The sequence below is a fragment of the Aquarana catesbeiana genome, linkage group LG05, assembly GCF_042186555.1.
Source record: "Aquarana catesbeiana isolate 2022-GZ linkage group LG05, ASM4218655v1, whole genome shotgun sequence".
NCBI classification, from domain to species: domain Eukaryota; kingdom Metazoa; phylum Chordata; class Amphibia; order Anura; family Ranidae; genus Aquarana; species Aquarana catesbeiana.
In genome coordinates, this window is record NC_133328.1 from 402,791,906 (window position 1) to 402,910,500 (window position 118,595).

Below are 118,595 nucleotides of genomic sequence, written 5' to 3' on the forward strand. Positions count from 1 at the left end.
CATACGAAAAATCTTTGTACATTCACTGAATGAATGTTGTTTGAAATTTTCAAATGCTTTTAACATTCTGTTTTAAAATGAATGTAATTTCTGAACGAAAACCACATACACTGTCTGAAAATTCCTTTGACCGAGAAGTTTTCTATTATTTCTAAATTTTCCCATCATCGTGGTTGAAAACGATCGTCGATTTGACCCAACTAACAATTAGAAAATCGAACGAGTGTTCTTTAAATGACATTTTGTTTGAAGGAAGACATTGTTTTTGTATGGCCAGCATATAATATATTACAGATCTGTTTACAAAACAGTCTAACTTTTTTTTTCTTTAAATAAAAAAATTTGATCTGAGTCTGATGATATTTACCAGATTCAACCTCTAATCTGAGTCTGATGATATTTACCAAATTCAACCTCTAATAGTATATACAGTATATCTCTTCTGTCTGTTATTCTCAGAGTAGATTAGAGATTTTGCTCCCTAACCTTATATATATATAGTTGTTATTTATATTTACCACTGCATAGAGATGTATTTGAGAATAAATTGCCTTTTTTTAAAACTTTACATATTAACTAAATTATGCACCACACTTTTTTTTAAGGTTAATAACCGAAACAATAATTGGCCAGCTATTCGATTATGAAAATAAGCCATCAGGAGAAGGAAGGAAGAGAGAAATGGAGAGTAAAAGAGAGGGAGAAGAGAGAGGAAAGCAAAGGAGAAGAGGGAGATAGAGGAGAGAGAGAGGGAGGGAAGAGAGAGAGGATGGGGGGAGAAGAGAGAGAGAGGGGAGGGGAGAGAGAGTCCTTGCAGTAAAAACCTCTAACAGCAACGATAATCTCCTGCGCATAGGTGTGATAGCTCAAGCCAAAAGAGAACTCTGTTGTCTGAAGTAGGTATAGCTTTAGCCTTGCTGCCCTCTAGGACTAGGATTGTCCTCAGAACACTGTGGGAAATAGATAAAAACAGAGAGCACACTGGCCTAGTGCCCTGGGGCTCTGATGAATAAAGACATACCTTCGAAATGCATCAGTCAGCAGGGACTCTGGTGGTTTCCTCAAGTTAGAGGCTTTGGCAAAGCTGGGAAATTGTAGCCACATGCAGTGGCTGAATGAGCGCTTTCACTATGTATGTTTGTGAATAGCTATATTTTATATTTCATCTTTAATAAAATTGTCGTTGGTTAATGCACTAGGCTAGCGTGCCCTCTGTTTTTATCTATTTCCCACAGTAAAAATCTCTAGCCTGTGCACATTCTCAAGATTACCTTCTAAATCAGGCTCTGCTTTTGTCTTTCTTGTAAAATCGTTTTCTTGGAATACGGGATCTTTTTTTTTTTAATTCTTTTTTTGAAAAGGGCAAGCATGCGGAAATACAGAGACAATCCCATTGATATGTATAAAGGTAAACTCCCCCAAATGCATTCGATAATACAGTCAACGCAGTCTTACAATAAAAGTCTGCTATTTGTGGGGTTTCACCAAGCTGCAGAGGAATAGGGAGGTTCTGCATCTGGCATGTCCATTTTTTTTACGGCAAACACCGTTTTATATGTAAAAAGGTTAACAGGGACCACTTTGATCCCAGGGTCATGCGACCCAAAATAAGTAAGAAAAAATTAGCAGTTAAGAAGAGAAGAAAAGAGCAGACAGGTGAAGAGAGAAAAAAAAGGGGGGGGAGGAAGGACTCCCCCCTCCATTGCGGGGGGGAAATCGGGAAGATATATATACCATCCAGTCTCGCCATCCCCATCCGGGGAGCATACAAGATCATCGTTGCGGAATACGGGATCTTATTCTGGTATCAGTAGATTATACAGCCACCTTCAGGTGAATTTGACACTAGCAAGTACAGACATAAGGTCTAGAGATGGGCCGAACATCCCCCCGGTTCGGTTTGCGGCAGAACTCTCGAACATCGCAAAAGTTTGGACCTGAACCGCAAACCCCATTGAAGTCTGAGACCTGAATTTGAAAAATCAAAAGTCCCCATTTTGAAGGCTTATATGCAAGTTATTGGCCATAAAAAAGGGTATGGTGGCCCGGGTACTGCCCTGAGGGACATGTACGAAGGCAAAACATTTTTTTTTTAAATATCATTTTTTAGGGAGCAGTGATTTTAATGATGCAAATGAAGTGAAACAATAAAAAATTTTCAATTCCTTTACATATAGTGTCTGGGGGACCCCTTAGTCTTCCTGTAAAGTGGCGCATCTGTGCCGTGTATAGAACCTGCTGCAGCAAAACTGGCAATTATAAACAAAAAATGACCTTTAAATTGATTATGCCTGCAAGCTTTCTTTATTTTGTAAACAACAATTTGGGGAGCCAGTTTGTATGAGTCCAGAATTTAGCGCACTCGGAACAAGATTAGAGATTTTTTGGATAAATTCTGGTGTCTCGTTGTCAGACTTAGGTTGGGAATAACAAAGTTTTGCACCACAGTGAGCAAGCCTTATGTGAAGGAGCAAAATTATAGTACACTCAGGCCAAGATTAACTTTTTTTTTTAACGTCTTTGGATAGAAGTAACAGTTAGGGAAAAATTGGGCTTTGGGTGTTGGTGGTGCCTTCACAACGTAACCCTATAGAGGTAATCTTGATGAAAGCAAGAATTGGCCTTGCTGCAAAAAAATTTAATTTGATGCACCTGACAAACAGGTGCGGAAAAATTGGTCCTTGTGCCCATGAAACCTATACCAAAAAATTACTTCAAGATAAAATCAACACCCACGAGGCTAGGCAGCCTAGACGGTCTTGCAGAGATTCGAGAACCCAATAACACTTATTTAGCGACATCAGCATCTGGGGCTTGATAGCTGCTGCTAATCCAGGACTGATTCATTTTTACAAATGTCAGCCAGTCAACGGAGTCTGTGGACAGACACGCTCTTTTATCTGTCACAAACCCTCCGGCAGCACTGAATGCCGCCTATTCAGAAAGCACACTGGATGCAGGACAGCCCAATTGTGTACTGGGCAAGTTCTGGCCAGTGGTTTATTCTCATGACCCATTAACCTAAGGACAAAAAACAAATTTAAAATGTATCACGGCGGCCACCTCTACACCACTTCTCATTTGATCAACAAAAGTCTTAAAACTCCTTTTTTTATGAAATTACAACAAACTTTGGGCCAACGGAAAAAAATTGGTGACACAAAAATGTGTGTATGTGCACTCAGATGTGTAGTAATTAGCTGCAGTGTAATTGTACGTAGAATAGTAATACAGTTAATGAATACAAGAAAGGACACCGCGCTCACTAAGTCAATACTCAATATATTACAACATAGTCCATTTATAATCAGCTGAATTCAATCATTCAATCCCGTGATAAAGTGCTCGTGCTCTAAGAAGAATTTTCCAGTGCTTGACTGACCGTGCTCAAGGTGCCCCCTAATAGATGTACACTCACCGAAATGTGTGACCACCTATTTCTAGTGTGGTTAATTGCACTTTTAGAGGGATATTCCTCTTGATGATGTTAATGCATATGGGACCTTGTGATGTTAATTCCCCAGAAGGTGGTAAATGGGGGTAGGACACAGAGAGGAAGGACTCATAGCGTAAAACAATCAATGTAAAATTTATTTTCCAAAAAGTTTAAAGGTTTAAACTCACACTTTATGGTGCCCATTAACCTTGCACCCGGTGTGTACAGCTCAATCATACGCAAATTCCCGGCCAAGCATGCAGTGCTTGTTAATGTAAAGCAGCTTGGGTCGGTCCCCGGAAGTGACGTAGGCAGAAATGGGCCATGATGACACAATTATGCCTCAACACGTTTTGACCAAACAACAGGACCTCATCTGGAGCTTCCTAAAAACAGGAGGAACATGTAAAATGTTCCCAAAGGTGAACGCATCCTTTAAGACCTCAGGTGCAGTGGACAGGCCAAAGGGTAGGGCCTGAAATTGGAATGTTGTACACCCACAGCAAAGCACAGGACCCACTGATGTGATGGTAAAATGGGAATGTGTAAGTAGGCATCCTTGATGTCCACGCAGGCCACAAAATCTCTCTGGTGGAAGGAAGTAATGATTGACCAGGCAGATTCCATTCAGTACTTTTGAACCTTTTGGTCAAGTATTGGGCTGATGCATCTCTTCACTTTGAGGACTGAGAACAGGTTGGAATAGATGCCTTGAAACCTCAATCCCAGAGCACCATGGTTTTGCCGTCTTGGGACAGGAGCTTATCCAGAGCAGCATGGTGGTCTACCAATCCTTGCAGAAATCCTGGCAAATTTGACAACATGAAGCAGGAACTGAAATTCTAGTTTGTAGCCCCTGGAGACTAGGTTTCAAACTTAAGCATCTGAAATGTCCTGTGACCAGATGGCCGAAAAAAAGATGTCCCCCACTTTTTCAATTTTTTACACTCCTAATTTTAAGAGAGACTTGCCATCTTACTTTGGGGATCCAGGGCTTATGGTTGGTTTGAAGGCTTGGCCTTGGAAGCCTGAAAAAATTAAAGGCGCACTTTTTTAGTTTTAAGATCAGATTCTTTAGCAGATCTGATTAGATCTGATTCTCTTTCTGCCCTGACTCCTCAGAACCTGACAAAGCACCTTCCTCATCTGAATGGGAAGATAGGAGACAAACTATGGAGGTGAGCTAGAGGGGCCTGCTTGCAGCTCCTGTAGGCAGAGGACTCTAGCAAGGCTGAGAGCTGACCCATACTAAGTTCTGATGTGGTATTAGAAAATGCCTCCCTTGACAAACAAAAGGAGTGGGCCACCCCATAAGAAATTAGGCTAGGTTCACACATATGTGGCTCTGCGAGCCGTGTTTTGCTTAGGCAAGGCAGCCCATTCATTTGAATGGGCTCCTGTGCCTCCTGAAAAGCAGAGAAAAGGTACCTGCAGCATTTTAGAAATCGCAGCCCATATGGGAACTGCAAGTGCAGTCTGGCTCCGAGTGTGGGAGCGATTTCCAGTGCATGCGATTAGGATAAATGGCACCTGCATGCATCCAGTGCATTTTTCTGTGTGGGTGTTTGCGGCTACAGGAACAGGTGCGGACCCGCAGTGGTAACCACCCGCACAGATGTGAACCTAGCCTTAAAGCTTATCTTCATGTTTCATTTAACTGTCAATACTTTCTTTGGACCAAGCTGGTTCCCAAAAAATATTTACTTCACTAACAGTTGACGTGCTGTGTGTACTGTATAAACTGTATGTAGTTTAAGCTATATACAGTATACAGTGCTGTGTTCCAGCAGTGAAAAAAAACTTCACATTCCGCTACCAGAACAAAATTGAGTTGGACTGAGCACTTCTTGGCTAGTCAGAGGAAGCTTTGTATTCTATGAATGAATACAAAGCTTCCTCTGTTTGATTGAGGCAAACAGGCAAGCTGATGCTGTCACAAACGCCACCTCAGCCAATCAGAGGAAGCTTTGTCTTTATTCATCGAATACAAAGTTTCCTCTGAATGGCTGAGCAGAGCTCAGTCTGACTTTTTTTTTTCGGGAGCTGGACAGGAAGTTCTCACCCCACTGACAGAACACAGTACTGTATACTGCATATAGCTTAGGCTAAATACAGTTTATTACAGCATACACAGCCACTGCAGCTTTTAGTGAACTAAATAGTTTGGACCAGCTTGGTCCAAAAAAATTATTTAAAGTTAAATGATACATTGAAATCATCAGTTAAATGATTCATTGAAAGTAAATGTAACCCCACTCTCATCCTTTCTAAATTACTGCCATAGTGGTTATCTATAAGGATATACATGCCTCCTGCATGTATCCCTACCTGTCAAATGTCTCCCCTCTGTCTGTTATGAGACCTGAAAAACTGCAGATTCTGTGGGTGGGTCTGTTGTCCGGAGCTCGGTGGGTGGAGTGGTGATGTCAGTAGACTCTCTGCCCACCTCTACACTCCCCTTGTCAACATGAATTTTCTCCTGTGTATTTCTTACACTGAACTTCTGCTATGATCACTAACATCCAGTCAAAACCCAGAAAAGTCACCACATGACTCAGCATGCCCAATCATGCTAAGGTGTGAAACAGCCAATCCTGGGAGAGCTGGAGAAAAAAAGGAGGGGGGGTGGGAATTACACATAATGCCTCTCTAAGGCTCCTGCATGAGATATGTAAATCACCTGTCACTCACAGCAGGGGGGGGGAGAGAACTGACTGGTATTTCTCTGTCTGTCCATTTTTATCCCACTGAAAAAAGATAAGAGGATTGCTCAGAGCTGGATTAACTCTTCGTGGCAAGACTGGGCACAGATGATATGAAATCCTATACTGTACAAGTTACAAGCCTAAATGTAAAAAAAAAAAATTCGGGTTTACATCCACTTTAAGGAGACCCCCGAAAAGGGTAGCAGCTGGGGGTAGTGGTCCAGACTTACATCATCAAGACCTTCAGGGGAGGAGACTTTGCAGATTCCCCCTACGCTGTTAGTCATATAAAAGTCTGCAGGGCGATCCCCCTTGTTCCTTTGATACATCATGGTATCCCATAAGGATACTCACAATACAATGCAGGGCAGGAAGGATTTATGTTGATTGTGATCCTTACTAAAGACAGGAAGACAGACAATGAGCCAGGTTAGCATGCCTATCACAATATGGTGCAAGCATATATAGTATGCCTGACTTAGAAGGCGGCAGTGCAGGCTCAGTAGGGGTGCCCGTGAAAACATCAAAAATAGTACCAAACTTAAACCACAAGCAATCTTCTCCCACCACTCGTCTGCGACTGAATGTGTTGCAGCCTATGCTCCATTGACAAACTCTTAAGGGATTGGAGCAGCTCCCCTTTGAAGTGCAACAGCCCTTATTCACTGCTGCAACTACCCTCCAGGCAGATAGGCAAGGTGTTGGGGACAAGCCCCATATAGAGTCTTAGCCCCTCTGGTGGGTATACCCCCTAAGGGTTTCTCAGGGAGTAGTGCCAAATGCCTCGGTGAGAGCCAGACACAGATTCCATTCTCTGAAAATTGCAAATAGTAGCCCCAGTGGCTCTGCAGCAACTGAAGTACCTTTAGAAAGGAAAAGGAAAACATTTTAGAGAAAGCGTTGACTCTTCTCTTAAGCAAAAAATGTATTCATACTGAGGGTGGGAGGGGTTATACTTGGTTGTCCCCCACAGCTTTGCTTGCCATTGTCTAATTCAACTGAAGGTGGCAGTAGAAACCATGGGTTTCTGAGTAGCATCCCATGTTCTGTAATGTACGATTAAAGTAGAACTAATAGGAAAACCTTTTTTTTATTTTAGATAAAGTAATAGAGGGTTATAGCTAGGGTTGCACCGATACTTTTTTTAAATGTCAAGCGACAGTGGCACTAATATGCAGCACTGATGGCCACTGATAGGTGTCACCGATGAGGCGTGGAATGTGTCCACAGTTTTTTTTATTTATTTTTTTACAATTTTATATTTTTAGACAATTTTTTTTACTACTTTTTACAATTTTTTTTTTTTACAATGCTTCCTTTTTTTGTGTGTGTGTGGGGGGGAGTGTCAGTGGTTTTTTTTTTTTATTTTTTTTTTATTATTTTTACAATTTCACTTTTAAATATTGATTTATTACAATGTTTCCCTTTTTTCTTGTTTTTTTAATCAACCCTGCTGGGGAGGGGGGGGGGGCTTTGGTGAGATGTCGGGGCGGGGGGTTGGGTTGGGGGGAATAGAGATTCCCCAGTAACTTTCTCTGCAGCCTCAGCTGCACTGAAGATGAATGGACAGGAGACAGAGGCTCTTCTCCATTCATAAACTGTAGCATCGTCAACACAGTTTACAATGCTCGATTATGAATGGACAGAGCCATTGACTCTGTCCATTCAGAAAAGGAAGGAGTCGGTAAATGACATATATTCCTCCGCTCTCCATCCTGAAAGATCTGGGACGGGAGGGGCGGAGGAGCACAGAGGGGGACCGCAGGAGGACATGGGGGGACCCGATGAGCACACAGAGGAAGACACAGAGGAGGACACAGGGAGGACCGGAGGAGCATATGGAGGACACAGAGAGGGACCAGAGGAGGACACAGGGGACAATCAGGAATGATCAGTGCAGCAGTGGGAGGAGTTACAATCACCAATCTCCCTGCGTGGCTTTCAATAAAGCATCGGAAAGCCACGGGAGGGAGAGGAGGAGAAGCGGCTGTCAGATGCTGTGACGGAACGTCCCACACTCCGCTTGAGTGCTTCCGTCAGTATACCGCTTCCTAAGTCCTGGAACACGAGTCTAATGGATCTGGCTATAGGAACCCCCAAGAACCAGACAACACCAGTCTTGGAGTGGCAAACAACAAACTCATTTATTATCATACATGAACACAACAGATAAAATAACTCCGACTCTTCCCCCCCACCCTTGGAACACAGGGCGGGTTAAACTGTCCAATGACAATGGACACACAGGTCAGGTGTGTTCAAACTTATCCTCAGTAAACAGTCTTATCAGCAGGGGGCTGCTGGAGGAATCCCCCCTCCCTCCATAGAGATACACATCCCAAATGATCACAGCAAAGAGTCCACAACAAAATGAGACAACATACAATATATACATATATACAAGATTGAGTCTGATTAGTACAGATCAGACTGGATTTCTAATTCACCTTGAAAATTGTTCCCTTAAAATCCAGGGCCAATAATTGGTCGGCAAGAGGCTTGCATTCAGTCCTCTCCAAAAGCCTCTGTCCCAGCTAGGTCTGTCACATTTCTCCCCTTTCGTCAGGAGACTAACACAGGAGGAGACCCCAGACGTGCTGACATCGCAAATTGTTCCCTTAAAATCCAGGGCCAATAATCGGTCACCAAGCGGCTTGCATTCAGTCCTCTCCAAAAACCTCTGTCCCGGCTAGGTCTGTCACATTTCTCCACTTTTGGCAGGAGACTAACACAGGAGGAGACCTCAGACGGGTTGACTCCGAAGTTAGTCCATAGTTCCAGTCCTCTAATGCCTGTACCCACACAGTAGCCCAAACAAATTGTTCCAAACAAAGCATTACTCACCCAGCCAACCTCTGCCTCTCTCAGAGAACATGCCCGCCACTGGGGACAGGCCTGGACTGGCCCTTCTCCCTGGAGTCCTTTCAGCCACTGGAGAAAAGACAGGGTGACTGGGCTCACTCCATCATGCTGTTGGGGATCTGGGCCGACCGCCCAGCATCCCTAGGGTATACAAGTGGAGACTGAAGTCCCATCCACTTTGGGTAGTTGAAAATCAGCCAGTGCTTGCAAAGCATGTCCCAGTGCCACACCAATTTTTGGGGTTGTGTCAGTGAAGACCAAAGTCCCCTCCACTACCACAGAAACTCCCTCTTCTGTTAGGTGAGGACAGAGACTAGCAGCACCCTGCTCTGTTGCCAGCCCTTCTGCTGGGTTGCTGTGAGTGGAGACCACAGTCCCATCCACTGATATCAGCTCAAGCTGCAGTTGTGAGGTGCAGATTGCATTCTCTCCTTGGGTCCTGATCTGCTGCTCGGGAGTGACCACCACCTCCTCACCCTGGGCCTCCAGAACTGCCACAGGTGTGGGGCAGAGGTCTTGGACCCTCTGTCCGGTGGCCATCGCTTCAGGTGGGGAAGTCTCTGGTAACTCCACCGATGCTGCTGTTGGTGCTGGGCAGAGCCCAGTGAAGTTTGGTCCTAATACCAGCTCTTCTGCTGGAGGCTCACCAGGTTGTTCTTCAGCAGAACAGTCTATCAAATCCCCAATTTCTATAACTGGTGTTGGGCATAACTCAATGATGTCTGGCCCTGGTGCCAGCTCTCCTGCTGGGTTGGTGGCATCATTTTGGGGTGTCACCTGCTGCTGCGAAGGGACCATCTCTTTCTCAACTTGGGCCTCCGGAACCGCTGCAGGTGTAGGTTAGAGGTCTTGGACCCTCTGTCCAGTTGTCAGCGCTTCAGCTACAGATGTTCTGGTGATGCCACTGATGCTGCTGGCAGAAAATCCCATGTCTCTGTCAGTATTGTGGGAGAAAGGCCCATTGCCTCTTCTCTCCGGGAGGCTGAAGCTGCTGTTGCAGTTGGGCAGAGGCTAGCAGAGCTCTGGCCTGTTGTCAGCACTTCAGCTTTGGAGATGGCAGTCTATGGAGTTTCCACTGCCGATTCTCTGGCATGCTGCTGAATGCATTCTAGCAGTTTCCTGTATGCCCTTTCCAGATACTGGCAAATGGTCCAGATCAGGTTTAAGCTCTGAGACCCCTGCAAGACCGAGCAAAGCCTCTCTATATTCTTGCAGGTCCTCAAGGGTAGGTTCCCCTTCATTGCCAAACACAAAACGATCTGTAAGGCTCTCCCGCAGCAATCCAGGACCTCCAAAGTCATATCCTTCTGGAGAGCATTCTGTTGTCTCCCCTAAATATCCCTGCTCTGTGTGCCATTGCAGAGCCCGATAATGATTGTCCAGCTCTACCTCCTGCTGGACCAGCCTGTCCAACTCAGTCATCCATTGCTCCTGGGGCTGCTCTCCCAGGAATGCCATCCGCAATGCCCGTTGGTCACTGGCCCATTGCTCTTGGGTTGGAAAGCATTTGAACTGTTTTATACCAGTGAGCTGGAGGGCTCCAATCCAGAGCTCCACCCAAATTTGCTGCCTGAGCTCCAGGTATTCATCCTCACACACAGTCCTGATGTATGCTGAAAGGACAATCCGCAGCAGCCCAGAGAACTCTGATGCCAGGTCCATATCGCCGCTGGGGTGACCGAAGTCTGCTATCCTGATCTTGGATCCAGGTGGAGGTTTGGATGTCCCAGATTGCAGGAAGCGTCCCACTGCTTGCCACCAATGTGACGGAACGCCCCACACTCCGCTTGAGTGCTTCCGTCAGTATACCACTTCCTAAGTCCTGGAACACGAGTCCAATGGATCTGGCTATAGGAACCCCCAAGAACCAGACAACACCAGTCTTGGAGTGGCAAACAACAAACTCATTTATTATTACACATGGACACAACAGTTAAAATAACTCAGACTCTTCCCCCCCACCCTTGGAACACAGGGCGGGTTGAACTGTCCAATGACAATGGACACACAGGTCAGGTGTGTTCAAACTTATCCTCAGTAAACAGTCTTATCAGCAGGGGGCTGCTGGAGGAATCCCCCCTTCCTCCATAGAGATACACATCCCAAATGATCACAGCAAAGAGTCCACAACAAAATGAGACAACATACAATATATACATATATACAAGATTGAGTCCGATTAGTAAAGATCAGACTGGATTTCTAATTCACCTTGCAAATTGTTCCCTTAAAATACAGGGCCCATAATCGGTCGGCAAGAGGCTTGCATTCAGTCCTCTCCAAAAGTCTCTGTCCGTAGGTCTGTCACAGATGCTTTATTGAAAGCCGCACAGGGAGATTGGTGATTGTAACTCCCTCCACTGCCACACCGATCGTTCCTGACTGTCCCCTGCATCCTCCTCCGGTCCCTCTCTGGTGCAAGTACAAGTAAGGAGCATACTAGTATCGGTAACGGTGGAAACCTAGTTATAGCCCCATTGGGGAGTGTCCAATTGGGGAGATTTCCCTTCACCTCCTGTCCCACAGCCAAAACAGGGAAGAGAGAGAGGAAATCCTTCAAAAGTGAGTAAAATTGCTTCTTGTCACCAGTGTGACCGGAACTAGTGTCCCCATTGTAAAATTTCTCCTCTATTACTGTTCTGGGGACAATCCAAAATTTGGAATTTTCTTTTACTTTAAATGATATTGTAATAGTAAACATGACAGATGTAGACAGTGCATCTCCCCAAAGGGGGCACAGAGAGCAATAAAAACTTGACAGATTTTCTCTTCTCGCTCTAGTTTGTCCAAAACTAAAAAAAGTTTAGTTACACATTAAGGAATATATATTTAAAGAGCCAGGTTATAGGACAGCTTTAGAGACTGCAATTTCCAATTGGCTTCAGCTCAGTAAGGATTATTTACCTAACTGAGTACTCAGTACTATATCTAGATGACAGAAGATTTTTGAATTTGCAGGCCTAATCTGACTGGCCGAATATTCAAAACTGTCCCATAAACCTGCATAACTGGGAACCCAAAGCATGCATATTTTGCTATTAAGGTGGTTATTAACCTCAGACATGAAATATAAACAAAGCATATCCCTCTTTAGTGTCTGCTTGTCTCAGTTAAGAGCACTAAGTGTCATTTCTTACTGCAGCTTTCTTTCTCTGCTATCAGCATGAATCGCTTTTGAAACATTTTCCTGACACCAAGAGAAAAAAGGTGACAGGTGAGGAGCTCCAGCTGATTGACAGCCTCAGATTTGTTCCTGTGTGAAGGAGGGGTTGTCCCTTTCCTCCAATCAACTCACAGAGCTCTCCTCACTGAACTCTGAAGTGTGTAATTTCAGCTCCCTCCTGTTTTTCTGACAGCTCAGACGAGCTTTATAAACACATGACTTTGAAGATATGTAGAGAAGAGAAGACTACAGATAAATAGGTACAACTTATGTAAAAGGATTGGTTTAATCTCTGTGTATCACCTGAGGCCAGTCACTTGACTGGGTATTTGAAAGATTTTACAGCCACTTTAACCCTTTGCCGAATGCCCCATAGTATATTTACTGCTACAGGGCAGCCGCGCTGCGCAGGATCACACATATATATATATATATATATATATATATATATATATACATACATATATACACATGATCCTGAACCTCCGGCGTCGGGCGCGAGTGCGTGATGCTGGCAGCTCGCTCCTGCTGTGATCTTACACAGTGGGAGCTGATCAGCGGGTCCCGCGGACCCAATGTCCGCCGGCACCTGCTGATCGTTTGGTACACAGACAGAACGCCAGTCTGCTATGTAAAAAAAGGCAGATCCTGTGTTTCTGTAAAGCAGGAACACCGATCCATGCCTTTCACTAGTAAAAGTACCTCCCACACTACACTGAAACATTAGCTAGGCACACAGTTAACCATTTGATCGCCCCTGATGTTAACCCCTTCCCAGCCAGTGTCATTAGTACAGTGACAGTGCATATTCTTAGCACTGATCACTGTATTAGTGTCACTGGTTCCCAAAAAAATGCCAAAAAGTGTCAGGTGCCCGATTTGTCCGCCACAATATCGGAGTGCCATAAGACGCTGATCGCTGCCATTACTAGTAAAAAAATAACTAATAATATCTCATAATTTGCTACAACTTTTGACCAATCAATATACGCTTATTGGGATTTTTTTTAACCAAAAATATGCAGCAGAATACATATTGGCCTAAATTTATGAAGAAATTTGTTTTTTTTATTCTTTATTGGATGCGTTTTAAAGCCGAAAGTAAAAAATATGTTTTTTTTTTCAAAATTGTTGGTGGTTATTTATAGCGCAAAAAATAAAAAATAAACATAGAGAAGATCAAATACCACCAAAAGAAAGCTCTATTTGTGGGAAAATAAGAAAATAAATTGTATTTGGGTACAGGGTTGCACGACTGCGCAATTGTCAGTTAAAATTACGCAGTGCCATATTGCAAAAAATGGCATGGTCAAGAAGGGGGGTAAATTTTCAGGAGGTCAAGTGGTTAAGGCACTGCCAGTTATTTCCAGCGCTGGACCCTCTTGGGAGAAACAAAGTCATTATTCAAATATGAACAATCTGTGGATACCTGGAACTTATGACACGCCTTGCTTCTCTGGCATCACCCCTGCACACAGCAATCACTTGCCCAGCAAGTTTTTATCTCTTGGCAACACATATATACTGACATATTTTGCACTCCTCCCAACAAGGTTATTAATTTGGCTGGTGTGCTCTAAATCTAACAATCAGCTAATCAATGTAAGAAACTGGTCTGCCTGTAGGTGCATTTCTTTCACTGAGTGGCTCTGACTGTACAGTGATCTTTGCTTTTAGCAAAGGCCACATGATCGACGCCTAAGCTTTAGTCATATGACCACCAGTGGGGTGAAGATTATGTGTAGCTTTTTACAATTATCGGGCCACCATTTATAAACTGTATGACCTTGTACAGCCTAGCTGATTTATTATTGCAAGGTTTACCCTAAAGTAATTTTGATGAGCTTTTCTTATTTTTACATGCTTGCACTTAAAAATTGTTATTAAATTTAATGTAGCGATTTGTAGATTATCTGCAACAATTACTCTTTTAACCACGTGTTGAAATATCAACTACACGGAGGCTTATGCTGTGAGAGGAAGAAGCAATAAAACACAGCCATTGTTTAGCACTGTAAATTAGGAGGCTAATATGGACCCCCCCCCGAGAAGTATGAGCATTATGTGTCAGCAAAAATCCCCCCCTCCAAAAAACGTTGGGCATTAATCTGTATGATTACCCCCCTAAGCATAAATCCCTCCCCCCCAACGAACATCTCTTCCCCCTCCATCCCCCAAATCCCTGCAGCGCAAATGCACTCCCCAACAAAAATCACTCCTTCTAGCACAAATCCTCCACCCCTCAAATCTCCCCTCCGAGTACACATTCTATCTCCCCTATTCCAAATCTCCCTCCTAGCACAAACACCTCCAATCATCTCTACTAGCAGGTATGCCACCCCCCCCCCCCCAAAAAAAATATATCCTTCTAGCACAAATCCCCTCCCTCCTCTACCATAGCACCTCTTCTAGCACCCCCCCCCCCCTCCAAATCAACCCTCCTAGCACAAATCCTCTTCTCCCATCTCCCTCCCAACACAGATCCCCCTGAATCACCACTCCTAGCACACACACCCAAATTTCCCTTCCTAGAACAATTCTTACCCCTGTTGCCCCCAACTTCCTCCTCCCAACACAAATCCCCTCATCCCACAATCTCCTTGCAATGCCCAACCCCCCCCCCCAATTTTACATGATACCACAGTGCCCAGGGCAGCCACCCCTCCTGCCCACCCCTTGTCCTGGCCCTGTGGAGATATAACGAAATAACTGTAAATTATACACAAAAACAGTTTTATAAACATTGATCTATATTGAAAAGATTATTTACATCCACCTGTTCTTTTTACAAGTATACATATAAAGAATTGATAGAACTATGCCTCCCTTTAAATGAAATGTTGCCAGATTTATCATTATTACAGTAGTGTGCAGATGACCTTTAAGAACTTTGTTATAGTGGATGGTCCATAGTGAATTACAGCGTTAGCTTACACTAGGACACCATTAACATAACTGAAATGTTTAGTATTAAAATTTGGAAAGTTTAAGTCCCTTAAATACAAAAAAACTAAAATAACAAAAATAAAAAAAATAAAAAAAGATCTGACACTGGGATACTGGGCTGTCCAGTATTCCCAGTCTTTGGTGTGAGCAAACACGTATTGTGTATAAAGTCCATTGTCCATCTGTCATTCATCTGGCGTTATTGTTCATGTGCTTGAAGGGTTCCTTTTCTTCCAAATGATTGGTTGTGGATAAAGGAGACTTTTTAGAGTAATATCGCTGTCTGTCTTTTGATGGCTTGTTGGGCAGAATAATAAGCACAATAACAACAGCAATATGGAAGTAAAAATATAATGACCTAGGCAAAAAGAAAAATAAATTGTTTAATTTCACAAAATTTCTTTTTATGAGATGACCTGAACATTTTTATTGTAATGAGTGGACATGGCTTAAGTCTGGCCATACACTATGCAATCTGCACAACCTTTAGACCAATTGCACAACCTTTAGATTTACCATGTAATAGAAGGAAACAAATAAAAGAAAGAAAAAAAAAACAGCTATTCAAGTGTGTGCAGAATTGCCTTCTGAACACCACCTGTTTTTTTTTGTTACCTAGCTAGTTCAATAAAGTAAAAAAAGACCAACAAAACGTGTACAAACACATTCAATCCAGAGTTTTAGTCTTTTTTTTTGTAATTACTCTACAAAATTAAATTTGAAATCTCATTGGTTACTGTATTTTGCAACACCTTGCACTTTATCACAATATTTTACACTGCCTTTAAAATAAGACTATATGAAGTCTTACACACTGATCTGATGAATAAGTACGTGCCCAATGTCAAGGTGCCTACAGACATTAGATAGCGGCCAGATGAAAATGCACAATTCAGCCACTTAGTAATAGTAGTAAGGCTGGGTTTACACTATCTGTGGTGCAGCTCGCAGCAGGGGTCCGGTGCATCCCCATTCGTTACAGGTCCGAATTAGGTCCAAATTTTTGCCTGAATTCGGACCTGAAACTAAGCCAAAGCCGCACAGGACCCTTCCGCAGTGCGCTCCACAGCCGCCCCCGGAAATGTGTGAACTGGCTCCATTGAAAGCCGGTCACACTCTGTCATGCGAACTGGATGCAACCTGGCCTGGGGGGGGGGTGCTCAGGCCTCAGCTTGTCTGGGAAGATCAATTCATTCCCCTTGACCAGGGGATGTTGGGGAGAGCTAATAGACATACAGTCATATTCCCTGTCAAGTCACCATGGCTAGGCATATGTCTTCTAATGTCTGCAAGGCCCCGTTCATGCCCATTTGTTCTAGTCAGTTGTTTTAATGTCCATTATCTTGTGCATTATTGTGCATTGCGTTTAAGGATAAATTCACCTTTCATAACATGTTACACTCATATTCAGGGTGTAACATGTTATGAAAGGACTGGCCCCACTCCTCTGCTTCGACAGCTAGCAGGGGAACTTCTCCCCCTCTAGCTATCACAATTTTTTTTTTTAATGTGGCCGTGCAGGGCTCCGCCCACCTGGCCGCATCACTCATTCACAGTGTTCTGTGAATAGAAAATTACAAGTCCTGACAGCCTTAGAGGCTGTCAGCTTGTAGTTCTCAATTAACTACCACAGCTCTGTGGTAGTTCATTGAATCTTCCTGTCAGAGTGTATCAGCTTGCTTGTACGAGGTATGAGCAAGCAGATACATTGGCAAGTCTGTAGGAGACTTGAACGGTGCAATGCTTTACGGGCTCCTGCAACAAAAAATAATATAATGCACATTTTTTCAAAAAGTTTGCATTTATTTTTTGTCAAAAGGCGAACTTATCCTAAGTTTAAGGCATCAAATGAATGGGTTGTCGATGCACCAGAATGGAAAAAAAAACAAACACACACACCTTTCTTTTTCTGAATCAGTACACTACAATACACAGTAATGTATTACTGTGACTTGTGTTGACTGTAAAGCAGATACATTGCCTTAGAGTCACCATACATGTTACAATCTTGACATACAATCAATCTTAGATTTACCAAAACTATGTAATATGAGCACATACGGAAACTATCAAATGAATATATATCCATTCAGGGACCCTGCACTACATAGTTGTTGGTATATCAAAAAGGAGGTTGTATAACCAGATTGTAATGTGTATGGTGAGCTTTAGTGCTTTGGGGTGCCACTGAAAATGAATTGCACCACAATGCACTAACCTGTAAGGTCAGCCTTAGCGACTGTTTTAAAGCATTTCTAAGTAGAGGGTTTATGGGTTTATAGGTGTCAATGTAGTCAGAAGCTACAGATCAATGTACTTCTTCCACCTGGGTAACAATTAGCAGGAATCAATAGCCTATGCTGAGCTCATTGAGATGTGTTGATCAAGTAAATTAGCTAAAAATTAAACACAAATCGGGCTGCTTGTTTTTTAATGTGCTTTTGGGACTCTTTTGCTGGTAATCCTGGGCAGTAGGGATGAGCCGAACACCCCCCTGTTCGGTTCGCACCAGAACATGTGAACAGGAAAAAAGTTCGTTCGAACATGCGAACACCGTTAAAGTCTATGGGACACGAACATGAATAATCAAAAGTGCTAATTTTCAAGGCTTATATGCAAGTTATTGTCATAAAAAGTGTTTGGGGACCTGGGTCCTGCCCCAGGGGACATGGATCAATGCAAAAAAAAGTTTTAAAAACGGCCGTTTTTTCAGGAGCAGTGATTTTAATAATGCTTAAAGTCAAACAATAAAAGTGTAATATCCCTTTAAATTTCGTACCTGGGGGGTGTCTATAGTGTGCCTGTAAAGGGGCGCATGTTTCCTGTGTTTAGAACAGTCTGACAGCAAAATGACATTTTGAAGGAAAAAACTCATTTAAAACTACCCGCGGCTATTGCATTGCCGACAATACACATAGAAGTTCATTGATAAAAACGGCATGGGAATTCCCCAAAGGGGAACCCGGAACCAAAATTATAAAAAAAAAAATGACGTGGGGGTCCCCCTAAATTCCATACCAGGCCCTTCAGGTCTGGTATGGATATTAAGGGGAACCCCGGCCAAAATTTAAAAAAAAAAATGACGTGGGGTTCCCCCTAAATTCCATACCAGACCCTTCAGGTCTGGTATGGATTTTAAGGGGAACCCCGCGCCAAAAAAAAAAAAAAAAACGGCGTGGGGTCCCCCCAAAAATCCATACCAGACCCTTATCCGAGCACGCAACCTGGCAGGCCGCAGGAAAAGAGGGGGGGACAAGAGTGCGGCCCCCCCTCCCTCCTGAACCGTACCAGGCCACATGCCCTCAACATTGGGAGGGTGCTTTGGGGTAGCCCCCCAAAACACCTTGTCCCCATGTTGATGAGGACAAGGGCCTCATCCCCACAACCCTGGCCGGTGGTTGTGGGGGTCTGCGGGCGGGGGGCTTATCGGAATCTGGAAGCCCCCTTTAACAAGGTGACCCCCAGATCCCGGCCCCCCCCCTGTGTGAAATGGTAAGGGGGTACATAAGTACCCCTACCATTTCACGAAAAAAGTGTCAAAAATGTTAAAAATGACAAGAGACAGTTTTTGACAATTCCTTTATTTAAATGCTTCTTCTTTCTTCTATCTTGCTTCATCTTCTGGTTCTTCTGGCTCTTCTGGTTCTTCTGGTTCTTCCTCCGGCGTTCTCGTCCAGCATCTCCTCCGCGGCGTCTTCTGTCTTCTTCTCCTCGGGCCGCTCCGCACCCATGGCATGGGGGGGAGGCTCCCGCTCTTCTCTTCTTCTCTTCTTCTTTTCTTCTTTTCTTCTCTTCTTCTCTTCTTCTCTTCTTCTTCATTTTCTTCTCCGGGCCGCTCCGCAATCCATGCTGACATGGAGGGAGGCTCCCGCTGTGTGACGGCGCTCCTCGTCTGACAGTTCTTAAATAACGGGGGGGCGGGGCCACCCGGTGACCCCGCCCCCCTCTGACGCACGGTGACTTGACGGGACTTCCCTGTGGCATTCCCCGTGACGTCACAGGGAAGTCCCGTCAAGTCACCGTGCGTCAGAGGGGGGCGGGGTCACCGGGTGGCCCCGCCCCCCCCGTTATTTAAGAACTGTCAGACGAGGAGCGCCGTCACACAGCGGGAGCCTCCCTCCATGTCAGCATGGATTGCGGAGCGGCCCGGAGAAGAAAATGAAGAAGAAGAGAAGAAGAGAAGAAAAGAAGAAAAGAAGAAAAGAAGAAGAGAAGAAGAGAAGAGCGGGAGCCTCCCCCCCATGCCATGGGTGCGGAGCGGCCCGAGGAGAAGAAGACAGAAGACGCCGCGGAGGAGATGCTGGACGAGAACGCCGGAGGAAGAACCAGAAGAACCAGAAGAGCCAGAAGAACCAGAAGATGAAGCAAGATAGAAGAAAGAAGAAGCATTTAAATAAAGGAATTGTCAAAAACTGTCTCTTGTCATTTTTAACATTTTTGACACTTTTTTCGTGAAATGGTAGGGGTACTTATGTACCCCCTTACCATTTCACACAGGGGGGGGGGGCGGGATCTGGGGGTCACCTTGTTAAAGGGGGCTTCCAGATTCCGATAAGCCCCCCGCCCGCAGACCCCCACAACCACCGGCCAGGGTTGTGGGGATGAGGCCCTTGTCCTCATCAACATGGGGACAAGGTGTTTTGGGGGGCTACCCCAAAGCACCCTCCCAATGTTGAGGGCATGTGGCCTGGTACGGTTCAGGAGGGAGGGGGGGCCGCACTCTCGTCCCCCCCTCTTTTCCTGCGGCCTGCCAGGTTGCGTGCTCGGATAAGGGTCTGGTATGGATTTTTGGGGGGACCCCACGCCGTTTTTTTTTTTTTTTTGGCGCGGGGTTCCCCTTAAAATCCATACCAGACCTGAAGGGTCTGGTATGGAATTTAGGGGGAACCCCACGTCATTTTTTTTTTTTTAATTTTGGCCGGGGTTCCCCTTAATATCCATACCAGACCTGAAGGGCCTGGTATGGAATTTAGGGGGACCCCCACGTCATTTTTTTTTTTTAATTTTGGTTCGGGGTTCCCCTTTGGGGAATTCCCATGCCGTTTTTATCAATGAACTTCTATGTGTATTGTCGGCAATGCAATAGCCGCGGGTAGTTTTAAATGAGTTTTTTCCTTCAAAATGTCATTTTGCTGTCAGACTGTTCTAAACACAGGAAACATGCGCCCCTTTACAGGCACACTATAGACACCCCCCAGGTACGAAATTTAAAGGGATATTACACTTTTATTGATTGACTTTAAGTATTATTAAAATCACTGCTCCTGAAAAAACGGCCGTTTTTAAAACTTTTTTTTGCATTGATCCATGTCCCCTGGGGCAGGACCCAGGTCCCCAAACACTTTTTATGACAATAACTTGCATATTAGCCTTTAAAATTAGCACTTTTGATTTCTCCCATAGACTTTTAAAGGGTGTTCCGCGGCATTCGAATTTGCCGCGAACACCCCAAATTGTTCGCTGTTCGGTGAACTTGCGAACAGCCAATGTTCGAGTCGAACATGAGTTCGACTCGAACTCGAAGCTCATCCCTACTGGGCAGCAAATAAGACAATTTAGCACAGGTCTGCGACAGATTTACAACTGAAGATGAGACAAATTTTCACTCAAAAAGATGCACAATTAAGTGGTTGGAGCAAGTTTTATTCTGTTGCAGGGCAAATATTTAGAGCAGTTGAAGGGTGATTTATGAATGCAGCTGTCGAATTATAATAAATCTGTCTCACTGCTCCTGCCTAGTATTGTCAGCCTGTGCAACAGAATTGATAAATGTCCCCTTATGTCTTTATGCTTGTGTATCCTGAACCTTATGCCAGGTAAACACAGGCTGAAAACTGAAGGAACAGGCTAACTTTCAGGCCATGTGTACAGATCCCTGTTTGACAGATGCCGGTCTCACGATCGGCTTCTGTCAAAACAGGCATACTAGAAAACCAGCATCCGATCTGCATTAGATCAGAGCTGGTAGCCCATTAATGGCTGGGTTTAACAAAAAAGAAAAAAAAAACTATAGTGTGTACCAGGCTTTAGTCTGTCCACACCATTGTAATCATGTTTGTAGGCAGGTCACTATATCTGTATGGATTCAATGGTGGAATTGTATTGGGAAGGAAGGCTGAACTGTTATTAGACAGAGAAAGCAAAATGTCTACCTGTGTGACATATCAGAACATTTCTTTTAGGCCTCCCATCTGTTGTACCAGTATAGAGTTTAGCAAAAAAAGAAGCCAGACCACAACTTCCAATAAAAACAAACTGATGAAATGTAAATGTACTCATGCATATCACCTCTACTTAATGATAATTAAAAGTTTTACACAAAGAGATAAGTCATTCTGCACTAAACAATACCAGCGTATTAACATGGATACATACTTGTACATTTTAAGGCTAGGCTCCACAGCCAGGAAGAAAAAAGGGGCACAAGTGTAGGAGATGGCCAGCTGGGTCACAATCCATGTGATGATGTCATACCCAAGTTTACGCACTTTCGAAGTAATGAAGTACTGACGGAAATTATTTCTTACCTGAAATGTGAACACAGTTTATATGAAGTTTAATGCTTTTCCCTGTAGGACAATACTGTTTTTCCAAACCCAAAAGAACTGCTTTGAACAGGTTTAGTCAGTGATCTCTGTCTAGAATGTGCACAAAATAGTTTATCTCAAGAATGTTAATGTGGTAGAGCATGCCTTCCAGTAATAAGCACTGATTGTATCACATTAGAAAAAGGCAGAACTGCTTCTGTTCCTGTTTGTTGTGGTGTGCAACAGACACAAAGAAACAACAAAAGTCTAGGTTGCCTTAAAGTGAACCAACCATTTCTTGGTTTATAACAGGAGTATTGAATTCAAATTCATGGAGGTCCAGTCAGTAAAAACGTCTGAATCCCCCCACCTTTTCTTAGGCTAGGTTCACATTTCTGTGGCTGAGGAACATGTGTGAAATCGCATGCGTTCCCGACCCACAGACATATACGTAGCACTTTGGCAGATGCATGGAAGGGCCATTAATTCTTAATGGAACCCCCACACATCGGCACATACAGCACATTTATGTGTATCCAAACCATAGTGTCATGCAGCACCATGCAGCTTAATGCGGTACGATGAAAGAAAAAAAAAAAGGGGGGGGGTTGGGACTTCTTTCCCTGCTTTTCTCGCTTGTAGGGCAGCCCAAAAAAATAAATGGGCTGCCCTACCGCGACATGTGTGTGCAGACGTGCATGCACGGATCTGAATCAAGGCTCATATCACAATCCTGTTCTTACATTAGCATCCTCAGTCCCCCCTCACATTACAGTCACTCCCCTTCACATAATCCTCTCTTCAGAGTACTGTCCTTAGCCCCCCTTACACTACTTTCCTCAGCCTCCCCTCAAATGACAGTCCTCAGCTTCCCCCCACTACAGTCCTTAGCTCTCTTCCTTCACTACAGAGTTCTCCGTGACCTCATCAATGTTCTTAGCGACTCCATCAATGTCCTCAGCCCCTCATTAATGTACTCAGCCCCCCATTACTGTCCTCAGTGATCCCATTAATGTACTCAAGCCCTCATTACTATCCTGAACCTTCCCCAACTGTCCTGAGCTTGCCCCTTAATTGTCCTGAGCCCCTCCAATGCAGTTTTCAGCAATCGCAATAATGTCCTCCACCCCCCTCTTCCTGTCCTATCTTACACAGACAGGGAGGACAGGAGGCACAGCATGTTTGGCTAGAGGGTGGGAGCTGCAAGCTGGTGATTGGCTGCTAGGACCGCCCAGCATCCTAGCAACCAATCACCTGCTTGATAACTCGGGCAGCCCCTGCCCTACATCCAGAGCTGTCCCACCTCCCACTGCTGGCTCTGTGAGAATATAAATGACAGTGACATCGGTGGCAGCTCTAGGCAGAACGGTTCCTAAGTGGCAGTCCAAAAAGGACATTGGCAGTTTGCCATTTAGTTATGCCTGGTCTATAATGTTACTAAAACTGGGTACACATGGAGCACAATTCATTCAATAAGCAACAACCAGACAAATTTTGATCCGTGTGTCTCTGCCCAACAGAAAGGCGATTATTAGACTGGATTCTGTCAAACAATCCTGCTGTAAAACCAGCATTCGATCAGCTGCTGCAGCTCTGATCAGTGTATTCTGATGGAATGGGGGGAGATCCCAGCTGTCAGAATACAATAGCACAGCAGGAGAGATCCCTGCAACCACATTGCTTGGGTGGATGCAGGAATTTGAGTTTTTTTCTCAGTTCAGCCCACTGCTTGAGTAAATGAAAAAAAAAACTCACAGTGGGTGCCCAACTTTGGTTAACAGTGCTAAATGCCTGCAAGTAACCACAGTTGAATGATGTGGGGTGGAATTCAAAAATGTTTAAGTATCAGGCCAACCTTAATAGAAATAAGTCTGTTAAAGATGAAAATTAACAGACTTACCGGGGGAAGATAAAGGAAAGATATGCTTAAAAAAAACAAAAAAACGAATGCAGTCACCACATCTAAGAATCGGTAAGCTGCAATCTAATAAATATTTGTTCTTGGGTTTAATACCGCTTTAATAGTAATTTTCATCAAATTATAGCATAGCTAAAATAAATATCTGAATATATTGAATCTATTCATGTGTATATCAAATGAGGACAGATTGGCTAGCTGTTCAGTCTGGTAGAGTTACCTATTAACCCAGCTATGGTGGAGAATCAAGCCTATGAACGCAGCTCAACAGCGGCCATCTAAACTAAAGCAACTTTATGTCTTTTACTACATCTAGCATTATGACCAGTGAGGTTCAGCTTGAATCTAACAGTATAAAACACTTTAAGGCTTACATGGATTGTGTCCAGTGAAGTGTTTTGCACTGTGCATGAGAGCTTCCATCTAGGGCTGCAACTAACGATTATTTTCATAATCGATTAGTTGGCCGATTATTGTTTTGATTAATCGGTTAATAACCTTAAAAGTGTGGTGTACAATTTAGTTATGTAAAGTTAAAAAAAGGCAATTTATTCTTAAATATCTATAGGCAGTGGTAAATATAAATGACCAACTATATGGTTAGGGAGCAAAATATCTAATCCACTCTGAGAATAACAGACAGAAGAGATATACTGTATATACTATTAGAGAAGATATACTGTACTATATACTATTAGGAAAGAGATATATTGTATATACTATTAAAGGGTGAATCTGGTTAATATCATCAGACTCAGAGATCAACATTTTTTATTTAAAAAACAATGTCTTCCTTCAAAAAAAAAAATTCATTTTAAGAAAGTTTGTTCAATTTTCTAATCGTTAGTGGGGTCAAATCAGAAAAAGGGAAAATTTGGAAATAAGGCTCTGTACACACCTATACAGTTTGCTTTTGATCCGTTTTGCGTTAAAAAAAGTCCCTGACCCTTTTCAAATATGCAGCAGGTGAAAAAAGCATAGATGTGAATGTGCCCTGAGGACAGGGTTGATGACCACTGTCCTAGAGGGAACCATGTAAATGAACTGTAGTGCGTTTCTGCAAAAAGCACCAAAAAACACATAGATGTGAACCAGGCCTAAGACGTTTAGTAACATGATGGGGGTTGAAAAAAAATAAAATGAGCCCTTTTATAGTACAAAAAAAGCAGATAATCACTACTGTAAGGGGTTCATTTTTTTCACCGTAGACCTATGAAAGTAATATTTACAGTAGCGATTTGCTCTTTTTGTACTATAAAGGGCTCATTTTAGTTTTTTTTTAACTCCATTATGTTACTGGGCGATTAATCGATTATGAAAATAGTAATCGATTAATTTCATAATCGATTAGTTGCCGATTAATCAATTAGTTGTTTCAGCCTTACTTCCATCCATCACAGAGGGAAAGGAGTGCTGTCCTACATGCAGTAACACTCATCAGAGCTGAAGGAGGCAGCAGGTGTGAAGCTGTGGATGCAGCACCCCACCTGTAAATGCAACCGCTCACCTGTGTGTATTGACATTTTCTTACTGCTAACATTTTTATCATTTGCAGCCTAATACTCACTGCTCTTGCAGCCAGCATCACAGGAATACCAGTAATGAAGGTGAAATAGTATCCAGGATAAACTCCATGCCACAGTGCAGAGAGGAGAAATGTTAAACCTGTGCGATACTTTGGAGCTCGGTCATAACAGACTCTGTAAAAACACAATAACCAGGTTACGATAAAATGTTACACATTCGTACTGGAAAAAACATTCCGTCCTAGGATTTACACAGCTCTGCCACACAGCACAGCCTTATCTGACAGGGTAAGATATGGGTTTTCTTTCTGCTGCAATTCAGTAAGTTCTCATTCACAGGAGAGAGGGTGCCCACATAGGGTGAATGGGTAATTTTATGCTGCGATTTAACATCCAGGCAGACCACTGAAGTCTATTATGACGCAGCAGCTGCATTGACACAGCCGCTGGTCATAATACAGTGCCTTGCAAAAGTAGTCACCCCCTTGGCTTACCTATTTTGTTACATTACAGACAATATTTCAATGTTTTTTAATCTGAATTATATGTGATGGATCAGAACACAACAGTCTAAGTTGGGGAAGTAAAATTAGAAAAATATATACATAAAACTATTTTTCAGAAATAAAAAAACGGATAATTGGCATGTGCGTATGTATTTACCCCCTTTGTTATGAAGCCCACAAAAAGCTCTGGTGCAACCTATTACCTTCAGAAGTCACATAATTAGTGAAATGATGTCCACCTGTGTGCAATCTAAGTGTCACATGACCTGTCATTACATATACACACCTTTTTGAAAGGCCCCAGAGGCTGCAATACCTAAGCACGAGGCACCACTAACCAAACATGGCCATGAAGACCAAGGAACTCTCCAAACAAGTAAGGGACAATGTTGTTGAGAAGTACAAGTCAGGGTTAGGTTATAAAAAAATATCCAAATCTTCGATGATCCCTAGGAGCACCATCAAATTTAACATAACCAAATGGAAAGAACATGGCACAACAGCAAACCTGCCAAGAGACAGCCGCACACCAAAACTCACAGACCGGGCAAGGAGGGCATTAATCAAAGAGGCAGCACAGAGACCTAAGGTAACCCTGGAGGAGCTGCAGAGTTCAGCAGAGACTGGAGTATCTGTACATAGGACATCGATAAGCTGTACGCTCCATAGAGTTGGGCTTTATGGCAGAATGGCCAGAAGAAAGCCATTACTTTCAGCAAAAAACAAAATGGCACATTTTGAGTTTGCGAAAAGGCACGTGGGAGACTCCCAAAATGTATGGAGGAAGGTGCTCTGGTCTGATGAGACTAAAATTGAACTTTTTTGCCATCAAAGAAAATGCTATGTGTGGCGCAAACCCAACACATCACATCACCCAAAGAACACCATTCCCCACAGTGAAACATGGTGGTGGCAGCATCATGCTGTGGCGATGTTTTTCAGCAGTCGGGACTGGGAAACTGGTCGGAGTTGAGGGAAAGATGGATGGATGGTGCTAAATACAGGGATATTCTTAAGCAAAACCTGTACCACCCTGTGTGTGATTTGAGGCTAGGACAGAGGACGCAGCAATAGGCATGTGACAGTTATGCCGCGTACACACGGTCGGACTTTTCGTCTACAAAAGTCCAACGGACGCTGACGGACTAAAGCTGGCTGGTAATCCGATCGTGTGTGGGCTTCTCCGGACTTTCAACTGACTTTTTCAGCCTCAAATCCGACGGACTTTAGATTTGAAACATGCTTCAAATCTTTCCGACGGACTCGAGTCCGGTCGAAAAATCCGCTCGTCTGTATGCTAGTCTGACGGACAAAAACCCACGCTAGGGCAGCTATTGGCTACTGGCTATCAACTTCCTTATTTTAGTCCGGTGTACGTCATCACGTAAGAATTCGACGGACTTTTGTGTGATCGTGTGTAGGCAAGTCTGTTCGTTAGAAAGTCCGCCGCAAGTCCGTCGAAAGTCCATCGAAAGTCTGTCGGACAGGCTGTCGGACTTTTGTAGCTGAAAAGTCCGACCGTGTGTACGCGGCATTACTCTTTATGGGGAGATCTGGGGTCCATTCAACCCCAGACCTTTCCTCTTCCCAAAAGTATCTGATCACACCAAGATCAGTGTGTTCAGATCCTTTGCCCATTTAAAAATGGTGCGGTTTACACCCAGGATACTGGAAGTGACTTTGCTTCCTATTTCCTGTACCACAGAGGTCATCAGGGACCTTCCGGCGGAATTGCCAGCTTTCATTTCAGGCTCGTCACCAAGACGCCTCCCACCACTTGTAAAAGCAATCCAGCGGCTCAGATAGCTTTTACAAGAAAGCCATCTGCCGGCTTTAAAACAAAATACCGGGATGATGCCTGTAGCTGCAGGCATTGATCCAGGTACAACCACTTAAAGCCAACATGACGTACAGGTATGTGACTTGGTGTTAAAGCGTTTGTTACCCAAAAAAAATAAAAAATCCTGTTCCCTTAAAGCATGTTATACAGTGCTTGTGCTGTGTAATTTGCCCCCCTGTATAGCCTAAAATACCTGTCTGATCCTGCCTGGTTCTGCCCTCCCCCCTGTAAACTGACCACAGTTCATCATGGCTGCTGAGCCCTGACACCGTGGTCAGTTTATGTGCCTCCGTCATCCGCAGCCCTGCTCTGTCCTCTCCCCCCTCCCTCCCTGCCTGTCAGCTTGAGACACTGCCCGCCCCCCCCTCCTACTGCTATAAAAAATATAATCTATTCACCCCATCCCCTCTGTTATATAACAATATGTTTCCCAGTGTCTGATCTATATAAAAAAAGATGCCAATTTGTACCTTATATCAGACCATCTCCTGGTGCTCACGTGACTGCTCGGCTCTCTCCTCTCTCCTCCCCAGCTGAGGTCAGCAGGAGTTCTCGGCCCCTCCCGCTATAGCTGTGAGCCAGGGAGAGGAGAGAGCCGAGGAGTCATGTGCGTGCCGGGCAGTGTTAATTGTGGCAGCAAACTTCAATTTAGTTTTAGCCTGGTTCACACCTATGCACTTTTTAGTGCGTTTTAAGTTTTGCAGAAACACTCTACAGTCCATTTAACATGGTTTCCTATGGATGTAGATCACATCTGTGCATTTTATGGAAAGGGCCAGAGACTTTTTCTGGTTTTTGGTTCCATAGACTTTAATGGTTTAAAAATGCATATTGAAAAACGAAAATGCACCTGGAATATGCAAACTGCAACCTGCATAGGTGTGAACCAGTCCTATTTTAGTCTTCTGCAATTGTTTTAGTCGTATTTAGTCAACTAAAATCTCCCTACATTTTAGTCGACTAAAATCTCCCTACATTTTAGTCGACTAAAATCTCCAGTACATTTTAGTCGACTAAAATCTCCAGTACATTTTAGTCGACTAAAATCTCCAGTACATTTTAGTCGACTAAAATCTCCAGTACATTTTAGTCGACTAAAACTCATTTTAGTCATTTAAAATTGAATGGGTGTAGTTAATCTGTACTGCATACTTTGGGCATTTCTCTACAATTTCCAATCTCATATACTCCTGGAGTGAAAAATCTAATATGTTACTATTTATGGCATTAAGGTTTGAACATGCACTACAGACCAGTGTTAATTTTGACGTCAAATTTCAATTTAGTTTTAGTCATACTCTTTTGACTAAAATGCTATTTTAGTTTTAATCGTATTTTAGTCGTCTCAATTGTCTTAGTTTTAGTCATATTTTAGTAGACTAAAATAGTATTAATTTAGTAGACGAAAATGTTTTAGTCTACAAAATTAACACTGGCGTCAGGAGACACTCTGAGATAGGTACAAATTGGCATTTTTTTTATATAGATCAGACACTGGGACACATTATGTTATACAGTATCTCTCAAAAGTGAGTACACCCCTCACATTTTTGTAAATATTTTATTATATCTTTTCATGTGACAACACTGAAGAATTGACACTTTGCTACAATGTAAAGTAGTGAGTGTACAGCTTGTATAACAGTGTAAATTTGCTGTCCCCTCAAAATAACTCAACACACAGCCATTAATGTCTAAACCACTGACAACAAAAGTGAGTACACCCCTAAGTGAAAATGTCCAAATTGGGCCAAAAGTGTCAATATTTTGTGTGGCCAACATTATTTTCCAGCACTGCCTTAACCTTCTTGGGCATGGAGTTCACCAGAGCTTCACAGGTTGATACTGGAGTCCTCTTCCACTCGTCCATGATGACATCACAGAGCTGGTGGATGTTAGAGATCTTGTGCTCCTCCACCTTACGTTTGAGGATGCCCCATAGATGCTCAATAGGGTTTAGGTTTGGAGACATGCTTGGCCAGTCCATCTCCTTTACCCTCAGCTTCTTTAGCAAGGCAGTGGAGGTCTTGGAGGTGTGTTTTGGGGTCGTTATCATGTTGGAATACTGCCCTGCGGCCCAGTGTCTGAAGGGAGGGGATCATGCTCTGCTTCAGTATGTCACAGTACATGTTGGCATTCATAGTTCCCTCAATGAACTGTAGCTCCCAAGTTCCGGCAGTACTCATGCAGCCCCAGACCATGACACTCCCACCATCATGCTTGACTGTAAGCAAGACACACTACTCCTCATCTGGTTGCTGCCACACACACTTGATATAATCTGACATATCTTGGTCTCATCAGACCACAGGACATGGTTCCAGTAATCCATGTCTTTAGTCTGCTTGTCTTCAGCAAACTGTTTGCAGGCTCTCTTGTTATCATCTTTAGAAGTGGCTTCCTTCTGGATTGACAGCCATGCAGACCAATTTGATGCAGTGTGCGGCTTATGGTCTGAGCACTGACAGGCTGACCTCCACCCTTTTAACCTCTGCAGCACTGCTGGCAGCACTCATACGTCTATTTCCTAAAGACAACCTCTGGATATGATGCTGAGCACATGCACTCAACTTCTTTGGTCGACCATGGCGAGGCCTGTTCTGAGTGGAACCTGTCCTGTTAAACCGCTGTATGGTCTTGGCCACCATGCTGCAGCTCAGTTTCATGGTCTTGGCAATCTTCTTATAGCCTAGGCCATATTTATGTAGAGCAACAATTCTTTTTTTCAGATCCTCAGAGAGTTCTTTGCCATGAGGTGCCATGTTTAACTTCCAGTGACCAGTATGAGAAAGTGAGAGCAATAACACCAAATTTAACACACCTGCTCCCCATTCACACCTGAGACCTTGTAACACCAATGAGCCACATGACACCGGGGAGGTAAATTGGTTAATTGGGTCCAATTTGGACATTTTCACTTAGGGGTGTACTCACTTTTGTTGCCAGCGGTTTAGACATTAATGGCTGTGTGTTGAGTAATTTTGAGGGGGCAGCAAATGTACACTGTTATACAAACTGTACACTCACTACTTTACATTGTAACAAAGTGTCATTTCTTCAGTGTTGTCACATGAAAAGATAGAATAAAATATTTACAAAAATGTGAGGGGTGTACTCACTTTTGTGAGATACTGTATAACAGAGGGGATGAATAGATTATAGTGGCTTAACCACTTTAAGTGGTTAAAATCCAGTAATATACTGTATCATCCTGCTCTGCGCATGCTCAGTTGCTCTCTATTTTTAGGCACTGCCAAATTTGTAGAGGCGATCTGCTGACAGCCTTAAAGCAGAATTAGGCCCTCCTATCCTTTACAGCCAGGGAAATTGCTCATGTTTGATCTGCAACCGCCATGGTGCTGGCCATGTGATCAGTTAGGTCACCAGCCATTTGATGGTTTGACAGTTTGGTGGAGGACACAAGCAAATGTGACAGTTAGCAATCTCGGCATTCCAGGAATGTACTGTAACTGTTTTTTTAAACCGTTAACGTGGAACTTTACTCAACAACTTAAAAAAATAGCAAGGAACATACATCCCACATTAAAGTGGGATTGAGTTATTTTTTTGCGCTATAAACAAAAAAAGAGGGACAATTTTGAAAAAAAACACAGTATTTTGTACTTTTTGCTATAATAAATATCCCCATTTTTTTTTTGAAAAAGGCTATTTTTTTTCTCAGTTTAGGCCGATATGTATTCTTCTACATATTTTTGGTTTAAAAAAAAAAAAAATCACAATATGCGTATATTGATTGGTTTGCGCAAAAGTTATAGCGTCTAAAAAATAGGGTATAGATTTATAGCATTTTTATTTTGTTTTGTTTTTTTACTAGTAATGGCGGCGATCTGCGATTTTTATTGTGACTGCGACATTATAGCGGACACATCGGACAATTTTGACACTTTTTGGAACCATTGGCATTAATGCAGCGATCAGTATAATTAAAAATGCATGGATTACTGTAAAAATGTCACTGGCAGTGAAGGGGTTAACACTAGGGGGTGGTGAAGTGGTTAACTGTGTTCCCTGCAAGGTGATTCTAACTGAAGGGGGAGGGACTAACTACAGGAAGTGACAGATCCTGGTTCGTAGCTAATAGGAACACACTATCTGCCACTCCTGTCAGAACAGAACAGGAAAGTGTGTGTTTATACTCACTCGTCCCTGTTCTGTGTCTCCTGCTCACGATCGCTCATGGCCGTCAGCCACGAGCATTGGCACCCCAGCTGTGCAGTGGCGCGTGCCTGCTATGCGCCTGCTATCTGGACCCCAGCTACGTGGTTTCCTGCAGGGGAGCCAACCTGCTGCAGTATAACTGCGGCGGCTGGTCCGGAAGCGGTTAAACAGTATATGGACTTTTTTTTGTGTTTTACATAGCTATACCTACAAAAGGGGCCAGCCTAAAGTGATCTAGTAGGGCTTAATTTTCTGACTAAAGTTTCACTTTAATAATTATGCTACCACAATTGGTGTGTGCTGTAAACTGCCTCCAGCATCACTCCCATTTCTTCTTGCCGGAGGCTGCCATTGTGTTGAGGCCCAAAGCCCCTGAACAGTAAATCATAAAACTGAACTGAACTGTTTAAATAAAAACAGTTACATTCCTTAAATGACAGGATTGCTAACTGTCACATTTGCTTGTGTCCTCAACCAAACTGTTAAACCATCAAATGGCGGGTGTCATAACCGATCACATGGGCAGCTATTTTGGCGGAAAAGGATAGGAGGGTTGAGTTCCACTTTAAGAATAATGAAGTACATTGCAGTTAGAATAGAAAACAACAGGTTTCATAACTGCATCAATGATTCAAACACTGAGTCATCAGTAAAGCTCTTTTGTATTTAACTGGAAGCTGCTAACAGATCAGAGGAAAGATGTAACTGTTGTAACTAATTTCTGTTTGAGAATACTGTATTAAAAATTCTTTATATACCTTATAAGATACCCGGTACCCGAATCTTGACGTGGAGGTTCACCCCAGAGCATTAAACAGCCATATAACGCATATACCTTGATAAATGCCTAGCACCGTGTTTGACTTCTATCTGCACACTTGTTGCCCAACAATTGGCTTTGGAAACTGCTGGCTATTTATCAGCAACAACATGCAACTTATGGCATTTCTCAGCCCCTACCTCAAGCTATCCACTGCTTTTACAGCATCAGGGCACATAGAAGTTCTACACCGTCAAGCTTTTAAAATCACAAGATATAGAAAGCATGGGGGGCCTTAATGCAACGTGTCACTGGTAAAAGTCTGCCAGCTTCCAATGCTGATTGCAGAACAACCAGACCATGGACAGAAGTCCCACATGGTGCTTTGTATGTATGAAGGTACATGTGATATTTTGGTTAAGTTTTCATATAATTCTGGGGGTGAACTTTCACAATAATGATCAGCTGATCAAGCACATGAGCAATACAGCTGGAGACCCTGACTTCTATTAGGCTTTTAGTCTATACAGTTTACTGTCTATTTTACTTATGTTTGCATTACCTTTTTAACCAAGCTGCTGTCTGGATATTCCAGTTGTCTACGTACATTTTAAAACTTGAAGCCATCTGCAAAAAAAAGGAAATCAGAAAAGAATCAGAATATCAATTTAATTTAAAAATATATGAAGCACGGTTTTCACCATTCAACAACGCCCTAAGGTAGAATACACATTTACATAATTTATTTAATTTCCAACATATCTGTTATCTTTGACATCTAGGCCATACAACTTAGTGTTCTTGCTGCAATAACCATGCTAAACATTTAAAGTACTAGAAAAGGAAGTGTTTTGAAGCGCTGGAAAAATGGGCACACTTTTAAAGTCAGTATTGCTGTTCTAAAAGAAATCACTATAAATCACCATGTAATACCTTGAACACTTTAAATGATACAGATGAATGCTAGAAAAAAAAAAAGGGGGGGGGGTGTTAAAGTAAACCTGTATTGTTAACCATCACTTCAAGATGAACTTTCATCCCACACTGCAGAACTTTGTGTCCAAGAGACATATCCTCAAGGCCCAAGAGCTGTCACACTGGAGGAGGGGGGTTGCTTAAAGTGCATGTAAACCAGATTCATGATTTTATTTACGTTTGATGCCCAATTAAATATATTAATTATCTGTGAATTGTAAGACTTTGTCAATGGTGGAAACTGAATGTGATTACAAATACAACTAATGCACAGCAGCAGGGAAGTGTCTGTCACCACTATGTGCAGAAGTCCATGCAAGTTACAACAGTGCAGTGACCAACACTTCCACATCACTGATCCCCCAACCAGTACCTGTATTACCACCCCATAGCTAGACAGCATGGCGGCAGCCAATTCTGACTCTCTCAGAAGAATTAGGTGTTCAAAAAACTACAGTTCAGGGTTTCCTATTTTGTAGAAGTAATTGGACAGCTGTGCAGATGCAGCACAGAGGCCACAGAATAAAACTAAAGCAACCTTGTGCTCTTGAGAAAGAGGGGACGCCCCCTCAACACCTGTCAGACATTTTAAGGGTCTTCTTGTGTTTGGGAGTCGCTCAGTTGACCAGGTCTTTCAGGACACTGTGGATACTGATGTGCTTGATAGTTGATGCCATTTGTGAGTATACATCTGTTTTATCATCATAATAAAGCTATCATAAAAGGTAATGCACAAGGCTGATATGCCCTCTGTTTTTGATTTCTAGTGTGACTTCTGGATTTCCACAGCCCTTAGGGGCAGCAAAGTTCTACCAACATTGGAGTAGCTGAAGCTCTGTGGTCCACCATTGCTGGTGCAGGAGATTTTTTTTTCTGTTTGCAAGCTTGTGCTTGCAGCATAACCTGGTATACTCAAACTCCATGCTTAAAGTGGAACTGCATTTACCATACCTAGATGATGCCCCTGGAAGCTGGAAAACACTGTAGTTATCACCACTACTCCAGTGATCTCCACTTGCTTCCAGGTCCCACACCGAGCAGCTGGCCCGCTGCAGTCTGAACATAGGAGGTTGGCTGTTCAGCATGGCCGCCATTCAGAGAATGCTTTGATATTCCTGAATGAATGGAAAGCGTTCACTGATTGGGCGAGGTGGAGAGCGTGACATTACTGACATAACTATATATAAAATATCTATAAATGGAATTATTTCTGTAAAATGAATCCAGATCCAGATAGGGCTGTATTTACCATCATGAAACTTAGCGCCAGTGCCTACGGTAGCATGGTATGGCAGGGGACTGCCCTTGTATACAAATTATAAATAATTTTTTTACCAAAACTGGGCTGCTTCAGTGCCTAGGGCAGCATTGTTGGGGGAGGGGGGGGGGGGGGGGACGTGTTATATTAATTGTCATCAATATTTGACTTGTCCATTAAAAGGAGAAGTCCAGCCAAAGCTCGTTTGGCTGTACCTCTCCTGTGCATCACAGGAGTGCAGTTCATTTTGCACTCCTGTGATCAGTTTTCAGCAGAGAGCGGGCTGAAGTCCGCTCTTTGCTGACGGCACATAAATTTGTCCAGGCGCCGCGTCATCACAACAATGGAAATCGCGATCCACCAGGTGCCTGGACTGACACCTGAGGTGGCTGCTCCGCCCCCTCCACAGCCCAGTGTTCCAGTGAGCAGAGCAGAGAGCTGTGAATGACAGTAAGCAGCTCTCTGCTCAGGGAGCTGTGAGAACCGAGAGGTATTTGATCGCTTGATTCTCAGTGCAGAGGCGCCGGGGGAAAGCTACAGCTACGGACCGATGCTGCATCCACCTAGGTAAGTAAAAATCTAAAACAAGCTTGATTCCCATACTTCTCTTTTAAGCTCACCTCAATGTTCCATATGTTGAGATTATATATTAAATCCCACTTGGGATTGCCTTTCTCATCCAGCCCATTGAAACCATATCCTGCAGCATTGTTAATAGCATCAGCTATAAAAAAAAAAAAAGACATTTAAAAGATAAAATCTACAGAGATGATTCAATATGATGTATAATCATACCAATCAGATGTTTGTTTTCATTTTACAACAAGAGCAAAATAATTACATCTACCTTACTGGTTATTAAGGGAAGTACAACCTTGCATTAAAAGCAATCCCGGTATGAAAAACTCGGTAATCCCATAAATTAGCTATAAAACAATATTGAACACTGCTTTCCTCATCCCACTGTGAAGGATACTGAACAAATTGTTCTCTCTCAAGAACGCCTATTCACAAGAAGTAAGCTGAAAAGAGGTACTGGAAAGATACTACCTAGTAGTACGCAGACAAGCATGTCTGCACTGCTGCTATCATCATAAAAGTGAAGAATATAAACATCCAGGTGCGTATTTTGTTACTGAAGGTGGAAACAATGAGCATTACACATCTATATATCAATGATGTGCATGTAGGGGCCTCAGGTGACCACCAGGAAAGCTATTCAGGTTACAGTAATTCAGATATTAGCCATGTCTATCTGTAATCATCACCTGTACCTCTTCATTGGTAAGCAGAGCACATGCCTTGCATCGGGGACTATGATATACTTTTTTTTGGGTCTATTAAAATAATGGAAAATCTAGTCTTCAAGTAAACACAGATGTTTTTAACTAGTACAAATGTAGTATAAAAATAACAAATTGGACACATTTAAGGTTTATGAGTAGATACATCAGGCATAATGCAGGGTTAAGTTAATGGAAGCATGGAAGAAAGTGGTGGAGATAAGTGTCAAGCACCAGAAAATGGATCTGAATGAGAGAATCTGCACAACATACATACATATACTGTACACTCTTCCAAATGCATATACTGTATGTGTTTACACACACTGATAAATGCACACAGTCTTACAGATACATACATACACTGTGACCCAAGCTATCAGATTTGCACTACCTGACCCCTCCAATTTTCTCACATATTAAGGGGCTGAGTTGGGGCAGGGAGCCCAAATACTTCCCATACAAATATTACTAGGACTTTAAAGCTGCAGAGCTCAAAACAGATAAATGAGGCTTACAGAAACTCAGGGCTCTCACACACTGAGATATTTCACACAGTGGTTTCTCTAGATTGGGTAATTCCTACAGAATAAAGCTGGCCATACACGCATAGATTTCTTCCGATTAGCTTATTGGCTGAACAGAAGAATCTAACAGAATGTTCCATCTACGTTAAACAGCCCCTGACGGCTATTGAAATCTGGCAGCTGGTGCCCATGGCTGTGAGAATACTTCAACAGTTAACTGCAGCTGATTATCTGCAGTCACTGTTTGGCTGCCAATTTTTTTTGCCTGGCTCCTTCTTAAGCTCAAAGTGTTACTAAACCCAGGAGCCTGCATTCACAATACCTGGTTTCCCACAATACACAGAATATGGAAATGCAATAGTTTCAGTAAATAAAAACTGCTAAATACCTTTTTCTTTATCGTACATCATGGGACACAGAGCCTTAAGTAATAACCTAATAGGCCACCTTCAGGTGATGGACACTGGTATACCCAATCCAGGATGTTGACTCCTTATATAACCCTTTCTCCTTCCAGGAGCACATCAGTTTTTTCTCCAGTGTCTAAGGTGTTGGTCACGAGTGAAGATGTGCTCTGAGGAGCTCCAGGAGGGATGCATGCTGGATTTAAATAGCCTCCATAGGCCAGATCCATTCAAAGTGCCACTGAAGCCAAAGTGGATGGTACCTGGGCCTCATATCCAAAGCACGAGGTTTTGACTGTAACGCCTCTCTTTGTGGGGCTGGACCCTGGGACTCAGGGCTTAGGTCATGCTACATTACCTAAAGCTTTCCTGGTGGGGTGCTTTTATGGGTCCAAGGGAGTGGAACCCCATTATTAAGGGACCCGGACCTTGAAGTTTGCTAAACGCAGCCCGCCGTGATGGGTGAAGGTTGGATTGTCTATTAATTCAGCAAATCCTGCTGTGGGGATAAGGTAAGGGAAGAAACAGGAACTAAAAAGTCCACCTATGCTTTCTTCTTTAAGGGAAAAAATGTTGTCAAGCCTTAATTCTCCACTAGAGGGAGTCTATGCACATACTTTAATCTGTTGTCTTCACTGTAAAGCTCAGTCAGTCTCTGTGTGGCCACAGCAGTTTGTACAGGAGGATTTTCTCAGGTAAAAAAAACTCCCAAAATGCTTTCTTTTTTCCCCCCTGAAGGGACCAGAGGGTTAGGAGAACATCAGCGGCGTACCCTCCTTACATTACTACCCCCCGCCGCGGGGGGGTGCGGAGGTCCCGTGGTTACTGTTACTGCTATTGTTGCTGTTACTGTTGTACCAGGGCTCTGCCTCCCCCCCCCCCCTCGTGTTGGGTCTGTCGGGAATATTTGAAATAAAAAAATACAGGGGAGCGGGTCTTCAGAGGGGGTGGGGCCTAAGCGCATCGCCATGTAACGTCCACGAGGACGCATGGCAGGAAATGATAATAAAAACACAGCTGAGACAGTCTTTCCTCGGCTGACGAGGAGGAAACCAGCAGTCTGCACACAGGGACACAGGAGCTGTGGGGCACGTGAGGGTTGCAACTGGCATTTTTTGATACAGGAAGGACACTTTTTTTCCTAGCACTAGGCTGAACTTAATAGTGGCTTTACTGTCATGACTATGTTCAGCGATTAAGTGCAATTGTATAGTGCCTCTGTTTTTGTGCTTAGGACTATGCCTGCCATAGGCCAAAAACGTAGGTTTTTGGCCATAGGTTTCACCCCCAGGCGCTAGGATCTCGAGTCGCATCCTCGCCTGAATGACCAATTATGGCAAGCCAGTGAGCTATTGTAACAAGTTCATGGTGTAACTGCTTCTTACATCTCAGCCCCTGTATACGTGACTGAAGATGTCCTTTCCTCCACCCTGCAAGGTCTAGAAGGAAGATTAGCGGCTTTAATCACATCCTCCATTCAAATGGATAGGAAGCATGCTAGATCCCCCTCCTCCACTTCAGACCCTTTGCAAGGGGAACAGTGGGCACAGGATGAGGTGTTACCCTCAGGCGATCAGGAGGAAAGACAAACCGATGATTCCTCTGCTGAGGAAACAACGGTAGGTGAACCTTTTCAGCCTCTCAATCTGAGAAATTGCTGATACAATCTCTTATGGAGATGGTTCGTTCTACTTTCATGCTACCCCTAACGGAGTCTCCTGAAAGCTCGGTTTCTTTCTTGGGTTCCTTAAAACCCTCACAGTCTTTGCATGCGTTTCCTGTGCATGCATTACTAGAACAGCTTATTTTTTCTGAATGGGAACACCCAGATAAGCATTTTCTCCCTCCAAAGAAATCTTCAGTTCTCTATCCCATGGAGGAGAAATTCACCAAGAAATGGAAAGTACCAGCAGTTGACGCTGCGATTTCCAGCGTGAATAAAAGCCTAACTTGTCCAGTAGACAATGCACAAATGCTTAAGGATCCAACAGATAAAAGGTTGGAATTCCTGTTAAAATCTACTTTTTCCTTGGCAGGTGCCGTTACTCAGCCTGCAGTCGCTGCAATAGGCTTCTGTCAATCCCTAAGAACCAATTTAAACAGGCCCTTAAGGAGGTTCCTGCACAACAAGCCCAGGAATTGGCAAAACTACCAAAAGCATTATGCTTTGCCATAGATGCCATTAAGATTCAATTCACCAGGCGTCCCGCCTTACGCTTATGCTAGTACATATGCGTAGAATCCTGTCGTTAAAAAATTGGTCAGCCGAAAGACCATGTAAAAACCTTCTAACTGGGTTCCCTTTTCATGGGGAGCGGCTATTTGGGGAAGATTTGGACAAATATATAAACAACAATTTCTAGTGGTAAAAGAACTCTTTTGCCAATCAAAAGAAAGTATAAACGCCCTTCATTTAAACGGGCTCTTTCCCCTGCACCAGGGGCTTCCGCCTCTAGGCAGTGACAACGGCCTCCACCAACAGACTCTAGGGGAAAACCTCAGGCTCGGGCCCAGACTCAAAAGAAGTCCTGGGGCCGGAAACCTGCAAAGCAGAATCCTAAAGCCTCATCATGAAGAGGCAACCCCCCTCACCAGGGTGGGGGGAAGACTTCTGCAGTTTTCAGAAGTCTGGCAAGAGGAAATTCAGGACAGTTTGGTCATCTCCACGGTAACGCTGGGGTACAAGCTGGAATTTCAGGACTTTCCACCATCTCGTTTCCTGAGGTCAAGCGTTCCCAAAGATCCAGAGAAAAGATAATCTCTGTTTTAGGCACTAGACCGATCAATATCTCAACGGGTGATCATACAGATCTCCACAAAAGAGCAAGGTTTGGGGTTTTATTTAAATCTTTTTATGGTACCAAAACCAAATTGAGATGTCAGTCCCATTCTAGATCTAAAAAAATCTAAATCAGTTCCTGAAGATCCGCTTCTTTCGCATGGAGACGATCAGGTCAGTAGTTTCTATCCTTCTAGGAGGAGAACTATCGACATCAGGGATGCATACCCTGAAAAGGTGTTCTTGCCTCAGGCTAAGATCAACTTCATAAGAGAGCTGGTGCGGATGGTCAGGTCAAAAGGCGATCCCTCCATTCGCCTTTGCATGAGGTTGCTAGGAACCATGGTGGCTTCATTCGAAGCGGTTCCCTATGCCCAGTTCCATTCAAGACTGTTGCAAAACAGTATCCTGTCTACTTGGAACAAAACAATTCACGCTTTAGACTTGCCAATGCGGCTCTCCCCAAGAGTGTCCCAAAGCCTCACTTGGTGGTTACTAACCCAGAATCTGCTAAAAGGAAAATCCTTCAGACCAGTTATCTGGAAAGTGGTAACGACAGATGCCAGCATTTCAGGCTGGGGAGTAGTAGTAGAAAAGACAACAGTCCAGGGACAGTGGTCAAGAGCCGAAAGAACCTTGCCTATCAATATCCTAGAGATTCGGGCAGTGCGTCTGGCTCTGAAGGCCTGGACTTCCAGGTTACGGGATTGTCCTGTCCAATCCAACAATGCTCCAGCTGTGGCCTATATCAATCACCAAGGGGGCACCAAGAGTTTCTCAGCGCAGAGAGAGGTGAACCATATTGTAACTTGGGCAGAAAGGAATGTTCCATGCCTATTGGCAGTCTTCATTCCGGGAGTAGAGAATTGGCAGACGGACTACTTGAGTCGCCAGAAGTTATTCCCAGGGGAATGGTCTCTTCACCCTGACATATTTCGGGTTGTTTGCCAAAGATGGTGGACTCCGGACGTAGATCTTCTAGCATCCAGGTTCAACATGAAGTTAGTCAAATTGTGGCCAGAACAAGGGATCCACTCGCATGCAGAATGGATGCGTTGGTGACCCCGTGGGATCAGTTCTCACTGATCTATGCATTTCCCCCTATTCAGTTGCTGCCTCGACCTCTTTGCAGGATCAAGCTGGAAAGAAAGCCGGTAATTCTGGTAGCACCAGCATGGCCAAGAGGTCATGGTATGCAGAAATCGTAAAGATGGCAGTGGAGGGTCCATGGTCCCTCCCACTACGACCAGATCTGCTCTCACAGGGACCGATATTCCATCCTACCATACGGTCTCTAAATTTAACGGCTTGGCTATTGAAACCCACGTTCTGAAGAAATGTAGGCTTTCCGGGTTAGTTACCTGATTAATGCAAGGAAGCCAGCTTTCAGAGCTATATATTATAGGGTCTGGAAGGCTTATGTTTCCTGGTGTGAATCCAAGGGTTGGCACCCTCATAGATATATCATAGGCAGAATTCTTGCCTTTCTACAATTAGGAGTAGAAATTAAATTGGCCATGAGTACTATTAAAGGCAAGTCTCAGCTTTATCAGTCTTATTTCAAAGACCGCTTGCTACACATTCTTTAGTCCGGGTTTTATGCAAGGGGTGATGCGGCTTAATCCGCCAGTCAAACCTCCCTTGGACCCTTGGGACTTGAACTTAGTTTTGTCTGTGTTAAAAAACAGCCATTTGAACCGATACAACATATTCCCTTAGTCCTTCTGACAAGGAAGTTGGTATTTTTGGTTGCTATATCCTCAGCAAGTAGGGTTTCGGAACTGGCTGCTCTTTCTTGTAAAGAGCCGTATTTGATTTTTCATGAGGACAGAGTGGTGTTACGCCCTCGTCCAGACTTTTTGCCAAAAGTGGTTTCAGGTTTTCACCTGAACCAAGATATTGTCTTGCCATTGTTTTTTCCAAAGCCATGTTCAAGGGAAGAAAAGTCACTACATTGTCTTGTTGTGGTGAGAGCAGTAAAAATCTATTTAAAGCCGACTGCTCAGATTCGTAACACTGACCTCTTATTTATTCTGCCAGAGGGTCCTAAGAAAGGACAGGCAGCGTCGAAATCCACTGTCGCTAAGTGGGTTCAAACTTAAAGTTAAAATTCAAACTTATGATTTAAGGGGTAAGATTCCCCCTTTTCAAGTTAAGGCGCACTCTACCAGGGCAGTTAGTGCTTCTTGGGTAGTGAGTCACCAGGCCTCCATGGCTCAGATCTGTAAGGCCGCAACTTGGTGTTCAGTGCATACATTCACAAAATTTTATCAGGTGGATGTAAGGAGGTATGAGGGGATCACCTTCGGGTGCAGTGTGCTGCAGGCAGCAGTATAGGTCCTCAAGTCTGGGGGTACCCTCCGGGTTGTGTCTCCCTCCCCTCAAGTAGCATTGCTGTGGGACGCCCCATTAAGTTATTACTTAAGGCTCTGTGTCTCATGATGTACGATAAAGAAAATAGGATTTTTATAACAGCTTACCTGTAAAATCCTTTTCTTGGAGTACATCATGGAACACAGAGGTCCCTCTCCTATTTTGGGATTTAAGTGAATTGCTTTGCTACAAAAACTGAAGTGCTCCTGGAAGGAGGAGGGGTTATATAGGGAGTGAACTTCCTGGATTGGGTATACGAGTGTCCATCACCTGAAGGTGGCCTATAACCCATTAAGTTATTACTTAAGGCTCTGTGTCCCATGATGTACTCCAAGAAAAGGATTTTACAGGCAAGCCGTTACAAAAATCCTATTTTTCATCAGCAGTTCGAGCAGTCTTGTGACGTCTATCAGTGTCAGGTTAAAGCTTGAAGGAGTTTTCTTTCTGCTCTGACTGTACTATCAGGCTACCGGACCCTGACCCTCTGTCTGGACAGTGCTGATTGGCCATGTGCTGATCACATGCATTCTCCAAAGAACAAAAAAAAAAATCTCTAGCAATACACACCAAACTAAGCATGTGCAGCTTGTCCCCTAGACTCTGTTCTATCCGGAGCTGGATTGGGGACTGTGAAAGAAGGGGAGGAACAGAGAAGACAGGATCAAAAAGCCTTTTTACGCAATGAGAAGGATTACCCCTTAGGTTCAACAGTGAGTATAACAAGCATGCTTTTCTGCATATACAGACTGATTTGACTGTTGTGGGTTTAGTAACACTTTAAAGTTTAAAGCAGCATTAAGCCCAAACATTTTATTGCAGCTTACCAATTCTTAGATGTGATAGCTACATTAGCTTGCTTTCTTCTTTTTACATTTGGTGTTCCTGCCAGTAACTCTGTTTTTCAAAAGAACAAACTCTTTCGCAAATGTATCAGTTACAGGGATGAGACAAACCATTTACCACTGGCAGGGGTGCCTAAAAAGATCAGCCTTTATTTATGTAAAACCTTTATCCCAAAAGGAAAAAAAAGTTCATTGTAACTGATTATAAAGTATTAGCTGGAGTTTGGCTTCAATTTGTTAGTGTATTTAAATCTGCTAGCACATCTAATACTCTCTTCCCCCCAGATTAACAATACTGCTGTCCAAATGTGCTCTCTATGCTCCTTTATCCAAAGAGGGGCACTGGAATACTGGAGGGTGTGTTAATAGCCAGATCAGGTGAAAACAGAGAGGAAAAAAAACATAAAATAGAAAACAAATGCAGCCGCTACATCTAATGATTGGTAAGCTGCAATATATTAACCACTTGCCGACCGCCTCACGCCTATATATGTGAGCAGAATGGCACGGGCAGGCAGAATCACTTACCCATACGTCCGATCGGAAACCCCCCCCCCCCGGTGCCAGCGGCGGTCGGCATTTGTCTGGGAGCGTTGAGAGGCGAGGGGGAGGCCATCCGATCGTGGCCCCCCCCTCGCGATCGCTCCCAGCCAATGAGAAACATCCCCTGCCTGTGTATAGTACACACAGGCAGAGGATGTGATGTCATCTCTCCTCGGCTCGGCAGTTTCCGTTCCGGCGCCGAGGAGAGAAGACTTCACAGTGAGTGAACACACACACACAGTAGAACATGCCAGGCACACATAACACCCCCGATCACCCCCCAATCACCCCTCCCCCCCTATGTCACACTGACACCAAGCAGTATTTTTTTTTTTCTGATTACTGCATGGTGTCAGTTTGTGACAGTTACTGTGGTAGGGCAGTTAGGGTTAGCCCCCTGTAGGTCTAGGATACCCCCCTAACTCCCCCTAGTAAAGTTTTAACCCCTTGATCACCCCCCGTCACCAGTGTCGCTAAGCGATCATTTTTCTGTATTAGTGTTGCTGATGACGCTAGTTAGGGACGTAAATATTTAGGTGTGCCGTCAGCGTTTTATAGCAACAGGGACCCCCATATACTATCTAATTAATGTTTTAACCCCTTGATTGCCCCCTAGTTAACTCTTTCACCACTGATCACCGTATAACTGTTATGGGTGACGCTGGTTAGTTCGTTTATTTTTTATAGTGTCAGGGCACCCGCTGTTTATTACCGAATAAAGGTTTAGCCCCCTGATCGCCCGGCGGTGATATGCGTCGCCCCAGGCAGCGTCAGATTAGCGCCAGTATCACTAACACCCACGCACGCAGCATACGCCTCCCTTAGTGGTATAGTATCTGAATGCATCAATATCTGATCCGATCAGATCTATACTAGCGTCCCCAGCAGTTTAGGGTTCCCAAAAATGCAGTGTTAGCGGGATCAGCCCAGATACCTGCTAGCACCTGCGTTTTGCCCCTCCGCCCGGCCCAGCCCAGCCCACCCAAATGCAGTATCGATCAATCACTGTCACTTACAAAACACTAAACGCATAACTGCAGCGTTCGCAGAGTCAGGCCTGATCCCTGCGATCGCTAACAGTTTTCTTGGTAGCGTTTTGGTGAACTGGCAAGCACCTGCCCCAGGCAGCGTCAGGTTAGTGCCAGTACCGCTAACACCCACGCACGCACCGTACACCTCCCTTAGTGGTATAGTATCTGAACAGATCGATATCTGATCCAATCAGATCTATACTAGCGTCCCCAGCAGTTTAGGGTTCCCAAAAACGCAGTGTTAGCGGGATCAGTCCAGATACCTGCTAGCACCTGCGTTTTGCCCCTCCGCTCGGCCCAGCCCAGCCCACCCAAGTGCAGTATCGATCGATCACTGTCACTTACAAAACACTAAACGCATAACTGCAGCATTCGCAGAGTCAGGCCTGATCCCTGCGATCGCTAACAGTTTTTTTGGTAGCGTTTTGGTGAAATGGCAAGCACCTGCCCCAAGCAGCGTCAGGTTAGTGCCAGTAGCGCTAACACCCACGCACGCACCGTACACCTCCCTTAGTGGTATAGTATCTGAACGGATCAATATCTGATCCGATCAGATCTATACCAGTGTCCCCAGCAGTTTAGGGTTCCCAAAAACGCAGTGTTAGCGGGATCAGCCCAGATACCTGCTAGCACCTGCGTTTTGCCCCTCCGCCCAGCCCAGCCCACCCAAGTGCAGTATCGATCGATCACTGACACTTACAAAACACTAAACGCATAACTGCAGCGTTCGCAGAGTCAGGCCTGATCCCTGCGATCGCTAACAGTTTTTTTGGTAGCGTTTTGGTGAACTGGCAAGCACCAGCTGCCTAGTACACCCCGGTTGTAGTCAAACCAGCACTGCAGTAACACTTGGTGACGTGGCGAGTCCCATAAGTGCAGTTCAAGCCGATGAGGTGGCAAGCACAAGTAGTGTCCCGCTGCCACCAAGAAGAAGACAAACACAGGCCCATCGTGCCCATAATGCCCTTCCTGCTGCATTCGCCAATCCTAATTGGGAACCCACCACTTCTGCAGCGCCCGTACTTCCCCCATTCACATCCCCAACCAAATGCAGTCGGCTGCATGAGAGGCATTTTCTTTATGTCCTCCTGAGTACCCCTACCCAACAAACCCCCCCAAAAAAGATGTCATGTCTGCAGCAAGCGCGGATATAGGCGTGACACCCGCTATTATTGTCCCTCCTGTCCTGACAATCCTGGTTTTTGCATTGGTGAATGTTTTGAACGCTACCATTCACTAGTTGAGTATTAGCGTAGGGTACAGCATTCCACAGACTAGGCACACTTTCACAGGGTCTCCCAAGATGCCATCGCATTTTGAGAGACCCGAACCTGGAACCGGTTACAGTTATAAAAGTTACAGTTACAAATAAAAGTGTAAAAAAAAAAAAAAAAAAAACAACAAATACAAAAATATAAAATAAAAAAAAATAGTTGTCGTTTTATTGTTCTCTCTCTCTCTATTCTCTCTCTATTGCTCTGCTCTTTTTTACTGTATTCTATTCTGCAATGTTTTATTGTTTTTATGTTTTATCATGTTTGCTTTTCAGGTATGCAATTTTTTATACTTTACCGTTTACTGTGCTTTATTGTTAACCATTTTTTTGTCTTCAGGTACGCCATTCACGACTTTGAGTGGTTATACCAGAATGATGCCTGCAGGTTTAGGTATTATCTTGGTATCATTCTTTTCAGCCAGCAGTCGGCTTTCATGTAAAAGCAATCCTAGCGGCTAATTAGCCTCTAGACTGCTTTTACAAGCAGTGGGAGGGAATGCCCCCCCCCCCACCGTGTTCCGTGTTTTTCTCTGGCTCTCCTGTCTCAACAGGGAACCTGAGAATGCAGCCGGTGATTCAGCCAGCTGACCATAGAGCTGGTCAGAGACCAGAGTGGCTCCAAACATCTCTATGGCCTAAGAAACCGGAAGCTACGAGCATTTTATGACTTAGATTTCGCCGGATGTAAACAGCGCCATTGGGAAATTGGGAAAGCATTTTATCACACCGATCTTGGTGTGGTCAAATGCTTTGAGGGCAGAGGAGAAATCTAGGGTCTAATAGACCCCAATTTTTTCAAAAAAGAGTACCTGTCACTACCTATTGCTATCATAGGGGATATTTACATTCCTTGAGATAACAATAAAAATAATTGCACCCCTGTCCCCCCTGCTTTCGCGCTAAGGCGAACGCAAGCGTCGGTCTGGTGTCAAATGTAAACAGCAATTGCACCATGCATGTGAGGTATCACCGCGAATGTCAGATCGAGGGCAGTAATTTTAGCAGTAGACCTCCTCTGTAAATCTAAAGTGGTAACCTGTAAAGGCTTTTAAAGGCTTTTACAAATGTATTTATTTTGTTGCCACTGCACGTTTGTGCACAATTGTAAAGCATGTCATGTTTGGTATCCATGTACTCGGCCTAATATCATCTTTTTTATTTCATCAAACATTTGGGCAATATAGTGTGTTTTAGTGCATTAAAAATCAAAAAAGTGTGTTTTTTCCCCAAAAAATGCGTTTGAAAAATCGCTGCGCAAATACTGTGTGAAAAAAAAAAAACCACCCACCATTTTAATCTGTAGGGCATTTGCTTTAAAAAAATATATAATGTTTGGGGGTTCAAAGTAATTTTCATGTAATTAAAAAGTGTCAGAAAGGGCTTTGTCTTCAAGTGGTTAGAAGAGTGGGTGATGTGTGACATAAGCTTCTAAATGTTGTGCATAAAATGCCAGGACAGTTCAAACCCCCCAAATGACCCCATTTTGGAAAGTAGACACCCCAAGCTATTTGCTGAGAGGCATGTCGAGTCCATGGAATATTTCATATTGTGACACAAGTTGCGGGAAAGAGACAATTTTTTTTTTTTTTTTTTGCACAAAGTTGTCACTAAATGATATATTGCTCAAACATGCCATGGGAATATGTGAAATTACACCCCAAAATACATTCTGTTGCTTCTCCTGAGTATGGGGATACCACATGTGTGGGACTTTTTGGGAGCCTAGCCGCGCACGGGACCCCGAAAACCAAGCACTGCCTTCAGGCTTTCTAAGGGCGTAAATTTTTTATTTCACTCTTCACTGCCTATCACAGTTTCGGAGGCTATGGAATGCCCAGGTGGCAAAAAAAAAAAACCCCAAATGACCCCATTTTGGAAAGTAGACACCCCAAGCTATTTGCTGAGTGGTATAGTGAGTATTTTGCAGACCTCACTTTTTGTCACAAAGTTTTGAAAATTGAAAAAAGAAAAAAAAAAAACATTTTCTTGTCTTTCTTCATTTTCAAAAACAAATGAGAGCTGCAAAATACTCACCATGCCTCTCAGCAAATAGCTTGGGGTGTCTACTTTCCAAAATGGGGTCATTTGGGGGGGGGGGGGGGGTTGTGCCACCTGGGCATTCCATGGCCTCCGAAACTGTGATAGGCAGTGAAGAGTGAAATCAAAAATTTACACCCTTAGAAATCCTGAAGGCGGTGATTGGTTTTCGGGGCCCCGTACGTGGCTAGGCTCCTAAAAAGTCCCACACATGTGGTATCCCCATACTCAGGAGAAGCAGCTAAATGTATTTGGGGTGCAATTCCACATATGCCCATGGCCTGTGTGAGCAATATATCATTTAGTGACAACTTTGTGCAAAAAAAAAAAAAAAAAAATTTGTCACTTTCCCGCAACTTGTGTCAAAATATAAAATATTCCATGGACTAAACATGCCTCAAAGCAAATAGCTTGGGGTGTCTACTTTCCAAAATGGGGTCATTTGGGGGGGTTTGTGCCATCTGGGCATTTTATGGCCTTCAAAACTGTGATAGGTAGTGAGGAGTAAAATCAAAAATTTACGCCCTTAGAAATCCTGAAGGCAGTGATTGTTTTTCGGGGCCCCGTACACGGCTAGGCTCCCAAAAAGTCCCACACATGTGGTATCCCCATACTCAGGAGAAGCAGCTAAATGTATTTTGGGGTGCAATTCCACATAAGCCCATGGCCTGTGTGAGCAATATATCATTTAGTGACAACTTTTTGTAATTTTTTTTTTTTGTCATTATTCAATCACTTGGGACAAAAAAAATGAATATTCAATAGGCTCAACATGCCTCTCAGCAATTTCCTTGGGGTGTCTACTTTCCAAAATGGGGTCATTTGTGGGGGTTTTGTACTGCCCTGCTATTTTATCACCTCAAGAAACGACATAGGCAGTCATAAATTAAAGGCTGTGTAAATTCCAGAAAATGTACCCTAGTTTGTAGGCGCTATAACTTTTGCGCAAACCAATAAATATACACTTATTTACATTTTTTTTTTACCAAAGACATATGGCCGAATACATTTTGGCCTAAATGTATGACTAAAATTGAGTTTATTGGATTTTTTTTATAACAAAAAGTAGAAAATATCATTTTTTTCAAAATTTTCGGTCTTTTTCCGTGTATAGCGCAAAAAATAAAAACGGCAGAGGTGATCAAATACCATCAAAAGAAAGCTCTATTTGTGGGAAGAAAAGGACGCAAATTTCGTTTGGGTACAGCATTGCATGACCGCGCAATTAGCAGTTAAAGCGACGCAATGCCAAATTGTAAAAAGTGCTCTGGTCAGGAAGGGGGTAAATCCTTCTGGGGCTGAAGTGGTTAAATTTGTGCTTTAAAATCAGTAGACACTAATGCATACAGAGTACAGGATGATATGGCTCAAACAAGTAAGGCCAAAAAGTATCCAATAGACACATAATCATTAAAATATGATTCCTAACATTATGTTCAATCTCATGAATTTAGAATAGTACATGAACAGTTATAGAAAATTATTCTGTCTATAAATATTCTACTCTATATTCACTTACCTAGAGTCCATGCAAAGTAGTACTTAGGTTTGTTAGCCATTGCGGCAATGTAAAGGTAGCCTAGTCTTGTCAAAAACGAATATTCATTAATGAAAGTATCATCCACAATACGGGAGATGGGGAAAGCCTTACTTATGGTCAGGAAAAAAATGAGCGATACCACACATATGCAAATATTGTGCAAAACAGCTTTCTAAAAGAAAAAAAAAATATTTACACTGTAAATTATTTTTTCACTAATATCATTCTGGTGCAGTGTATTGTTATCTGGGGTCACACATGAAAAAAAATAAAAATAAAAAAATCACAAATGTGACATTTGCAAGGTTTATACACAGTTTATTTATTTAGCAATCTGAAGTTGAGGCTTCCTTTGCAAATCCCTTCCAAATGTAAATCTTAATTCCAGAAAGTACAGTAGCTAAATGCAAAATGCATATATGGGAATAGTATTACTTGTCAACTGATTTGCAGTTCTATTCAGCCAGTCTTGGGTTTCAGCTATATAGAACAGCCATATCTCTAGTACAGCAAAAGCTCAGCTTGGAGAAACACAGTCTCATAACCCAATAATGAGTCATCACTCTGCTCTCTTCTCCTATCCTCATGTTTTCTGTAATCATTTATGAGTTGCAGCAAAGTCTGACAGGCTTCTAGAGTTGGCTTTCCATCATCCAATTCTTCACTGTATAGGGGATTGCAAGGAAACCAGCAACCATACAGATTTAGGTACTTCATCTATATGCACCTTAATACAGGTAAAAGAGAAGTATGGGTTTAAAAAAAAAAATCATACTCACCTAGATGGCTGCAGCATGAACCCAATGCTGCAGCTGTTCCTTGCCAGCTCTACACCAAGAACTGAGTGATCAAAGACCTCTAATTGCTCAGTTCTTGGTTACGCACTGAGCACAAAGCAGTGACTGGCTGACTCACTGGAGAACCCTAATGTAGAGGGGGTGGGAGGGGCTGGCTCAGGCTCTCAGCGGCATGATGAATGATGAAGCTAAGCCAGCTGTTAATCAGGCATTTGGGCAGATCCCAATGTTATTGTCTGGATCCCTGCAGAGCCTTGTGCTGGCTCTATGTTCTCAGCTTGCAGGGGGCAAAATTTGGGTCACAGAAGTGCAGAAAACTAAGTGAAATCCTGTGATCCACAGTTGAATTATGGTCAAAAGAGCTTTTGCCATACTTCTCTAATTTACTATTAATAAATATACAGTACTACGCAAACGTTTTAGGCAGGTGTGAAGAAAAGCTGTAAAGTAAGAAAGCTTTCAAAAAAATATATGTTAATGGTTTATTTTTTATCAATTTACAGAATTCACAGTGAGTGAACAGAAGAAAAATCTAAATTAAATCATTATTTGGTGTGACTACCCTTTGGCTTCAAACCAGCATCAACTCTTGCACAAAGTAATGGATTTTGTAGGATTAGAGTCAGGTGTATGATCAACCAATTATACCAAGCAGGTGCTAATAATCAGCAATTTCATATGTAGGTTAAAACACAGTCATTAACTGAAACTGAAAACTGAGGAACAGCCCAACTCTAGAAATAAGGTGACGTTGTGGAAGACTGTTTCATGTCAGATACACCATGGCAAGACTGAGCACAGCAACAAAACACAAGGTAGTTGCACTGCATCAGCAAGCTCTCTCCCAGTCAAAGATTTAAAAGCACACCGTAGACCCAGTGGCCGGCCAAGGAAACTTAATGCAGCAGATGAAAGACACATCAGGCTTACTTCCCTTTGACATTGAAAGATGTCCAGCAGTGCCATCAGCACAGAGCTGCCAGAAACCAGTGGGAACCAGGTACACCAGGTACACCCACCCACTGTCCAGAGAAGTCTGGCCAGAAGTGGTCTTCCTGGAAGAATTGCAGTCAAAAGCCATACTCCCAACGTGGAAACAAGGCTAAGCGACTCAACTATGCACGAACACATAAGAACTGGGGTGCAGAAAAATGACAGCAGGTGCTCTGTACTGATGAGTCAAAATTTCAATTATTTGGCTATAGCAGGAGGCAGTTTTTTTGCTGAAGGGCTGGAGTGAGGTACAATAACAACTGTCTGCCGGCAAAAGTGAAGCATGGTGGAGTTTCTTTGCAAGTTAGGGGCTGTATTTCTGCAAATGGAGTTGGATATTTGGTCAGGAATGATGGTATCCTCAATGCTGAGAAATACAGGCAGATACGTATCCATCATGCCATGCCATCAGGGAGACGTGTAATTGGCCCCGAATGTATTCTGCAGCAGGACAACAACCACAAATATACAGCCAATATCATTAAGAACTATGTTTAGAGTAAAGAAGAGCGAGGATTCCTGGAAGTGATGGTTTGGCCCCAACAGAGCCCTAATCTCAACATCATCAAGTCTGTTTGGGATTACATGAAGAGGCAGAAGAATTTGAGCCAGCCTACATCCACAGAAGATCTTCAAGATGTTTGGAACAACCTACCTGCTGAGTTCTTTCAAAAACTGGGTGCAAGTGTACTTAGAAGAATTTATGCTGTTTTGAAGGCAAAGAATGGTCAAATAATGATTTGATTTGAATTTCTCTTCTGTTCATTCACTTTCCATTTTAATCGATAAAAATAAATTTCTTCATAATTTACAGCATTTTTTTACACCTGCCTAAAACATTTCCACAGTATTGTATACCTGCTTTAACTGGTGTTTTTAATAACTGCTTGGAGGTCAGCTTTAACTTTTTAAAAATGGAGATCAGCAGCAGTATGTGATGATTTGTCACAAGTTTGGCAGAAATACTAATGTTAGGGAATTAACTGTAGTAATTTTTAAAGCCTGGATATTTAGTAAAGGCAGGAACTATTCAGAGACCTATCAGATGCCTTTGTATGATTTTGCCAATAAAATCGGCATGGGGTATGCTAACAGACAAGTAGCCAGCTATCTGGCAGAGTGACTAGGCCATAAAACAAAAGGTTTTTGATGACTCTAATAGTGGTGGCATCTATGCAAAAAACATCACAATGTAAATGCTGCCTGCGTATGAAGGGATTACATGAATGAGGTCTTTGACAAGCCACTGGTGCAGAACAAATGGTACTTTCACAGGACAATCTAAATATTTCCAAAGTGACATACTGGGCATGTGCAGAAGACGGATGTTGACCTTTTTTAAAATCATTTTAATCAACATAAACCATGTGGCATAACACTGCGACCTCAAGCAACTGGATACAGAAGCAAAAGAAAAACAAATCCATCCATGGCAATGTTTGGTGTCTCTGTATAGAAACCTAAAAGGAAATAGCTGCAAAGCTTGAAATGGGAATAAAATTATTTAAAGAATCAGGCAAAGTATATTTTTTCTTTTTGCCCCATTGTACTGACCTAAACAATCCCATTCTCCACTTCACACATGTATACTTAATTAGGTCATAGACAAGTCAAAAACCGAACACAAATTCCTGTTAATCATCAGATTGTTTGTTTTTCGCATCATTTGTGTGGCAGATGTGACACTCAATTTTCGTGTGGCAATCGAAAGTGCCCAATCCAACAAACTGGATTTTTTTTTTTTTTTAAGAAAAACGAAACAAATGGCGGCACAATTGTATGCACTATTTTCATTTTATAGAACTGTGTATAGGTAAAAGAAAGCTGGCAGCTCAATCTTCCGCAATGAAGGAGTTTATTTATCCAGGTGTAGTACAAAATAATACAGGGCTAACGTGTTTCGGCATGTAGCCTTAATTATAGCTACATGCCGAAACGCATAAGTCCTTATAATTATATTGTACTACACCTGGATTAAGAAACTCATTCATTGCAGAGAATAGAGCTGCCGGCTTTCTTTCCCCATTATGTTTGCTTGGGTGCTAGGAGGACACTACAAGCCAGTGCACCGACCTCTCACCACCTCAGGGAATTAGGTGTTTTCTACTATATTTGGGCTTTGATAGAACGTTCGGTTTTTTAATTTTTCTATGGCTGGCTTTACTGCGATCCGAGGCCAGGAGACAGAGGATAATCAGCCTCATAGATGTCTATGGGGCTGTAATGTGCAAGGGCAGCTAGAAAAAGGAACACTAGATGTAAAAAATTGAAACTGCGGCCAGTGGATCTCAGTAAGTATACATCTCTGGAGGGTGGGATCAGTTAGGTCAGTGCAAAGGGGCAAAAAGAATAGCACTTTGTTTGAAAGTGCACTTATTCTTTAACTTGAAATAGATTAAGCTGAACTCCATGCAAACAGCTAAATACACGGAAACTCCATACAAACAGCTAAATACACAGATTAAATACATATAAGGGAGTTTTTTTACCTGCCAATTATTACATATGTTCATTCATTTCTGAGATTTACACAGCACAGCCAGCCTGGTGACCTGACTTTTCTCTGCTACAATTCAGTAGCGCAACTAAATCTCATCCCTGTCCCAGTCTGATTGGGCAGTGAAAGAGAAGCAGCAGACTGAGGAGCTCATCTGTCTTCTCCTATCAGCATGCTCCTTGTTAGCACATGAGCACTGCAGCACTCCTTATTGGCTACCTTTGCAGCTTTTCATTCTCCCAATCTGAGCTCTACTGTACAGGGATTGCAAGAGGTTGATGCCAGGACAAATTGAGGTTCTTAAACTAGACGCTTTTAAAAATGCACTTATTTGGTATTAAAACATACCTGCATGCCAAACCAGGCAAACACCCCAGCTCAGTAAGCAATTACTGTCGTATTTCCCTAATTAATAATGACCTAAAGATATAACTAAAATCCTACCAGATCAGTCTCCTCCTTTATCAGCCTCTATATACATAAGGACCAAGTAGGCTTCATCCCGAGTAGGCAAGGTCCTGATCAAATTCAGAGGGCTCTGGACATTATTTCCCTTCTTAGATCGGATTGAGACGGTGGCCAATGCCAGGAGGGATTTTTATTATCGCTTGATCTTCAAAAGGAGTTTGACTCACTATCTTGGCCTTATCTGTTTAGCGTTCTGAAAAGATGGGGCTTTGGCCATTCCTCAACATTCTAGGGGCACTTTACTCCACCTCTGAAGACCAGATTAGTCTACCGGGATTTTATTCCCATTCTTTTCCCATCTCTAAAGGCACTAGGCAGGGTTGTCCTCTCTCCCCCCTGATATTCGCCATTGCGCTAGAGACTCCTAGCTATAGCCATTAGGGAACATCCAGACATCCGAGGGGTCACTGTGGTCCTCAATTACATAAATGTGCCCTCTTTGCAGATGACTGCTCTTAAATTATCACTTCCCCATTAATTTCCCTCCCTAACATCTGTCATCCCTTGGATGACTTTAGCCATATTTAAGGTCTTCGCGTTAACTTTTCCAAATCTTTAGCTTTAAATGTCTCTATTCTGCCCCCCTTGGTGTTGCGTCTCAAAGAAAAATTCCCATTTACATGGAGTGACACAGAAGTCCCATATTTGGGAGTGAAACTTACCACCAGGATAGAAAACCTTTATGGGCAAAACTTCCCCCCGCTTTTTAAAAAACTGAGGATCTAAATCAATGGGCCCACTTGGAGCTTTCTTGGCTAGGCAACTTGGTCAAGATGGCGTTACTCCCTTGTTTCTTCTACTTTTTTAGAGCCTTACCCGTACCTATAGTCAAAAGATCACTTAAGATGCCTACAATCCAAAATCATTAGCTTCATTTGGGGTTGAACAAGTCACCATCTTTCTAAAGCAACGCTCTTTAGAGTCCAAGGCAAGGATGGATTGGGGGTTCCCAACTTATTATGGTACTATCAAGCAGCCCAACTAACCCAACTCTTGGTAATCTATTCCTGGCACACCCCGACTGGATTCATATGGAAAGACAAGCAACCCCAAACCACACTCTCGACTATTTATTATGGTGCCCTTCTAAACTACGACCCCCTATCTTAGCTCCAACCCTATCGCACTCCTTCACCCTTTGGGACTCGCTCAGAGAACACTCACAATTGACTTCCCCCATTAAGCCACTTTCACACATCTTTCACAATCCCCATTTCCCTCCTGGTATTGATATACGAGTCTTTAAATGGTGGTTGGATAAGGGGCTCTACAGAATTGATCACTTCTTCCTCCCATCTGACCCTTTATCTAAAGCCTACTGCATCAGTAAAACTAGAAATGCCTAGGTCCGAACACTTTAGATTCTATCAAATTTCCCACTTATGGATTGGTAAACTTGACCCTCCTATCTTTTCTGACTATGAAGAGTGGTGTGGTCAAGCTATGGAACAGAGAGGGGGAATCTCGGTGATATACAGATCTCTATCCTCAACAACTTTAAAGACTACCTATATGCCAGCCTTAGAGAAAGACCTATCAAGCGAATGGGATCTATGGGTCTGGCATAGAGCCTTCTTTAGATCAATCAGAAGGGTACTCAATATAGCTCTAGTAGAAGCTAACTTAAAAGTTATAGCCAGGTGGTATACCAAAATAGCCCAGATATACCCAACCTCTTCTCCCCTTTGTTTTAGAGGATGGGACCCTTAATTGGTAACATGCTACAAGTTTGGTGGGAATGCCCTAAACTCAGAGGCTTCTGGAATAACATTTTTAATATTATCTGTAGAGTGACTGGCTGTCCAGTCCCACAGTCCCCACACCTGGCCCTACTCAATTTCCCATTTGAGTCTGTGTCCAAGAAATCTCAACAACTAATTTTTTTTATTCTTACGGGAATAAATTAATTAATGACTAAACTAAATTAACCATAGCCAAGGCCTGGAAACACCCCTTGGTATCCTTCCCTATGTCTAAAAGAAAAATTTTATGAAATATGGACCAAGAAAAGATGGTCAGTATCCTACTTAATACCACAAAGAAATTTGAAGCCATATGCGAACCATGGGCGAATTACGTCCATACGTCCTTTTTCGGTGCCTAAGATAACTCTTCTTACTTGAGCTCTTCTGGGGTGGTCACAAACCCTCCCTACCCTTCCTTCCCTCCCTCTGCCTTTGCTCATCTCCTCTCTACCTTCTTCTTCTCTAGTAACTTTTCTTGTCCTTCTCGGTCTTTGTCTAATGTCAAGTAGTATTACCTGACTATAAGCACCCTTGCAAACTATTGGTGCTGATTCAAGAAGATACCTGTATCTATTTGTTGATGAAGAGACGTTTACTTAACCATTAAGACAACCTAGCACCCCATAAGGGTTTTCATGATCGTACTTTATTCAACTAATATGCTACAAGCATCAAAACTTTTAGCCACTTCCACTAATGAGAATGATGTTTCTCTGTGTTGTCCTCGGTTCGGGTGTATTTCTGTTGGAGCTGTGGAGGATGCACAGCTTGCACTACAACTAATGGTTATTTCCAACTTTTAAACTTAAGATGTTTGCTACAGTTGTACATGTATTTTCTTGCGCACATTTGATCCCTTGCCCAAGGTATTTATTGTTATTGTTAATATTAACCTGACATCCTTTTATATGTCAATTGTACCTATTTCTTTATGTTAAACTCAATAAAAAAGATTAAAAGTAAAACATACCTGCATGAATTGGTGTTTTTATCTGGCTGAAGTTCACCTTAATGGAAATAATTTCATCAGTATGTGTTCAAAAATCTTGTTTCTACTTTATTCTATTTTACCTAGCAAAGAATTTGTATGGCTGTCCATCCAGTCCTTTCTAACACAACACCGCCTGAAGGATGACACCGCTTTCTCTCTTTTATTGAAGGAAGACCGTAGTTTAATCTCTCTGCCCCTAACCTGCAGACTCCTCAATAAAGGAGGAGTTAGCAGACTAATAAATTAATCTCTCTGATCACTTAGCTCTTTCCTCCTGTCGGCTTTCCCCTTCTCAGCACATTTCAATGCTGCACACATGATTGGCTCATAGTACTGCCCTTACCTCTCCCAGTTTTAAAGCAGAATTTTACTTTCTCAATGAACACTGACTAATTTTAATCCTTATGCTGCTAGCATTAGTAAATATATATATAATTGTTTTTTTTAAATTTTTTTTCATTTCTTCAGTTACTTCTTGGTTTCCAGGCCTAGGCAAATGATGCCATACATCCCAGGAGTCTTCAGGAGGGGTTTTCTCAGCTAAGCACACCCTTCTGTCTGCATGCCTGAGCTAATGGCAGATAAATGCTACATGAATCATCTGCCTTTACTCAAGATGGCCACGGCTAGAAATGCTAGGGGGGTATTTTTCAAAGTGATTTCTCAGCAAAATAAAGCATGGAGACATGGATGGATGGATAAAAATTCCGATTAGTGTTTTTTTCGTCCCTGCTCAACAGAAGTTGATCATTTGATTGAATTCTGTTGAAGGAACATGTTGGAGAAGTTTCCCTCCATCAGCCATTGATCAGTGTATTTTGACAGCTGCTGGTCCCCTTGTTAGAATACAAAGTCCTGGTAAGAGGGGATTCCTCCATTCACCTTGTTTCTGTGGATATAGACATTTGTTATACACTAACCATGTATAAGCCAGCTTTAGTGATGCTATACCTATACAGAGGATCGCAGTAGGCTGATTGAAGAGTACTTTCACTAGCTGCAGTTACAAATAAATGTGATGAACCAATGAATATACAGCTGCATTCATCTGTGTCTTTTATATTGGCCTGGAGTTCAGCTTTAATCATGGGAAATTGTAAAAACGAGAGACAATGCCAAGTATAGCCTTCGGAATCAATAAACTAAGGGGAAAAAAACTGTTGGTTCTGACCATTTCCATTCAACCAAAACCCAAGATGAAGAGCACAAACTGGCTATAAAAAGGTGAGAAAAGGAAGCTGTATACCTTTAGTACTCACATTTGGGGAAGGATCTGACACATGGCATTTTTCTTTCAAGCGGACTTCTTTTAACTTTGATCGTATGTGACTTCCTTCAATAAAGGCAATGTAGTCCTGGAAATTACTGCAGGGCCCAGCAAGTACACTCATAAAATTCAGGTGGTAGCTAAGGTACTCCAAAAGAGTTGGTCTTTTCCTGAAGATAATATTGATTGAATATAATAATAAATAATAGATTGCATTCTCTGTATATATGTGTGGTCTAAAATATTATATCTTACCTGACCATTTCTGGGCACTGTTTAGTTTACAGATAATGATACTAAGGGCTGGTTCACACCAGATGCAGTCCAGTGCGTTTTTATTCTGCATCAAAACAGCACAGACAGCGTTTAACATGGATTCTAATGACCCTAGTTCACACCAGTGCAGTGCGTCCCAATGCAGTCAACAAAAGTAGAACATGCTGCATATTTTCTATTTGGAATGCATCTAGAATGTGGCAAAAAGCAATAGAAATGCACCAGAATGCACATGTACTCAATTGAGACAAAGAAAAAAAAAGAAGGAAAAAAAAACACACCAGAACACATCAAAAACATGCATGAAGAAATGCATCCGGAACGCAGAAATCGTGGTGTGAACCGGACCTTAATGCAAAACAATCTGTTAATCAATACAATAAACAAGCACAAGTTAAAGTGAAAACAATAGTAACACAACACAATCCTACATGTATTGGTCAGCTTTAAATGTAATCCATTGTGTTTTTATTGTATACCTTTTTCTTAATAAATTAGGTTAAGATGTAAATAACACTTGTCAGTTTTTTTGCTGTCTGTGTCCCTGGAGAGTCACCCCTTCCATTTGTCCTGTTTACCGTTATCATGGAAAGTAATAGTAAAAGAAAATCCTAGATTTGGGTTGACATCAGAACACTAATAGAGGGGAAATCTTCCAATGGGGACAATAGTTCTGGTGACACAATGGGATTTCCCCATTTTGAAGGGATTTCCTCTCGCTTCTTGTTTTGGCTATTGGACAGGAAATTAATGGAAATCTCCCCGATAGAACAAAGATGGCAAAAACAACTGACAGGGGTTATAATCCTCCCCTATTCTATCCAAAAAAAAAAAGTTTGGTCTTTAGAACACTTTAAGTCAGGTCTCGTAGTGATTCTGCACTAAAATCTCCCTAAAATCTGCCTAAATTCCTGTGCATTACAGAACTCCTTCCCCTATGTCATGGAGATGAGGAAAGAGAGAGGTTTTCTTTAGTCCTAACATACTTCTTGTCATAGGCTGCCTAGTTCTCCACAGTGGACCTAATACCAGGCCTACATAACTTTTACTAGCACAGTGCACTGTTATGTATGGTGTGGTACTGCAATACTGCATATTATAGTGCACTGCAAAGCAGATGTGTTAGCAGGTGCATTGAAAGAATGGCACCACACTGCATTCACGTGCGTTACTACATTGCACTGGTGTAAATGAGGCCTAAAAATGTTCCCTTTTCTGCTGTAGGAACTGTAGATAAAGCTTATGTTTAAACATAAACTGGATGGCTCCAAGCAGTACGCGATACATATGGAAAAAACCTCATGTAGTAATGATAAAAAATCTTTTAAAAATACCAGCAGTACCTTTTACTTTCAGACACTATTGGAGCGATATTGCCAAATTTCCTGTGTATCTGATCAGTGCAAGACAGATTAGGAAGCAAGGGGAAAGCTCCAAAATGCTTTCTCAAAAAAAAAAAAGTTAAAATTTTGGTCGTATTTTTATTGTTGCATTTGCACCCGGTAAGACTTCCTCTCACTTCCTGTCCAAATAACTGACATCAAACAGAACAGGAAGTGGGGGGGGGACTCTCCCAAATGGGGACACATACAGCACTGAAATCCTGACACTGGTTCTTAATTTCAGTCTCTTTATTGATTTTTTGTTAGTATCAAAAATGTAACACATAGCGTGGATGCAACCTCACTGTATCATCAGTATACACAATTTCTTAAAACATTCTTAACACAAAACCCCCACTCCCATCCCCAGCCCCCCCCACCTCATGCCTTTCCCTCCAGGTCAATCCTATTCCTTTCCACTGTTCCTCCTCTCCCTCTATTTATTTATCTAATTGCTTCCTCTATGTTTTAAATCCTATGCTCCCATTAGTTCTGCAAATCTTATTGTTAACTTATAGTCAACCCATTCTCGCCATTTCTCTTTGAATACCTCTATTCCCTCTCCATCGCTGAACCTAAGATATTCTAAGTTTTGGATTTCATTTATTTTATTACACCAGTTCTTCATTGTGGGCCTTTCTGGTTCCTGCAAATATCTAGGTATAAGGCTTTTAGCCTAATCACCGCCTTATTTAGTGATGTCCCCAGTTCCCTCTCCCACTTCTCAATGACAGTGGTTCTAATCTTTTCCCACTCTATCCAAAGTGAAAGAAAGTTGACTAAAGAAGGGCTTTAGAAAACTCTGTTTCTCTATTGTATGCACCATGTAGCAGTCACACAAAGTAACATCTCTTTTAGCAGACATTATCACTGTTCTGCAGAGTGCCTTGTAAACAGAAGTTATGATATGTCCACTGTGTTTTAATAAGACCCAAGACAGAGCAACCAGGAACACCTCCAAATTCAAAACAAAATGGAGTTAAAGCTCACATAAAATTTCTTATTTTATCTAAGCATTTATCTCTAGAAACTGTACATGCATTTTACTATCTAATGTATCTATCTAATTTCAAACACATTCATCTATTAAAAAACATTTACATGAAATCTCTTACTTAACACAGTTTTGGAGTTGCTGCTTGGTGAGTGATTCAGCATTGTGACTCATTCCTAAAAGGAGAAGTAAAACATAAAAATAACAGCTGAGGATTAAAAGGAAAAGAAGAAACTGCAGAGAGTATGGACATATATACAGTATTAAACACAATCACAAATATAGAAAACATACTGACCAGTTCTTTATTGGCTACTACCATCTATAGGCACCTTCTGCAAACTACAATTAACCACTTGCCCTCCGGAAGGTTTACCCCCCCATTCATGACCAGGCCATTTTTTGCAATATGGCACTGCGTTACTTATGGCCTTATTCACACTGGACGTTATAAAAACTCCAGCAGCATTAGCTGTGGAAAGCTGTAGAATAAGGTTTGCAGCATTTTTCAACTTTTTTTTAGCAAAACTATACTCCCACAAAAGCTTATGGCTCGAAGACGCTGATAAACTTTGAATGGTCGCGTTTTTTAGCATTGCAGGCTTTTATCATAGTTAAAGCATTTGTACAAATGAAAAACTCCTCCTAAAACCCATTCATTCTGGGGGGTTTTCCAGCCAGAAAACACCCCTGCCAAAAAACACTGATGACAGCCTATGTGTGCATGGACACAGTGGACAACACACTGGGGAACTCACTGACTGCAGAAAAAAAAAAACGCCTGAAACCAAAAAAACAGCAGCTGTAAAAACATCCAGTGTGCATAAGGCCTAACTGACGTCGTGCAGCGCTGTACATCATTCATGTCTATTTTTTTCCCCACAGATTTCTTTTGGTGGTATTTGATCACCTCTGCGGTTTTTACTTTTTGAGCTATAAACAAAAAAAAATTACAATATATATATATATATATATATATATATATATATAATTGAAAAAAATCTAAATTTCTTTATCAATTTAGGCCAATATGTATTCTGCTACATATTTTTGGTGAAAAAAAAAATCAGAATAAGCATATATTAATTGGTTTGCACAAAGGTTATAGCATCTCCAAACTATGGGATATTTTTAAATTTTTTTATTTTTTTTTACTAGTAATGGCGGTTATCAGCGACTTATAGCGGCGGACAAATCGGACACTAACTGACACTTTTTGAGGACCAATGACACTAATACAGTGATCAGTGCTAAAAAATACGCACTGTCACTGTAGTAATGACACTGGCTGGGAAGGGGTTAACATCAGGGGCGATCAAAGGGTTAAATATGTTCCTAGTCAGTGCTTCTGTACTGTGGGGAGTGCTTTTACTAAGGGAAGGCATAGAGCCATCTCCCCGCTTTGCAGGAACACAGAATCAATGCCTTCCCCACTGACAGAAAGGCAATCTGCCTTGTTTAGGCAGATCGGTGTCCTGTCTGTGTACTAAGCAATCCGCGGGTGCCAGCGCACATCAAGTTCGTGGTACCCACGGATGGGTTCCCGCCCAGTGTGATCACAGCGTGACTAAGCCAGCATCGCCACGCACGTGTGCCTCAGACACGGAAGTGTCGACTCACGTACTAGGTACGTGAGTCGGCGCAGCTGTGCCACTTTGCTGTTGTATATCTAAGTTATATGCTTCGTAAGTGGTTAAAGTGACCCTGTGGGTAAAAGTAAAGAAAATGTCATTAGCACACCAGGTATTCCTTGAAAGAGTCCAAAGCTTTATTTCGTGGTCACAGGATAAACATACAGCAATGTTTGTGGTAAAAAGACACCAACAGCAGGTGGCTGCCAGAATGTATCTATTGTTGTAAATTCAGCAATAGATGATTTCTGATTTAAAAGGACACTAAACTCTGGTTTAGAAAAAAAATTCTATTCAAGTATGTATTCTTAACTTAAACGCTTCATACACACAGGGAGTTAAAAACGCGGCTGTTAGAGGCTTTTGACTTTTTTTTATTTTGTGCCTCTAAATGCCCCTCTATGTTAGCCCACGTATGTTGCACACAGGCGTTTATAGTTTACAGGCCCAGAGAGTTTAGCATATGACCTGGGCCAATCTGGAGAGATGCTGGGGATGCCATGCAAACATAGCAGCTGTGGCAGCTTACACTGACAACCCAGGCAAATGCACATGTGGAGGGATGCCATGCAAACATAGTTGATGGTGCAAGGTGTGTGTGCTAATGAGGTCAGCTGGTAAACTGCTTCCTGTGTCTTATTGGCTCTCACACCCCAAATCTACATACCAGGAAGTCATGAAGTTTTCTATGAACACACCAGTGGCTAAGGTAAGGCCTTGTTCTAAAAATCAAAGAAAGCTTTTATTTTTGTGTAACAGAAGTATTGTTACATTGGGTAGCTGGATTAAAGAAATTAAAAAATAAAAGGTGTACTTAGCCTTTAAGCACTTGAACGTATATTCATTTCAATGACCAAAATAAATTACTATTCTGCCCGATGGAATAATTGCGCACCTAAATGCTTTTGCAAAAGTGGCTTTAGGAACATTTTTTACGCTGCTTTTTCCTCCCTTGAAGCAAAGGCGCCCAGAGGCGGAAAATAAAATATCCTGTGTACATGAGGCCAAACAAGTACCTTGTTTTGCTCTCAAATTCCTCCAAATCAATTTTTTATTTATTTTTTGTTGTTGCTGTGATCCAGCTTCCCATTAGAGGATGGCTATATTCATTCTCTGTAGTCCCACCGTATGGAGAAACATAAGCGTTTTTTGCTCACTCTTGAGATGAACAAGGCCTAGGGACTCTGGTATTTGTAGTGTGCATAGAGCAGTGGACATGACCGCAACTAACGTACAATGCTCCTTCCAAACAAACGTAACTGAGAGAGAAAAGGAGAGGTTTGGTAGCTCACAGTGCACATTACACAGAGGCAGAGTAAGAAAGTATTTCATGCAAAATAGATTACAGGATCATTAAGCAGTGGAAGTGTATGGACTATTTTTAGAGAATATCATTGTCACTTTCAAGTGTATTTCAAGGTAAAAAAAAAAAAAGAGTGCACATGCAGTACATGCGCATTCCCTATGTGTTTTCCCCTTTGACCCCTTCACGCCGACAGTACGCAGATATGCTGCCTCTCTGGACTTTGCTTTTTGTGCACAGCGCGCTCCAATCCCAGCACAAAGACCAGGGTCTCGCTGAGAGCCCCAGGTCCCATATGAACGATCGTTACCCGAAACTCCCGCTTTCGGGTCACCTGATCGTGGTGATAACCTCTAATCGGCTGTCACAGTGATCAGTCACTGTGAAGCCGGCCCCTGTGTTTCTCTTCCTGGGAATGGAGTCTCTCCTTGCAGAGAGAAAAAAAAAACAGTGTGTGAAAAAATAAATGACATAAAATAAATAATAAATATCTAGATCAAGGTTTGATCTGGGTCAGTACCAGGGTTAGTGTCAAGTAAGGGTCAAAGGTCAGGGTCAGTATATTTTGGGCAGGATAAAAAAGAAAAAAAAAAAAAAAGCAATTTAAAGATCAGTTAGGATCAGCATGTTTTAGGTTGAATAAAAAAAAAAAACAGCAAAATGCAATGCGCACTACTGTTTTTGGGCTGTACTACAGGTACATACAACTAACATACACATATGTGGTATCGCTGCGATCATCTAGAGCTGGAGGATTTATTTTGGGTTGTGCTTTGGTGGTAGGTTACAAGAAATGTTCAGCTAAATTTAAAATAAGATTTTTTTTTACCATCTTGGGCCAGTTTTCCTTTGATAATAAAATTAAAAAAAAAAAAACAGGAGATATCCATTACCTTTTATCACCAAATGAAAGCCCAATTTGTCCTGAAAAGAAGCAAGGTATAATCCACCTGGATGCACAAAGTAGTTGTGATGATATGTACAGTTTTACTAACACATGTCAAAATTGCAAAATTGTGCTTAGGCATTAATAACCACTTCACGAAAATCACCGTACCCGTACTTTGATGCTAAATACCAGGGTTATGGCAGCATTTAGTTGCCATAACCCCAGTATTTTTGGAAACGGCGTGCATTTTTCTTTAGAATAAAAGTGGTCTCCGCAGTGGATTCACTGCGAGATCACTTTTATCGGCGGCAGGAGAAGTGCCCATCCCCCTCCCGTCATGCTCCAGTCATCTCCGCCTCTTACCGGACCCGCCGGTAGCGGCGGAAACGATCGCTTCCTCTCCCATGGATGCCTGGCTGCCGACTGAGGGGAAGATAACTCCTGCTTGGCTCCATGGTATGGGAGGGCGGAAGCGATGTCAAACGTCACTTCCGCCCATAGCTCTTAAAGGAGAAATAATTTTATTTTTTCAAAAAATTTTTTTTCTAATTGCATTTTAGTGTAAATATGAGATCTGAGGTCTTTTTGAACCCAGATCTCATATTTAAGAGGTCCTGTCATGCTTTTTTTCTATAACAAGGGTTGTTTACATCCCTTGTAATAGGAATAAAAGTGACCCATTTTTTTTTTTTTTTTTTTAAACTGTGTCAAAATAAAAAATTAAAAGTAAAATAAATATGAAAAAAAATTTTTTTAAAGCGCCCCGTCCCGACGAGCTCACACTCAGAAGTGCCCGCATATGAAAACAGTGTTCAAACCACACATATGAGGTATCGCCACGATCGTTACAGCAAGAGCAATAATTCTAGCCCCAGACCTCCTCTAACTTAAAACTGGTAACCTGTAGAAATTTTTAAACATTGCCTATGGAGATTTTTAAGGGTAAAAGTTTGTCGCCATCCCACGAGCGAGCGCAATTTAAAGCGTGACATGTTGGGTATCAATTTACTCTACTACTTTATTTTACATTATCTTTCACAATATAAAAAAAATTGGGCTAACTTTACTGTTGTCTTATTTTTTAATTCTAAAAAGTTTATTTTTTCAAAAAAAGTGCGCTTATAAGACTGCTGCATAAATACGGTGTAACAGAAGTATTGCAACGACCGCCATTTTATTCTCTAGGATGTTAGAAAAAATATATAATGTTTGGAGGTTCCAAGTAATTTTCTAGCAAAAAAAATGATTTTAACTTGTAAACAATAAGTGTAAAAAAATAGGCTTGGTCCTTAAGTGGTTACCATTTGTTTTCCCCTTAGGCATGAAAGATCCTGAAAGACAAACACCTGCTGATCTGCCAGAAATACTTTGTTGTGATCTTGACAACATATACTTGTGTAGAATGAGTGGTGTTAGCCGTGTTCAGACTTTTTTTAAAAATTACTCAACCACTTCTAATCTCGGCGCTCTACTACATAAATTGTTTTTATTATTAAATATTCTTTAGTCCATGGTAAAAACTAAGAGGGTTCATTGAGATAACACAGGAAATCTGCAAAGCACACAGATCAGCTCTGAATTTCTGAGAAGAGAAGATCTTCTCTCCCCACATCCCCTCTTCCCCGGATATAAAGACTCAGTGAAAGGGCTGCTGAGAGGGGACGGGAGAAGTATAACAAAAGGCACCAGAACAGGAATAGAGGGGAAATCATGCAATGAGAATAGTTCTGGGGACCCTAGTGACACCCCGGGATTCCCTCACTTTGAAGGGATTTCTTCTTACTTCCTGTTTTGGCCATTAGACAGGAAGTGAAGGAAAATTTTGCCGATGGGATGCAGATGGCAAGAAAAATCTGCCTGGGGTTAGAACTCTCCCTTACTCAAAAATTTTAAAAAAAGAGAAAAAGTTTTGCCTTAAGTTCTACTTGAATGATCAAGTCTCAATTTTGTAAGTGTATTTCAGATTAATTTTATTCATCAAAAAAAGGTGTTTATATACATCATCCAGTGCCGTTTATTTCCCTCTGACACTTTCAGTTTGTACTATATCACCTTTGAATATTTGCGGAGCTAGTGAAGAAAAGCAGACTTGCTAATAATCCACTGACAACATGCTAACGCTCCATTAAGAACAGTGCATGTGAAGACTTTATAGGTTTGCTTTACTAAAATGAGAATCTAAAAAGAGACTTTCCACTCGGTAACTGTTCTGCAACCCAACAACAACCAAAACTGTTTTTTATTTTTTAAAAAGGAAGTAAAGTAGGAGTAAAGTTAAGTTTTTTTTTTTTGATTTGTGACCCCCCTCTCCCCCAATCAGGGAGATTTCTCCCGACTTCTGGGACAGGAAGTATTGGTAAATCTCTCCAGATGGGACACAGACTGCAACAAAACTATTTTTCATAAAATGAAAAAAAAGGTTAGTACCTCTGTAATGTTATTATTACATTTTTTGTCTTCTGGTCTCAATGACAACCCTCTCTACCAATCCCTACTCTGGCTCCCAATCACCCAGCGAATTAAATTCAAAATACTAACCACAACATACAAAGCCATTCACAACTCTGCCCCGAGCTACATCACCAATCTTGTCTCCAAATATCACCCAAATTGTCCTCTCAGCTCTTCTCAAGACCTCCTACTCTCAAGCTCTCTCGTTTCCTCCTCCCATGCTAGTCTCCAGGATTTCTACAGAGCTTCTCTAATCCTCTGGAACTCGCTACCTCAACCTGTCCGGCTATCCCCTACTCTTGCTACCTTCAGGCGATCACTGAAAACTCATCTCTTCAGGAAAGCCTATCACGTCTCCAACTAATCTTTTACCACTTCATCAGCTCATTCCCCACAGTTAAAACCTTTTGTACCACCTGCCCCACCCTATTAGATTGTAAGCTCTTCTGAGCAGGGCCCTCTTAATCCTCTTGTATTTTATTGTATTATAACTGTATTGTCTCCCTTTTACATTGTAAAGCGCTGCGTTAACTGTTGGCGCTATATAAATCCTGTATAATAATAATAATAATAATAATAACATTGTGTCCTTCTGTCACAAGGACAGAAAGTGAGTTGAATTTTTATTTTTATTAAAAAAAAAAAAAAAGACAGGCAGATAAAATTTTTATACTTACCATCATGTAACTGGAAGGCTAGTGTTGTGATTTTCTGAGTAACAATCATTAACGGCCTAGAAGATAAAAAATACATTATCGTAATATCACCAAACATTATAAGTATATTCATGCATATAATAGTGCAATATATACTGCCTATTTGTTAAGACAAGCCACTTAAACAAATAGTGCTTAGCAACAACATATTCTATTCTGTCTAAATGAAAGTTGTGCGTAACAGTTCATTTACACGCATTTCTCAGGTTATTTCCTGTTACGCGCTTACTGTGTGTACCTACCCAGAGAAGTCCGTAGTCAGGATGCCATAGTTGAATATGTACACTCTGTTAATCTGGCACAATGTTAGATAACTCATGGCGGTTATAAAAGAGTACCTGGGGAAAAAAAAAAAAGTAAAATACACACTTTGTCTCAGTTAGCTGTATCTAAAGATAAATCCATTCGAACATTATTCATGAGGAATATAAACAGCTAAATCGCCATCTTACCCACTTGAGCTCCGAAAGATTTTACCCCCTTCATAACCAGGCCATTTTTTGCTATTCGGCACTATGCTATTTTAACTGGTAATTGCCCAGTCATGCAACTCTGTACCCAAACTAAATTTATATCAATTTTTTATACAAATAGAGCTTTCTTTTGGTGGTATTTGACCACCACTGGGTTTTTTGCAATATAACCAAAAATTTAAAAAAAAATTAAAAAACACAATTTGTTTACTTTATGCTACAAAACATATCCAATAAAAAAAATCTAATTTCTTAAATTTTGTCAAATTGTTTTTTTTTTTTTTTTTTTTATACTACTAATGGCGGTGATCAGTGACTTATAATGGGACTACGATAGTGCTGCGGAAAATCTGACACTAACTGACGCTGGGGGGAATTAACTGCTACTGACATCACCAGTGTCATAAATACAGTGATCAGTGTGAATTATATACACGGTCACTGTACTAATGACACTGGCTGGGAAAGGATTAACATCTAGGGCGATCAAAGGATTAAATGTGTGCCCAACTATGCCTAAATATGTGTAATGCCTACTGCTTTTACTACTAGATCTCTCAGTTTCTCATCCCTGAAAAGCACAGAGCCCTGTGTTGTTTATCAACTGGGCTGTGAATGCACACACCCGATCAGCAGGTCCCAGCTGTGAATCATTTGCTAGGACTTGCTGACAGGCTCCCACTGTGTATAATCCCAGTAGGTGCTGGGCGGAGGGCACGCACCCTAAACCCAGAAATAGGCAACAACCGTTACGTTGCTTTGCCTACAGCGGTCCCTCGCACACAGTACATTGCGGGCGGCCAGCAAGTGGTTAAAACTGGGTTTGTGCTGAATTATAAATTATTAGATCTAGATCATTTTATTTTATTTATTGGTATAAATATGGCCAAAGACACAAGAACGGTTATGCTGGCACATAAAAGTAACAGCGCTACACAAAAGGAAAAGCTTGTAATAGCAAACTTTCTGGGTTAAAGCTGCAGAACTACACAACCAATATTTATCAATATTAGCCTTCTACTACCTGTGTCTATTGGTTATTGTGGCCATCAATCACAGGGATCAGCCAATAGCAAGCTGCAGGAGGTCAGAATCTGCAGGCCTGTACTTAAAAGGGTTGTAAACCCTTATGTTTTATTCACCTTAATGCATCCTATGCATTAAGGTGAAAAAACACTTGGCAGTGACCGGCCTCCCAGCCTCCCTGTTTTACTTACCTGAGCCCCGTATTTCCCTTGGCGGAGACGCGCTGTCCCTCTCTGCACGGGGTCCTGTCTCTTGATTGCATAGATTGAAAGCAGCGCAGCCATTGGCTCCTGCTGCTGTCAATCAAATCCAATGATGCGGGCGCGGGGGGGTGGGGCCGAGTCCAACCTTCGTGTCTATGGACGCCGAATGCTGAACTCGGGAGCGCGCCCGCAAGGTAATCCCCCCGGGAGAGCACTTCTCCTAGGGGGTTATCTGATGCGGGGAGGAGCCGCGAGAGTCGCCGAGAGACCCCAGAAGAGGACAATTGGGGCCACACTGTGCAAAACGAGCTGCACAGTGGAGGTAAGTATGACATGTTTGTTATTTTAAATTTTAAAAAAACTAAGGCTTACAATCACTTTAACTTTACAGGAAAAAAAGCCACAATAAAAAGGCACTCAGGGCTGCTGGGAAGTTTAATTTGTAGGCTGTTCTAGGTACCCACAAAATGTATTCATGGAACCAGTTATACCTATTTGTAAGACAAGTGTATCTTAAAATATACCTAAAGCCAAACCTTTTCTATTTCTGGTTTGGCTAGAATGGGAAAATGTTGAAACTCCTGTTTTTCTTGTTGTTTGTCTGTCTGCTGGGATTTTAACTCACATTATAGGGATTTCCTCTCACTCCTTGTTGTGTCTTCAGATCAGGAAGTGAAGGTAAATATCCCCAAAAATGGCAAAAAAAAAACTAATAGGGAGTTTAACCATTCCCCACTCTATCAAAAACTAGAACAAAAAGTGTGGGCTTTAGATAAACTTAAAGTGGAACTTTAGTCATAAAATTAAGTCCTTCCGAATCACTTCAGGCTGGTCCCTTTTGCAGGTATAACTATGTAAAACATTAGAAATAAGTGGCTATACTGTTTACATTCCAGTAATCCACTGTCTCACCCTGCTCTGCACATACTCAGTTGCTCTCCATTTTTAGGCACTGTGCCCAATTTGCAGAGGCTGATCTGCTGACAGCCTAAAGATGTAATGCTGTTCATGGGGCTCTGGGCTTCAACAAAATGGCAGCCTCCAGCAAGAAGAAACAGGAGCAATGCTGGATGCAATTTACAGCACATAATAATTTTGGTAGCATAAATATTAATGTGGAATGTATGTTTCTTGCTAAAAATTTTTTTTTTTATCAAGTTGTCATGGGTAAAGTTCCACTTCAAAAACATCTGTCCATTTTTGAACACAACCATTAGGAATTTTTGTTTATACCAACTAAGAAAAAATAGTACTATTAAAAATATTAGCCATAAAAACCCCCAACACTAAGCATAGTGGGGCATGTGCTTATCCCGTCAGCATAAAGCTGTAGCTACCCTTTCCTTCAGGTGGTATGATATGCAGTATGTACAATAGGTTATGTGAAGAATGCAAAATCCATAGACCTTACCTGTGAACTCTTTCTTGACTTGCATTCATCATGATGAAGTAGCATACAAGCACTAAGGTAAATATGTGCAAAGAGTACCTGGCATTTAAAAACAACACATTCATTTACTATTTAATTTCCATAAAAGCCCTTTAATAGCAGTAACAGTTTGGCATTAAATAGATTTATACTAATTCTAGGTAATATAACTGTAGACTATATCTATCAAAGCATACATGAAAAACAGCATATCTTTCGCATGTACAGTAAATGCTAAAGTATTACTGCTGAACCTAGAGTATCTGGTGTAAATGGATAGTGACCACAGTGACTAAGGCTGCAGGAGACAGCCATACTTCCTGTGATCCGGTGCAGTTTCTAACATTGAGAGGCACATCAGCATATATTGTAGATCAAGGGTCTTCAAACTTTTTAAACAGAGGCCAAGGTCACTGTTTTCCAGACTTTAAGGGGCCAGATTGTGTCCAGTGGGGGTATAAAATGTCCTGGGCCCAGCATCAGTTTGAATAAACATGGCTTCAGGCTTGGTGGTCAATAGGAGAAGTAGTGCCCTATCATTGATATTAGTGGGAGGAATAGTACCAGTATCTACTGTATCAAATAATATTTAATAGCATCGGTACTAGTATCAGTAGAAGAAACCGTCACCCGTTGTTGGTGTCAGTGGGAGAAATAGTGCCCCATGGTTGGTGTCAGTGGGAGGAATAGTGCCCCATGGTTGGTGTCAGTGGGAGGAATAGTGCGCCATGGTTGGTGTCAGTGGGAGGAATAGTGCCCCGTGGTTGGGGTCAGTGGGAAGAATAGTGACCAAAGGTTGGTGTTAGTGGGAGGAATAGTGCCCCATCGTTCATATTAGTGGGAGGAATAATGCCCTATCATTAGCGTCTTTGGCAGGAATTATTCCCCACTCTTGGTGTCAGTGGCAGAAACAGGGCCCCAGTGTTCGTGTCAGTGGGAGGAATTACTGGATTAAACAAAGAGCTGGATTAAGGCTAGCAAAGGGTCACATCTGGCCCTTGGGCCGCAGTTTGGAGACCACTGTTGTAAATGGTCCATAAGGTCATTTCCTTCCACTTCTGATCTTCCAAACCCTTCTTTAGAAGTATCATTTTACAAGAACAATGCTTAAGTGTCTAAGGAATGTGCCATAGCACTGAGTTAATTGGTCTTAGTAATATAACAGCTAATAATGCCATTGGTTTTGATGTGATTGTTGTATATGCTGTATCGGATAACTTTTTCAAATAAAGAGATATTAAAAAAAAAAAAAAAAAATAATGCCATTGGTGCTGGGGAAAACACTCAATTTCCATAGACTATAGTCCAACATTTAAAAAAATAATGAAAACTTGCATTTCTGGGCTTACTAATCTTGTGTTTCAGGACTTTCACAAATTTAATAGTTTCAGGCCCTCAGGTCGCCCACCTGAGGACTCTTGGCAGCAGCCTTTCCGCCAGCTGGGGCAATCCACTATGGGAAGGATCAGAGCCCATGTGTTCCCAGAATATATACTATATATATGCCAGCACCCAGCATGCTCAGGGGCACCCTCCCCGGCAATTAGCCAGAGCTGCATACATATTTATTCTGCCCATTTGCCTAGCTCCCACCTATGTTCCAGAAAAGTCTAGTAGTTTCCAGAAGGCAGGAGGAGCAGGAGGAGCCCGGGCAAACTCAACAGCACCAGAACATCATGAGCAGTCCTGTCTAGTAAACTGCAGCACTCTGTTAGGCAGAATGCTAGACAATAAATTTGCCTCTAGCTCCCCCTGTTAGGCGGAGGAGCAAATTACACTGACCTAACTATATACTGTACATCCTAGCACCTAAACTAGGGGGGTGCTACATTTCTATCCATGGTTCTTAGGGAGATGTTTGTTATCCCCCTGTCAGGCTAATGCTAGCTATACATGCCTACATCCATGCTAGTTATATATGGGTTAAATTTTGAGTTGTGGGTGGCCCTGTTAGCACCACATGGCTTGACAATTTTTGATTTAAAAATCAAAGGAGCCGAATGGTAAATTCTTAGCGGAAAAGTGACTGCAGTCAATCAAATCCAGTCCATATTAAAGTATTCTGACAGTTACAGGAGCAGCGGCTGTCAGAATACAATAGTTCCATATAGACAGTGTAGCATGGATGGGGAAATCGAAGTGTGTATGATTAGCCTTACATCTATGTTCTGCACAGATACTGCAACAAATACATAAACCATGCATTGAAGACGATAATAGTTCCATATTTACTGTGGCCTGAAAAACCTGACAACCCACTTTTATTCATAATTCTAGCTGAAGCATGATGAATCTAAAAACACAATGCTAGATCTGGAAATCACAAGAACCTTGTGCATAAAACTGTTTAAAGTGGTTGTAAACCCATGAACAAACAAACAAAAAAAAACAAACAACCTGCAAGACAAAGGCATAATGAGCTAGTATGCATAGCATACTAGCTCATTATGTATTACCTACCTTAGATCGAAGCCCCTGCAGCGGTCCTCGTTCACCGCTCAAGCCGGCGACATCGCTCACACAGTTACTTCTGGGTATCGCGGCCTCCGGCGCTGTGATTGACCACATGCGCACGGGAGCCGCCGGTATCGGCACAGTCTAACTGAAGAAACGGTACGTACATGCCATTGCTTCAGTGCGCATGTGCCGGTGACGTCGCCACATGCAGATACAGGGGATATCTCCTAAACCGTGCAGGTTTAGGAGATATCCAGGGTAGCTACAGGTAAGCCTTATTATAGGCTTACCTGTAGCAAAAAGTGGTTGTAAAAGGTTTACAACCACTTTAACCAGATACAAATAAACAACATAAAGACAGTTAACCCTGTCATCATTTATTGTGCAAAAATTATTTAATTGTTTATACAGAACATTATGTATCTGCCCAATGACAAAGAGATCATAACAAAAAGTTTAGGATTATCAGTTGAAGCTGAGACAGACAAGTGTTTCGTCAGATTAGGCGACCCATCAGAATTTGTAACGGAAGTGATGTTTCGTCGCTGCCATCTTGCTACACCCCGAACTCGTCAACAGTAAGGATAGAGTGAGAAGGCGGCAAGCGGACATCTTGTTACACCCACCGGTGTCTTGCATTTTACACTTATTTTTAACAGTAAACGGAGCTTATATAGTGAAATTCAGTATTTTGAAATCCCTCAGGCTGTTTTGATGTTGATTTTTCAAAGCAGCGGTGTTCTGTCAGATTACCAAACCTCTGAGATCAGCAGGCTTGCCACTGCTTTTAAAATTGAACATCTAAACAGTCAGATGGATTTTTAAATAGTGCATTTCACTATATAAGCTTTGTTTACTGTTAAAAATAATACCCTGTACACACAATTGGATTTTCCGACAACAAATGTTGGATGCAAGCTTGTTGGCTGAAAGTCTGACCATGTGTATGCTCCATCGAACATTTGTTGGCCGACTTTCCGCCAACAAATGTTGGCTAGCAGGTTCTCAAATTTTCCGCCAACAAATCTTTGTTGTTGGAATTTCCGATCGTGTGTACACAAGTCCAACACACAAAAGTTCACGCATGCTCGGAATCAAGCAGAAGAGCCACACTGGCTATTGAACTTCCTTTTTCTCGGCTCGTTGTATGTCTTGTACGTCACCACGTTCCCACGTTCGGCCAACATTTGTGTGACTGTGTATGCAAGACAAGTTGGAGCCAACAACCATGTGTAGGGGGCATAAGTGTGACTGGCAAAACTCTGGCTGTAACAAGATGTTCTCTTGTCGCCTTCTCACTGTATCCTTACTGTGGACGAGTGCATGGTGTAGCAAGATGGCAGCAACAGAACATCACTTCCGTTACAAATTCTGACGGGTCACCTAATCTGACGAAACACCAGCACAAAGAATCTGACAGGAAATGATGTAGGTGGACTAGCAGCAGAAAAGACAAAGTTTGCACAGACAATGTCTTGTCCCAAGATCTGTCATGAGTTTCTGACTAAATGCCACTTGGTAATTATCTCTTTTTGTTACATTATTGTTAACCATTTGACTCAATGAAAAAAATGAAAAGCATTTCCAAAACTGATGCACCTTTCTGCAACAGAATATTCTTGATCTTGACAAACATCCCTGACAAACTTTGATCCCATTTACAGTTCACTTGTCACTATATGGGTGCATGCCTACAGAACAGTACGTCATAAAAAGTCCTATATTACTTACCATCCAAAGCAAAACACTGCGAGGTAAACACCAATGATTGTGGCGAAAGCATGGCGCACAGTAGCGTGTGCATGGCTTGCACTCAGGTAGGTACGGAACCAAACAGCGACACCAAGAGCAAACAACTGACATGCCACAAAGTTGACCTGTAAAAGCACAATAAGCACATTCATTTTTTCTTCAGGAAAATCATGGACTCATTAACTTTATTAACTAACTAGAACGTTTCGTAGTGAACTTGAAGCAAAAATGTTTCCAAGTGCACCCATATTTCAGTTTTGTGCCGCTGCTGAATAGGTAAAGTGAGCTTGCACTTTACCCATGCTGGCTAAAGTAACTAATTTCAAGAAGGACTGCTATAGTGGATTTGTTCATAATTTAATATGGTCATATCCCTACAATATTGTTAGGATTCACTCCGCTGCCTGAACCAAAGCTTACCATCAATGAATGTCAAAATCATCTGTAGACCAGAGGTATAGACAACTAAAAGGTACAGGCAAATCTTGACTATCCAGTAACATTTAAAGGAGAAGTATGGCCAAAGCTTTGTTGGACAGACTTCTCATGGGTCACAGGAGTGCACTTTTCTGTTCTTATTTTGACTCTGATTCAGCCGACAGCAAACTAAAGCCTGTTGTCAGCTGATGTTATAGAGCTGGTCCATCTCTGCCGGGATCCTGACAATGTTGGGATCCGCCCATATGCCTGACCGGCAGCCAGCTCAGCCTCTTAGCGCACCACTGAGCCCTCCTACCCCCTCCCTAGCATGGCATTCCAGTGACCACTGGAGGGGCAGAGCAGAGAGCTGTGACTGACAGTCATCGCTTTCTGCTTAACGAAGACTAAGAACTGAAGAAAAAGGTGTTTGTTCTTCTATGTCTTTTGGATATGGATTCCGAATGCGTGTGACTTTTTACATTAATGATCAGCTAAAACACTTGCAATGCTCTAATGAGGAAAGTTGCAGGGTCTGCATTCCTTTAGAATTAACCCTTTATGAGAATCTCTCCAAAAATGCATTTTTTGTTGCAGAGAATGCCTAAAATCTGACTTTGGATCTTAGTGCAGACTAAGATCAGACTTAGTGCAGAGTGAGATAAGTGAAAATAAGTGAGCGAATCACACGAGCAGGAAATGACATTTCTGGAGGTGTACAGAACAACTCCAGGTTGCCATATTGCACTGATTTTTACAGAAAATAACAGTGCTGCAGATTGAAAAGGAAAGATAATTTTTACAACATTAAATTACAATACGGCTTGTGTCACAACTGTATACACTAATTTTTTTTTTTTTTTTTTATTATTTGCTGTATTTTTTCCCCACAAAAGAAGTATTACCCTTTAACCTTTTCGCTGCCAGGTCCATACCTTGTACAGACCTGACAGCGGGGGGGGGGGGGGGGGGTTTCTGCCTGTCTGATGGAAGCGGTCTGTAAGTAAAAAAATGTTTTGTTTTGTTTTTTTTTAATGTAAATAATGAAAGCTACACCCAAGTACATAAAATGCCTCCCAAAATTTTTTTTTGAGCCCCCACAACCACATATATGCACATAGGAACGTTAATTGTGTGCGTCAAGACACAGACACCTACACAGGAAAACGTTGATTGCGGTACATGTTACATATCACTGCACATGCTGGAGTGAGAGCAATATTTCTTCCACCAGACCTCCTCCATACCACTGAACTGATGACCTACAGGGGACTTTTAATACGTTGCGTATGGAAAATATAGGGTACTGAAGTTTGTCACCATTTCACGGCGCACCCAAATTTAAGGTTTGACATTTAAGGTTGGCTATCTATTTACTCTGTGCAACCTCATCTTATGTACGAGGGTTCTTAAAAACGTTTCCACACTTTTTTAACTCAAAAAAGTACAGAAACTTTTTGAAGACCCCTCGTATCTTACCGAAAGTTTGGGTAATTTGTTGCGTTTGTGTGACCTAAAATTTACTTCGGGGTATATTTTACTGAAATTTTGCATTATTATTGTGTAGTATAAAAAATTGGAACTACCACTATTTTATTCTCTAGGGTGTCTGCTTTGGGGGATTTATGCAATCTTCAGGCCTAAAACAATTTTTTAAATGTGTGCAAAAAAAACTGACAATGGCTCTTGCAGCAAAAGGGTTACAGGATCAGTGGTCATTTGTTTACATTGTTTGCCCAGACTTCTAGAATTCCATGGGGATCTACTGCGCATAAGTGGCCAGCACAGAAAAGATTTTGCACAAAGGATTTCCACAAATGCAAGATGCTGTGGGCCACATGTAAATATGCATCAGGGGAAGGTGAGATACTTAGGTACTTTCGAATGCTGACTTTGAAAAAAAAAAAAAAAAAAGGAAGGGCTTATGTCTGGATTTTTTTTTTTTTTTTACTTATCCTGTAAAACCCTGTAAGTATTGTACCCTTATCTGGTGGGTGGTATGTTAGGACTTTGCTATCTTCCTGAGCTCTGGGCACAGTGCCATCCACCATTCGAGTGTGTCGAATAAAATACCCCCACTTAATGCTGTGGTTCCCACTGTCAACACCTACACCACTAAAGAACACAGCAGAACGCTATGAAGACAGCAAAAATGTATTGCACGACCCACCAGATAGTTATGATAATTCTACGGTCTTTTTCTTCTGGATAGACAAGGGTAACCCAAGGGTTTATTCTAGTCTCACCTGGGCCCGCTTGTGAAAGGGCCTCTTTAACCAGTTCCCGAATGGCCTATAGCAAAATGACAGCCAGGCAGGACTTCCGTCATTCTGAGTGGACGTCATATGACGTTCCTCCCAGAACGCACCTCTCACGGGGCCACACAGCAGCACGATCTGTCACCGGCTTTGTCGGCAGACATAGCCGATGACTGATCATTATATCCGCCCACTGCCAGTATCATGTGATCGCTGTGATCAATCACAGCAGATCACATGTCAATTGTACACAATGAATGGCTTTCTTTCCTGCCATCCATTGTATACAATTGTGTTACTAGCTGTGATTGGTCACAGTGATCACATGGTACAGACAGGGCCAATCACAGCCCAAAACAGCCCAAAAGACACTGAATGAATCAGTTTCATTCAGTAAAAATGGTTGCTTATACCAATTAAATTCTTTGATATAAGCAATCATAATGTGTAAAAAAAAAAAAACTGATCCCTTCTCCAGAGTAGTACAATGTTACTATTGTAACACAGTCACAGTGTTTTAAGAAAGAAAAAAAAAAAAAAAAAAAAAGTTTACAACTTCAAAAAATTCGCCATGCCTCTAACTAAATACCCTGGACAGTCTTCTTTCCAAAAAGGGGTCATTTGTGGGTATTTGTACTGTCCTGACGTTTTTGGGCCTCAAGAAATGATGTCAGTACATCAGGATAGATCAATTTTCCTTGTCAAAAGAAGTTTATTGAGTATACAATGTTATAAAGATACATAAAGTAAGTTTACAAGGATCTATAAAGTAAGCTCATTGTTTTACAGTAGGGTTTATATAGGTAAATATCATGAAATTTCAAATATTAAACATTGGGTTCACGTAAACCTAAATTAAAGATATATATCATTTCCTTAGTTACTTTTGTAGGTATTTAAATGATTTATACCTACTATACATATTGTTTACAAGTGGAGTGTATATAGGTCAAATAAATTCTGATAATGAGCTTTAATCGTAAGGTGGAGAAAAGGAAAGAGAAAGAAGAAAAAGGGTTGAAAGGTAGAGGTATGGTCCACAAGGTTGTCCCGCTCGTCAGTTTATTATTCTTTTTAGTTCTCTTTGAAGCCTTAGAATGGGTGTCTCTGCAAGTCATTTAATCTGTTACCATGGCAACAGGAAAGAGTCATTGAAGTTTGACAGGAACTGTTGTTTTATCCAAGGATGCCAAAGTTTTTCAAATTTTGGAATTTGATTTTGATCGATGGCTACCATCTTAGCATGGGACATTGTATTATTCATTCTGTGAATTGTTTCTGCTAGTACCAATGTAGGAGATTTCCATGCCTTGGCCACTGTTTGTTTTGCAGCCGTTATTAGTTGGATCATAAGTTTGAATTGAGAGAGTGTTAACCATTCCGGTTTTAGATTAAGTAAAGTTAAATATGGATCTGGTTGTATTATTTTTTTAAATATTTTAGATGCAATCACGAAGACTTCCTTCCAGAAGGTTTGGATTACTGGGCACGTCCACCATATGTGTAAATATGTGCCTATTTCTGGGCATCCTCGAAAACAAAGAGCTGAGGTATTAGGTGAATATTTTGCCACTCTAGCGGGTACAAGGTACCAGCGAGTTAGGACTTTATAATTTGTCTCCAGTGCTAAGATGTTGGGTGAAGATGACTTAGATGTGAGCCATATGTTAGACCAGTCCGTGTCTTCTAAAGTTCGTCCCAGGTCCTCCTCCCACCTCTGAACGTAAGAGGGTCTATTAAGATTTGCTACTCCATATAATTGATTATAAAGTGATGAAATTGTACCTTTAGCAAATGGATCTTTTGTACAGATTGATTCAAAAATGGATAATTGGGATAATGGTGTATCCCCCTTTAGGAATGGTGTATAGAAATTTTTGATTTGGAGATATCTAAATATCTCAGAGTTTGGTAGATCATATTTTTCTCTAAGCGATGGGAATGAAAGGAATGATTTAGATGCTATGAAGTCATTTAGTGTCTGAATGCCTGATGTTGTCCAAGCTTTAAAAGAATTTGGGTAGATCCATGCCGGATAAAAGGCCGGATTTCTGATAAAAGAAAGGAGAGGATTGTGTGGAGATTGTAACTGATATTTGGTTTTTAGTTTATCCCAGAGAGATAAGAAGTGTTTAGTTATGGGATTATGAATTTTAAAGCGGCCTTTAGGATCAAGCCATAATAAATTTGATATTAATAGAGGGTCATTTTCTGAAGCCTCTATAAATACCCATAATGGGATTTCCTGTTTTGCATGGTATTTGGACAGACTGGCCAAATGTGCTGCTCTGTAGTAGTTAGTAAAATTAGGGTATCCCAGGCCTCCTTTATTTTTGGGAAGATGTAGTGTGTGTATAGGTATACGTGGTTTAGAAGAGCCCCATATAAACGAAGTTGCTCTTTTTTGTACTATTCTCAAAAAATGGGAAGGAATTGGAATAGGGAGGACTCTGAATAGATAAAGCAATTTGGGTAGAATAGTCATTTTGATTGCATTAATCTTCCCTATCCAGGATAAAGGAAGTTGCGACCATTGTTTTATTAGATTTGTGATCTGTCTTAATACAGGAGGATAATTGGTTGAGAATAAGTCAGAATGAGATGCTGTTAAATGAATTCCAAGATATGGGATTGATTTTTCTGCCCATGTGAATGGGAGTGCAGCCCTAGCCGGGATCAATTCCATGTTTGTGAGTGAAATATTAAGCACTAGGCATTTCTTAGGATTAATCATAAGGCCGGATAGGGCTGCAAACCCATCAAGAGCCGGTATTAAGTTAGGACCAGAGACCTGTGGTGATGATAGAAAAAGTAATAAATCGTCTGCAAATATACATAATTTGTGTGTAATACCTCCTACTTCAATGCCAGTTATAGTTTGGTTTGTTCTGATGTATTGGGCCATGGGTTCGAGTATAAGGGCAAATAATAAGGGAGATAATGGGCAACCCTGTCGGGTACCTCTTTCGATATTAAAGGCTTCAGATTTGTATCCAGCATATTTTATATAGGCTTTGGGTTTATTATATAATGCTTTGATCCATGTTAAAAAGTGGGGTCCAAAACCCCATTTTTGTAATGAATATTGCATATATTGCCAGGATACTGTGTCAAATGCCCTCTTAATATCGAGAGACAGAAAACATAAAGGGATTTTCCGTTTTTTAGCAATATGTGCCAATAACACTACCCTGCGTATATTATCGCCTGCCTGTCTATTTGGCATGAAGCCTACTTGATCTCTATGTATTAATTTTCCTATAATGCTATTGAGGCGTTTTGCTATTATTTTTGCTAATAATTTAATATCGAGGTTTAACAGAGAGATAGGCCGATAATTCACACAGGAAGTATCATCAGAAAGGGGTTTTGGGATCATACAAACAATTGCCATTAGTGTTTCTTGCCGAAAAGAATGTCCATCTAGAAGTTTGTTAAAGTTTCAGTGAGAATGGGAGAGAGTATTTCTGAGAATGTTTTATAGTATAAAGCCGAGTAGCCGTCTGGGCCTGGTCTTTTATTAAGTTTTAGGTCTTTTATGGCGTTAGCAACTTCATCTATAGTTATAGGCTCATCCAAACTGCTTTTTTGATTTTGAGATAACTCAGGTAAGGTTATTTTTGAGAAGAAGGATTCAGCCTCTGTAGGATTAAATTCATTGTTTGTCTTGTATAAAGTTGCGAGATGTGAGTGAAATTTATGGACTATTTTAACTGGATTACAAGTGTAAACATTTTTTGATAATTTCAAACGTATTGGTTTGAAAGATTTGTTAGTTGAATTTAATGCCCGAGCCAAATATGTACCTGGTTTGTTTGTATTCATGTAGAAATTGTGTTTGGAGCGTTTGAGGGATTTATCAACTGACTCAGTGAGAAATAGATCATATTCCAATCTAGATTTTTCCAGATGAGATTTTGTACTCTGAGATGGATTATCTTGGAATGATATGTAGGCTGCATTAAAATTGAGTTCTAGTTTTTTTGATAGATTTTTGCATTCCCGTTTAAATAGTGCCATTTGTCTTTGTATTGTACCACGCAAGACAGGCTTATGAGCTTCCCACAGTGTTATTGGGGAGATGTCTGTTGTATTATTAATTGATATGTATTCCTTTAAAGCTTGTTCAATGGCCATCTGATGTAGTGGGTGTTTGAGCATTATGTCCGGTAAGTACCACGTTGGGTCATGCGCTTTTGGTATGGCTGAGGCTATAGTAGTGTATACTGCATTATGGTCAGACCACGGAATCGGAATTATATCTGATGCAATAATTTCTGGTATCATTCCTATTGTTAGAAAAATATGATCTATTCTGGTGAAGGTTTGATGAGGGTGCGAGAAATAAGTGAATTTCTTTTTCATTGGGTTACTTTCTCTCCATGAATCTACCAGATTGTATTTGGAAAGAAGTTGAGAAAAAGGTAATCTAGAGGTTATTTTGGATGGTGTAAAAGGTGATTTATCTAGAAATGGGAGGAGGACCTGGTTCAAATCCCCACACATTATCACTGTTCCTATTTTGTGTGTATTAATCACTTGTAATATATGTGAGAGGAATGGTGTAGGTTGTTTGTTAGGAGCGTAGTAGGAAATCACCGTGATTGCTGTATCCATTATATAACCCATGAGTATCAAGTATCTACCTTCTGGGTCTTTAATTTCTGATGATAAGGTGAATGGTGTGGATCGGTGAAATGCAATTAGAGTTCCCCTTTGCTTGGTACAGGCAGAAGCCGTGTAAATTTGTTGATAAAAAAGGAGAAATATATTTTGGAGTAGAATCTTTGGTGAAGTGTGTTTCTTGGAGGCATACTATGTGAGCCTTCTTGTTATGGAAAGTACGGAAGGCTTTGGTCCTTTTTTGAGGGACATTTATTCCCTGAACATTCAGGGAAAGTATATTCAGTGGTGCCATGGCAATAGATCAAATAGGTTTGACTTACTTTTTGTTATGCAGAGCTGACTGCGCAGATCAACCTGTGTGGACTGAAGAGATGAATAGATAGAAAAGAAACCAGTGAATTCTGGAGTAAAGAGTAAACAAAAAACATACGAGATTAGATGATACATTGTATAAATTATTTTTTGCAAGTAATCACAATTTACCCGTGAAAGAGAATAAATATCTCTCTCAGGGGAATAAGTGCCTTTGTCACATTCCCACATAATATGGTTGGGAAAATGAGGAGGGCTAATGGGGGTACACGGATCTTCCGCTTACAGGAGAGAAGTGCTATGTCAAAAGACATCAAAATGATGCTTCATTAATTGGAGTGCAGAATATAGTTTTTGTTGAAATTATTTATTCCAGGGTGGTTGTATATGGTTAGTCTTGCCCTAGGCTAAATAATTCAGTTAGAAAGGTACTGTTAATAACTTTGGTATTGATGAAGATAGTTTGAATTATTTTGGGATTTTAACCCTTTTAGAGTAAACAATTACATATTTTATTCATACGTAACTGTTTAGATATGTTAACTCATAAAATTGAGGTTGTATTGCTTCAGATTAGAATAAACAAAAACATAATTCTAGGAACTAGTTAGATAATAATATATTTGTTTTAAGAAAAGAAAGAAAAAGCTTCCATTACTTCTGGATTATTGAACATATTTGTCCTAAAAAGTAATAAATCTATTGTTATTACCTGATAATATATAACTGAACAAGAATTTCCTTATTTCACTTATATATTCTAAGGCTATATAAATCAGAAGTAATAAGAAATATAACTGGAATGTAACATGATCCCACACAGTGTGTGACTATCAGAATGCAGTTACATTCAGTTATAAATATAGGTTTTTTATAGAGAACCATCTCTTAGTATAATAAATGAAGAGATATCAGGAATTAGGATGTCAGTCCATTGAATCTTCTTGGTCCATGGATGATGTGGCATAACGGCCTCTTTTGTGAGAATGATGATTCCCATTTTGTTCTGAAATTTTCTGGGTGCTGCCTGAAGGTGAAGATGATGCCATTCTTCTGCGTGTGGGAGTGTTGCTGCTTGTGGGTTCTGTCAGATTTAATTTTAAAAGGGTTTGTTGTAGTTCATCTGCTGATCTGCTTCTGTAAATTGTACCTTGGTAGTTAAATCTGACTGAAAAGGGGAAGCCCCATTGATACATAATGTTGTGGCGTTGCAGTTCCATTAGTTGGGGTTTCATGGATCGTCTTTTAGTAATAGTAAGTTGGGATAGGTCAGCAAAAATTTGATAATTGTGTCCTTGAAAATTAAGTTCCTTTTTTTCTCTTGCAGCAATTAGTATTTGTTCTTTCGTTCTGTAATAATGAAATTTTGTGATTATATCACGTGGGGGTCCATCTTTCTTTTTGGTTGTGAGGGCTCTGTGTACTCTGTCCAGTTCTAAACGTTCAATAGGGATATCTGGCTTTAGTTCTTGTAATAGAGCAGTAATAGTAGATTGCAGGTCTGCCACAGTTTCAGGTATTCCCCTTATGCGTAAGTTTGAACGTCTGGCTCTATTTTCGTAATCTTCGAGCTTAGTTTGAAGTATTAAATTCTCTTTTTTTAATTGTTCCAATTCTGTTATATTTTCTTGGGTTGTAATTTCAATTTCATCCATTTTTATTTCTAAGGCTGCGGTGCGGTTTCCCAGCTCTCTTATTTCTTTGGTTAGGCTTTTTGTTATTTGGTCTGAGGTTTGTTTTAAAGCCTTATGAAGCATCTTTTCAAATTGTAATAATATTACTGGGGATACTGAGGAGGCTTGTGGAGAAGTTTGTGAGAGGATTTGTTCTGTATCTGACTCAAATGGAGAGTCTTGCTGTGACATTTTCTGTCTGTGAGAGCGCCCTGATGCTGTATCTTGTGAGGTGACTGGAGCTGCTTCAGCTGCAGTGAGTGCCTGTGAGCTCTTTGTGAGGTGATTTTTATTTCTGCCACGGTTTCCTCCCAGTACCATATTTCCTGCCCAAACTTTCACAGTTTGTTCCCTGGGGCAAAAAGGTTCAAATGGATACCTTTTGAGCCTGCAGGCTCCGCTTTGTCCTTCTCTTCTCTCCTCAGCGGTGTGGAGCTCTAACAATGCATGTCTGCTCTGCTAGGCTCCGCCTCCTGCCCCCCAGGATAGATCAATTTTCAGATAAACACTAATTTAGGTTATTTTGACCAAGGAAATGTAGCAGAATACATTTTGACCTAAATTTATGAAGATTATTTGCAAAATTTTATAACAAAAACAAAGAAAAACAAGTGTTTTTTTTCAAGATTTTCACTTTTTTTTTCTTTGTTTAGGAAAAATAAAAAACCCAGCTGTGATTAAATACGACCAAAATGATAAAAATTTAGTTTATAATTTTGCAGTGTTGCATGACCGCGTAATTGTCATTCAAAGTGTGACAGCGCAGAAAGCTGAAAATTAGCCTGGGTAGGAAGGGGGTCAAATTTAAATATTACATGCAGGTAAATTTTCCTGTTTCTGTGATAAAGAAGAAATCACTTGTTCTTGCAATGAAGCTTTAGATTTTTATTTAAAGCAAAAAAGGAAAAACACAGCACATCAGCTGTACAATTTTAGTCTCCTTGGAAAATTGGTAGACACAGCAGTCAGCAGCTATAATTATAGTAAAAGAGAGATCACCTTTTCTTTTTTTACATAGTGCGGGTTAAACTCCAGCATGCTTGGCGGATGCCTGCACTCCTTCTCTCCAAGAATTACAGTAGGATTCAACACAGCCCACTCCCTAGCAACTAATCATGCTGTTCATTGCTCAACCTCAAAAATGGCAGATGTGAAGCCACATAAAGGTCTCTGTTTAACAGGATGGGGAAAGCAGTTATGCCGTTTCCTCGTGGTAGTCTGCTTGTGGTTTCTGGCAATCAGTACCAAAAAATGTTCAATCTGTTTTTCTTTATATGAAATAAATATAAAATGATCCAACGAGAAAGAAGGTGTGCTGCTTCATTTGTTTTAAGTAGCAAAAGTTACAAATACAGAAGGGAGATAAAATTCACAGGAAAGTCATAACAGAATGTGCTATAGTATAAGCACATAGTACAGATTTATTAAACACTTGAGTACAAGCCTGTGTACCCTTCCATTATCAAGCCATTTTTACATTTTCAGTACTCTGATAGTTTGACTGACAATTACTGCACCGTTTGTTTGGTGTTATTTTACCACTTGCTTTCCGGGGCATTTTTTAGTTTATTTTTCACACTCACCATCAACATTTTTTGCTAGAAAATTACCTAGAACCCCAAAACATTTTATGAAAGCAGAGGCCCTGAAGAATAAAAAGGTGGCTGTTGCAATTGTTTATGGCACCTAAGCTAGTGTCTTCTAGTTCTTGGGTGCAATATTCAGCCACAATACCTGGTTCCAGACTGGAGAAACCTGTGTATGGACGGAAGCACCTAAGCTGCATGCTGCACAGTCTGTCACAAAGACAAACTGCTAAAGTTCATACCGAGCATCAGAATGGGGAAGACAGGGGCTTCAAGAGACTTTGAACGTGGCATGGTTGTTGGTGCCAGACAGGCTGGCCTGAGTGTTTCAAAAACTGTTGATCTACTGTGATTTTCACACACAACCATCTCTAGGGTTTGGGCTACAGCAGCAGAAGACCACACCAGGCGTCGCTCCTGTCAGCTAACAATAGGAAACTGAGGTTCACCAAAATTGGACTTTTCGATTTCAGATGCGACATTCAGATGGTAGAATCAGAATGATGTCAATATGGACCAAAATCTCTGAGGAATGTTTCCAACACCTTGTTGAACCTATGCCACAAAGAATTAAGGCAGTTCTGAAGGCACAATGGGGTTCCAATCTCAGGTATTAGCAAGGTATACCTTATATAGTTGCCTGTGAATAGAGAGAAATATATATATATTTATATATATATATATATATATATATATATATATATATATATATATATATATATATATATATATATATATATACACACACACACACACACACACACACACACACACACACACATACATACATACATACACAGTATCTCACAAAAGTGAGTACACCCCTCACATTTTTGTAAATATTTTATTATATCTTTTCATGTGACAACACTGAAGAGATTACATTTTGCTACAATGTAAAGTAGTGAGTGCACAGCTTGTATAACAGTGTAAATTTGCTGGCCCCTCAAAACAACAACACACAGCCATTAATGTCTAAACCGCTGGCAACAAAAGTGAGTACACCCCTAAGTGAAAAATGTCCAAATTGGGCCCAAAGTGTCAATATTTTGTGTGGCCACCATTTTCCAGCACTGCCTTAACCCTCTTAGGCATGGAGTTTACCAGAGCTTCACAGGTTGCCACTGGAGTCCTCTTCCACTCCTCCATGACAACATCACAGAGCTGGTGGATGTTGGAGACTTTGCACTCCTCCACGTTCCATTTGAGGATGCCCCGCAGATGCTCAATAGGGTTTAGGTCTGGAGACATGCTTGGCAAGTCCAACACTTTTACCCTCAGCTTCTTTAGCAAGGCAGTGGTTGTCTTGGAGGTGTGTTTGGGGTTGTTATGTAGGAATACTGCTCTTTGGCCTAGTCTCCGAAGAGAGGGGATCATGCTCTGCTTCAGTATGTCACAGTACATGTTGGCATTCATGGTTCCCTCAATGAACTGTATCTCCTCAGTGCCGGCAGCACTCATGTATCCCCAAACCATGACACTCACACCACCATGCTTGACTGTAGGCAAGACACACTTGTCTTTGTACTCCTTACCTAGTTGCCGCCACACACGCTTGACACCATCTGAACCAAATAAGTTTATCTCATCAGACCACAGGACATGGTTCCAGTAATCCATGTTCTTAGTCTGCTTGTCTTCAGCAAACTGTTTGGGGGCTTTCTTGTGCATCATCTTTAGAAGAGGCTTTCTTCTGGGACGACAGCCATGCAGACCAATTTGATACAGTATGCGGCATATGGTCTGAGCACTGACAAGCTGACCCCCCACCCCTTCAACCTCTGCAGCAATGCTGGCAGCACCCATACGTCTATTTCCCAAAGACAACCTCTGGATATGACACGGAACACGTGCACTCAACTTCTTTGGTCGACCATGGCCAGGCCTGTTCTGAGTGAAACCTGTCCTGTTAAACCGTTGTATGGTCTTGCCCACCGTGCTGCAGCTCAGTTTCAGGGTCTTGGCAATCTTCTTATAGCCTAGGCCATCTTTATGTAGAGCAACAATTTTTTTTTTCAGATCCTCAGAGACTTCTTTGCCATGAGGTGCCATGTTGAACTTCCAGTGACCAGTATGAGAGAGTGAGAGCAATAACTCCAAATTTAACACACCTGCTCCCCATTAACACCGAGACCTTGTAAAACTAACAAGTCACATGATACTGGAGAGGGAAAATGGCTAATTGGGCCCAATATGGATATTTTCACTTAGGCGTGTACTCACTTTTGTTGCCAGCGTTTAGACATTAATGGCTGTGTGTTGAGTTATTTTGAGGGAACAGCAAATTTACACTGTTATACAAGCTGTACACTCACTACTTTACATTGTAGCAAAGTAACATTTCTTCATTGCTGTCACATGAAAAGATATAATAAAATATTTTTTAAAATGTGAGGGGTGTACTCACTTGTGAGAAACTGTACATGTATCAGGGTGGATAAAAATCAATTTAAAAAAAAAAAAAGGATTTTTTTTAATTTAAAATCTGATTTTTTTGATTTGTTTCAAATTTTAATAAAATGCTTTTGGAGTAAAAATCTATCTAAAGATAGTTTTCTATTTAGGACACATTAATAATTTAGTTTATTCAGCATGAAATGGAGCTTAGTTACGTAGCATGAGGCTGTATATTCTGCAATATTTATATTTTTGGTAAACTCATTCAATGAATCCAAGCTCTGCAAGCTGAGATAACATGCACTGCATTGATGCATTCAAACAATTTCACAGTAACCATGAGATAAAACAAAGTTCAGCAATATTCCTTTATCCCATTGTTTTGCAAATATATGTACACTACAAACTGTATGAATGAATCGGTGCTGATATCGCTGTTTTACTAAACTGACAGCTTATTCGAAATAGGAAACCTTCATTTTGTTTGTTAGTGGGCATGTACTCACCTGCTGCCGCCATGTCCCTCACCTTGCTGTGTCACTGCTGCATCACCAGCCATCCTATTAAAGTGAATGGGACTGTCGGCGAGTCAACAGCGGGTCAGAGGAGGAGCCGTTGTGGGACGGAGATGACAGTTGCTCTTTAAAAATTATGATTTAAATCAGGTTGATTTAAATCAAGCCTTTTTACTAGTGATTTAAATCAAATCCACCCTGGTTATATATATATATATATATATATATATATATATATATATATATATATATATATTATATATACTATTATATATACATATATGTAGCACTCCAGCTTCTTCCCATAGAGCAGACAGCACAGGACCATTCCCTCGCCGCTGTGGTAGGCCCCAGACAGGCTTCTGGGCCCACCCACATGCTGCAGCAACGTGGTCCTTCCGGTCGGAGGACCACACGGTAGTACTCCTAACACATACCTGTCGGCCAGGAGTGCCAGCAGGTGGAACGAAAAAAAACCCCCCTAAAACATGGCGTCTGTCCCATAAAAACCCTCTCCCAGAATGCAACTCGGAGGACCACCTCCACCGAGTTATCTCCGGGACAGAAGAGCACCCATACGCTTCAGCGCGTTGCCTTTCCAACACCGACCCATGGCAACAACGACACCCATAGGCACAGTGTGAAACTACATGCAACACAGCCAAACCAGTCCTGTACATCCAACCACCACTTAATGGCAGTCTGGTTGCACAACAGAGTAGAGTTTGCTAGGGACCAAGATACAGAGTAGATTAGGTTACTCTGAGTTCCAGTTTCACACTGTGGTTTCTGCTGGTGAGAAGCTCGGTTTCAGGCTGGTTGGACGACAGTTAGAGGATCTCCCCATCATCACAGGTCTACTATAATATCTGTTTGTACCTTGGATGTATGTACTATTATTAATCTTTAAGCATGTATTATTTACAAACTAGTGTGCATCTATTTAATTATAGTTAAAGAGGAGTTCCCAAAAAAAATTAAAAGTCAGCAGCTACAAATACTGCAGCTGCTGACTTTTAATTGGACACTTACCTGTCCCAGGGTCCAGCGATGCGGGTGATCGAAGCCCCGCTCATCTCCCCCTCCGTTCGGCGGCGCCGGCATTGCAACTGTGGGCGCCGGGCTGTGGCTTCACAGCCGGGCACCCACTGCGTACGCCGTGATTGGCCGCTCAGTCATCTGGGACCTGTAATGACAAGAGGGAGGGAGCAGAGCTGAGCCCTTCCTGTGCCGAGGGGAAGTGATGTCACTAGCCCAGGCACTGAAAGAGGCAGACTAGGAGGGACCCCCTAGCAACAGGCATTTAGAGGTAAGTTAAAAAAAAAATTTCCAAATGTTTTTTTTTTTTTTTTTTTTTTAGGGTGGAACACCACTTTAAATGTTATATGCTGGTTGCAGTAGCTCATTTGCTTCCAATTACTTTCATAGGATTACTGGTTATTTTCCCAGAAAAGGGATCCCCTCTTTTTACAGAGGGCCTGTCCGGGGTGGAGGCACTGCCAACTTTATTATCAGACCCACTCCTCCACTTAGTGAAGGATCTAGTTCTTTTATTTAACTACAGGCTTAGTGCTATATCCTGTTTGGCAAAAGCAATTTCTTATTGAATCTTTTTGAGTTCAGGTCCACTTTAATATAAAAAAAAAAAAAAAAAATGTAATTTTAAAAATGTGATTGTACTATACCTCAAATACATGATCATTAGAAGATGGTAGTGTATCATATTCTACATATACAGCTTTGCTATACCAATCCCAACAAGCTATTCACATGCATAATATTAGCACAGCAGTATAGAGGAATGCGCTTTAGTGGTTTTACAAGAACTGCATTCCATACAGTACATATTTTCTAGGAAACAAAGATCTATTTATACAGATTGGTGAACAACTGCTTTTCATTGTGTTGTTCCTTAGAATAAGAATAATTCTTTATGAAATGTTGTCTGGTGCTTCTTTAGTTCATAATATAGAAAGTTGTACTGTGCAAGTGCAATGCAAAAAATGTGCAAAATGAAGGGGAGAAAAAATGACACCAACATGTGCAACTATGTGTTGTTTCTGATTTGCATTTTGAAACCTTATTTTAAAGGCCTGCAATGTAGTGTTTGAATTTTGACTTGGACCATATGGAGATGCATAGAGTTATCTGTAGTATTATTTTTGCTATGCATTTCTTTTATCCTTCTAACACAGCTCACAGAGACTGTAACAAGACTGTAGACTGTGTGTTTTGAACTTTGACACACACCTATTGTTAAACCATTAGGGACCATTCACACCAGAAACTGCACGTTCACTGACGTGTATTTGACACGCATATTGACGTGCATATTTTACATGTGCATTTTTGCTTTTCGTTTGATGTCACGTCCGTCTTCTTTCTCCTTTGGGCTTTTATGTGTACTGTACTGCATTGCAGTGTGTTTTTCTGCATTTGTGGTAAACAAAAGTGCAGCATGTTGTACTTTTTTTCACTGCACTGCAATTGTGTTAACTATGCCCATCGGATAACCTGGATTTTGGACTGTCTATGCAGTTGGAGTGCAGTCTGAAGTAAAAATATAAGTACCTATAATAAATAAATAATAATAAATGAATGAATGAATGTAAAAAAGGCAAGGGACTAAATACACCTAAAGTAGAACTAAAAGTTAAAATTACAAAGCTTGTGGATTTATCGCAGAAGAGACATGCAAAGTCTATTCTTCAATAAAATGAACCCGACTGCTTGCTGGCAATCTTCTGTGGCATGTACACCGAGTTGTGCATGTGCAGCTCAGATTCCATCACCAGCACGGACCGGAGTTCTGCAATGACTAACTCTTTTGCACGTGCAGGAGTTACGTCATCCCACACCGGCCAATTAAGATGGCCAAATACCGACATCTAGGAGAAGCCAGGGAGAAGACACTGGTGCTGGCGAGGGACCCATCACACACATCAGGCTGTTTGTGATGACACAAGTATTGTGATTTTAGTTTTAAAACTAACACATAACTTGCCTAATCAATATGTATTACTACTGTACATACTTGCCTAATCGACTATAGTTGTCAAAAACTGTATAGTTGATTGCACTGCTGGTTCTGCATTGTGCATGATGACCTCAAAGAGGCCACACCCACATGACCTGCAAAAAATGGGAAGCTTTGTGGGACTGGCGGTATTGCAGGAAGATAGTCTGCAGGAGCGGGGAATAAAGTAAGCATATCTGCTTATCCCTTACCCTCTAAACCAGGGGCCTCCAAACTTACTGCCCTTCACATATTAGGGGAGCTGGACAGTGGCCAGTGGGAGTAGAAAATTCCCTGGCATCAGTAGGAGTAAACAATGCCATGGGCTTGGAGGTCAGCGGGAGTAAAAATACAACATTATTGGTGTCAGTAAGAGGAATAGTGCCCCATAATTGGTGTCAGTGGGAGGAATAGTACCCCATAATTGATGCCAGTGGGAGGAATAGTACCCCATAATTGATGTCAGTGGGAGGAATAGTACCCCATAATTGATGTCAGTGGGAGGAATAGTGCTTCATCATTGGTGTCAGTGGGAGGAATAATGCCCCATCATTGATGTCAGTGGGAGAAATAGTGCCCGTCTTTAGTTTGAGGGGAAGGAATAGTGCCCAGATAAAGGCAAGCTAAGGGCCACATCCAGGCCGCAGTTTGAAGACCCCTGCTCTAAACTAAACAATAATTTAATATTTATGTGGGTATCCCCTTAGGATGCATGTTTATACAGTAAGCAGACACTATTGAGGCTAACATAATTTCGATTAAAAAAGAAATATGGGGTTGGGCTTTTTGTAGTTTTATACTTACCTAGGTGGATGCAGCATTGGTCCCCCCGGCACCTGTACACTGAGTACCGAGCTATCGAACACCACCGATCGCTCGGTTCTGACAGCAATGTGAGCAGATTGCTGCTGACTGTAAGTCACAGCTCTCTGCTCTGCTCCCCTCCTTGCTCATTGGAGCGCTGAGCTGTGTAGGGGGTGGAGCGGCCGTCTCAGGCTCTCAGCGGCTTGCTGAGAGGCTGAGCCGGGTGTCAGTCCAGGGACCTGGCAGATCCCGACTTCCACTGTCGTGATGACGCAGTGCCTGGGCCGACTGCTGTGAAGTCAACCCCTCTCTGCTGAAAACGGGTAACAGGAGTGCAAACGTAATTGCACTCTTGTGATCCATAGAAGTACAGTGGAACCTCGGATTGCGAGTAACGTGGTTAACGAGCGTTTCGCAAAACAAGCAATTATTTTTTAAAAATCCTGACTCGGTGTTGTCTCGCAAAACAAGCAGGATTCAAGCCTCCGTGGTGTGCAGTACCACATTTGGCCAGAGGTGCGGGAGCGCAGGTGACACTTGGAGCCGTTCGGAAATACTCGGAAACACTCTGAAATACTTGGGACTACTTTCCGAGTGCATCCAAGCGGTTTTCGAGTATTTCTGAGTCTCTCCGGCGCCCCCTCCCCCCACCTCTGGCCACATGCGGTATTGCATGCAATAGAAATCAATGTAGAACGAATTATCTTTGTTTCCATTGACTTCTATGGGGAAACTCGCTTTGATATGCAAGTGCTTTGGATTACAAGCATTCTCCTCGAATGGATTGTGCTCGTAATCCAAGGTTCCACTGTACAGCCAAATGCGCTTCAGTTATACTTCAACTTTAAAGGTCATTCTGCTAAAAAAAATATATATAACTCAGGCAACTATTCCTCTCCATGAACAGAAGGAGCGTTTGCAATGTACTATAAAAGGTGGCCATAGAGGATTATTTTTGATCAGCCAGCCAGTTGAATGACAAAAAAAAAAAACACATAGATTCTACAAGTCTAGTGGATAGAGGAATCCTTCCCACTGAAACATTTTATTCTGACTGTGGGCTGCAGTGCTGATCTAAAAAGTTTTCCAACATTCCTGTTTGACATTAGTCAATCCAACAATCAACTTCTGTTGATCAGGGATGACCATATATGGATGAAAGTTCAGCCAGTCCCTGGTTATCATCCCATCCTGAAAGACTGGGGGACACGAAGTTCTGAAATGTGCACAATTCAGATACTCATCCACCCAGTGGATCCAGCGTTGTCCTGCTGAGAGTGACGTGCACATCCCAGAAGTCACTGGGGACACTAATGTTGCTTGCCTAGGTAAATGATGGAGGAGGGACGGGCCAAACACTTTTTCCTAAAGCAGAACTATGAGCAAAATGTTTATTTTTTTCATTTCGGATAGAGCAAGGGAAAGTTATAACCCCTGTCCAGGGTTTTTTTGCCATCTGTATCCCATTGGGGAGATTTACCTTCACTTCCTGTCCCATAGCCAAAACAGGAAAATAGAGAAGATATCAAATTAAGGGAATTCTATGGGGCCCCCTGGTCGCCAGAACTAGTGTCCCCATTAAAAGATTTCCCCTCTATTACTTTTCTGGGGACAACCCAAAATATGTTTCTTTTCACTTTCAATGATAATGGTAAACAGGACAAATAGAGAGTGTGAATCTCCCTGTGACGGATCCTATCCCACACTCCGCTGAGTGCTTCCGTCAGTAACACAGCTTCCTCCAGTATGACAATTAGAGAGATATATTCTTATAGCTGCATTGAATACAAGTCTAGCTGAAAATAGCTTGTAGAATCTTGAATGCTTTATTGAACAGAACACAGCCTTTTCATACACATTTAACACAAGGGGTTAGATAACGAGGTAGGGCTGACTCATGGATAATTAACATGTTGATTAACACAACACTTAAGGCAGCCCAGGTGACCAGACAGTTCGTCTCCGCATGTCAATGTGATCAGCTCTTTCAAGAATCATGTATTGTTCAGAATTAACAACCAAATAACAGGGTGAATGTGGACAGAAAAAGGTCCTTGCAGCCAGTGTCCATGACAGTGCCCCCCCTCCCATAGTCCAGCAGACCCAACTAGATCCACCACGGGTCAGCTTGGGGCTGTCCAGGAGAGTTTTACAGTTCATTTTGCTGGGAAAGTCCATCAGCGTTCCCATTCTGCTTTCCTGGCCGATACTGTATGGTAAAATTGTAAGGCTGCAGTGCCAAGCTCCATCGTAACAAACGTCCATTATCCCCGGAGACCCGATTAAGCCAGATTAATGGATTGTGGTCGGTGAGCACCGTAAAAGATCGTCCGTAGAGATAAGGTTGGAATTTCTTGAGAGCCCACACCAGCGCCAAACACTCCTTCTCCACGGCTGCATAATCGACTTCCCTGGGTAGCAGCTTCCGACTGATGTAGGCCACTGAGTGCTCACCACCATCAGGTCCTACTTGGCTCAGTACTGCCCCCAACCCAAATGTAGAGGCATCTGTGTGGACACAAAAACGTTTGGTTGGGTCAGGGGCAGCTAGAACAGGAGCTGAAGTTAGTGCATTCTTTAATCGTTGGAAGGCAGCTTCACACTCAGGGGACCACAGTACCTGTCAGGGAAGGTGCTTCTTAGTCAGGTCTGTCAGGGGCTTAGCGATGGAACTATATTGCGGGACAAATTTCCTATAGTACCCAGCTGTGCCGAGGAACGCCAGGACCTGGGTTTTAGTACAGGGGGTTGGCCACTTGGCAACTGCCTCAATCTTAGCAGGCTCGGGTCGTTGTTGTCCACTGCCTACTCGATGTCCAAGGTACTGTACCTCGGACATCCCTATGCTGCATTTCTCTGGCTTAAGGGTTAGTCCTGCAGCCTTGATGCGGTCTAACACGACACCCAGGTGAACCAGATGGTCCTCCCAGGTATCACTGTAGATCGCAATGTCGTCCAGATATGCACAAACATAGTCCTGGAGGCCATCAAGGAGTTGGTCTACCATCCTCTGGAAAGTCACCGGTGCATTCTTCATCCCAAATGGCATTACTTTAGACTGATATAAGCCAAATGGGGTAATGAACGTCGATTTCGGAATAGATTCCGCATCCAGGGGAATTTGCCAGTACCCTTTGCATAGGTCAAGGGTTGTCAGGAATTTTCCCCGAGCAATGCGATCTAACAGATCATCGACCCAGGGCATAGGGTAAGCATCAGTGGTGGTGCACTCATTTAATCTGCGGTAGTCTACACAGAAGCGAGTTGTGCCATCCCGCTTCGGTACAAGGACCACCGGGGAAGCACAGGGGCTGCTGGATGGCTCAATGACTCCCAACTCAAGCATCTCCTTAATCACATGACGCATCCTCTCTCTCACTGCGTCAGGTATCTGGTAAGCCGCCTGCCATAGTAGTGTACCCAGGGACTGTGGAGAACATTTCCCTTCTCTGACTAAGGACCTGTCTAGCTTGTTCTCTCCGCGTCGGCCCTAGCTGGTCGTCAAGCTTTATCGTCTCTATCCCTGCAGTAATTCTGTTTAGCTCCGGGAGCACCAGCAGGGGAAGATTCTCAGGATCTTCCACAGCTGGAGCACATATAGAGGCTACCTCTCCTGATCTTTCCCAGTATGCTTTCAAAATGTTCACATGAAAGGTCCATCGGACTCTTTCATCCGAACATTTAGCCACTAGGTAGGTTGTGTCACAGAGCTTTGCCACAACCCGGTAAGGTCCCTGCCAAGTGGCCTGTAACTTGTCCTGCTTGGTTGGCCTGAGGGCAAGAACCTTCTGCCCAACCTCCAGAGTGCGGTTCCGAGCAGTACGATCGTACCATCGTTTCTGCCGCCTTTGGGCAGCCCGAAGGTTCTCCTGGACGGTGTCCGTGAGCTCCTTCAGTCTGTCCCTAAACTCAAGAACGTATGCTGTGATAGAGGACCCTTGGGGATCAATTCCCCCTTCCCAGTGGGCTCTGACTAGATCTAGGCACCCCCTCACCCGCCTCCCATACAGTAACTCAAACAGGGAGAACCCGGTAGATTCCTGCGGCACCTCCCGATAAGCAAAGAGAAGGTGTGGCAGATATCTTTCCCAATCCCTGTGAGAGGTTGCAAATGTCCTAAGCAGCTGTTTCAGTGTTCCATTGAACCTCTCACACAGTCCGTTGGTCTGGGGGTGATAGGGAGAGCTCTGTAGGGGCTTTATCTCACAGAGCCTCCATAACTGCTGAGTGAGGTCAGCAGTGAACTGGGTCCCCTGGTCGGAGATGATTTCCCGAGGGAAACCCACCCTGGCAAAGATCCGGAGCAAAGCATCAGCCACAGTTTCTGCATGGATATTTGCCAGGGGAATGGCCTCCGGGTACCGGGTGGCATAATCCACCACAGTAAGGATATATCTCTTCCCAGAAGGACTAGGTCGGGGCAATGGTCCAACCAGGTCTACAGCAACATGGCTAAAGGGTTCATCAATGATTTGTAAAGGGTGTAGGGGAGCTTTCAGTGGGCCCCCACGCTTACCCACCCGCTGGCATGTGTCACAGGTCCGGCAATACTGTCGGATATCCCCTGTAATCCCTGGCCAAAAAAACGACTGGTGGAGGGTCCGGGACATCCCCAGGTGTCCGGCTAAGGGTATGTCATGCCCAATGCGCAGCAGGTCATGCCGATATTTCTGTGGCACAACCAGCTGCCGCTTGGGTGGATGGGAGGCTGTCTTTCCCTCAGTAACCCGATAGAGTAATCCCTGGACCCACTCTATCCGCTCCCTCTCCAACCCCCCAGGGTCCCCCTAACTAGAGAACAGACAGCAATAAATACCTAATATGTGTTCTATTAATCCATCTCCACTCTTTCCAAAACTAAAGTTAAAATTAAAAAAGTTTTTTATTTAGTAATATTTAAAACAAAAAGTAACAAAAAGATTGATATTTGTATAGTGGAGGAAGAGTGGGATAGAGAGGAGCAACAACCATGATCCCAGTACTGTTTTTTACAGGAAGTGATTCCCTACATAGTAAAAGTGATCCAAGCAGCTATACAGTTGCTGGATCATGTTTACAGGTGGAGGAAAGGTCCCGCACGCATATGTAAATGGTGATCACACCACACATGTGCGGTATCGGTTCAGACTTCAAAGCAATTCTTAATTGTAAAAAAGAAAACAAAAGGTTAACACTGCTCTAGAAATGAATATGAAAAACTAAAAATGAAACAAATAAAAAGCTGCCAGCACCAAAAAGTCTTAAATATAAAACTCAAACAAGTGGAAAAAATGTGGGTGCAAAGCTTTGTGCAAAATATAATCCCAATACTTTAAAAAAGGAAAAGGTAACATTCAGATAATGGTGAAAAAATCTGAAAAAATAAAAAACTAAAGTAGAATTTCAAAACGTAGAAACTACAACCAAATAAGATGGGAAACAAATCAAATGCATAAAACCAATAACGTGCTTGAATGAAATAACAAGTAATCATTTAATAAATTAATAACGTGCTCAAAACCATAAGATTATAATACACAATCAACAATATATACTGGGGAATCAAGTAAAAATCTTCATGAGTGCGTAAAAAATATCTTGACACCATAAAAATTCTCAAATGCAATGGTGAAAAAAGTCTGAAGTCTGATTATATTTTGCACAAAGCGCTGCACCCACATTTTTTCCAAGAATTCTTAAGCCAGACCTCCTCTGTAACTCTAAACTATTAACCTGTAAAGGCTTTTAAAGCGTCACCTATGGAGATCTTTAGGTACCGTAGTTTGGCTCCGTTCCACTGGCGTATGCAACTTTAAAGCGTGACATGTTGGGTATCTATTTAGTCGGCGTAACATCTTTTATGTTTTACCAAAAATTCTAATTTCTGACAGAAATGTGAGAACTGGCCCACATTGGAACTGGTTAAGAGCGCTTAAAAAGGGGGTAGGAGACAATTAAAGTGAGCCTATAGTGTATTTACTGTGAGTAAAATGATCTGCGATAAACCTTTCAAATTTAAAGATTCCCTAATATAATACCCATGTTTACAAGTACTGTAATTTGATTTAATTTTTTTCAATATTAGGACATGTGGATTGCAGCAGGGCATATCATTCTACAATCACTACCACACCCTGTGCATAATTAAAACGTATTGGTACAGCTATGTAAAGTTCAATTACAACTCTATTAGTTAAACAGCAACTCCTGGCTATATGTAGTATTCTGTGTACTTGTAATGCAATTGTCAGGGCTAGGCTCAGCCCTTCCTTCTCATACCTGGCCGCTCACCTGTCGGCTAATTGCCAGCTCCTATCTCTCCACAGATTCAGCTGTTGATGATATCCTGCTCATCAGTCCTGCCTGCTTAAGCCGTCCAGCCCAAAGGATCTCTGCCTTCGCCTTGGTCAACTTCACAGAGACTTTCTCCTGCGTTCCTGTTTAAAGACTTGCTTGGCTGACATCCCTTCTGGCTCCAGATCCTGCTTGCTATTCCACTACATCGATCCCTGACTTCTGGCTTGGCTGACTATCCGTTCCAGTTACTGAACTTTGGCTATGTTTTGACTAAGTTTGTTCTTTTTACTTTTATTATTAAGCAAGTGTGATTTAACCGTACTTCTGTCTCGGTCTGATTTCATGATTTCTGACAGTAATACAGGAAATACTGTAAGACTGCAAAGGTCAAAAAGCCTACTACGTAATTAGGGTGAAAACTAAATCCCCCTTTGTTAACGTACAACTGTTTCTTTGTACCGCGGTATTAAAAAATCCCCTCCATCCGCTGAATTCTGCCCACTAGGACAAATACTTACCTGTAGCTCCTAACCAGGAATCTTGCTTGAAACCTCACAGCCTTTGTCTCGAAAACGGCCGCTTTGTACTGCACATGGGTGCCATGACCCCATTTATTACTTGGCGGCCTCCACTGGTCACTACAAGTACAGCTTACCAATAGGAATCAAATGGACCATGCTGTGCATGCCCACTTTGAAGCATCTTCATCAGGAGAATGACTGTCATTTCGAGTAGCGCCACACAGAAGATGGCTGGATTAAGGTTGAGGATGAGTATATGTCCTAGTCCTAGTACTCAGGACGTGAATTTATTACCTGACAGTTTTACAAAAAAATATTTCCGTTGTATCAATGTGATGTTGTAAACTTTCTTTTAAAAGAAAAGTGGGCAGAAAAGTCCTAAATTCGTAAGTTGGCAAGTGGAATGAGCCCTTGAAAGCTCTACCCTTTATGGCAAATCTCAACTAGAATATGCTGTAACCATATTAGTGTAAATATGTAAATAATATGTAAAATAATATTGCATAGTGAAAGAAATGTCACATAAGTCGCACATAAAAACAGACCCGCTGTGATGTAGTATGTGGCAACCTCAGCCTGGGTTCCAACCAGGCCAAGCCCCCAACGTCTTTCGCTCAGCTGCTCTCAGCCGGGGTATGCTGGGACTGTGACTTCATAAGGGGCGGGGTCACTGGATGACATCACCCGGTGACCCCGCCCCATGTCTATACAAGTCATTACGCACCGTCCACACAGCAATACATCGGGAGAGAGAGTCGTGTCAACATCGGAAGAAGAGAAGAGGGAAGAAGACGACGCAGAAGACCGGGCCACAGCTAGCAAAATAGCGGCAGAAGATAGCGGAGGAGCCCGGCAGAAGAACCGGACACCTGGAGAAGAGGCTGAACACCGGGAGAAGAGGCCGGAGAAGTCGGAAGAAGACCCCCAAAGTCAGAAGAATGTCCCCAAAGTCAGAAGAAGACCCCCGAAGTCGGAAGAAGACCCCCAGAGCTGTCTAATAAAATTACTTTAAAAACCTGTGTACTGTGTTTTTTATTGACGCTTTTTTCCTTAGGTGAATGGGTAGGGGTATGATGTACCCCATACTCATTCACATAGGGTGGAGGGGCCGGGATCTGGGGGCCCCCTTATTAAAGGGGGCTCTCGGATTCTGATAAGCCCCCCGCCCGCAGACCCCGACAACCAATGGCCAGGGTTGTCGGGAGAAGGCCCTTGTCCTCATCAACATGGTGCTTTGGGGTGGGGGGCCGCAGGGTGCCCCCTCCCTCAAAGCACCCACCCCCCATGTTGAGGGCATGCGGCCTGGTACGGTTCAGGAGGGGGGGGGGCGCTCGTCCCCACCCCCTTTCCTGACCGGCCGGGCTGCGTGCTTGGATAGGGGCCTGGTATGGACTTTGGGGGGACCCCACACCGTTTTTTCCAGACCTAAGGGACATTGTCGCCTCCCCCTGTGCTCGCTGCAATAGGAAAATGTAGCACCCTGTCGCTGAGAACCAGCACGATAGGATCAGGCTGGAAACATTCTCGTGGGCAGCTGCTGTAGCTGCCCTTGTGTCGTATTTGGTCCGTCGGACCAGCATACAGACGAACGGGCTTTACGATATGAACTGAGTCCGGCAGAAGTTCCGGCGGGAAGATTTGAAGCCAGTTTCAAATCTAAAGTCCGCCGGATTTCCGACTGAAACGGTCCATCGGAAGTCCGATGCAGCTCACACACGGTCAGATCGTCCGCCGGATTCGATCCGTCGGACCAGTCCGGTCGAAAAGTCCGCCCGTGTGTACGCCGCTTTAGAGGGCCAGTGGGAGCCAATGCCAAAAGTTTAAAGGGATAAAACATTGAGAAATATACATTCAACATGTTTACAGTAAAATACATTTATTCAAACTGAATGTTCAGCTGTTTGCTCAAAAACGTTAGTTCTTTAGTACCGGCTGAGAATTCATATATAAAAGTACAGTTACACTAAGGCTCGGTTCACACTGGGGCGACTTGGGATCCGACTTGTACGCCCTCAAGTCGCCCCAAGTCGCCCCAGAAATAGTTTTGATGGGAGTTAACGCTAGTGTCTTAATAGACACTACTGAAGTCGCTCCGACTTCAGAGCGTACTCCCTGTATTACTTTGATCCGACTTGGTAGGCGACCTGTACCATAGAAATCAATGGAAGTCGCCTCCAAGTCGGATCTCTCTGTAAAGTCAAGCGACTTTGCAGGGAAAACCCCTCCCTCCCCCCCTCCCTCCCAGAGAGCTGATTGGCCACAGGCGAAGTCGCCTGTCATGGAGGCGACTTCAAGTCGCCTCGTAATTTGCCGAAGTCGCGTCGGAGTTGCGTCGAAGTCGCGTCGAGGTCGCGTCGAAGCCGCCGTGCAAAGTCGCGCTAAAGTCGTGTTGCCCATGTGTGAACCGACCCTAATACAAATGAAAAAAATATCAGAGCAGAAATGTTTCCTCAGTTATTCAGCAATGAAAGAGTGCTAAAATGCTTGGAAGAGTGCAAATGCAGCCCAGTGTATGACTAATAAGGCTTATTTAGATATACACTGTAGTCTTTTCTTAAACCAAACAGTCATTTCAGATTATATACAGAAGTCTACATTCCAAGATATTTAGATCAGTGCTGGCCAGGTGCAGAGGTAACCGACTGCTTCTTACAAGCCTGCTTTAGTCCCAGCGCCACTACATTAATAGTGGAAAGAAAATATTATACTGCCTAAAAGATTTATTATGTTAGTACTTCTGGGCTTTTAGATTTAGATTTTGAAAGTCAATGTTAAGCAGTAAATACACCCAAAACGGAGGTACCCGAAATCTGATGTCTATGTGGATGCAAGTAGGATTAATCACCCTAGGTCTTCCTATGGTAGCCAAACAAGTTACAATCTGGTTCAACAACCTCTGTACAATCCTCAAACTCAACCCATTCATTGCTATGAAGAGGCCATCTTCCTTGTATCCAGACATAATGGGGTTGATTTACTAAGGCCTGATTCACACCTATGCATTTTTTTTTGTGTGTTTTCAGTTTTGCAGAAACACACTACAGTCCATTTAACATGGTTTCCTATGGGTCACGTTCAAATCTGTGCATTTTCTGGAAAGGGCCAGAGACTTTTTTTCTGGTTTTTGGTTCCATAGACTTCAATGGATCCAAAACAAGTATTGAAAAACGCAAAATGCACCTGGAATATGCAAACTGCAACCTGCCTAGGTGTGAACCAGGCCTAAGACTAGAGAGTGCAAAATCTGGAGCAGCTCTACATAGAAACCAATCGGTAACCAGGTTTTTTTTTTTGTCATAGCTTAACCACTTGCCTACTGGGCACTTTCACCCCCTTCCTGCCCAGGCAAATTTTCAGCTTTCAGCACTGTCGCACTTTGAATGACAATTGCGCGGTCAAGCAACACTGTACCCAAACAACAATTTTTATCATTTTTGTTTTCACACAAATAGAGCTTTCTTGTGGTGGTATTTAATCACCACTGGGTTTTTTATTTTTTGCTAACAAAAAAAACATAACTTTCATAGTTTGTTATACAATTTTGGAAACAGGTAATTTTTCTCCTTCACTGATGTGCGCTGATGAGGCTGCACTGATGGGCGGCACCGATAGGTGGCACTGGTATGTGACACTTATGGGCAGCACTGGTGGGCACATATTGGCAGCACTGGTGGGCACTGTTTGAATTGCACTGATAATCAGTGCCCTGATTATCAGTGTACATGTCCCTTTTAGAGAAGCCGGTTATCGGCTCTCTTCTCATCTCCTCGTGCTTTCAGTTTGAGGAAAGTACTGCATATAACCGGATTCTATTTACATCCGTGATCAGCTTTGATTGGACACAGCTGATCACATAGCAAAGAGCCTCTGATTGGCTCTTTACCTTAATCTGTGATCAGTAGTGTCCTCAGGAACAGACACTGTGATCACAGAGCGTGCCGCCCGTGCCCGGAGTGGGCGCAATCATGGGAGGCCATCATAGGACGGCCTCCCAGAACTAGCCGTCTGCACTGTAGCCGTCATTCAGCTATAGCATGGTAGGCAGATGGTTAATTAACCAAGATCAAGTTCAAAGCTGACTGACGACCATGCACAGTTGTACCAATTTTCTCTACAGATTTATTAAATCAACTGCAATATGTCCAGACATCATGACAGATGGCTTCTCTGTAGGAATGACTAGAACTTTGTATATTAGCAGAAGAAGCAAGGGACCAGGTGGTTGAGTGTTCAGCAGCAGAAGCAGCTCTTTGGCACCCTATAAAACAGACACAGTGTTTCTAGCAAAAGCCTGGCAAGGTAAGTATAAGATATTTATGGAATGTTGGAGGGCAGGGGCATCCTAATAATACAGACAAAACAGAGTTGCTAACCCATCATTCCAGGTTCCCCACCATCACCCCAGGCCAACCTCTCCGATCCTAAGCCTTGTGAGCCCCACCACTGCACCAGTCCCGGGGATCTGCTCAGTGTCCCAATACCAGGTACTGGAACATTCATTCAGGCACCCAGCTCTGATTTTTTTACCTCTACTGTCAGGTAGACTGACCTAATGTGTCATTAAACAAAGCTCTTTCACACTAACCATCAATGCTGCAAAAGGTAGGAAGGAAAGTGTATTTCAACACCACTGATCACAAATGCTGGGAAAATTAGGATTTTTTAAATGTATTTATTTATTTAACTCCAATGGCCACAAATGCTGGGTAAAGGGGGATATAAACATACAACAATGATTACTAATGCTGCGGAAAGAGAAGGGGGGTTCAACACTACTGATCACATTGTGTTAGGGGATTTTTTCTGATTGAACATTAATGCTTGGAAAAGAAGATTGCTGTAATGCAGCGTACACACGAGCGGACTTTTCGACCGGACTGGAGACGGACAATCCGATCGTGTGTGGGCCTCATCGAACTTTTCCAGTCGAAAATCTGACTGACTTTATATTTGAAACATGCTTCAAATCTTTCCGACGGACTCGAGTCTGGTAGAAAAATCCGCTTGTCTGTATGCTAGTCCGATGGACGAAAACCCACGCTAGGGCAGCTATTGGCTACTGGCTATCAACTTCCTTATTTTAGTCCGGTTGTACGTCATCACATACGAATCCGTCGGACTTTGGTGTTATCGTGTGTAGGCAAGTCCGTTTGTTCAAAAGTCCGTCGGAAGTCCGTCAAAAGTCTGACGAAAGTCTGCTGGAAAGGCCATCGGACTTTTGTGCCTAAAAGTACGTTCGTGTGTACACGGCCTAAACCTACATAATGCGTTCAAAGGAGCTGTCCATACAAGTGAAACAGGCCATTGCAAGGCTTAAAAAATAAAGCAAATTAGCAGCAACATTAGGAGTGGACAAATCAACAGTTTGGTACATTCTGAGTAAAGAAGAATGCACTGGTGAGCTCAGCAACATAAAAAAGCCTAGACATCTACGGAGGACAACAGTGGTGGATGATTGCAGGATCCTCTCTATGGTAAAAAAAACCCATTCACAACATCCAAACAAGTGAAGGGCACTCTCCAGGAGGTGGGAGAATCATTGTCAAAGTCTACAATCAAGAGAAGACTAAACAAGAGCAAATACAGAGGGTTTACCACAAGGTGCAAACCATTTGTAAGCCTGAAGAATAGAAAAGCCAGATTAGACTTAGAGCTGGGCGATTTTCTCCAAAAAAAAAAAAATCTGCGATTTAAAAAAAAAAAAAAACTCGTTTCACAATTCAAATCGAGTTTTTTTTTTTTTTTGATGAACACCACGCCGGTCCTGAGGAGCTGCGGGCAGGAGTTTTTAGGCGAGGCCGCGGCTTCGGCCTAGTCCGCGGAGTCTGACCTCGTGGACTAGGCCGAAGCCGCGGCCTCGCCTAAAAACTCCTGCCCGCACCTCCTCAGGACCGGCGCGGTGTCAGCGCCGGTCCTGGTGAAAAAAAAAAATCCAAAAAAAAAGGATTTTCTGAAAATTTGAATCGATTTGACCTCTCAACTCGATTCAAGATTCAGATCAATTTTTTCCCCAGCCCTAATTAGACTTTGCCAAAAAACCCAGATTCTGGTTCAGGAAAAAACATTCTTTGGATGGATAAAACTAAGATTAATCTGTACCAGAATGACGGGAAGAAAAAAGTGTGGAGGAGGCTTGGAACAGCTCATGATCCAAAGCACACAACGCCATCTGTAAAACATGGTGGAGGCAGTATGATGGCATGGGCATGAATGGCTTCCAGTGGCACTGGGTCATTGGTGTTTATTGATGATGTTACAGAAGACAGAAGCAGCCGGAAGAATTCTGCGGTGTTTAGAGATATACTGTCAGCCCAGATTCAGGCAACTGCAGCAAAGTTGATTGGACCACGCTTCACAGTACAGATGGACAATGATCCAAAACACACTGCAAAAGCAACCCAGGAGCTTTTGAAGGAAAAGAAGTGGAATATTCTGAAATGGCCGAGTCAATCACCTGATCTCAACCCAACTGAGCATGCATTTCACTTGCTGAAGACAAAACTAAAGGTAGAAAGACCCACAAACCCACAAAAAAACAACTGAAGACAGCTGCAGTTAGAGCCCATCAGAAAGGAGGAAACCCAGTCTTTAGTAATGTCCATGGGTCCCAGACTTCAGGCAGTCATTGCCAGTAAAGGATTCTCAACAAAATTTTAAAAATGAACATTTTGTTTATGATTATATTCATTTGTTAAAATGACATTTGAGCCCCTGAAAATGAGGGGACTGTGTATAAAAATGGTTTCCGTTCCTAAAATTTGTACTTGATCTTTATGTTCAACCCCTTGAATTAGCCACTTCAATACTGGGCACTTATACACCTTCCTGTCCAGACCAATTTTCAGCTTTTAGCGCTGTCGCACTTTGAATGACAATTGTGCGGTCATACAACACTGTACCCAAACTAAATTTTTATCATTTTGTTCCCACAAATAGAGCTTTCTTTTGGTGGTATTTGATCAACTCTGGGATTTTTATTTTCTGCTACACAAATAAAAAAAAGGACCGAAAATTTTGAAAAAAAATTGTTTTTTTTTTGTTTCTGTTACAAAACTTTGTAAATAAGTAAGTTTCACTGCTGGGCACTGATGGGGCTGCACTGACAGGCACTGATAAGGTGGCACTGATGGGCACCAATGAGGTGGCACTGATGATGGGCACTAATATGTGGCACTGATGGGTACACATAGGTGGCACGGATGGGCACTGAAAGGCGGCACAGATGGTGTTGAGAGAGAGAGAGAGAGAGAGAGAGAGAGAGATTGCACCGATACCAGTATAGGTACCGTACCGAGCATTTACTTGCGATGCCTGGGAAAGGCGGCGTTTCATCAGATTAGGCGACCCGGCACAACCGGAAGTCAGCGGGAGGAACAACGGCAGTGTCGACGTCAGCGTTTGGACATCCCGACGCCCATCTTGGTACACCCTGCACTCGGCCGCAGTAAGCCAGCAGCAGACATCTTGTTACACCCAGCCCATATAGTTCGGTACCAAGCAGTACCAAGATGGAAGTCGCAGGCAGCCTTTCCTCTCATGGAATTTCAGTGCCTGCCTATCAGTGCCCCTAAATGCCACCTATCAGTGCCTAATGCCCATAAGTGCTGCCTATCAGTGCCAGCCACCTATTAGTGCTGCATATCAGTGCCACCTAATCTGTATTGTGCTCTGTCACATGACATTAAAAAAGTATCGGTAATCGGTATCAGCGAGTACTTGCAAAAAAGTATCGGTACTTGTACTCGGTCTTCAAAAATATCTATATATACACAAAGAAAAACACAAACAGGGCCACCCTAAAAAATACATTTCCTATTGCTCAGGGGTTTATGTCACTTATATTCCCACACTGGTCTGCCAGTATATTCTTGTCCCTTATACAAGAATGCAGTAATTATAAGAGAAATAAAAGTTAAATAAAGACCTACAGAAGGGGGGACCATTCATGAATAATTGTGTTTTATTTATATGAAGATATTTTTGTTACACTTGTACCCAAGTGTATTTGTATGTAAAATAAATATTAATGTATGCTCCATCTCCTGTAGGTCTTTTATGTTGTCACTTTCTTGCATTTATTTTTATTTTTTTCATTGTGTATCATTTGAGCCCGTGATCTCATATACACTATCCATTGCTTGCATGCACCACATATTCTATTCGCGCCTCGTCTCAGTCAGAGAAGCTGTAATGTTAAACATTTTCTCTTTTGAGAGCTTAGTACATGGTAAACAGCCGCTATGTGTAAAGGCGTTCTAAATTGCACCTTATTAAAAGGACACCTAATCATCTACTGTGATTTAAATAGTAATAGCTTTGTAAACTCTGCCCAATAACTAATGTTACCTTTTGGGTGGAGTGCTTGCCTAAGCTTGCCTTGGGCATTAGATGCCTGATGAAAAACTTAAAGGCTGCAGTTAAGTATGCTACTGGCTATGGGCAGTTTGTGGCTATAACTTGGAGCAGAATATGTAGATAAGGGTTAAAGTGATAGTAAACTTTCAGGTTTTTTTAAACTAAAATAACAAACAAGTTATACTTACCTTCCCTGTGCAATGGTTTTACAAAGAGCAGCCCGATCCTTCTTTTCTGGGGTCCCCCACCAGCGATTCCAGACTCCTCCTCTTCAGCGAGTACCACCAGGGAAAGCCAGGGAAAGCCACTTTGCCTGCACCGGATCATATGGTATAAACCAACCATGCGATCTGTTGCAGAGCGTTCCCAAAATTGCTGCATGCACATGTTTGGTGCGGATGCGGTGCGATTTGAGCCATTCAAAGTGAATGGCTCAAATCTCACTGCACTGAATTGTGTGTGAATTGTACAGGAATGTGGTGCGGTTCCTGTGCAATTCATAGTGTGAACTTAGGCTGAAGGTTTTACATCAATAAAACTGACCATTATAAGCAGTGGCAAATGGTTTGTTTCATCCCTGTAACTGATACATCTGCAAGAAAGAAAGCCTAAAAAAAGAAAACAATTTCAGCCATCACATCTAATGCCGTGTACACGCGAGCGGAATGTCCGTCAGAAAAAGTCCAATGGGAGCTTTTCATTGTATATTTCGACTGTGTGTATGCCCCATCGGACTTTTTCCATTGAAAATTCAGACGGACTTAGAGAACATGTTCTAAATTTTTCAGACGGAAATAATTACTATCGGGAAACCCGCTCGTCTGTATGCTGTTCTGGCGTACCAAAAACAGTGCTAGCTCTGAAGCAAGTACGAGACGGAAGCGTTAGGTCTTTCTAGTGCCGTCGTACGCGTTGTATGTCACCGCGTTCTTGACGGTCGGACTTTGGTGTGACCGTGTGTATGCAAGACAGCTTGAGCGGAATTCCGACGGAGAAACCTTCAGAGTTTATTCCGACAGCAAAACCGCTCGTGTGTACGCGGCATAAGACTTGGTAAGCTGCAATAATAAATGTTTGCTTTTGTGTTTCAGCAGTTCTAGCCGATATTAGGTGAACCAAAGGTTACTGGGCTGACATTACTTTGCCTTATAATTCAGCCAAAAACAGCTGGATTGAAAGATTCAGCGGATGTATATGTACCTCCAGCAGCCTTTTCTCCTATGCCAGAAATTAAAAGAGATCCCCAGGTCACCAAGAACTAGTATCCCGATTGAAAGATTTCCTCTCGATTACTTTTCTGGGGACAACCAAAAATTTGGGATTTCATTTTACTTTCACTTTCAAAGATAATGTTTAGGAGGACAAATAGAGAGGGTGATCCTCCCTTAGACACCTTTCACACTGAGGCGGTTTTCAGGTGTTTTAGCACTAGAAATAGCCTCTAAATAACACCTAAAACCCGCCTCCCATTCATCTCAGTGTGACTTTTCACAATGGGGCGGTGCGCGTTTAGGAAAAGTCCCGCAAGCAGCATCTTTGGGGCGGTTCTGGAATGGGTAGCCCTTCTAAAGTGCTGAAAAGCGCTTCGGAAGTGCCACAACACCCTTTCGTTGGGGTTAAAAGCACCCCGCTAGCAGGCGAAAAGCGCTGCAAAAACGAGCAGTGCTTAACGCTAATGGCCGGGCGCTGCAGTATGAAAGTAGTCTTAACGGGGAGGAAAACAGCAATAAAAACTGACAGGCATTCTAATCCATCTCCATTCCATACAAAACTGAAAATACAGTTTTGCCTGTAGTTATAATTTAATATTACTTTAAGCTATCCATAGGTATGAGTAAACTTTTTTTGATTGGATCAGGAAACAATCTCACATACATTGGAGGCCCCTGAACCTGCTACCTAAGCACTATCTGGAAAACCTGTCCAGATCAATAATCCTCCTCTTTGTGATAATAAGTGCCAACAGTGCCTGTTTGTGCCCCTCACTTCTTCCCCTTTCCATTGACATGAACAGGAACTGCAGCCAATGAGAATGTTCCTGTTTGTGAAATACTCAGATCTCACCGGACAGCAGTTGGATCATCTACACTCTCCTATGTCTATGAACATCTTTTAACAATGAGGATCTGCAACATTACTAAAAAGATTATCTCAATCTCCCCAAAGCCTGAGGACACTTAAATTGTGAATGACCATGGGGTCAGCCAAACTGAACGTTATCCTCTGGGATTTTCACACACAACTATCTCTAGGGTTTACATAGAATGGTCCAAAAAAAGAGAAAATATCCAGTGGGTGGCGGTGGTGTGGACGAAAATGCCTTGTTGTGGTCAGAGGAGAATGGGCAGACTGGTTCCAGATGATACAAAGGCAACAGTAACTCAAATAACCACTCGTTACAACCAAGGTATGCAGAATACCATCTCTACACACACAACACATTGAACCTTGAAGCAGATGGGCTACAGCAGCAGAAGGCCACACCGGGTGCCACTCCTGTCAGCTAAGAACAGGAAACTGAGGCTACAATTTGCACAGGCTCACCAAATTTGGACGATTAGAAAAACGTTGCCTGGTCTGACAAGTCTCGATTTCAGCTGCGACATTCAGATGGTAGGGTCAGAATTTGGCATAAAGCAGTGGTTCTCAGCCTCAGTCCTCAAGTACTCCCAACTGGTAATGTTTTTAGGTTTTCCTTTACTTGGCACAGCTGATAAGTATGATATTAGTATTGATAAGAGCTATTTTATCTAAGGGAAGTTCCCAAAACATGGCCCGTTGGGGGAACTTGAGGACTGAGGTTGAGAACCACTGGCGTAAACAACATAAAAGCATGGATCCATCCAGCCTTGTAGCAATGGTTCAGGCTGGTGGTGTAATGGTGTGGGGGATATTTTCTCAGCACGCTTTGGGCCCCTTAGTACCAATTGAGCATTGTTTAAATGCCACGGCCTACCTGAGTATTGTTGCTGACCATGTTCATTCCTTTATGACTACCATGTATCTTCTGATGGCTACTTCCAGCAGGATAATGCACCATGTCACAAAGCTCAAATCAACTCACCACTGGTTTCTTGAACAGGACAATGAGGTCACTGTACTCCAATGGCCTCCACAGTCACCAGATCTCAATAGAATAAAACACCTTTGGGATGTGGTGGAATGGGAGATTCACATCATGGAAGTGAAGCTGACAAATCTGCAGCAACTGCGTGATGCTATCATGTCAATATGGACCAAAGTCTGAGGAATGTTTTTAACACCTTGTTGAATCTATGCCATGAAGAATGAAGGCAATTCTGAAGGCAAAAGGGGGTCCAACCCAGTACTACCAAGATGTACCTAATAAAGTGGCTGGTAAGTGTATATGTAAAGCGCTGCGTAAAATTGACGCCGCTATATAAGTATCTGTAATAAATAAAACATTCAAGCTAAAATTGATCAGATTACTTCAATCAAACTTAGTACGGTGATCAATCCCCTGCTACTTTTATCAAATTGCCAGGATTGGGCGCAGCTAGTTGCTGCGTTTGGCAAAAACGCAACGTAAAGCACAATAAATGTAAAGCAGAGCAGACACATGGAGAATTACAATAAGCAGACACTGATCCCATGCACAGTAGAAGAGTGTATACGGTACAGGTGTATGGTGTATACTGTACATGTGTATGGTGTGTATACTGTACATGTGTATGGTGTGTATACTGTACAGGTGTATGGTGTATACTGTACATGTGTATGGTGTATACTGTACAGGTGTATGCTTTGTATACTGTACATGTGTATGGTGTATACTGTACAGGTGTATGCTGTGTATGGTGTATACTGTACAGGTGTATGCTGTGTATACTGTACAGGTGTATGCTGTGTATGGTGTATACTGTGTATACTGTACATGTGTATACTGGTTATGGTTATACTGTACATGTGTATGGGGTATACTGTGTATACTGTATGTGTGTATGCTGTGTATGGTGTATATTGTACGTGTGTATGCTGGGTATGGTGTATACTGTACAGGTGTATACTGTGTATACTGTACAGGTGTATGCTGTATACTGTGTATACTGTACAGGTGTATGCTGAGTATGGTGTATATACTATACAGGTGTATGCTGAGTATGGTGTATATACTATACAGGTGTATGCTGTATACTGTGTATGCTGTACAGGTGTATGCTGGGTATGGTGTATACTGTACAGATGTATGCTGTGTATGGGGTATATTTTACAGGTGGATGCTGTGTATGGTGTATACTGTACAGGTGTATGCTGTGTATGGTGTATACAGTACAGGTGTATGCTGTATATTGTGTATACTGTACAGGTGTATGCTGTGTATGGTGTATACTGTGTATACGGTGTATGCTGTATACTATGTATACTGTACAGGTGTATGCTGGGTATGGTGTATACTGTACAGGTGTATGCTGTATACTGTGTATACTTTACAGGTGTATGCTGTGTATGGTGTATACTGTACAGGTGTATACTGTACAGGTGTATACTGTATACTGTGTATACTGTACAGGTGTATGCTGTGTATAGTGTATACAGTACAGGTGTATGCTGTGTATGGTGTATACTGTACAGGTGTATGCTGTGTATGGTGTATACTGTACAGGTGTATGCTGTATACTGTGTATACTGTACAGGTGTATGCTGTGTATGGTGTATACAGTACAGGTGTATGCTGTATACTGTGTATACTGTACAGGTGTATGCTGTGTATGGTGTATATAGTACAGGTGTATGCTGTGTATGGTGTATACTGTACAGGTGTATGCTGTGTATGGTGTATACAGTACAGGTGTATGCTGTATACTGTACAGGTGTATGCTGTGTATGGTGTATACTGTACAGGTGTATGCTGTGTATACTGTACAGGTGTATGCTGTGTATGGTGTATACTGTACAGGTGTATGCTGTGTATACTGTACAGGTGTATGCTGTGTATGGTGTATACTGTACAGGTGTAGGCAGTATAATGTGTATACTGTACAGGTGTGTGCTGTGTATGGTGTATACTGTACATGTGTATGCTGTATACTGTACAGGTGTATGCTGTGTATGGTGTATACTGTACAGGTGTCCGCTGTATACTGTGTATACTGTACAGGTGTATGCTGTGTATGGTGTATACAGTACAGGTGTATGCTGTGTATGGTGTATACTGTACAGGTGTATGCTGTGTATGGTGTATGCAGTACAGGTTTATGCTGTATACTGTGTATACTGTACAGGTGTATGCTGTGTATGGTGTATAATGTACAGATGTAGGCAGTGTAATGTGTATACTGTACAGGTGTGTGCTGTGTATGGTGTATAATGTACAGATGTAGGCAGTATAATGTGTATACTGTACAGGTGTATGCTGTGTATGGTGTATGCAGTACAGGTTTATGCTGTATACTGTGTATACTGAACAGGTGTATGCTGTGTATGGTGTATACTGTACAGATGTAGGCAGTATAATGTGTATACTGTACAGGTGCATGCTGTGTATGGTGTATACTGTACAGGTGTATGCTGTGTATGGTGTATACTGTACAGGTGCATGCTGTGTATGGTGTATACTGTACAGGTTTATGCTGTATACTGTGTATACTGTACAGGTGTATGCTGTGTATGGTATATACTGTACAGGTGTAGGCAGTATAATGTGTATACTGTACAGGTGTGTGCTGTGTATGGTGTATACTGTACATGTGTATGCTGTATACTGTACATGTGTATGCTGTATACTGTGTATACTGTACAGGTGTATGCTGTGTATGGTGTATACTGTACAGGTGTATGCTGTACAGGTGTATGCTGTGTATGGTGTATACTGTACAGGTGTATGCTGTATACTGTGTATAATGTACATGTGTATGCTGTATACTGTGTATACTGTACAGGTGTGTGCTGTGTATGGTGTATACTGTACATGTGTATGCTGTATACTGTGTATACTGTACAGGTGTATGCTGTGTATGGTGTATACTGTACAGGTGTATGCTGTGTATGGTGTATACTGTACAGGTGTAGGCAGTATAATGTGTATACTGTACAGGTGTGTGCTGTGTATGGGGTATACTGTGTATACCGTAGAGATGTACGCTGTGTACAGAGTGGAGAAGCAGTGTATCCATCATCCGGGCACTCACCTGTTCCAGGGGCATGTGGAGCAGATCGCTGACAGGCAGTAGTAGAGTGGACCCCGTGGGTCGGGGGGAAGTATTAGCCGCCATCAGTCACCCATGCAGCATCCCACAGACAGGGAATGTCCGGAGCCCGGGAGAGCCGGTACATGTGTACACAGCTACACACCCAGGAAACCAAACACATCGTATCTCTGGCAGCACCGCCCCGCCCACTCACTCCGACCCACCAATCACAAGTAGTTGGAGTGTTTTGGGTGTGTCCGCTGAGTGGTGTCAGTGTGATGGCAGAGAGGGGTGAGAGGTCTGTGAGTGGGGGAGCTGGATGAGCTGGTTTTTCAGTGTAATGATGGAATATGAAAATAGCCACACACAGGAAAATCAAGGGATAGTTCTAGTAGAAGGAACCCAAGTATTTCCCATAATGCATAGAGGATATGGAGCTGATTTACTAAAGATGCCCTGTCTTCATGCTGTCTTCATGCTGAATAAATAAAAGTAGAACTAATGACTAAAGCAACACTATACAAATGTGGTCCAGATGTTCTTGTATAATTTCCCTTTAAACCATATAATATGAGGTCAATCCTAAACACTTTTAAATTGTATGCAATCAGGGAGGCCCTTGAACAACATAGTTGAAGGCAAATCTAAAGGAATTGAACAACAAATATTGTAAAATGTGTATTCAGCTTAATACACACGATCAGAAAAACAGACCAAAAAAAAATACCACTTTCAGAGCAATCGTGAGATAATCTGATCGTTAGTACACAGCTTTCGAGAGCCGATCATGACAGTTCATGCGAAATTATCCAATGGGACAAACACAATTTTTTTTTTTTCGTACGATACCAGAACAAACAATTCACATTTAACCACTTGCCTACCAGGCACTTTTACCCCCTTCCTGACCAGGCCAATTTTCAGCCTTCAGGGCTGTCACACTTTATATGACATTTGCGCAGTCACCGTACCATATGACATTTTTATCATTTTTTTGCACCAAAATAGAGCTTTCTTTTGGTGGTATTTATTTCATCACCAGTGAGTTTTTTATTTTTTTGCTAAATAAACAAAAAAAAAGACAAAAACATTTGGAATTTTTTTTTCATAGTTTGTTATAAAAATTTGCAAACAGGTAATTTTTCTCCTTCACTGATGTGTGCTGATGAGGCTGCATTGATGGGCACTGATAGAGTGCAGTGGTGGGCACTGATGACGAGGAACTGATGAGGATGGAAAAGGACCTGGGGGTCCTAGTAGATGATAGGCTCAGCAATGGCATACAATGCCAAGCTGCTGCAAGCAAAGCAAACAGAATATTGGCATGCATTAAAAAGGGGATCAACTCCAGAGATAAAACCATAATTCTCCCACTCTACAAGACTCTGGTCTGGCTGCACCTGGAGTATGCCGTCCAGTTTCCTGGCACCAGTCCTCAGGAAGGATGTGCTGGAACTGGAGAGAGTCCAGAGAAAGGCAACAAAGCTTATAAAGGGACTGGAGGACATTAGTTATGAGGAAATGTTACAAGCACTGAACTTATTCTCTCTGGAGAAGAGACACTTGAGAGGGGATATGATTTCAATTTATAAATACCATGCTGGTGATCCCACAATAGGGATAAAACTGCTCTGCGTAAGGGAATTTAATAAGACAAAAAAATCTACTTACCCTCACCATGCCCCAACACTATCTCCCACTTCCTCCTTGGTCCAGCATCGTTGCTCCCTTTTTGAAAGAGGGACAATCACGTCCTTCTGTCTATTTTATGTGAGGCTGGCCTGTCACACACCCATGGTGGAACATCATCACACAGTTTGGGCTCAAAGTATTCATCAATGCTCACATGTCATTATGTGAGCACTACTTAGTCAAAGAGGAAGGCCTGAAACAATAAGTAATCTCCAGAGCGCAACAGAAAATTCTGGCCCTACCACTACTACCAAGAAAGAAGAAGAAGATCCTGTTATGTCACCAGAATGGCAAGAAGATTGCTGAAAAAAGAATAGAAACAATTAGTGATTCTCAGAGAACAACAGAAAATTCTGGCCCCACCACCACCAAGAAAGAAGAAAATCCTGTTACATCATTGGAACTGCAAGAAGATTGCAGTAAAAAGGTATAGAAACAATAAGTGATCCCCAGAGCACATTAGAACATTCTGGCTCCATCACCACCACCAAGAAAAAAGAAGATCCTGTTATGTCATCAGAATGGCAAGAAGGTTGCCGTAAAAAGGTATAGAAACAATAGGTGATCTCAGAGCACAACAGAATATTCTGGCCCCACCACCACCACCAAGAAAGAAGATCCTGTTAGGTCACCAGGTCCAGACCGGCAAGAAGACCGCTGTAAAAAAGTATAGAAACAATAACTGATCCCCAGAGTGCAACAGAACATTCTGGCCCCACCATCAACACCACTAAGAAAAAAGAAGATCCTGTTACATCACCAGACCAGCAAGAAGATTGCTTTAAAAAGGTATAGAAAAAATAAGAGATCCCCAGAGGACAAAAGAACATTCTAGCCCCACCACCACCAAGAAAGAAAAAGAAGATCCTGTTATGTCACCGGACCGGGAAGAAAATTGCTGTAAAATTATATAGGAACAGTAAGTGATCCCCGGAGTATAACAGTACATTCTGGCCCCACCACCAAGAAAAAAGGAGATCATGGTACAATACTGGACTGGTAAGAAGACTGCTGTAAAAAGGTATAGAAACAATAAGTGATCCCCAGAGTGCAACAGAACATTTGTCCCCACCACAACCACCAGGAAAGAAGAAGATCTGGTTATATCACGAGACTGGCAGGAAGACTGCTGTAAAACGGTGTAGAAATAACAAGTGGTCCTAAGAGCACAAAAGAACATCCAAGCCTTAGGCAGCTAGTAAAATATAACATGTCTACCCAAGAGTAAATCATATTGGGAAACCACAACTATCTTTCTGCTCTCATTGAAGCAAATGTCTGGAGGATCCCACCAATGCTGAAAATCTGAAAACACAGCCAAGCATTGGTGCACCTTCTCCCTGTGATTTATTTTTAGCTCTAGGGTTAGCTGTATAGGGCTAAAAAAAAAAAGTTAGTAGGGGCAGTAAAAAGGGAAAAAAAACTCTGCTCTCGAGTTCCACTGTTGGGCCCCTTTCACACGAATGGACCGTTCAGGTCCGCCTGTCAGTTTTTTAGGCGGACCTGAACGGATTTTCCATGCAGGTCTATGGAGCGATGGACGTCAGCAGTTACCATGTCCGCTGACATCCGATCCGCAAAATCAGATGTATGGCCCTACGTTCGCATCTGTCCTGGGGGATCGGATGAGATCTGATGAAAACGGACACGTTGTCCGTTTTCATCTGATCCCTCCATAGGAGGGATCTGACAGGCCTCTCCCCGCTCAGTTAGCAGAGACGGACCTGTCATCCACCGGCTCAGCGGAGATCAACAGAGAGATCTCCTGTTGAGCTGGCGGACAGAGCTGAGCGGATCCGCCTCGTGGGAATGAGGCCTATTAGCAACACCCTGGGAAAGAAGAAGTTTAATAATTACCTTTCCAGCTGCGTTAAATCTTCGTTCTCTTAAAGAGTCATGGGGGCTCTTGCTATCCTACACTTTTGAGGTGTGTCAGATATCTGGTCCCCAGGTGTCACTATGGTTTCTCTTGCCAGTTTCCACGATACTACAGGAAACTAGAGACATAGTGGATGGTGGGAGGAACCATGGCCAGTGCTACCAATAGGCAAACTAGGCAGCTGCCTAGGGTGCCCAACCACTGGTGTTATTACTCTCTTCTCTCTGCAGCAAGCAACTAAGTCTCAGCATCAGCAGGCAGCCGCCGCTCTGTTCGCACATAGTGTCAGAGGCACAGCGGCGGCGGAGGACTGTGTCTGTGTCCTGAATGAATGGAAGCATGCAAACGTTTATTGATGGGCACTGGTAGGCTGCATTGATGGGCGCTGGTAGGCTGCATTTGATAGGCGCTGGTGAGGCTGCACTGATGGGCACTGGTGAGGCTGCATTGATGGGCACTGGTGAGGCTGCATTTGATTGGTGCTTGTGAGGCTGTATTTGATGGGCGCTGGTGGGGCTGCATTTGATGAGTGCTTCATTAAAAAGGCAGAGTATACATGGACACGACAAAGGGGGTGGAATCAGGGGTGGAGCCAAGGGGGGCGGAAAAATTAGGTTTCGCCTAGGGCAAACCTGGGGGTCGCTACCCCCTGGGGGGTCGATTGCCGATTCGCCAAGGGGTCGCGAATGCTGGCGGACATGGACCCGAAGTTTCTGCCGGAGTCTGTCCGTCTCGGCCAGCGAGATGTCACTTCCTGGAGATGAGAGACCGCACGCCGCCATCTTGGTACTCTCGTCAGCAGTAATGCTACACTTAGAAGTCGGCAAGCGGACATCTTTTTACACCCACCGAAGTCCCCTTGCTGCAGACGAGTGTACCAAGAGGGCGGAGACGAAACATCACTTGCTGAATCTGAAAGAACACCTGTGACTTTAGGTAAGTCAGACACAGTTATTATAAAGGCATTTTGCACTGTGTGTCACCAGGGCAATCAAGAGATTTTTTAACAGTAAATGCTGACATGACAACATTTTTTTTATTATGGAACAATACATATTATTTATATATAAACGTCCCAGTTGGTTCCTCAAAAGTGGTTATTCCGTGCCAGTGCTAGATACATGTTTGGGTGCTATACACTTT

The 118,595-nt window shown here is 42.3% G+C and overlaps 1 protein-coding gene across 1 annotated transcript; it reads right to left on the reverse strand.

Moving 5' to 3' along the window:
* Positions 1-14,898: 14,898 nt before the first annotated feature.
* Positions 14,899-114,092, reverse strand: MBOAT1 (membrane bound glycerophospholipid O-acyltransferase 1). Its single transcript, XM_073631138.1, has 13 exons — positions 113,882-114,092; positions 74,956-75,101; positions 70,750-70,827; positions 67,879-67,974; positions 67,598-67,653; positions 60,768-60,822; positions 57,987-58,164; positions 49,216-49,408; positions 35,222-35,325; positions 32,931-32,995; positions 25,125-25,257; positions 21,488-21,639; positions 14,899-15,470 (listed from the first exon to the last, which is right to left on the reverse strand). The coding sequence occupies exons 1-13, from the start codon at positions 113,963-113,965 to the stop codon at positions 15,302-15,304; spliced, it is 1,509 nt and encodes a 502-aa protein (XP_073487239.1). The 5' UTR covers positions 113,966-114,092; the 3' UTR covers positions 14,899-15,301.
* Positions 114,093-118,595: the final 4,503 nt, after the last annotated feature.

What these genes read in the sequence shown, in the direction of transcription:
- MBOAT1 (XM_073631138.1), bottom strand. Translation starts at nt 113,965, where the DNA reads ATGGCGGCTAATACTTCCCCCCGACCCACGGGGTCCACTCTACTACTG. An exon ending in CAACTCCAAAACTGTGTTAA is followed by an intron (nt 58,165 to 60,767) that starts GTAAGAGATTTC and finishes TATTATCTTCAG; the next exon opens with GAAAAGACCAACTCTTTTGG. An exon ending in CTACTTTGCATGGACTCTAG is followed by an intron (nt 35,326 to 49,215) that starts GTAAGTGAATAT and finishes TTTTTTTTATAG; the next exon opens with CTGATGCTATTAACAATGCT.